Source organism: Cnephaeus nilssonii (assembly GCF_951640355.1).
Source record: "Cnephaeus nilssonii genome assembly, chromosome: 20".
NCBI classification, from domain to species: domain Eukaryota; kingdom Metazoa; phylum Chordata; class Mammalia; order Chiroptera; family Vespertilionidae; genus Cnephaeus; species Cnephaeus nilssonii.
In genome coordinates this window covers 51,553,980-51,679,687 of record NC_137091.1, presented here as the reverse complement: position 1 = coordinate 51,679,687, position 125,708 = coordinate 51,553,980, and the positions used below count along the sequence as shown (strand labels likewise).

Below are 125,708 nucleotides of genomic sequence, written 5' to 3'. Positions count from 1 at the left end.
GCACCGCTCGCTGTCGGGGTTGCCGGGCGGCCGGGGTCCTGGGCCCCGGAGCGGGGGGTGCGGGCGGCGGGGACGGGCCTCCCTCCCGCAGCAGCTGGTGCGCGGCGCTCCCCGCAGGGCACGTGCTGGGCTCCGCCTCCAGGGCCGGAGGGGACCGGCCGGGCGCCCCCTCGCAACTGCCCAGGCCCCTGGGGTGCGGGCGGCGGCGGCCCCGCACATCCCGCCCTCGCCGCGCTGCTCCACGCGGTCCCGGTGGACGTGCGGGGTGAAGGGCACGGGGGCGCCCGGGGCGGGTCCTCCCGCAGGTCCCGCAGGCCGTCCGCTCCCGGCGCCCGTCCAGGAGCCGGAGGAGCCGGGAGAGGGCGCAGGGCGAGCGGCCCCTCCGATCCCGGTGCGGGGCCCGCCGAGGCTCGTGCGGCCGGAGGAGCAAAGGCGGCCTCAGCCCCGGGGGAGACAGCGCCGAAGGGAACACCCTGGGGGCCCGGCGGCGGGTGGGGCTTCGTGCGCTCGGCCCGGCTGAGCTTCGGGGCGGCTCCGACGACCAAGAAGGAGGCTGCAGCCGCCGGGTGCCCGGGGCGGGGAGACCAGGGCTGGGGTGCAGGCCCCCGCGGCCCCCGCCGCTGCCTCCAGGCGGGACGGGGCGGGAAGCTGTGGGCCCTGGAGCCGCCCCACGCCCCGCGGCCAGGCCAGCCCTTCCCCCTGTCGCAGGTCCATCCCTCCTGCGGGGCAGGGGCCTCCGGAGGAGCTGACTCAAGGTGGGGGGCGCAGAGAGGCCCTCCGGCTGCACCCCGGGCCCTTTGGTAACGACTTGAGGGACCTACAGGCTGTGGCTGGACGAGAAGGCCTTGTCTGCACTTGGACGCCATGTCCCGTACGTATTCAGGATTAGAGTTGCTCTAAAATGTAGTCAATTCGTAGCAGCAACATTCACCACAGCGAAGATCCGGAAACAGCCTCGGTGCCCGTCAGCAGATGACTGGATCAGAAAACGGTGGTCCATCTACACCATGGAAATCTCTGCTGCGGTAACAAAGAAGGAGCTCTCACCATGTGCAGCAGCATGGTGGACCTGGAGGGCATTATGCTAAGCAAAATAAGCCAGTCAATGAAAGAAAAATACCACATGATCTCAGTCATAACCTGATGAATAAAAAGATAGATACAGAGGCAGTAAAGCATCGAACAGACAGTTGAATTACAGCGGGAAGGCTGGGGAGTGCTGGGGAGAGGGGGGAAGATATCAACCAAAGGACTTGTCTGCATGCATATAAGCACAACCAATGGACACAAGACACTGGGGGTGGGGTGGGAGGAGGGCATGCGACAGAGGGTAGGGGAGGCTGGGGAAAGTCAATGGGAAAAAAGGAGATATATGTACTACTACATGTAATACTTTAAACAATAAAAAAAAAAATGTAGCCAAACCAGTTTGGCTCAGTGGATAGAGCGTCGGCCTGCTGACTGAAAGGTCCCAGGTTCGATTCCAGTCAAGGGCATGTACCTTGGTTGCAGGCACATCCCAGTGGGGGGGGGGGGGGCATGCAGGAGGCAGCTGATCGGTGTTTCTCTGTCATAATGTTTTCGGCTCTCTATCCCTCCCCCTTCCTCTCTGTAAAAAAACAATAAAATATTTTTTTTTTTAAAGAAAATTTCTCAAAGGCCATCAGAGAACAGGCCACGAGGGCACGCTCTGCAGATCACAGGGGCATTTTGAACCCTCGTGTTGTGACCCAGGCCGTTCCCACATCGGCTTGCTCACCCTGCCCGCCTTTCCTCCTCTTCTCTTCACGGCTGTCCAGTCCTGGTCTATGCCTGGATATGAACGTACCTTCCTATTTATCTCAGACATCATCTGTGCTTTTTTCATTGAATTTTTATTGGTCTGTGCACATGACCATGTGCCCTGACCGGGAATCGAACCATGGCCTCCTGGTTCATAGGCCACCCCCAACCACTGAGCCACCATGGCCCGGCGAGATTACCTTTTGCTATGGGGTCAACATGTAATTCACCAGGGTTTCCTTTTGTTCAGGTTGCTGCTGTGGAACACAAGGTCTGGAGGCGGCCACTGAACAGAACGTTTCTGTAAGAGTGTCCCAGGCAAAGAGGATCAAAGTACCTTTGTCTTCTCAGAAGAGCCACCCTTGCGAGAGTTGTGGTGCAGTATTGAGGGACATTTTCCAGTTGGTTGAGCAGCAGGGAACACAGCACAGTCCGAAACTCTTGAGGTGTGGGGCATGTGCAAAGCCATTTTACTTCAGTGCAAAGTGTCACCAGGGGCAGCACATGAGAGCAGAGTGTTTGGTACGAGGCGTGGACAGGGCCTCCCTTGTGAAGAGCAGCACATTCAGTGTGTCCCAGAAGCTTTTCACCGGTCAGAAGGTCAGAGACATCCTTACTGCCTCAGGACAACTTCACCACCAGGCTCCTCATCCCAGGGATAAACCAAGTGAAATCTCCATGTCTGGGGTGACATTTCAATGTAGAAGAAATTACCATACCAAAACAGAATGTAAAAAAAAGTGATGCCCTAGCCGGTGTGGCTCAGTGGATAGAGCGCTGGCCTGCGGACCCTTCAGTCCGCAGGCCGACGCTCTATCCACTGAGCCACACCGGTCAGGGCAGCTGTGTATGTCTGTTACACTCTCTCACCTGCCCAGGGCTTCCTGCAAATTTGTGTCACCGAAAATTTCTGTGACAGAATCTGTTTCACCTGAACCGACACTGAGCAGGTCCCCCCAGTTTTCTTCAGTCACTTCGGGAGCCCCTTTCACGGCCCGCGTGGTTCAGGGTTCAGGTTCAGGGTTCGGGGCTCTGGAGGAGGCCGCACACAAATGAAAGAGACTAGAAAAGTATTAATTTGGTGATATTGGGGGCCAGGCGGGAGCCCACCTCTAGGGGGAGGACTACACCCCGCTCTGGCCTAGTGATCCCTTTTATTAAGGTTTGGGATCCACCCATAGAGGCAGACAATTCCAGTAATAGCCAATCAGCAAGGATTTACATAAGATTGACAGGTGGAAGTTGCTTCAGCTACAATTGTCTCAATTAGTGAGTGATTGGCTCTGGCCTTTCAGAGCTTCCAAGGTTAACCAGCCTTCGGGGTTCCTTGTCCACACCTCTCTGCCAGTGAGGGCAGTGGGCGGTTTCCCACAAGTCCCCACCCTAACGTCCTCAGGATAGCTAACTTTGTTCTCTTACTAGTTGCAGGAAATTAGGAGTAACATGAGCCCTTAGGACAGTGGTTCTCAACCTTCCTAATGCCGCGACCCTTTAATACAGTCCCTCGTGTTGTCGTGACCCCCAACCATAACATTATTTTCGTTGCTACTTCATAACTGTCATTTTGCTACTGTTAATGAATCGTAATGTAAATATCTGTGTTTTCCGATGGTCTTAGGCGACTCTGCTAGCGGTTCTCAACCTGTGGTAGGCGATCTGCATTTCATTTGCTCTGATTCTTTAGGGCAAGGACCTGAGCCCTTGTCCCCAGAGAACACGATCCAAGTCCAGCTGGCAGCTGCCAGAAACACTTTTCTCAGGGACATGAATTCCCAAATGCCTTTGGTGAAATATTTCCAGTGTGGAAGTTGCCATGAGAAGACTGGTTGGGTCCATGTCCTTTGGTTTTGAAAATAATAAAGGCCTTTAAAAAACTAATAACAAAGGCCTTTTCGTTTAAGTCCTCTTTAATTTCGGATGTTTCCTTTGTGGTATAGGTGATAAGAAATTAGGGCTCTACAAGCATAAATAAGTGGACACTTTTTTTACCAGGGTCTGCCGGGGTTCTTGTCCCAGCCTGACAAAGGGTTCAGCAATCTGGAGAAACGGGCTGATGCGCAGATTCAAGAAGGAGTCCAAAGAGGAAAGACAACTTTGAAAGGCATTGGGAATCAGAGGATCTTCAGCTGAAGGAACTGAAGACTCTTGACTTGTCTAGGACCCCATGCTTTTATTAACACAATTTGTCCTAGGCCGGGTGGAGATAATACACTTCAAAGGGTAAGGTTGCAAAGGGTAGGGTACTGAACCATTGTCAGTTTGGGGAATAGCCTACAGCTGTCCAGGTGTTTGGCCGACAGGAGGCAATAAGATGCCCTGAGCTGTCTGGCAGTTAACAATCCTATTCAGGTTTGGGGGAAGTGCCGCTTAGCCATTCCCAGATGATTCAGCCCTGCTGACATGCTGGATTGGCTTCCTCCGGCAAGGGTCTCAACGTTTTTCTGCCTCTGATGGTTGAGTCTGATGGAGACATTAGCTCACCCCTCTCCACCAAATTTGCATTGCTACCCACAGCCTTCTAGGAAATACTGCAGGGTTTCTGGAGCTCCTGTGAAGCCTCAGTGCTATGAGTTTTATTTATTTTATTTTAATTTCTTTATTGATTAAGGTATTACATATGTATCCTTATTCCCTCATTCCCCCACCCCCACCCCCCGTTGTCTGTGCCCATTGGTTAGGCTTAATGCTGTGAGTTTTAGAAGACTCAGACATCACGTTCACACCGGGTGAGCCGGCGGCTTAGTCGCTCATCTTCACCCGAGGATATTCTCCCCATTAACCTGTACAGAGCGAGGAATTGAGGGAAGCAGAGAGAGGTGTCCATTGTTTCCCATCAGGGCCAGGGATTGAACCTGCAACCCAGGGATGTTCCCTTGACGGGGAGTCTCCCCTGAGAGACGACGAAGCACAGGCCCAAGCTCTAATCACAGATCCACACCAGCCAGGGCTACGCCAGCCCATTGGAAGCAAATTGCTCGTTAAGGTCTTTTTAAAAAAATATATTTTATTGATTTTTTACGGAGAGGAAGGGAGAGGGATAGAGAGTTAGAAACATTGATCAGCTGCCTCTGCACACCCCATGCTGGGGATGTGCCTGTAACCAAGGTACACGCCCTTGACCAGAATCAAACTGGGACCCTTCAGTCCGCAGGCCGACGCTCTATCCACTGAGCCACACCGGTCAGGGCTACAGCATGTTTTTGACACCTTCAGTGAATTCATTCAGATGTTTTACGCAAAGAAGGACTAATCCAGCCTGACTGCCTCTGTGCTCTCAATCCCTTTACAGCTCACGAGGCACAGGTCGGCCTCCTGCCGCGCCCCGTGTCCATGGCCGAGGGCGGGGTCGCCAGGTCACAGCCCTGTGTCCTCAGTCCCTTCGCTTCCTCGGTCAGAGTGCTGTTCTCCACCACCATCCGCGCAGGGCAGCGGCGTTCTGTCATTTACACACATTGTTCTCATGAAAAAGCAAATTACGCCCTGACCGGTGCGGCTCAGTGGACAGAGCGTCAGCCTGCAGACTGAAGGGTCCCGGGTTCTATTCCGGTCCAGGGCATGTACCTTGGTTGTGGGCACATCCCCAGTGGAGGGTGTGCAGGAGGCAGCTGACTGATGTTTCTCTCTCATCGATGTGTCTTAACTCTCTATCCTTCTCCGTAAACAAATCAATAAAATATATTTTTTAAAAAAGAAAAAGCGAATTATACTCGGAAAAACAAAAAGAGGAATGCCATTCGGTGCCTGTGGTTTTCTGTTTAAACGGTAGCCTGTTGTGCCCAGCTGGTGTGACTCGGCGGTTGACCTTGGACCCTTGAGGTAGGAGCTCAAGGATCAGTTCCTGGTCAGGGCACATGGTTGGGTTGTGGGTTCCATGCCCAGGAGGGGCCTTGCAGCGGGCAGCCGGTCCATGATCCTCTGTCATCACTCCTGCTTCCCCCTCTCCCTTCCTCTTTCTGAACAAAAACATGCATGTTTTTAAATGAGCCCGTTGTGCCCTGACCGTGCAGCCCCTTGGCTGAGTGAGGTCCCCTGCATCAAGAGACCCCCAGTTCCATTCTGGTCAGGGTGCCTGCCCCGGGCTCACCTGGATCCCCAGTAAGTGGCAGAGTGTTTCTGTCTCAGCGATGTTTCTATCTCCCACCCCCTCCCTTCCTCTCTCTCTAAAATCAATTAAATCATTGATGCCTCTCTTCCTCCCCCCCTCTAAAATCAATAAAAATATTTTAAAATTAAGAAAAAAAAATTCAGTGGAGTCAATTTGAATATCTAATTGTCTTTGATTCAGAAATGGAAAGCAACCCACCTAGGACAACTGAAGGGTTATATTCAGAATTGTTGTTCTGAAGCTCGGATAACAACTGACATCTTAGGGGAGGAGCATGCACAGTCTTGTGGTGCTGAACCGGTAACCAATCTCCAGGTAGACCCTTCAGAATGGAGTTTTTTCCTGTAGTTAACCAAGAGCAAGCGCTTTCCTCCAGGGAACAGCATCACTTTACAGAATCCATCCAGGGGCAAATATCCCAGGAACTCACAGTGGAGAACTCTGTGGCCTCTGGAGCGCTGGGAACTACATTACCCAGAAGACGGTGCGTGGAGTTGAGCCAATGACAGATCAAGATGAAAGCATTTCCCTGACATTTCCCCGAGTTAGGGCGGGATTTCTGGCTTTGTCCTACTTGGGCCCAGACTTCCGAAGGCTGCCTTTGGGTTGCTGTGCGGGTGTTTGTTTTTTAATTTATATTTTTATGGATTTCAGAGAGGAAGGGAGAGGGAGAGATAGAAACATCATGATGAGATAATCATTGATCAGCTGCCTCCTGCACGCCCCCACTGGGGATCAAGCCCACAACTCGGGCACGTGCCCTTGACAGAATCTAGCCTGGGACCCTTCAGTCCATGCGCCAACGCTCTATCCACTGAGCCACACTGGCGTGGCTCACTGGGTGGGTTTTGAGGTGACACAACAGAGAAGGCACCAAGGAGTCGTGGTCCCAGCCACACAGACATGGGCGAGGCCCGCTTCACAGCTTATTGCTCGTTGGGCAAAGTAATTCACAGGACAATGTGGTTCGCTCTGGAGAGGGACCAGGATTAAGAGGGTGGCAGGAGGGGGACTCTACTAATTATATCTGCTTCAGATCCTCACTCCATCTTGTTACACATCAGTGGCTATGGAGGGGTGTTCTCAGGCAGGCTTGTTCAAAGCCTTTGTGGAAGGAGTAGCCAGTAAATTAAAAGGGAATATCCTAAGTTAAAGGATACAGGTCTGAAAATATAAAAACAGCAGCATCCAGGAAGAACAAGTATGGAATCCTAAGGGATTGAAGAGTTCACATTTAAGCAAAAGGAGAGATTTTATTACACCTGGAAGATGTTCCCCAGACAAGAAAAACTGAAAACTGTTCTTGTCCCAGTAGCTTCCGTGGAGTGTCAGACCAGGCCTATAATCACAGTGCCGGAAGCAGTGTGCTGGAGACTGTTTTTATATTTTAAATTTATTTGTTATTGTTGACAGCGTAACAGAGGTCTCCCATACACCCCTGTAGACCCTCCACCCTGCCCCACCTCTACCCCCACCCTTATTCTAAGATCTGTCAAACTGCCCCATGCATCAGAACGTATTTCCTGTTTATTTTGCTCATCAGATCCCACATATAAGCGAGATCATGTGACATTTGTCTTTATCTAACTGCTTATTTCACTTAGCATCGTAACCTCCAGGTCCATGCTGGTAAGAGACCTTTCTTTTTCACAGCCCCTTAGTATTCCATTGTGTAAATACATCACAGCTTGTTGACCCACTCCTCTGCTGGTGGACACTTGGGCTGTTCCCGGATCTTAACTACTGTAAATAATGCTATGAACAGAGGTACATGTATTTTTTTGTGTGTGTTTCAGGATTCCTAGGAAGCATTCCCAGAAATGGGACTGCTGGGTCAAACAGCAGTTTCATTTTTAGTTTTTTTCTCTAGGAAACTCCATCCTATTTCCAAGTGACTGCACCGTGTGCAATCCCACCAGCACTTACTCTGGTTTATTCAAAGCAGCCAGTCTAGTAGGTGTGAGGTGATACTTCATTATAGTGACCTGGACCCCTTTTTCACACACACACACACACACACACACACACACACACACACACACACACGGTGCACCTTGAAAGGAACTGTGGGCTGAGGCTGCAGTGGGCACAGGGCCAGGTCTCAGCCCATCATCCGTGCCCCTGCCCAGCCCCTCCTGCCGCCACCTCTCACACTCACTGATGGCACCCGCCCCGCCTGCACCTGTAAGTAGCAGCTGCCAGGCCAGATGGCCCTTCAGGAGCAGGGGAAGATGGAGAAGCCCTCAGGGGTGATCAGGGCCAGGAGGCGCTGCTTGCACCCGGATGGCGCGGAGTGATTGGGGCCTGCACTGGGGGCCAGCAGCGGGTGCAAGGGGACCGTGGTGCACAGGAGCAAAGACTTTTCAATAACCACGAGGCTCTTCCTGATGACCGTGACCAGTGCCCCATCTTGGTTTGGTGCAAGCGCTCACCTGCTCCACCATCCTGCTGCAGCTGACACCTGCCATGTTCGGCATGCACCCTCTGGTAGTCAGTGCACGTCAAAGCGACCAGTTATTCCACCATTCAGTCTATTTGCATATTAGCCTTTTATTATATAGGATATTGGTCATCTTGGGAGACATGTCTATTTAGGTCCTTAGTCCATTTTTTTGAATTGGATTGTCTTCCTTTTGTTGAATTGTATGAGTTCTATCATTACCGGGAGCAAGTGACCAGGGCTGTGAATTGACCCACAATGGAGTTAAGATTTTTATAATTCTGGGAAATGTTTTGCCTTTTTTCTACCGTCATACATTGCTTTAGTATTTCTCATAACTTAAAAAAAGAATCCTCACCAGAGGATATTTTTTCCATTGGTTTTTAGAGTGGAGGGTCGGAAAAAAAGAGGACCATCAGTATGAGACACAGGGATTGCTTTCCCCAGGGGCTTCAATGGGGACTGGTGATGGAACCTGTAACCCAGGTACCTGCCCTTGACCTGGAATCAAACCTACTACCTTTCTGGTGCATAGGCCAATGCTCAAACCACTGTACCACACTGGCTTGGGCAACAGAAATGTTTTTTTTAAATTACGTACATTATTGTTTGAAAACATAATGATATAGCACATTTCACAGACTACAGGATAGAGTGTAAACGTAATTTTTATGTGCACAGTGAACCATTAAACGTGTGTGACTGGCTTTATTACAGCTGTCCTGGAACCAAATACTTACCGTCTTCCCGGAATAGGTGTATGGCACACCTCTGATGTCTTTAACTTGTTCTCCTTTGTTTGCAACGAATATATAATTGGAGCCAAAGGCATTAGATCCAGTCCTTCTTGATTCTAGCCACACCGCTGCACAGACAGAGCTGAGACTTCTGATTGCTTCAGACACAGATGCTATGAAGGATCAGTGTCATTTTTGTGTTGTGAACTTTGCATAGTGAGTTCAACTGTTAAAAGGTTTTTCATCCAATATCATTTTTACCCACTGGAATTTTGTCTACTCTGCCAGCTGTCATTGAATATATTTGGTTGAAGTAATTGGTTGATAATTATGGGCAGAATCAATTATTTTATGAGCTGTTGAGACATGTCTGCACTCTACAAAACTTTATCAGGACGTCAGCACTTACTAAATAGAAATAATCTCTAAGTTTTCCTAACTTTATGTTTACCCAAAGTGCATTTTATACATTAAAAAAGAGGAGAGCATAACACCCTGGTTTTGGTTTGCCATATTCAAGATGTCTTTTGACCCTGATGGGTCTGACTCAATGGTTAGAGCATTGCCTCACATTCTGAATTACCTCAGGTTGATCCTTATCAAAGTTATGTACCGGGGTTGCAGGTTTGGTCCCTGGCCACTAATTGTAATATGTGTGGGAGTCAACCCATCCAATCTGTCTCTCTCTCACTGATGTTTCTGTCTATTTTGCCTCTTCCCTTCCACTTTTTCTAAAATCCAACGGAAAAAATACCCTCAGGTGAGAATTAACAACAAAGAAAAAATAAGGCCTTAACTGTTTTACAAGGCAAAGCAATGAGTAACAGGCAGTTCCAAGTTCATGATCTACAACAGTGATGGGCAACCTTTTGAGCTTGGTGTGTCAAACTTCGCCAAAAAACTGAGCATAACTCGGGTAGTGTGTCACTTTGAGGAAAAAACATTATTTCGCGATATTTATAGTTTAAATAACATAAATGTATAATTGTTATATATAATTGTATTTAATAAACCAGCGGCCACGTGTCATCAGAAATGGCGACGCGTGTCAGTGCTGACACACGTGTCATAGGTTCACCATCACTGATCTACAAGCTGGTAAATTTCATCACAAGTATCATGTGAAACCAACACACCCCTGGAACTGGTAGTCATTTCTCTGTAAGCTTGAAGCAGAAGTCGGGATATTCACTGAAATCCATGTCTAAATTAGTCAGAAAGGGAAAGCTGACTACTGAGGGTTTGGTTATTTCTAGATTGCTATAATATATGAAACCAGAGGTCAGCTTCCCAGAACACATTAGGCCATGACTGTTGCAAAAATTCTAAGTACATGCCAGTGGGAAAGGTTCAAGAACTTTAGCACCATAAATCTAGGAAGAGCCCCGGCCAATCAGAAAGTATAACATATTTACACACGCTTCTCATAAATGAAACTTACGGGGAATCTATCCACTGTACATACTCAGATGTATGAGTCTCAATTCAGACAAATGAGTTCTGAAGGAATTTCCTCTGGGGCTTTTACACTGAACTGAAAATGCACATCTCTAGCACTTCTAAGGCCTTTCCCTCTCGTGAACTCTCTGATGTTGCGAGAGCGTAGATTTTCGTATAAAAAGTTTCCCACATTCATTGCATTCATAAGGCCTTTCTCCAGTGTGACCTCTCCGGTGTTGACTGAATTGGGAACTATCCCTAAACAATTTTCCACATTCACTGCATTCGTAAGGCCTTTCACCAGTGTGAACTCGATGATGATAACGAAGTTTGGAGCTACAGATAAAAGATTTCCCGCATTCACTGCACTCATAAGGCCTTTCTCCTGTGTGAACTCTCTGATGATAACGAAGGGTGGAACCAGAGGCAAAAGATTTTCCACACTGACTGCATTTGTAAGGCTTTTTTCCTGTGTGAACTCTCTGATGATAAGATAGTGTGTCACTACTGGCAAAAGTTTTCCCACATTCACTACACTCATAAGGCCTCTCACCTGTGTGAACTCTCTGGTGTCGAACAAGTATCGAGCTACTGGTAAAAGATTTCCCACATTCAATGCACTGGTATGGCCTTTCTCCCCTGTGAAGTCTCCGATGATAACCAAGACCAGAGGTAGAGGTAAAAGATTTACCACACTCACTACACTTGTAAGACCTTTCTCTATTATGAATTTTCTGGTGTATTGAGAGGGAAGATTTGTGGCTAAAAGATTTCCCACATTCATTACACTCATAAGGTCTCTCTCCAGTGTGACCTCTCTGGTGTTTAGTGAATTGTGATCTATCCTTAAAAGTTTTCCCACACTCAGTGCACTCATATGGCCTTTCTCCAGTATGTACTCTGTGATGATAACGGAGGCTCGAGCTAAACGTAAAAGATTTTCCACATTGACTGCATTTATAAGGTCTTTCTCCTGTGTGAACTCTCTGATGGTAATTGAGGGTAGAACTAGATGTAAAAGACTTCCCACATTCACTGCATTCATAAGGCCTTTTTCCCGCATGAGTTCTCAGATGATAGGAGAGGGTGGAGCTAGAAGTAAAGGATTTTCCACATTCAGTGCACACATAAGGTTTTTCTCCTGTGTGAACTCTCCGGTGTTGAATAAGTGTCGACTTAGTGTTAAAAGATTTCCCACATTCACTACACTCATAAGGTCTTTCTCCTGTGTGTACTCTCTGGTGTAAAGTGAGGTTATTTCTTCGAATAAAGGATTTTCCACATTCATTACACTCATAAGGCCTTTCTCCTGAGTGAGTTTTCTGATGATACTGCAAGTCAGATCTGGAGATAAAAGATTTCCCACATTCATTGCACTCATAAGGCCTTTCTCCTGTGTGAACTCTCTGATGATAACGGAGGGCAGAGCTAGTAGTAAAAGACCTCCTACATTCACTGCACTCATAAGGCCTTTTCCCAAGGTGGCCTCGCTCATGATACTGAAGTGTGGAACTACAAGTAAAAGATTTGCCACACTTGCTGCATACGTAAGGCTTTTCTCCTGTGTGAATCCTCAGGTGTCTAACAAGTGTCCACCTATTGTTAAAGGATTTCCCACACTCACTGCAGTCATAAGGCCTTTCTCCAGTGTGAACTCTATGATGATAACGGAGGCTAGAACTAAAGGTAAAAGATTTCCCACATTCACCACACTCATAAGGCCTGTACCCTGAATGAACTCTAAGGTGTATAAGGAGGTTATTTCTTCGGGTAAAGGACTTACCACATTCACTACATTCATAAGGCCTTTCTCCAGTGTGAACTCTCTGATGATAACGAAGAGCTGTACGAGTGATAAAAGATTTCCCACATTCACTGCACTCATGAGGCCTTTCTCCAGTGTGAACTCTCTGATGATAACGGAGGTCAGACCTAGAGATAAAAGATTTCCCACAATCACTGCACCCATAAGGTCTTTCTCCTGTGTGAGAGCTCTGATGATAACTGAGGGCAGCGAGAGAGGTAAATGATTTTTCACAGTCCTTACACTTATAAGGTTTTTCTCGCATTTGAACTTTTGGGTATTCAATGGACACTGAACGAGGACTAAACGGTTCTGTACATTTGCTGCACACATAACTGTTTTCGCCATTGTGTTGTTCCTGGGTGTTAACGAGGACAGTTTTGTGGCTTAAGGGTTTTCCACATTTGCTGCACTTGTACTGCCTTGGACCTGCATGAAATTTTCGATGCTGACTGAGGGTTGAACTTCCATTAAAGGTTTTTCCACTTTTGCCACACACATAAATACTTTTTCCAGCGTGGAGTCTGCAATGAGTAACAAATAGGGATTTGTACCTGAATATTTTTCCACACTCACTGCACACAAAACATTTTCTTGCAGTATTGACATCCTGGTCCTGAACAAGTAGGTGCTGAGGGTTACAGGCTCTTTTGCATTTCCCAGGAGGGCCAGGACTTGTTCTGCTTTGTGAAGGTGCTGCCCACTGGGTGCCCTCCTTCGGCTCCTCTGCTTTCTGAGTCAGCTGCTGCTGCTGATGTCCCACGCTGGGCAGGACGTCCCTCCCACCCTGCTCAGGGGTAAAGGTCTTCCCTGACCTGTGGGTGCTGCAGCTCTTCCCGAATGAGGCCGTGTCCGCACCACTTCCGAAGGGTTCCTCTCCCACGGGCTGCGCCTTAGGCTGGTGACAGTTTACACGGAAATAGAACCGTTTTGCGCACGCCCCGCAACTCAGCAGCTTCTGGTTGTGTTGTGTTACCTGCTGCTCAACCAACTGGAAAATGTCCCTCAAGACCGGCCTGCAACGCTCACAGGGGTGTCTCTTCTGGGAAGACGAGGCTGCCCTGGGATTCTTCCCCTGCGAGGCGCCCACAGAAACCCTCTGTTCGCCGGGTGCTTCCGCATCGTCGGCTCCACAGCAGCAACCTGAACGCAGAGAAATGCTTGTGAATTACATGCTGACTACAGGGAGGGGAGAAACACATCTATATGGGAAACGCTTTGCAAAGGAGGAAAATCCCGTGGAAGGTCGGGCTGACTACTCTGTGCTACGAGGCTTCTAAGGTCAGAAAATGGTGACACACAACCTGGGGAAGGATGTGGGTCTGACCCAACAAAGAGAGGCACAGCATACAGTGCATTTTCTATGCCACCGGATTCCTGCACATCCTTTGCTGCTGATGATGCAAAGCTGGGTAGAAGCATGCATGTAAGCTCATTACCATCCAAATGTAATGTATTAGCTGTTGTCCAAGGTCAATACAGAAATTTTCAACATCTCACAGCACAACCTGTGAGGGCACTGTTGAAGAGCACTGAGGAAAGAGGGGTAAGAGGGCAGGTGAGACGGGAGCCACGGGAGGGGGAAAGATCCGTGGGCTAGAAACCACAGTAGACGCGGTAAGTGCCAAAGCTGGAAGAAGAGGAGGAGAAATGGGTTTGGCTACTGGCAACGACACAAACCCTCTGGTTGAGCAAAGACAGGTTTGTGGTATGATCTGAACAAAGTCCTGACAACACAATTTTTACAACTGCCAGTCACTAGGAACACACCCCTGTGAACCCACTTGGCCATGGCTAGACAGAGACTCATCCTGTGATACATGCAGAAAGGACTCATCCCGAAAAGTCCTAGCAGGGCAACTACATACAACATGGACGACAGAAGGGAAAAACAGAACACGTGAATGGAGAGTTCTGTTGCAGACTAACTCAGCACACAACGTACCCAGAAGGCACATCTAGGTGAGTAATGTCAGCAATGTGGTAGAAGAAAACAGCTTTTATCTCCACCAACAAAAAATTAAGGCAGCTCTTTACAAGCAAAATTTGCCCTTAGAGTTCTCAAGAACACAATTAAGATACAACACCAACCATGGAGCATAAAGAGGAGAATAAACACACAAGGAATAAACACCAGCATAGTGAAGACACCTGGAGAAGAAAAAGAAGTAAGAAAGGCGGGAGCCAGTGTATCAGCCAAAGGGCAATGCCATCCATTGCCAACGTCCTGCTGTGCGGAGGAGGAGAAACCTTTTCCAGAAAGACCCTCGACCGCTCGCACTACGTCCGAGGACCCCCACAGTTTGCACAGCAGAGTGGGCCGAGTGACCACTGGCATGGATCCCAGCTGACTGCTCCACAGAGGCCAAACCCTATACCCCCCGACCCCAGAGCCACACCTGTTCCTGAAATGCCAATATTAGATAACCTGACCCCCTGCTGTCACACAAATGCCCGGTTCTCAGGCACCAAGGCCATGGGCAATATGGATAGCTGACTCCTCAGACACCAGCTCCTTGTGTGTGTACCTGTGCTCTGCTCACAGGCTTGATCACTGATCAGGGTGTGACTGCACCTCACACGGCAAGGTCAATGCCACTGGGGGTTATTAAAATCAGACACGAATTCCACCATCACCATCAGGACGCCCTGCACTCGGCCCCCAAAGGGAACAACTGAGCCAAAACCATTTCCCTTGCGAGAACACAATCAGCATGTCCAAAGCAATCCTCTTCACCGATGTGAGCACAGAAACCTTGGCTGTGGAGGACGCTGCGATTTCACTCACACTGACTTCAGGTGACACAGCTACACACACTAAGGGTTCGGGTTCGGCCTTCGTGTACTCAGAACTGCACCACCAACCCAGTCCGCTCAGTGACTCCCCCCACACAGGCGAAGCTCTTCCCACCAAAACCTTTCCAGAGAGTCAAAGTAATCCACCCTATGTAATGTACAGACATCAACACAAGGCTCCAGAAACCCCAAACAATCAAACATGGAAACAAAACATTTTTTAAAAAATCAAGGAAACATGACACCCCATCCACCAAAGGAACACACACATTTAACAATCACTCCAAAGAAATGCACATCTGTGTATGGTCAGAAAAGGATTTCAAAATAAATAATTGAAGCAAGCCCAGCAAGCTACAAAAAAAAGAGAGAAAGAATAAAGAAAGAAAGAGAGGAAGAAAAGAGAGGAAGGGAAGGAAGGGAAGGAAGGGAAGGAAGGGAAGAAGGGAAGGAAAGAAAGGGAGGAAGAAAGGGAGGAAGAAAGGAAGGAAGGAAGGAAGGAAGGAAGGAAGGAAGGAAGGAAGGAAGGAAGGAAGGAAGGAAGGGAAGGACACACAATTGTCCTGGCTGAGATAGTTCAGTTGGTTGGAGTGCAGTCCCAATCATAGGAAGGTAACAGGTTTGATTCTCAGTCAGAGCCCATACCTATGTTGTGGGTTAGCTCCCCGGTCAGAGTCCATACAAGAGGCAATGAATCAATGTCTCTCTCACATCAATGTTTCTCTCTCTGTCTCTCACCTCTCCCCTTCTCCCTCTCTAAAATCAATTTAAAAAATTAAAATTAAAAAGGACAAGAAAACAATATTCAAACAAAATGAGATTTTTCCAGCAGAGAAATAGAAAATATACAAGAAGAAAAAATGAAAATTATTGTGCTGAAAAATAAATGAAATGAAAAAATGCTATAGAGCATATAGTTCACTTGATCAATCAAAAAATTAATTCTGAAAGTGACTGTTCATCTTCTGATATTATGCAGTGAAAACAAATTTACAAAAAGAGAATATAGAAATCCTACAGGAAAAAAAAAAAAAAGAAGAAATCCTACATGAATTATGTGTTGTCATGAAATAACGATATTCACATTATGGAAGTCCTAGAAGGGGAAGTCAGACAAAAGGGATAGCAAGCTTATTTAAATAATGGCCCTATCTGATTTGGCTTAGTGGATAACGGGTCGTCTTGCAGAATGAAGGGACCCAGGTCAAGGGCATGTACCCGGTTGGGGCATGTGCATAAGACCACCAATTGATGTGTCTCTCTCAAATTGACATTTCTGTCTCTCCCCCATCTTTCCATTCTCTCTAAAAATCAGTGGAAAAATATCCTTAGGCCCTGACCGGTTTTGCTCAGTGGATAGAGCGTCAGCCTGTGGACTCAAGGGTCCCAGGTTCAATTCCAGTCAGGGGCATGTACCTTGGTTGCGGGCACATCCCCAGTGGGGAGTGTGCAGAGGCACTGATTGATGTTTCTCTCTCATCGATGTTTCTAACTCTCTCTCCCTCTCCCTTCCTCTCTGTAAAAAAAATCAATAAAATATATTTAAAAATATATATCCTCTGGTGAGGATAAACCAAAAGAAACAAAACATTTTCAATAATGGAAACAACCTCAGAAAATCTGGAGATAGAAGTGGTTACCTAAGTGCATGAGGCTCATAAATCCCCAAACACATTCAATACAAAAAGGCTGCACCAAAAAACATTAGAATAAAACTCAAAAAGAAATGACAATGAGAATTTTGAAAGCTGCAAGAAAAAACAACAACTCATCTCCTTAATACAGGGGGTAAAAGGGAGGCGTGGTTTTCGTAGCTGAAACACTGCACACCTAGAGGGAGTGGGATGGCATATCCTAAACGCTGAAAGAACAAAACTGCAGGCCAAGATACCTGGCCAGCAAAGGTGTGCTTGAGAAATGAAGGTGAGACCCTTTGCCAGACAAACAGAAGCTGAGGGAATTCATCAACACTTCCCCTATCCTACGAGGAATTTTACAGCGAGTTGTTCAAGCTAAAATGAAAGTATACTAACTAGTAACGTAAAATATCAAATACACTGATACGGTATAAAGTTAAATTCAAAATACTCTCATTTGCTAATGGTTACAAAATATAAAAGATGTGAATTGGACATCAAAAATAAAATGTGTGTATGGGAAGGGGGGATGTTAAAGAGGAGAGTTTTGGCCCTAGCCAGTTTGGGTCAGTGGATAAAGCAGCAGCCTGCAGACTGAAGGGGTGCGGGTTGGATTCCTGGTCAAGGGCATGTACCTCAGTTGCAGGCTCTGTCCCTGGTGCCAGGTTGGGCAGCATGCAGTAGGCAACCGATCGATGTGTCTCTCTCAAATCCATGTTTCTCTCCCTCTCTCTCCCCCTCCTTTCCTCCTTGTTTTGCAATTGAAGTTGGTAGCTTAGAATGTTTTAATTATAAGATGTTATATAAGCCTCTAGTAATCACAAAGCAAAATGCAATAGTAGATACACAAAAGGCAAAGAATAAAAACATAGCACTGCCCTCGCTGGTTGGGTCTGTAGATAAGAGCACTGGCCTGCGGACTGACGGGTCCCAGGTTCGATTCAGGTCAAGGGCATGTGCCTGGGTTGCGGGCTTGATCCCCAGTAGGGTATGTAGGAGGCAGCTCACTATTCTCTCTCATCATTGATGCCTCTATCCTTTTCCCTCTCCCGTTCGCTCTCAGAAATCAATAAAAATATTTATAAAAAATATATTATCTATCTATATATCTATACATACACACACACACACACACACACATATAGATATATATATAGATATAGAAAGAGAGAGACGGAATTTTTAAAATTTCCATTTGTTTTAGGAGACCAGCAATAACCTGACACCAAAGCCAGATAATGACACAAGAAAAGACTATAACAGACTAACATCCCTAATGAATATAGATATAAAAGAACAACAAACTCTCAACAAATTAATAGCAAACAAATTCAACAGCACATAAAAAAAAATCATAAACTGTAATTACATGGGATTTATCCCTCCAGTGCAAGAATGGTTCATCATGAACAAAACCAATTAATGTGCTTTACCACATTAACAGAACGAAGGGGGGGGGGGGGGGGAGAATCTTATGATCATCACAATAGATGCAGAAAAGCATTTAACAAAATTCAGAATTCTTTCATGATTAAAACCTCACAGAATATTAAATGTAGAAGCCTGGGCTGGGTAGCTCAATTGGTTAGAGTGTCAGCCTAATAAGCCCAGATTGCAGGTTTGATCTCCAGTCAGGGCACATTTAAGAAGGAATGAAAGAACGCATAAATAAGTGGAACAATAAATTGAAGTTTCCCGTCTCTCTTTCTCTCTCTCCATTCCTCTTTCCTTATGAAAATAAAGAAAAACCACCCTGGCCCATGCTGAGTGACTAGAGCCTCGTCTTTTGGAAGAAGGGGCCACAGGCTCATTTCCTGGTCAAGGTTACAACCCTCGTTTGTGGGTTCATGTCCCACCAGTGCAGGAGGTGACCAGGTCAACGCGTCTCTCTCACATCCATGTTTCTCTGTCCCCCACCTCCTCCTCCTCCTTCACTCTCTTTAAAAATCAAGGGAGAAAATATCCTTAAATGAAGATTTAAAAACATTTAAAATTGCCTGGCCGGTGTCACTCATGGCTGGGCGACAACCTCGGAACCAGGAGGTCACGGTTTGAATCCCATTCAGGGCACATGCACAGGTAACAGGCTTAGTCCCTCTCAGGGGGGCCTGCAGGAGGCACCCGAACAATGATTCTCTCTCATCACTGATATTTCTCTCTCTCTCCTCTCCCTTGCTCTCTGAAATAAAATACCCACACACATTTAAAGGGAGTAAAACTGCCTGTTTGCAGATGATATTATCTATATCTATAGAAAGCGGTAATACGCAAGTTACCGTTCTGTGTCCCATTCACAATGGCGGTGGGCGGGGCTGTGCGCCACTGGTCACCAGGGGGGTCCTCCCTCGGGTGCCTGCTGCCTGCCCCTGCCTCCCGGGGAGCCTCCCGGGGAAGCGGCGCAGCTCCCTCGCCTTCTGCGGGATCAGCGTGGGTCCCTCCCGGCTCCCGCGGAAGTGGCGGGCGGCTTCCTGGACGCCACGGGCCACTGGTCTCACATGAAGAACATCCTAAAAACTCCACCAACACCTCCGGCAGGAATAAACGGCCCAATAACTCTGCAGAATTCCAAATCCACATACAACTCAGTGTATCAATACACTGACAATAAAATACCTGGATAAGGAATTTAGAAATCCATCTCATTTATAATACCATTAAAAACAATAAAATACTTCGCAATAAATTTAATAAAGAAGGTGAAAGATCTGGACTCTGAAAACCATAAGACAACTGATGAAAAGAACTGAAGACTCAAATAAATGAAAAGACATCCTGTGTTCTTGGATTGGAAAAATTATTATTGTTAAAACATCTCTACTAACAAATGCAACACGATTCCATGCACGCACTACCAAAATCCAGTGGAATTTTTACCAGAAATAGAAAGCGAATCCTAAAATTCAAACCACAAGTGATTTCTAACCGACCAAGCAATTTTGATAAAATTATCAGTAGAGTTACAGGCATGAAACTTCATGATTTAAACCGTATTACAAAACAAATTAATCCAAGCTAACACACACAGACACAGAGGTGTAAGAACAGAATACAGACAGCCCAGAAAGAAACCCACGTATGTGGTCAAGTACTCTTTGACAAGGACACCAAAAACACAAAATGCGGGGAAAATAGTGTCTTCAATAAATAGTGTTGAACCCTGGCCAGGTGGCTCAGTTGGTTAGAGCATTGTCCCGATAAGCCACGGTTGTGGGCTCAATCCCCGGTCAGGGTCCATATAAGAACCAACCAATGAAAGTGTAAATAAGTGGAAGAACAAATCAATTTTTCTCTTCCTCATTCACTTCCTCTCTCTCAGTTGCTCTCTGTCTTTAAAAACAAACAAACGAAAAACAATGTTGAGAAAATTGAATATGCACTTGCAAGAAAGAAACTGGGACCCTACCTTACACCGCTCACAAAAATTAATTCGAAATGCATTAAAAACTTCCATGTGACATATGAAAATTTACAACTCCTTGGCATTGGTTTTGGCAATGGTTTTTGCATGTCACCACCAGCAGAGAACAAAGACAGAAATGAAGGAGCTGAGCTACATCAAAGGAAAAGGCATCTGCAAAGCAAAGAAAGCAGTCATGAGAAATGAAAAGTGAGAAGGATGTGTAAAGGCTGTCTCATAAGGGAGAGCGAAAATATACAAGGTGTTCATACAACTGAACAGCAACAAACAATCCCATTAAAATATGGGCAGCCCTGGCCGGTGTGGCTCAGTGTTTAGAGCGTCGGCCCGAGCACAGAAGGGTCCTGGGGAGCATATTCAGGAAACCAGCCTATGTGAGATGTCACATGGATGTTTCTCTCTCTCCCTCACCTCCTCCCACCCTTCTACTCTCTGAAGAGCAATGGAAAAAATATCCTCAGGTGAGGATTAACAAAACAAAAAAGGGTACGGACGTTCCTTTACAGCAGCGATTCTCAACCTGTGGGTCGATTCTCAACCTGTGGGTCGCGACCCCTTTGGGGGTCAAACGACCCTTTCACAGGGGTCGCCTACGACCATCGGAAAACACAGATATTTACATTACGATTCATTAACAGTAGCAAAATTACAGTTATGAAGCAGCAACAAAAATTATTTTCTGGTTGGGGGTCACCACAACATGAGGGACTGTATTAGAGGGCCGCGGCATTAGGAAGGTTGAGAACCATGGCTTTACAAGATGAGCGAGTACTTAAGAGCACGGTGACTACAGTGAGTAATGTTATATAATTGAAATGTATTGTGAGTAGATCTTAAGCATTCACAGCATAAAAATATAAGGCAACTTCATATGGAGATACATGCTTAATTAACTGCACTGTGGCCACCATTTTGCTACGTATATAAAAGCAGTCCACTGTACACTTTAATACGTACAAGTCTGTATTGCAACCAGGCTGGGAAACAGAAAAGGAAAACAGATCTGAACCCGACACGCTGTGCAGGAGCGCCGGAAAGAGGAGCCCCGGCTTCAGATAAGTACGACCCAGACCACACCTGCAGGTCCGGGCACAGGCAGGAAGGAGGAATGACCGGGACAGGAAGGGACCAAACCCCGGGAGACGGAAGGGGAACGGATCTGGACATCAGCCCAGACACTGAGGGCAACACGGCGAATCCATGAAGCTCGATGCAATGCTACCGACTGACCTTGATTCCTTCCCAAAAGGGCTCAGTATTGGGACCGCAGGGGAGAGAAGAGGGCAGTGCAAACCCACCGGACCTGCCCATACAGCAGCCACCCGACACCTGGGGAGGCAGCCTTGCTGAGGTCCAGGCCGCGGACTGAGAGAGGGGAGAGGGGGAGGGAGGAGAGTCCAGTCCGAGTCCCTGGTGAGGCTGAGTCTTACCCAGAGAGGACACAAGGGCAAAGTTCTCCAGCATCACACGCAGGTACAGGCGTCTCTGAGCCTCGTCCACCAGCCTCCACTCTTCCTGCGAGAAATGCACGGCCACGTCCTCCAAGGTCACCCTGGCCTGTAGGAATGGGGACAGAGGAAACCCTGAACATTCTGTGCCTGAGAACCCACAGCCCCTCTCCCCACGCACCTACCCCTCACTCCCCCTCCTCCAAAGCTCCCCCCTCAGAGGAACTGCACAGGTGGGCACAGGTGCCGGGGTGCCCGCCCTGTCCTCAGGGTCCCTTCATGCCCGAGGGTCTGCCCTCAGCAACAGCAGGCAGGAGGGCACAGAGACGGATCCAGCTCTGGTCCCGGCGTGCAGGCCCCATCATGGCATGCACTCCCCTTGGGTCTCCAGAGTGTGACAGGGCCCCGCCAAGCCGGGGCTCAGGCTCCACCTGTCAGTCCCCAATGCTCGCCCCCCCCCCCAACTCCCACTTCCCCCCACTACGCACGGCCTTCTGTAGACTGCACCCCTCCCCCCTCCCGTCCCCACGGCACCCCCACAGCCACGCACTCGGGGAGACGCCGCTGGGAAGGCCCCCTCTGCACCTCTGGCCCCGCTTCCCCACCCGCGCCCCGGAGCTCCCCTGCAGCTCGGAGGCCCGCGGCCCCTCCCCCTGCCGTGCGGTCCCCCCAGCAGCCACCCCGTCCTCCCTCCACGCACCCTTCCCGCCACCCCAGGCCCGAGGGCTCCACGCCGGGCACAGGCGCCGGCCTGTCGTCACGTGACCGCCCGCCTCCCCTCCCCTCCCCTCGGGGCGCGGGGCCTGCCTCCGCCCCAACCAGCTGCGCCGCCGCCGTGACCGGCTTCCCGCCTGAAGGTGGCCCCGGGGCCCGGGCTGCGGGGCTGGCGGGAGGCGGGAGGCGGGGACGCGCTCACCTCAGCCGGGCGCCTCGGCGCGGCCGCCGCCATCGGACCTGCGGGCGGGGCGGGCGGGGCGGCGGGCGAGGAGGGACCCGGTTCCGCCCTGAGGTGGGTCCCTCGCGGGGTCGCCGAGCCTCGCCCACGCGTGTGGCGGCGGCGGGGACCGCGACTCCTTGGCGCCTTCTGCCTCCCGCCCCCGGGAAACCCACACACAGAGACTCAAAGGCGGCAGAGACCCCGACCAGCAGCGAATATGGCCGCGAGGACGATACCGGAAGTCCCGCCCCATTTCGCGGAAATGCTTTCACCCTGATCTGTCACTGGCTCAACTCAGCGCACGTCCTTCTGGGTAATGTAGTTTCCAGCCCTCCAAAGGCCACAGAGTTCTCTCCCTGGAGAGCAGCTTGGACTTTTGCCCCTGGAGGCACCCTGTAAAGGGATGCTGCTCCTGGGAGGGCCAGCTGGCTCCTGGTTCACTGCAGCAAACTCTCCTCTCTGACCCCAACGACCTGCAGATTGGTTCCGGGCCCAGCCCCACAGTCTGTGCTCGCCCCTCCCCTCAGATGTCAATTGCAAGTTTACATGGTATCCGTGCTTCGGTACAACAGGCTATAGATGTATTTCTCTTTCAACATGTATTTTTAAAATATATTTTATTGATTTTTTTACAGAGAGGAAGGGAGAGGGATAGAGGAACATCCATGAGAAGAGAGAATCATGGATCGGCTGCCTCCTGCACGCCCCACTCTGTGGATGGAGCCCGCAACCCGGGCATGTGCCCTTGACCAGAATCAAACCCGGGACCCTTCAGTCCCCAGGCTGATGCTCTGTCCACTGAGCCAAACCGGCTAGGGCACAAGAGGCTATATATTTAATATGTTTTTATTTATTTTAAATGTTTTTAAAATTGATATTAGAGAGACAGGGAGTGGGAGAGAAACATCCACGAGAGAGAAACACTCCTGCACGCCACCTACTGGGGACCCAGCCGGGCGTGTGCCAGCACCAGAATGGAACTGGGGACGTCTTGCTGCCTGGGAGCGCACTCGGACCCTGAGCCACACCAGCCGGGCACAACAGGAAGCCAGAGGGCCCAAGTGGCATCACTTATGCTGAAAGCCCAGGTCCCCACCCAGTCTGACACCTGATGGAGTACAGCCCCCCTCCCAGAAACAGTCTCAGTCATCCCGCTTAAAACGTTCTGCTGAAGCACCAGGAGGGAGATGTGTCTCACAAACCCTGTCCGTCCCCCATAGATAAAAGAGGCAGCCTCATGACAGAAATTCTCCCAGGTCATGTTCCCTATAGAAAAGGTGACCTTTCCCAAAAACACTCTGATTTTTATTTTTTAAATATATTTTTATTGATTTCAGAGAGGAAGGGAGAGGGGGAGAGAGACAGAAACATTATAAACATCAATGATGAAAGAGAATCATCGATCAGCCGCCCCATGACTGTGCCCCCCTGGGGATCGAGCCCACAACCCTGGCATGTGTCCCTGAATGGAATTGAAACCGGGACCCCCCCCCCCCCCCTCAGGCCAATGCTCTGTCCACTATGCCAAACCAGGTAGGGCAATATACTCTGATTTTTAGTTTAGCTAATTGCTTCGCTCCTGTGAAACGTTTTACATAAGACCCCTGTCTTGCCCTTGGTGAAGGTGATGGACTGAAATCAGGCACTGTTTTAACTTCTTAGTCCCCACCTTTCCCGTTTCTACCAATAAAAATGTTCCAGTTTTTTACAACTCTGAATATACCCTTCAATTTGCTAGTTGGGTGCTGCCCATTTATGAATCACTTAAAGCCAATCAGATCTTTTAATTTACTCCATTGAGCCCTGACCTGTTTGGCTCAGTGGATAGAGTGTCGGCCTGCGGTCAAGGACACGTACCTTGGTTGTGGGCACATCCCCAGTAGAGGGTGTGCAGGAGGCAGCTGGTCGATGTTTCTCTCTCATTGATGTTTCTAACTCTCTCTCCCTCTCCCTTACTCTCTGTAAAAAATCAATAAAATATCTTAGTAAAATAAATAAATAAATAAATAAATTTACTCCATTGAAATTTACTTTCAACACCATAAACCAATTATGGCCAGGTAAACTCATTATTTGAGTGTCATTGTGATAGGCCAAAGTTATGGGTCATTCAAGCATTGATCACTGACTGCATAAATACATTGAACAAATTGATGTTCCTCTTTCTCTCTCACTGACACGCTATCTAAAGTCAAAAAGTAAAAATTTCACTTTAGCGGGGCACCTCAGTTGGTTAGAGTGTCATCCCCATATGCCCAGGCGGTGGGTTGGATCTCTGGCCAGGCCACATACAAGAATCTACCAATGAACGGATGAGTAAGTGGGACAGCCCTCGCTGAGGGGCTCACTTGCTTGGAGCAGCCTCCTGTACACCAGATGTTTGCTGTTCGATTCCCAGTCAGGGCACATACCTGGGATGCAAGTCTGATCCCGTGTTGGGGCACACAGGGGAGTCAATGGATCAATGTTTCTTCCTTCCTCTCTCTAAAAATTAATAAACATATCCTTGGGTAAAGAGTCAAAAAAATTGGAACAGCAACAACTAAAAACGAACGTTTCTTTCTCTCCCATCCTCTCTTTCTCTCTCTCTCTCTCTCCAATCAATTAAAATTTAGAAATAACAAATAAGAATTTAAAAGGCAATATAAATCAGCGATTCCTATGGCGCCCTCTTCAGGTTAAATTAACTTGCTAGAGCTGTTGATGGCAGACCCATACCAGTTGTTCCTAGTGATGTGACCTCGGTAAAGCAACCTTGGTTTTTGTGTTGGACTAAGAAAAAATCTTCAGCCCTGGCTGGTTTTGCTCAGTGGATAGAGCAGGAGTCCTCAAACTACGGCCTGCGGGCCACATGCGGGTGTTTTTGCCGTTTTTTTTTTTACTTCAAAATAAGATGTGTGCAGTGTGCATAAGAATTTGTTCATAGTTTTTTTTAAACTATAGTCCGGCCCTCCAACGGTCTGAGGGACAGTGAACGGGCCCCCTGTTTAAAAAGTTTGAGGACCCCTGGGATAGAGCATCAGCCTGCGGACTGAAGGGTCCCAGGTTCGATTCCTGCCAAGGGCACATGCCAAGGTTGCGGGCTTGATCCCCAGTGGGGGCGTGCAGGAGGCAGCCGATCGGTGATTCTCTCTCATCATTGATGTTTCTCTCTCTTTCCCTCTCCCTTCCTCTCTGGAATCAATGAAGATATATATATATATTTAAAAATCAGTGCAAAGGAACTCAAATCAGAGGGAGTTATTTAGAAAGTTGCAGAGATAGACTGTGAGGCCGATGGGCTGTGGAGGCTGAGGAGATACAGAGGCCAGAAAAGGGCTCTTGGAGATTAAGAGGAAGAGAGGAAAGGTTCTGCCTGGTGACGACCTATGAACCAGGAAGTCCCAGTTTGGTTCCCAGTCAGGGCACATGCCAAGGTTGTAGGCTTGATGTACAGTAGGGGGTGTGCAGGAGGCAGCCCATCAATCATTCTCTCTCATCATTGATGTTTCTCTCTCTCTCTCTCTCTCTCTGTTCCTCTCTGAAGTCCATACAAGTATATTTTAAAAAATAGAGAATCAAGGTTCCCACCTGGAAGCAGCAGAAGTAGGTTAGTCTTAGGTCAGAGAAAGCCAGAGCGGCCTGAATCTTTTGTCCTTTTTTCATTCCTGGTCTCCCAACTGGGTGGCACCAGGGCAGAGGGTCAGGAGTCATCCAAGGTACATGCCCTTGACCGGAATCGAACCTGGGACCACTCAGTCTTCAGGCCGACGCTCTATCCACTTAGCCACACCGATCAGGGTACATCTGATAATGTTTCAATCTCACATCAATATTTCTCTTCCTCTCCCCCCCCCCCAAAAAAAAAATCAATAAAAACTCTTTTAAAAATAATTAAGGACAAGAAAAATATCAAGAGCACGTGCCCGAGTGGTGGGCTGGATACCCAGTTAGGGGTATGGGGGAGACAAGTCATCCAATGATTATCATTCTTTTTTTTTTTTTTTTTTAACTTTTTCTTTTTTTTTTTTTTTAATTTCTTTATTGATTAAGGTGTCACATATTTGTCCTCATCCCCCCATTCCCATCCCACACCCCTCCCCTTGGATGCCCCAACCCTCTGTTGAACTTAAGCATTGGTTAGGCTCATATGCATGCACACAAGACCTTTGGTTGATCTCTCCCCCCTCCCCCTACCCTCCCCTATCCTCCCTCTGAGGCCCGATAGTCCGATCGATGCCTCCTTGTTTCTGGTTCTGTTCTTGTTCATCAGTCTATGTTGTTCATCATTTCCCCTAGATGAGCGAAATCATGTGTCACTATAGATATACTTATAAGAATTGAATGTGCGACGAGCAATAATAGTTATGCTGACAGGCAAATGAATCAGTCTGTAGTGAGTTTCTTTCTGGACCAACAGTTCTTTTGAGACCCAATATCAATGTCCACCGGTTCCCTATGAGTACATGTCGGCACTGACCCCTCAGCTCTGGATGGTGGACAAATGGTGGTAATGCAGGTCCGACTCCCTCTGGTTTGGTCTCGGCTGGACCCAGGGGCACTGCTTCACCCGGATCCAGGGGCCCACGGCCTCGCCCGGACCCGGGGCCAGGCTCACCCGGATCCAGGGGCCCGCGGCCTCGCCCGGACCCGGGGCCCAGGGCTCACCCGGCTCCAGGGGCCCGCGGCCTCGCCCGGACCCGGGGCCCAGGGCTCACCCGGCTCCAGGGGCCCGCGGCCTCGCCCGGACCCGGGGCCCAGGGCTCACCCGGCTCCAGGGGCCCGCGGCCTCGCCCGGACCCGGGGCCCAGGGCTCACCCGGCTCCAGGGGCCCGCGGCCTCGCCCGGACCCGGGGCCCAGGGCTCACCCGGCTCCAGGGGCCCGCGGCCTCGCCCCGACCCGGGGCCCAGGGCTCACCCGGCTCCAGGGGCCCGCGGCCTCGCCCCGACCCGGGGCCCAGGGCTCACCCGGCTCCAGGGGCCCGCGGCCTCGCCCCGACCCGGGGCCCAGGGCTCACCCGGCTCCAGGGGCCCGCGGCCTCGCCCGGACCCGGGGCCCAGGGCTCACCCGGCTCCAGGGGCCCGCGGCCTCGCCCCGACCCGGGGCCCAGGTCTCACCCGGCTCCAGGGGCCCGCGGCCTCGCCCCGACCCGGGGCCCAGGTCTCACCCGGCTCCAGGGGCCCGCGGCCTCGCCCCGACCCGGGGCCCAGGGCTCACCCGGCTCCAGGGGCCCGCGGCCTCGCCCGGACCCGGGGCCCAGGGCTCACCCGGCTCCAGGGGCCCGCGGCCTCGCCCCGACCCGGGGCCCAGGGCTCACCCGGCTCCAGGGGCCCGCGGCCTCGCCCCGACCCGGGGCCCAGGGCTCACAATGATTATCATTCTTGATGTTTCCATCTGTCTCCTCTCTGAAATCAATTAAAAGAATAAATAATATAAAATTAAAAGAATACAAAAAGAAAATATTAAATGAAAAGGCACATGACCTTAAAAGAGCAGTTTCCTTCAAATGCATTGGCATTGCCCTGGTTGGTGTGGCTCTGAGTGTGTCAGCTCTTGCTTCAACCTGTTTTGGGTGAGATTCCCTGTCAATTGTACATACTTGGGTTGCAGGCCGAAACCGGTTTGGCTCAGTGGATAGAGCATCAGCCTGTGGACTGAAGGGTCCCGGGTTCGATTCCGGTAAAAGGCATGTACCTTGGTTGCGGGCACATCCCCAGTAGGGGGTGTGCAAGAGGCAGCTGATCGATGTTTCTCTCTCATTGATGTTTCTAACTCTCTATCCCTCTCCCTTCCTCTCTGTAAAAAATCAATAAAATATATTTTAAAAAAAAAATTAGAGCCTTGCATACTTGGGTTGCAGGTTCAATTCCAGGACCATGTTGGGGCACATGGAGGAGGCTACAAATGGATATGTCTCTATCTCACCTGGATGTCCCTCTGTCTTTCTCTCTCCTTCCTTCACTTCCGTTGTCTCTAAAAATCAATAGAAAAAAATATCCTCAGGTGAATATTAAGAAAAACAACAAAGGTACTGGCATACTGTGTGTGCAGAAAAAGTTCCTGCTGGTCCTAGAAGCAGGTGAAGTTGTCACCCCAGCTATTTTGAAAGTGATGTCGAGTCTTCTAGAACTCATAGCATTCAGGTTTCCCACAAGTACCAGGAAACCCTGTGGTCCTATCTAGAAGGATGTGGGTAGCAATGCAAATTTTGTGGAAAGTGGTGAGCTAATTTCCCCAAAGTACTGTACCTCGGAGGCAGAGAAAGGTTGAACCCTGGTAAAAACTGTTCACTTCTTCATGCTTGTAGAGCCCAAATAGGCTTATAACCTACACCACAAAGAAAGCATCCAAAATGAAAGGCCTTTATTATTTTAAAAACCAAACGGATATGGAACCAACCAGTCTTCTGATGGTGACTTCGGCAGTGGAAATATTCACCAGAGGTAGCTAGGGAAAAGATGTCCCTGAAAAACGTTTTTTTTTTTTTTTTTCTAGAAGGTAAAGCTGAACTCAGAGGATGTTCTCTGGGGTCAACAATGGGTCAGGTACATGCCCAAATAGAGCAAATGAAATGCAGATCTCCTAAGGGCCCATGTTACTCCTAATTTCCTCCGACTAATAAGAGAACAAAGTCAGATTGCCTGAGGACATTAGGATGGTGACTGATGACAACTATGGAGACTTGCTTAGTGTTGGTTCAGGGGAGATGGATTCTGTCACAGAACTTTGCAGTGACACCAATCTGCACTCCAAGCCCTGGGCAGGTTAGAAAGTGTAACGGAAGTACACATGCTTCCCACATAACTAACATGGAAAATCTCCCTACGACTGAGGATGGGATTTATGAGCTGCAAGTCAGATAACTGAAGCCTGAGTTTCCTTCAGTGTTGTTAACACTGAACAAAAAAACTACAGTTCCTACACATCTAAAAACTTCCTCTAACATGTATGCTCATTTGTCCTGAGGCTAGAATTTTTGTTAAATTTACCCACATTCACAGCACTCAAAAAGCCTTTCTTTTGTGTGAACTCTGATGGGTACGAACATGACAATTCCTGATGAAAGATTTCCCACAATCAGTGCACTCATAAGGTCTTTTTCCACTGTGAACTCTCTGATGGTAATGGAGTCCAGAGCTGTGGGTAAAAGATTTCCCACAATCATTGCACTTGTACGGTTTTTCTCCAGTATGAACTCTCTGATGTTTATAAAGGTCACTGTTCCTGATAAAAGATTTCCCACAATCATTGCACTCAAAAGGTCGTTCTCCAGTATGAAGTTTCTCATGGTTATGAAGGTCACAGTTCCTGATGAAAGATTTCCCACAATCAGTGCACTTATAAGGTCTTTCTCCATTGTGAACTCTCTGATGATAATGGAGTCCAGAGCTATGGATAAAAGATTTCCCACATTCACGGCACTCATACAAACTTTCTCCAGTGTGTAATCTCTGATGATAACAAAAGAGAGATTTCCTCTTAAAAGATTTTCCACATTCATTACACGCATAAGGCCTTTCAGCAGAGTGAAGTCTCCGATGACGACGAAGGCAGGCTATTCTGGTAAAACATTTTCCACATTCACTACAGTCAAAAGGTTTTTCTCCAGTGTGAACCCTTTGGTGTTCAATGAGGCTGGAACACTGGGTAAAGGTTTTCCCACATTCACCACACTCATAAGGCTTTTCTCCAGTGTGAGCCCTTTGGTGGTGAATGAGGCTAGAATTTTGGCTGAAGGATTTGCCACATTCACCACACTCATATGGCTTTTCTCCAGTGTGAACTCTCTGGTGTCTACTGAGGCCAGCACTTTGGCTAAAGGACTTTCCACATTCACCACACTCATAAGGCTTTTCTCCGGAATGAACTCGACAGTGTTGAATAAGGATCCAATGTTCTTTAAAACATTTTCCACACTCACTGCACTCATATGGCTTTCCCAATGAGTGAACTTTCTGATGATAATTAAGTTCAGAGATTTCTTTAAAATATTTTTTATTTTCAGTGCCCACAACACACTGCCTTCCAGTATTGACAGCTTGATCTGGACCAAGTGTGTCATTGCATCTAATGACTTTTTTACAGTCTTTCTTGCAATGGTAATTTTCTCTGTTTTGAGATGTCACCCCAGTCAAGGAGATTTCACTTGGTTTATCCCTGGGATGAGGAGCCTGGTGCTGAAGTTGTCCTGAGGCAGTAAGGATGCTGTCTCTGACCTTCTGACCGGTGAAAAGCTTCTGGGACACACTGAATGTGCTGCTCTTCACAAATGAGGCCCTGTCCACGCCTCGTATCAAACACTCTGCTCTCATGTGCTGCCCCTGGTGCTCGGGCAACTTTGCACTGAAATAAAATGGTTTTGCACATGCCCCACACTTCAGCAGTTTCATACTATATTGTGTTCCCTGCTGCTCAATCATCTGGAAAATGTCCCTCAAGACAGCAGCACAACCCTCACAGGGATGGCTATTCTGGGAAGATGAAGCTACTTTGGTCTTCTTTGCCTGGGAAACTCTTACAGAAACGTTCTGTTCAATGGACGCCTCCAGATCCTGACTCCCACAGCAGCAACCTGGACAAAAGGAAACCCTGGTGAATTACATGTTGGTCCTATAGCAAAAGGTAACCTTGCCGGGCCGCAGTGGTTCGACCTATGGACCAGGAGGTCAGGATTTGACTCCCAGTCAAGGCACATGCCTGGATTGCGGGCTTAATCCCCTATAAGGCGCTTGTAGGAGGCAGCCAAACAATGATTCTCTCTCATCCTTGATGTTTCTCTCTTTCCCTCTCTCCCTCTTCATTCCACTCTGAAATAAATTAAAATATATTTTAAAAAGAAAAAAAAAATGGAAATCTCATCATAAATGTCCATCTATCACACCAAGGCATGATTCTATGGAATGATGTTCAAGAAACGTGTCTTAGAATCTGAGAAAATGGCTTTTATACATTAAATTGTCTCTAAATAGGGGGAGGGGAGGAATCCACAAGGAGAGTGACAGGTCTAGAATGATACAAAATGAGGAAGGATCTACTAGCTGTTCCTCTGCAAACGGCTTCCTACAGGACGTTTCTTGCTAGTTCCATGGGACTTTGTACAAGAATGTGAATGTGGCCCAGCCAGCAGGCCTTGGTCGTTGTATGTTGAGCTATGAACCAGGAAGTAATGGGTTGATTCCTGGTTTGGGGACATGCTGGGGTTGAGCTAGCGATCCTCAATGTGGGGCCTGTAGGAGGCAGCCAATCAATGATTCTCGCTCATCATTCATGCTTCTAGCTCTCTCTCCCTTCTTTTCCTCTCTGAAATCAATAAAAAAATTTTAAAAATATATTTTATTGATTTTTTACAGAGAGGAAGGGAAAGGGATAGAGAGTTAGAAACATGGATAGGACAGAAACATCGATCATTTGCCTCCTGCACACACCCACTGGGGATGTGCCTGCAGCCAAGGTACATGCCCTTGACTGGAATCGAACCCGGGACCCTTCAGTCTGGAGGTTCGACGATCTATCCACTGAGCCAAACCGGTCAGGGCAATAAAAAAATATTTTTAACAAAAGAATGGCACAAACCCATAAAAATTAACTGAAAAAGAGCAGATGATGTTCCAGGTCAATACAAAGATATGGGTATATCCAATGTTGGTCAGGCAAGGACCAAGATTGGACAGCAGTAAAGAGAGTAAGAGGACAGGCTGAGTAGGTGAGCAAACCTACTTGGAAATGGCGTGGGTCAAAACAAAAGGGATGAAGGTGCCCCCATTGTGTCCAGAGCTGCACTAGTGTGACCCTAGTGGCCTGTTCTGTGAGGGACCTTGGGACCTTTGCTCTTAGGATCTACAGCAGCCCCTGCAACACTGCACTTTACAAATCAGAGAACCCTATAAAGTATATTGGCAGAAATCCCGATTAAAATCCCCTTGGCCACAACTTACCCCATGAATATAACAAAAATCAAGATGACAGTAAGTAATATGCACCCAAGGACAGAAAAATTAAGTACATAAAGCAAATAATTTCAGATCTGAAAGCAGAAAAAATATATTAGTAAAGAACTTCAATATTCCTCTTTCTCATAGTCTAGATCAGACCTCGCGGACCACCGGTTGGTAACCGCTGGTCTAGATCATCCCATCTGATATGAATATAGAATTACTGAAGTTTACACTTTGGAGCAACTTTAATCCTGAACATAAATAGAAAATTCCATCCAAATGCAGGAGAAAAGGCATTCTTTTTTTTTTTTTAATATATATGTTTTTTTATTGATTTCAGAGAGGAAGGGAGAGGGAGAGAGAGATAGAAACATAAATAACGAGAGAGAGAATAATTGATCGGCTGCTTCCTGCATGCCCCCTACTGGGGATCACGCCTGCAACCCCGGAATCAAACCTGGGAACCTTCAGACTGCAGGCCAAAGCTCTACGCACACTGAGCCGTTTAACCGGCTAGGGGGAGAAGAGGCATTCTTGTCAGCCACACATGAAACGATCTCTAGGTACATCAAATTGTTACCGAAAGGGGACGAGGGTGCAAATCTGCCTCAGGCCAGACTATACTGGGTGGGGTTTTTAATTTGCGTGGGCGAGATATGTCAGCAGGAGTCCGGGTGATTTTGAGAGTGCGTTTATTAAAGCTGGGGACAAAGAAACAAAGAGAGAACTTAGGGTAGAAGAAGCAACAGGAGAGAACAGGAGAGCGCTCTGGCCCCTTGGAAAGGTTATAGGAAAGCAGTGTGCCAAGCTGGGCCTGCAGTTAGCTCATTGGGATGTCGGAGACAAGGGGGAAATGGAGACAGGAGCTCAGCCAGTGTGGCTCAGTAGTTGACCGTCAACCTACAAACCAGGAGGTTGTGGTTTGATTCCTTATCAGGGCAAACATCTGGGTTGCCTGATTGATCCCTAGCGTGGGGTATGCAGGAGGCAGCTGATCAATGATTCTCTCTCTTCATTGATGTTTTTATCTCTCTCCCTTCCACTTTGAAATCAATAAAAAGTATATTTTACAAAATTAAGAAAAAATATTAGAACTGACATATATATAAAATAGAAACAAGAAAGGCAAAAAAAAAATGAGTATCATAACTAAAAACTGATGTTTTTGGTTTTTTTGTTTCTTTGTTTGTTATTCCTTTCCTGAGGATATTTTTTCCATTGCTTCAGAGAAGTGCAAGGGAGGGAAGGAGGAGGAGAGAGGAAACAGAAACACAGATGTGAGACCCGTTGACTAGTGGACTCATGCAAGGATGGGAAGTGAGCCCACAACCCAGGTACATGCCCCTGACCAAGAATTGAAGCCGAGACCATTGGATCCCTGGGCCGATGCTCTAACCATTGAGAAACACCAGGTAGGGAGAGCTGTTTTTTGATAAGACGCACAAATATGGCAAAACATTAGTTAGACTAAAACAAGAGAAACAAGATTCAAGTAAACAAAAGCAGAAATCAAAGACATAACACCTGACACTGAACCACAAAGCATCATGAGTTGTTGGGAAATGACATGGCACTGCATACAGAAAATTGTCAAGATTCCACTATAAACTTCTCAAGTTAATAAACAAATTCAGAACAGATACGGGACACAAAAATAAGCACACAAATATCACTTCCATTTTTATACACTAACAACAAAATTTTTTAAAATATATTTTTATTGATTTCATAGAGGAAGGAAGAGGGAGAGATAGAAACACCCATGATGAGAGAGAATCATGGATCAGCTGCCTCCTGCAAGTCCCCCACTGGAGATTGAGCCCACAACATGTGCCCTTGACTGGAATCGAACCTGGGATCTTTCAGTTCGCAGGCCGACGCTCTATCCACTGAGCCAAACCGGCTAGGGCATAACAAAATTTTTGATAATGAAATGAAGAAGGCAGACAAATTTACAATAGAATCAAAAACAATAGAACACTCAGAAATAAATTCAAACAAAAAGTTGAAAGGTCTGTACACTGAACACTATAAGACAGTGATGAAAGAAATGGAAGAAAACACAAATAAATGGAAACAAATCCTGTATTCTTGGCTTTGAAGATTTAATATTGAAATGTCTAGCCTGCCCTGGCTGGTCTGGCTCAGTGGATAGAGGATCAGCCTGCGGACTGAAGGGTCCCGGGTTCGATTCCGGTCAAGGGCATGTACCTTGGTTGCGGGCACATCCCCAGTAGGGGGTGTGCAGGAGGCAGCTGATCGATGTTTCTCTCTCATCGATGTTTCTAACTCTCTATCCCTCTCCCTTCATCTCTGTAAAAAAATCAATAAAATATATTTTTAAAAAAAATCTGCAAAGCACCATGAAGTGAAGTGCAGAGAAGTGTACCTCTAGCTGATAAGGAATTCATGTACAACATGTTCATGGTATTAGGAGGCCAAAATAGTTTAAAAAGGGGCAACTGGTCGCTTTGGCTCAGCGGATAGAGGATGGGCCGGCGAACTGAAGGGTCCCGGGTTCGATTCTGGTCAAGGGCACGGGCCGGGTGGTGGGCTCGATCCCCAGTGGGGGACTTATAGGAGGCAGCCGATCCGTGATCCTCTCTCATCATGGATGTTTCTATCTCTCTCTCCCTCCCTCTTCCTTCCTCTCTGAAATCAATAAAAACATATTAAAAAAAACAACAACACAAAGGTATTATTCCAATCCATGTAGTAAAAAGTAGTACAATGTTTAAAAATAAATAAATAAAAAGGAGCTAAACCTGGCTGGATGGCTCAGTTAGTTGGAGCATCATCCTGTACATCCACAGGGTGCTGGTTGGATGCCTGGTCAGGGCACATACCTAGGTTGTGGAATTAATACCTGTACGGGGTACATAAGAGAGGCAACCGATAACTTCTCCTCTCTTTCTCTCAAAACAATAAACATATACTGGGGGAGGATTTTTTTTTTATAAAAGGTTAAGGATGTAAAATTAGTTTTCTAAAAAATATGTACAAAATGATCAACAGGAATATAAAACATGCTTTTCCTCCCGGCCACTTATGGCTCAGTAGCAGAGCAAGGACCTATGAAGGAGCAGGTAAGGGTCTGACTGGAGGTCCAGCCACATATCCAGGTTGTGGGCTCAATCCCCGTGTGGGGCGTGCGGGAGGAAGCTGGCTAATGATTCTCTCCCATCATTGACATTTCTATCTCTCTCCCCCTCTCCCTTCCTCACTGAAATCAATAATGACATTTTTTAAAAAATGCTTTTCTTCCCTGGACGGTTTGGCTCGGAGGATAGAGCGTCGGCCTGCAGACTGAAGGGTCCCAGGTTCGATTCCGGTCAAGGGCACATGCCTGGGTTGCAGGCTCGATCCCCAGTGGGGGGCGTGCAGGAGGCAGCCAATCAATGATTCTCTCTCATCATGGATGTTTCACTCTCTCTCTCCCTCTTCCTTCCTCTCTGAAATCAATGAAAATATATTTTAAAAAAATGCTTTCGCCGAAACCGGTTTGGCTCAGTGGATGGAGCGTCGGCCTGCGGACTGAAGGGTCCCAGGTTCAATTCCGGTCAAGGGCATGTACCTTGGTTGCGGGCACATCTGTGCAGGAGGCAGCTGATTGATGTTTCTCTCCCATCGATGTTTCTGATTCTCTATCCCTCTCCCTTCCTCTCTGTAAAAAATCAATAAAATATATATTTTTAAAAAAATGCTTTCCCTCACTAATCAAGGTGAAATCCATTAGGATCCTTGCAAGTCTACTAACCTCCCAAATCCTTCCCTTTGAGGGTTGAGTACAGTAGGGATTAGAAAAAAAGTTAGAAAAAAGGGGGGTGACAATAACCAAATCCAACCAAACACAGCAACTGCCCAGAAAACTGGGGAAGCGAGTGGTGCCCACAGTACACGTGAGAACGAAGCACCCTTTCATGAAAGGGGGGGTATGAGGAAATGTAAAGCCGAGTCCAGGTCCCTAGAGGGAGGGAGGGTCTTTTTTTGTTGCTGAAGTGAAAGTTTATTAAACTTTAGGACAACGAGGAAAAAAGAAGGAACCTTAAAAACAGAACAGGAGACCTGGCTGGTTTGGCTCAGTGGAGAGAAGGTTGGCCTGAGGACTGAGGGGTGCTGTTTTCGATTCTGGCCGGGGGCAACATGCCCGGGTTGCAGGCTCGGTCCCTGGTGGTGGGTGTGCAGGAGGCAGCCGGTCGATAATTCTCTCTCATCATTGATGTTTCTCTCTCTCTCTCCCTCTCCCTTCCTCTCAGAAATCAATAAAAGAAATACATTTAGCCCTAACCAGTTTGGCTCAATGGAAAGAGCGTCAGTCTTGCAGACTCAAGGGTCCCAGATTCAATTCCGGTCAAGGACATGTACCTTGGTTGTGGGCACATCCCCAGTAGGGGGTGTGCAGGAGACAGCTGATGGATGATTCTCTCTCATCGATGTTTCTAACTCTGTCTCCCTTCCTCTGCAAAAAATCAATAAATTTATACACACACACACACACACACATACATATATATATTTAAAAAACAAAACATACAGAACAGGGGTGAGCCAAGGGTAGTTGCCGCTTCCCATAGCTGCCTGGGGGCAAGTCTCCTCAGGACCGTCAGAGCTTCAAACAAAAGAAACAAAGAACAATCCTGAGGGAAGGGGGTGCAGGCGAGATCAAAGAAGAACCCACCAGGACAGGGATGGTCTTACCCTGTGAGGACACGAGGGCAAAATTCTCCAGCATCACATCGAGGTACAGGCGTCTCTGAGCCTCGTCCAGGAGGCGCCATTCCGTCCTGGAGAAGTACACGGCGACATCCTCAAAGGACACACCAACCTGTCGGAATGAATACAACCGAGTCAGCAACAGTCTGTCGGAGAACCCACAATCCTGCTCTTCCCCACAACCCACCACCTCCAGGGGCCCCCAGTTCGGAGAAGACACCCAGCCTTGGTGCCGGTGCTGCGTGCTCTGTCATCACAGTCCCGTTAATCACTCTGATCACCCTCCCAACCACAGGCGGGACAGGGGGAAGGGGAGGGGAGGCAGGTAAATGCCATCTGAGCTCTGGGCCATGCCGGAAGGGCTCCATCATGACTGCCATGCAAACCCACGGGGATGTCCCAGATCATTCCTGCAGGACACAGCAACACATGGGCTATGGCCCTGGCCGGTGTGGCTCAGTGGATAGAGCGTCGGCCTGTGGACTGAAGGGTCCCAGGTTCGATTCCGGTCAAGGGCATGGACCTTGGTTGCGGGCACATCTCCAGTAGGGGGCGTGCAGGAGTCAGCTGATCGATGTTTCTAGCTCTCTGTCTCCCTTGCTCTCTGTAAAAAAAATCTATAAAATATACTTAAAAAGCCCTGACTGGTGTGGCTCAGTGGATAGACGTCAGCCTGCGTACTGAGGGGGTCCCGGGTTCGATTCCGGTCAAGGGCATGTACCTTGGTTGTAGGCACATCCCCAGTGGGGGGGGGGTGGGGTGTGCAGGAGGCAGCTGATCGATGTTTCTCTCTCATCGATGTTTCTAACTCTCTATCCCTCTCCTTTCCTCTCTGTAAAAAATCAGTAAAATATATATTTTTTAAAAAAGAGCTACCACATGTGCAAGCCTCCATCCCGGCCGCTCCCGGGTTTAGCCGCACGCGTCCAGCTGCTCACGGGATGTTTCCCCTCACTGTCCCCGGGGGCCCCTCAGCCCCTCCCCGCCACACCGGGTGTACCCCACGAGCGCCCCACGGTCCCCACGCGGGGCCTGGGCTGCAGGAGGGAGAAGGGCGCCCCGCCCCGCCCGCCGGGTGCGGGGTTGGGTGAGGGAGGCGGGGAGGCCGGGGGGGACGCGCTCACCTCAGCCGGGCGCCTCGGCGCGGCCTCTGCCATCGGACTCTGCGGGCGGAGCAGGCGGGCGAGCACGCGGCACCCTCCCGCCCTGAAGCGGGTCCCTCGCGGGGTCGCCGAGCCTCAGGCCTCCGGCTGTGCGGCGGGGACCGCGCCTCCTCGGCGCCTTCTCCGTCCTGTCACCTCAAAACCCCTCGGAGCCACCCAAAGGCGGAACAGACAGCGCCCCGACGAGGCCGGAAGTCCCGGTGGAAATATCCCGGAAATGCTTTCCAGCTGATCTCTCCCCGGCTGGACGCAGCGCACGGCCTTCTGGGTGATGTAGTTCCAAGCGCTCCAGAGGCCACAGGCTGGCTCTAGTGAGCAAATAGGACATTTGCCCCTGGAGGGAGTGTAAAGGGATGCTGCTCCCTGGAGGGAAGGGCTGGCTCCCGGTTCACTGCAGCCAACTCTCCTTTCTGACCCCAACGACCTGCAGATTGGTTCCCACAAGTCTGGGCACCCCCTCCCCTCAGATGCCAGTTGCAAGCCCAGATGTTATCTGTGTTTCAGCGTGAAAGATCGGACAGAGGCCAAAAACCAGGACGCCAGGCTTTACTAGAGGAGAAGGACCTGCCGGGCTGTCTCCAAGGGGAGAACAGCAGCCCATGCAGAGGGGAACCCGCTTTTGAGGGGAGGAATGGAAAGGGATGGGGCTTAGTGTACTCGGCACGCGCTGATGGGTGGCTTAATGTATAGTCCATATAAGGTACATAGTCACTCAGGTACGTAGGGACAAGGGCTCAGGGTATGTGGCAGGTGCTGATTGGTGGGTCCATGTATAGTCCATATAAGGTACATAGTCACTCAGGTACATAGGACAAGGGCTCAGGGTATTTGGCAGGTGCTGATTGGTGGGTCCATGTATAGTCCATATAAGGGGCCTGGTTAGGTCCTCAGGTATGTCCAGGCTGCAGGTGCAGGTTACGTCACACTCTGCCCACCCGTTGGGGGAAGGGAGGATCTATGAAGTATAACAGGCTATTTTTAAAAATATATAGGTTGAATTTTTAATATGTTTTTTTAAATTGATTTTAGAGACAGAGGAAGGGGCCGAGATAGAACGGTGGAGAGGGAAATACACCTGCACGCCCCCTACTGGGGATGCAGCTGACCCCGGGGCAGGTATGGTGACCTAAATGGAACTGGGGATCTCTCTTTTTAAAAAAATATATTTTATTGATTTTTTACAGAGAGGAAGGGAGAGGGATAGAGAATCAGAAACATCGATCAGCTGCCTCCTGCACACCCCCCACTGGGGATGTGCCCGCAACCAAGGCACATGCCCCTGACCGGAATCGAACCCGGGACCCTTGAGTCCACAGGCCGACGCTCTATCCACTGAGCCAAACCGGTTTCGGCTGTAGATGCTTTTAAAAATAGATTCATTGATTGATTGATTTCAGAGAGGAAGGGTGAGGGAAGAGAGAGTTAGAAACATCAATGATGAGAGATAATTGACCGGCTGCCTCGGCGCCCCGAGGAACCTCAGAGGGAAGGCCCAACGCCTCCGCCTCCCACACAGTTGACCCCAGGATCCCGCGTCCTCCTGGGTCAGGCCCCTGCGCTGCTCCCCGTGCGGCCCCTCACCCTCTCCCGCCCCCGTCACACCGGGGTCACCCCCTGCGCCTCGCGGGCCTGACGCGGGGCCTGGGCTGCAGACCGGCTGCAGGGTCAGGAGGGGAAGGGGGAGGCCCGGGGACACGCTCACCTCATCCGGGCACCTCGGCGCGGCCGCCGCCATGGGACTCTGCGGGCTGAGCGGCCGGAACGTGGACCCTGTCCCGCCCGGAAGCGGGTCCCTCGCGGGGTCCCCGAGCCTCACCCCCGTCGGTGGCGGGACCAGCGGACACTCGGGCCTTCCCCTCCTCCGGGTGCCTGAACCCAAGCCCCTTCGCACTTGGCTCTGACTCAGTCAGCGACCCCAGCTGAGAAGAAATGCCCCGGAAGTCCCACCCTCGCATTGGGGGTCTACCGGAAACGCCTGTTCTGCGCCCTCAATGGCTCAAGGCTCTGTATTTCACGCAGGGCCTTCTGGGTAATAAGGGACCTGCGATCCAGTCAGTGAAGGTGACCAGAACTTTCCCACCAGCCTCCGGCAGGAAATAGGGGACCCACCGCTATGGACGCTGGGACATGACAGTCACTGTGCAAGGGATTCCTGGGAAATGGCCACAGAAGGCAGTCAGCAAGCCCTGGGCGGGGCGCCCGGGCGATTAGAACACATTCCCGATGTGCCTAACGCAGCTTGGATCCCGGTCAGGGCACGTGAACGAATCAGCCAATGAAGGCGAAAATAATTAGGATAACAAGTCAGTGCTCTTCTTCTTTTTTAAAAAAAAATATTTTATTGATTTACAGAGAGGAATAGATAGTTAGAAACATCCATGAGAAACATCGATCAGCTGCCTCCTGCATACCCCCTTCTGGGGTTGTGTCCACAACCAAGATACGTGCCCTTGACCAGAATCAACCTGGGACCCTCCAGTCCGCAGGCCGACGCTCTATCCACTGAGCCAAACCGGTTAGAGTAAATCAGTGCTTCTTTCTCCTTCCTCAACAACTCTAAAAAACCACAAGGTAAACAATTTTTAAATATATATTTTGTTATTGATTTAGGAGTGGAAGGGAGAGGGAGAGAGAAACATCAATGATGAGACTTATTGATCAGCTGCCTCCTACTCGCCCCACACTGCAGATGGAGCTTGCAACCTGGGTAAGTGCCCTGACTGGGAATCGGTATGGGACCTCCTGTTTCATGGGTCAATGCTCAACCACTGAGCCAGGTTTGCCGGGCTCAACCTCAGTTCTTGAGTTCAGCTAAGAAGAAATTCAGAGCCATAGATCTCTAGTGCAAGGGAAAATTTACTCAGCAGGGCCATGAGAGGAAGGAAGAAGAGTGTTAGGCTGTTAGTCTGCCCTGAAGCAGGTGGATAAGCTACAACTCTGCCTCTGGTTCCAACGGAAAACTCTCTTGTCTATGTCAGTGAATGTGTACTATCCACTGATGAACGCTGTTTTATTCGTATGGTCATTTTTAGTGCATATCCTAAGACTTATGTAGTTCCTTTTAGCAATCTTATTTTTTATATATATATATTTTTTAATTGATTTTTTTACAGAGAGGAAGGGAGAGGGAAAGAGAGTTAGAAACATCAATGAGAAACATGGATCAGCTGCCTCTTGCACACCCCCTAATGGGGATGTGCCCGCAACCAGGGTACATGCCCTTGACCGGAATCGAACCTGGGACCCTTCAGTCCGCAGGCTGACGCTCTATCCACTGAGCCAAACCGGTTTGGCACAATCTTATTTTTTTAAATATATTTTCATTAATTTCAGACAGGAAGCAAGAGAGGAAGAGAGATAGAAACATCAATGATGAGAGAGAATCATGAATAGGCTGCCGCCTGCATGCTCCCTACTGGGAATCAAGCCCGTAACCTGGGCATGTGCCCTGACCAGGAATCTAACTGTCACCCCCATGGTTCATAGTTCGATGCTCAACCACTGAGCCACGCTGACTGAGCCAATATATAAATTTCAAAGTAAACCAGAAAAAAAATTAATAAAAAAATTAATGATTCCCATTGTATAAGTTATAGAAAACACAAAGGTATCTTTACTAAGGAAAAGAAGTTCCTGGGAAAGTTGGGAAGGGAAGGGAGATTATAAAAGGACAAGGCAATGCCCTGACTGGTTTGGCTTGGTAGATGGATTGAACCCGGGACCCTTGATTCCGCAGGCCGACGCTCTATCCACTGAGCCAAACCGGTTAGGGCGCCCCCCCCCCCCTTTTTTTTAAATGCCCCTGACCAGAATCAAAACTGGGACATTTCAGTCCACAGTCCGAAGCTCTATCCACTGAGCCAAACCAGCTAGGGCGATCTCAGGGTGATTTCTGAATCTCCTGAAACTCATAGCATCCAGGCTTCAAATGAGGGCCAGAAAGCCCTGCCATCTACCCTAGAAGGTTGCTGGCAGGAATGGAAACTTGGCAAAACCAGTGAGCTCTATGTTGCCATTATACTGTCCCCAAGAAGAACACCAAGTTGGATATCCCCATATAAAAGTTCACCCTTCGCCCTAGCTGGTTTGGCTAAGTTGCTAGAGCGTTGGCTTGCAGACAAGTTTCCAGCTTGGATTCTGGTCAAGGGCACATGCCTGGGTTGTGGGCTCGATCCCCAGTAGGGGGCGTGCTGGAGGCAACTGTTCAATGATTCTCTCATTATTGTTGTTTCTATCTTTCTCTCTTTCTCCCTTCCACTCTGAAATCAATACAAATACTTTTTTAAAAAAGTTCACCCTTGCCCTAACTGGTTTGGCTCAGTGGATAAGAGCACCGGTCTGCGGACTGAAGGGTCCCAGGTTCAATTCCGATCAAGGGCATGTGCGTTGGTTGCGGGCACATCCCCAGTGGGAGGTGTGCAGGAGGTGGCTGATCAATGTTTCTCTCTCATTGATATTTCTGACTCTCTGTCCCTCTCTCTTCCTCTCTGTAAAAATCAATAAAATACATAAAAAAAAAAAAGTTCACCCTTCACACTTGTGGATTCAAATTATGTTTATAAAACATACCACATAGTAAATAGAACAACCAAAATAAAATAGAACTTTCAGAGTAGGGATTTATACAGAAGATAATCCACATACACTGCACTCATAGGGCCTTTCTCCTGTGTAGAAACCAAAGCAATGTGCAGGAAACCGTTCAGGCTGGTGACATGGAAGTTGAAAAAATTCATGGGAGAACATGGCCCTCTAGCCAGACTCATGTCATATTCTCTGAGCCCAGTGTGAACTGTTGAGGTTACTCCTAATTTCCTCCAATAAATGGGAGAAGAGAAGTCAGCTTCCTTGAGCAAATGAGGACACTAACTGACACAAACGGTGGAAACCAGTTATGTGAGAGAGTGATATGGCTTTGAAAACAGAAAATGGCAGGTTAGAAACTGCAACATACATATACACACGTCTCACATAACTACAACTTACTGGTCAAGGTTGTCTCCCAACTTTGATAACTAGACATAGGAGACTGAATACGGACAGATGGCTTCTCATGGATTCTTCCAGTCATTAAGGTAGAAAATTTCGCATTCCCTTGCAGGTCTGAAATATGTCTCTAGTGCAAACTCTACACTGTACGATAAGGAAAATTCTTTCGGAAAAGGATTTCCCACATTCCATGCGGTCCTAAGACAATTCTACTGAGTGAACTGACAGGTACTGAAACACTGGCAAACTATGGGTAAAAGACTTTTCACATTTGCTACAACATATAGCCTTCATCCTACGTGAACTCTAAGAAAAAAGCAAACACCATAGATACACCTTAAAACATTTCATACATTCACTACACTCATGAGACCTTTTACCAATATTAAGTCTCAGGTGCTAAGAAAGGGAAGATTTATGGCTAAAGGATTTAGCTTATTTTTTGCAATCAAACACCTTTCTCCCGTGTGAACTATAGACTGTTAATTGGAGTAGAAAGTATCCTTAAAAGATTTCGGGGGGGGGGGGGTGGGGAGAGGGAAGGGGAGAAGATCTTCCATATTCACTACAATCCTGAGGCCTTTGTGTGAATACGCTGGTGTTCAACAAGGTGATGTCTCCGGATAAAGGATTTCCCACATTCAATGCACACATAAGGCCTTTCTCCTGTGTGAGTTCTTTGATGTCGAATGAGTGCTGAGCTACAGGGAAAAGATTTCCCGCATTCACTACACTCATAAGGCTTTAATCCGGTGTGGACACTCTGATGATAACGTAGGCCTGTTCCAGTTGAAAAAGATTTCTCACATTCTCTACACTGATAAGGCTTTTCTCCAGTGTGAACCCTCCAATGTTCAATGAGGTAAGAATTTGTTCTAAAGGATTTCCCACATTCAGTACACTCATAAGGCCTTTTGTTTGTATGAACTCTCTGATGTTTACGGAGGGCGTAATTAGTGGTAAAAGATAATCCACATACACTGCACTCATAGGGCCTTTCTCCTGTGTGAATTCTCAGATGTGTAAGAAAGTAACATTTTTGGGTGAAGGATTTGCCACATTCACTGCACTCATAAGGCCTGTCTCCTGTATGAATTCTCTGATGATTTCTGAGGTTGAAACCAGAAGCAAAAAACTCCCCACATTCATTGCACTGATGTGGCCTTGCTCCTGTGTGAACTCTCTGGTGTGTAATAAGGTGATGCCTTTGGATAAAAGATTTCCCACAGTCACTGCACTTATAGGGTCTTTCTCCACTGTGCACTCTCTTGTGATTAATAAGCTTGGAACCAGCTGAAAAAGATTTCCCACATTCAGTACACTGATGAGGCCTTACTCCAGTGTGAACTATTTGGTGTATATGAAGGTGTAGTCTTAGCATAAACGATTTCCCACATTCACTGCACTGATGAGGTCTTTCCTTTCTGTGTACTCTCTGATGCTGATTGAGGATGAAAACGGATGTAAAAGAGTTCCCACATTCACTACACTCATAAGACTGTCTTCCGCTATGAACTATCTGGTGTTGAGTGAGGTAAGATTGTTGGCTGAAGGATTTCCAACATTCACTGCACTCATAAGGCCTTTTTCCTGTGTGAACTCTCTGGTGTAGAATGAGTATAGAACTACCGGTAAAGGTTCTCCTACATTTTCTGCACTGAAAAGGCCTTTCTCCTGTGTGCATTCTCCGGTGTAGAATAAGGACTGATCTCCTGGTGAAAGATTTCCCACACTCAAGGCACTCATGAGGCCTTTCTCCAGTGTGAACTCTCCAATGCAGAATGAGGTAAAACTTCCTTCTAAAGGACTTCCCACATTGCGTGCACTCATAACGCCTTTCTCCGGAGTGAACTGTCCGTTGTCGAATGAGGATGGCTCTCCGGCTAAAAGATGGCACACATTCACGGCACAAGTCACATTTTTTCCCAGTGTGACTTCTCCAGGGATAAATAAGGACAGATTTGGGATAAAAAGACTTCTCACAGTTGCCGCACTTATACTGCCCTGGCCCACAATGAAATCTTCGATGCTGACTGAGGGCTGAGGTTCGCCTAAAAGACTGGCCACATTGGCCACACACGTGAAGGCTTTTACCTGTATGCACTCTCTGGTGAATGGCGAATGAAGACTGATCCCTGAATGTTTTCCCACATTCAGGGCGCACAACACACTGTCTTCCAGGGTGGATCTCTGGGACCGGAGCGTGTGTCTTTCTGGGGCGGAAGGTTTTCTTACAGTCTCCCCGGGTAAAGCGACTTTTTCTGATTTGTACAGTTGCCCAGCACTGGGTGGTTTTGTTGGGCTCCTCTCTGGTGTGAGTCGTCGGCTGCTGGAGATGTTCTGAGTTGGCCAGGAAATCCTTCCCAACTTCATCACAGGGAAAGGGCTTCTCTGAAACATGGAATTCATAGCTCTTCACCAGCAGGGCCCTGTCTGCACTGCTTCTGAAGGGCTTCTTTGCCAGGTGCTGCTTCTGGTGATTTTGGAAGTTTGCACCCAAATAAAATTCTTTCATACACACCCCACACCTGACCACGTTCTGGCTGTGAGGGGTTCCTTGGTGCTCAGCCAACTGGAATATGTCTCTCAAGACTGGACCACAGCTCTCACAGAAGTGGGTCTTCTGGGAAGACAGAGCTGCCTTGGAGGGGCTGGACTGTGAAACTCCTGCAGAAACACGCTGTTCACAGGGAGCTGCTGCATCCTCTGCTCCACAGCAGGGACCTGGATGTAAATAAATGCTAATGAAGTACAGGTTGACTATAAGAAAAGGGCAATGCAGGGGTGTGGAATTGGCCTGGGAGAGATCAAGGTGGGGTTGGGGGGAGGAGATATACGTAATACTTCTAACAATAAATAATTGAAATTAAAAAAAAAAAATAATAAGCCCTGACCAGTTTGGCTCAGTGGATGGAGCGTCGGCCTGCGAACTGAAGGGTCCCAGGTTCGATTCAGTCAAGGGCATGTACCCCGGTTGCGGGCACATCCCCAGTAGGGGGTGTGCAGGAGACAGCTGATTGATGTTTCTCTCTCATCGATGTTGATGTTTCTAACTCTCAATCCCTCTCACTTCCTCTCTGTAAATAATCAATAAAATATATCTTTAAAAAATAAAAAAGAATTGAAATTAAAAAAAAGATGATGCTATCATAAATGTGTATCTGTCATATTTAGGAATAAGTCTATGGGATGCTTTTCAAAGAAGGGAATCAATATATGTTTGGGAATGTGGCCACGGTATGACTACAGCTTTCAGGTAAAGAATGGTGGCGCCCTCACCAGAGGCAGATAATCATAGTTGTAACACCCAGGAGGGAGGCTTATTGTAAAACCTGTTCCTCTGCTGAAACATTTTTTTTTAAATTTTATTATTATTATTAATTTTTTTTTCTGAAACATTCTTGTAAAACCTCTACCTCTGGTGACATGAGGCTGTGTAAAAGCACACTGTTTTTTTCCTATACCCAGGAAAAACCAATTGCCACCGAGTAAGGGTGTTTCAAGGCCAACAAGGTAAGGATGCGTGCTTGTCTTGTGGCACGTGTGGAGCAATACTGCAGAGCAATAGAGGAAGAAATGAGAGAAATGTGTGAGATAGGAAGTCCAGAGAGGTGGAGATTCTCCATGGACAGGGGTCTGAGTAAAAATATAGTGGTATTAACTTAGGAAGGAAAAGTAGAAATGGGGTTTGGTACCAGCAACGACAACAAAATACAGGATAAATATAAAATGCTGCCCTAGTCCAGGGGTCGGCAAACTCATTAGTCCACAGAGCCAAATATCAACAGGACAATGATTGAAATTTCTTTTGAGAGCCAAATTTTTTAAACTTAAACTTCTTCTAACGCCACTTCTTCAAAATAGACTCGCCCAGGCCGTGGTATTTTGTGGAAGAGCCACACTCAAGGGGCCAAAGAGCCGCATGTGGCTCGTGAGCCGCAGTTTGCCAACCACAGCTCTAGCTGGTTTGGCTCAGTGGATAGAGTATCGGCCTGTGGACTGAAGGGTCCCAGGTTCGATGCCGGTCAAGGGCATGTACCTCGGTTGCGGGCACATCCCCATTGGGGGGTGTGCAGGAGGCAGCTGATTGATGATTCTCTCTCATCGATGTTTCTAACTATCCCTCTCCCTTCCTCTCTGTAAAAAAATCAATAAAATATATATTTTTTAAAAAATCAATAAAATATATTTTTTTAAAAAGAGAGTAGCTTATACTATTGTCAGTAGCTATACTTATAGACAAAATAGACTTTAAATCAAAACCTGTTACAAGAGACTAAGAACGTCATTATACAATGATAAAGATATCAATTCATTAAGATATATAACCAGCGCCCTGGCTGGGTAGCTCATTTGGTTAGAGCAGTGGTCGGCAAACTGCGGCTTGCGAGCCACATGCGGCTCTTTGGCCACTTGAGTGTGGCTCTTCCACAAAATACCATGGCCTGGGCGAGACCATTTTGAAGAAGTGGCCTTAGAAGAATTTTAAGTTTAAAAAATTTGGCTCTCAAAAGAAATTTCAATCGTTGTACTGTTGATATTCGGCTCTGTGGGCTAATGAGTTTGCTGAACACTGGGTTAGAGCATATTCCTGATACACCAAGGTCATGGGTTTGGTCCCTTGGTCAGCAGATGTACAAGAATCAACCAATAAATGCATAAGTAAGTGTAACAACAAATGTCTCCTTTCCTCTCTCTCTAAAATTAATAAACATTTTATTTCAAAAAAGGGGATATAAGCATTATAAATTTATATGCGCCCAAAATCAATGCAACTACATATATTAAGCAAATATTAACAGACTGGACTATAGCAAGGGCAGCCAACAGAATCATGACAGCACACTTCAATACTCATCTCTCTGGTATGTATAGTTCATCCAGACAGAAAATCTATAAGGAAATATTTGACTTGAACAACACTTTATACCAACTAAATTAAACAAATATATAAAAGACACTTTGTCTAACTATAGCAGTATATACATCTCAAGTAGACACAGAACATTCTCTCAAAGAGATCATATGCTCGGTTATAAGTCTTAACAAATTTAGGAAAACTGAAAGCATATTGAGAATTTTATCTGGCCCTAACCGGTTTAGCTCAGTGGATAGAGCGTCGGCCTGTGGACTGAAGGGTCCCAGGTTCGATTCCGGTCAAGGGCATGTACCTTGGTTTCAAGCACTTCCCCAGTAGGGGGTGTGCAGGAGGCAGCTGATCCATGTTTCTAACTCTCTATCCCTCTCCCTTCCTCTCTGTAAAAAATCAAGAAAATATATATATATATATTTTAAAAAAGAGAACTAAGAAAACTATAACCCCTGCGAACGGGTCTTGAAAAACAGCCCCTGGTGTACTTAAGTAGTGAGCAGGACAACGCCTACAATTCAGCTAAAGGAAGGGTTCAAAAGAAGGACTGTGGCCCGGCCAATGTTGCTCAGTGGTTGAGCATCAACCTATGAGCCAGGAGGTCACGGTTCCATTCCCGGTCAGGGCACAGGCCAGGGTTATGGGCTCCATCCCCAGTGTGGGGCTTGCAGGAGGTAGCTGATCAATAATTCTCATCATTGCCCTAACCGGTGTGGCTCAGTGGATAGAGCGACAGCCTGTGGACTGAAAGGTCCCAGGTTCGATTCCAGTCAAGGGCATGTACCTTAGTTTCGGGCACATCCCCAGTTGGGGGCGTGCAGGAGGCAGCTGATCGATGTTTCTCTCTCATCAATGTTTCTAACTCTCTATCCCTCTCCCTTCTTCTCTGTAAAAAAAAATAAAAAATATATATATATTAAGAAATATTAAAACAACAACAACAAAAGACCTTGGATCTGGACACACGACCGGGCCAGGGAGGGTGCAAGCACAGTGGAATGCATTAGGCTCACGGCATCCCATCCCTATAAGAGTTCAGTGTAGCAGGTATTGGGCTGCAGCAGAGACAAGAGGGCAGGGCCTGGGGTCCACAGGGGAACATGTGGGGTCCACAGAGCAGCCTCTGGGGAAAGGAAGGGGAGGCAGGGCAGAGCCTAGTCCAAGTTGCCGGTGAGACAGTGAGAGTCTTACCCAGAGAGGAGGCAAGGGTCAAGTTCTCCAGCATCACATCACGGTACAGGCGTCTCTGAGCCTCATCCAGGAGCCCCCACTCCTTCCGGGAGAAGTACACGGCCACGTCATCAAAGGTCACACGGTCCTGGCGAGATGGGGACAGAGGAAACCATACACTTTTGTGCCGTGCTCAGTAAGGCCAGGGGTGAACCTGAGGGGGGCGGTGGGTGGTGAAGGATTAAAGAAGACAGACAAGAGAATAAAGCTGGGGCTAGGTGGGAGGCTGCCCTCTGATGGAGAGACAATGCCACAGCCTGCAAGTCCTTATTTTATAGCCAGATTCCAGGAGGCAAAGGAAGGGCCTGGTCAGGATGTTTACAAAGTTCTCCCGGGTTTCGAATCTACTCAGTTTCATGCACCTAAACTCCATCAAGCTTTGTTGTGGCAGCACTTGCTGCACCTCCTACCTCACTCAGCCACCTGGGACCACAGGTTCGGACCATAAGGTCAAGCTTACAACCACAGCCTTTGGCTATACCTGTGCTGGGAGTGGCTTTGCCCTCCAAGCTGGGACTTGCACGTGGTTTGCCACGAGCCCTCTCATTAGTCTGAGGCTTGAACCTGTCCACACGCTGTAGCCGCTCTGCACACACGTTGTCTTTCTGAGACCCTCCCGGCCCATCCCCTCACACACCTGCCCACCGCTCCTCCTCCTCCTCCAGGGCGACCTCCCTCCGAGGAGACACCAGGCCCTGGGGACCCTGATGTCTGCTCACTTATTAGGGTTCCATAGTGACTGTGTTTAGCCCTCAGCAAGGGCAGTGGGGACATGGGTGTCTTCACTTCACCCTCAGGCGCCAGAAGGGCGCTGGGATTTCGGGCGCGAAAACCCCCTTTTCCACCGGGCACGGTCCTGCTGGCGCCTCAGGAGCCGCAACCCTCTTCTCCGCCCTCGACCTGCCTCACGGACGCGGGGCCTGGGCTGCCGGAGGGACGGGCGCCCGCCCCCGGGGCTGCGGGGTCTGGTCGGGGAGGCGGGGAGGCCCCGCGGACACGCTCACCTCAGCCGGGCGCCTGGGCGCGGCCGCCGCCATCGGGCTCTGCGGGCGGGGCGGCGGGCGAAGAGGGGGACCCCGTGGGGTCGCCGAGCCTCACACCCGCGTCTGTGCGGCGGGGACCACACCCCTTTCTTGCCTCTTCAAATCCCCGTCACCCTGAACCCAGCGGATCCTGCCCGACCTGAAAAAATGCCCGCCTAGAAGGGGGGCAGTAATCGCCCCGCCCCCTATGGCGACGTCACACGGAAAGGATCACATTCTGATTTGTCATTGGCTCAACCTGGCGCATGGCCTTCTGGGTAATGTAGTTCCCAGCGCTCTGGGGCTTGCGTGGACGTTCTTCAGGCTGGCCTGCTAGGTTTGCTACTGGACAAGCCTGTAAAAGTAGTGTTCCTATTATTATTTTTTTAAAAAATATATTTTATTGATTTTTTACAGAGAGGAAGGGAGAGGGAGAGAGAGTTAGAAACATGGATGAGAGAGAAACATCGATCAGCTGTCTCCTGCACACCCCATAATGGGGATGTGCCAGCAACCAAGGTACATGCCCTTGCCCTAACTGATTTGGCTCAGTGGATGGAGTGTCGACCTGAGGACTCAAGGGTCCTGGGTTCGATTTCAGACAAGGTTCCTTGGTTGTGGGCACATCCCCATTGTGGGGTGTGCAGGAGGCAGCTGATTGATGTTTCTCTCTCATCGATGTTTCTGACTCTCTCTCCCTCTCCCTTCCTCTCTGTAAAAAATCAATAAAATATATTAAAAAAAAAAATAGGTACGTGCCCTTGACCGGAATCGAACCTGGGACCCTTCAGTCCGCAGGCCGACGCTCTATCCACTGAGCCAAACCAGTTAGGGCTCTATTATTATTTTTTAAATATATTTTTATTTATATCAGAGAGGAAGGGAGGAGAGAGAATCATTGATTGGCTGCCTCCTGCATGCCCGCCGCTGGGGATCGAGCCAGCAACCTAGGCATGGGCCCATGACCAGAATCCAACTGGGGACCCTTCAGTCTGCAGGCCGAAGCTCTATCCACTGAACCAAAGCAGCTAGGGCTGTTTCTATTATTATGTTATTGTTTAAATTTTTAAAAACTTTTTCTTAATCCTCACCTGAGGATATGTTTTGATTGATTTTATATATTTTTTAAATTTTATTTTATTGAGATAATAAGGGAGAAAGATCATTTCAGAGCCTCCCTGCCTCTCCTCTCCAACCCCGCAGCCCCAGGGGTGGGCGCCAGTCCCTCCTGCAGCCCAGGCCCCGCATCCGTGAGGAAGGTCGAGGGCAGAGAGGAGGGTTGGGGCTATTTACAAAAGCCAAATAGCAGGGTTAAAATTTCAAACAGCAGTTTTTATATAAGATTAGATGCCCAGTGCACGAATTTGTGCACGGGTGGGATCCCTCGCCTGGCTGGCAATAGAGGTCTATGGGGGGCCAGCCAGCCAGGGGAGGAGCCACGGGAGGTTGATAATCTTCGGGGGGGAGGGGTCATGGGAGGTTGGCCAGCTAGCACCCCCCCCCCCATTGGGGCTGATCAGGGGTTAGCCGGGGGGATGGGCCAAGGGAGGTTGGCTGTGGGAGTGCACTGACCACCAGGGGGAAGTTCCTGCATCGAGCGTCTGCCCCCTGGTGGTCAGTGTGTGTCATAGCGACTGGTTGACCGGTCATTTCAGTTGTTCTGTTTATTCAGTCGTAATGGTCGCTTAGGCTTGCATATATATATATATATATATATATTTCACCAGGGCCTCTGCCCTTGACTGGAATCAAACCTGGGACCCTTCTGTCCGCAGGCTGACGCTCCATCCACTTAGCAAAGGCTGGGCTTATCATTGATCTATCTCTCCCTGTCTCCCTCTCTCTTCCTCTCTGAAATCAACACCAAAAGATATATTTTTTAAAAATATATAAGGTAGGCCCTGACGGTTTTGCTCAGTGGATAGAACATTGGCCTGTGAACTGAAAGTTCTCAGGTTTGATTCCAGTCAAGAGCATGTACCTTGGTTGCGGGCACATCCCCCGTGGGAGGTGTGCAGGGGGCAGCTGATCGATGTTTCTCTCTCATCGATGTTTCTAACTCTCTATCCCTCTCCCTTCCTCTCTCTGTAAAAAATCAATAAAATGTATTTGAAAAAAAAAAATAAGGTAGTACACCTGTCAGAATGGCTATCATGAACAAATCAACAAACGACAAGTGCTGGCAAGGATTCAGAGAAAAAGGAACCCTCGTGCACTGCTGGTGGGAATGCAGACTGGTGCAGCCACTGTGGAGAACAGTATGGAGTTTCCTCAAAAAACTGAAAATGGAACTCCCATTTGACCCAGTGATCACACTTCTAGGAATATATTCTAAGACACTGGAAACACCAATCAGAAAGGACATATGCACCTCTATGTTCATAGCAGCACAATTCGCCATAGCTAAGATTTGGAAACAGCCTAGGTGCCCGTTAGCAGATGACTGGATCAGAAAACTATGGTACATCTACACAATGGAATATTATGCGGCCATAAAAAAGAAGGAATTCTCACCATTTGCAGCAACCTGGATGGAATTGGAGAACATTATGCTAAGTGAAATAAGCCAGTCAATGAAAGAAAAATACCACATGATCTCACTCATTTGTGGATAATAAAGAACATTATAAACTGATGAACAAAAAGATAGATACAGAGGCAGTAAAGCACCGAACAGACTGTCAAATTACAGCGGGAAGGTTAGGGAGAGGTGGGGAAGATAAGAGATCAACCGAAGGACTTGTATGCATGCACATAAGCATAAGCAATGGACACAAAACTCTGGGGGGTGAGCACATGTAGGGGAGTGCGGTGGGGGGGCAATGGCAAAATATGTACACATATAATACCTTAATTAAAAAAATGGAAAAAATAAACAAAAATAAACATATGTGTACATAAAAAAAAAAATAAGGTAGTATTGGATGTTCCTGACATTGCCATGACCACGCACAAAGCCCCTCTCAGGAGGTGGGAATTCCTCCTCCTAGGCCCCTATGGGTAATCTCTCCACGCCGCCTCCAGAGACTGGGAACTACATTACCCAGAAGGCGCCGCGCCCACAGCAGCCAATGAGAGAGCCGCAGGCCGTGGATGGCTGGGGGCTGGCTGTGCTGGGTCCTCGCTCAGGCGCCTTTTTCCAGCTTCACTGGGGAGGGAGGTGACCGGAGCGGGAAGGCGCGGAGGAGGCGGTGTCCCCGCAGCACAGACGCGGGTGGGAAGCTCACGATTGTGACGCTCGGCGACCCCGCGAGGGACCCGCTTCCGGGCGGGACGGGGTCCCCTCCTCGCCCGCCGGCCCCGACCGCTGCGACCAGAGAGTCCGATGGCGGCGGCCGCGCCGAGGCGCCCGGCTGAGGTGAGCGTGTCCCCGGGGCGGGCGCCCCTCCTCCTGCAGCCCGGGCCCCGCGTCCGTGAGGGAGGCCGAGGGCCTGGAGGCGGGTCCGCGCCCGGCGGAGAGGGGGTGTGGGCGTCTGAAATGCCCGCGCCCCTCCGGTGCCTGATGGGGAAGGAAACGGGGGGCGCAGGGAGGACTTCCGGGGCTCCCTCGGGAAGCTCCGGGCTGTGGGCCCCTCCGGCGGGGGTCGTGGCTGACGGTGTGGAACGTGTGAGTCACTGGGCGCCGTGAGCGGGGGAGGGGTGTGTGTGACGGACCCGGGTGAGTGGGGAGGGGTGTCTGTGACGGACCCGGGTGAGTGGGGAGGGGTGTCTGTGACGGACCCGGGTGAGTGGGGAGGGGTGTGTGTGACGGACCCGGGTGAGTGGGGAGGGGTGTCTGTGACGCGGGGCAGGGAGGCAGCGGGGCTGGGAGTGGGACAGGGACTGGGGTGATAGGGAGGCAGCGGGTGCAGAACGGGCTGCCCGCGAGGAGGTGGTGTGAGCTGATGGCGCCCAGGCCCTGGTGTGGGGACCAGGTGAAGGGGGCCCCCTCTGGCTGTGTGGGGCAGGGAGTTGCTTTGCAGGCGGGAGGCGCCCCTAGGCCTGACCCTCAGCAAAGGCAGTGGGAACACACACTCGGGTGGCATCTGTGTGTCCCCACTGCCCTTGCTGAGGGCTAAACACAGTCACTATGGCCTGGCCGGCGTGGCTCAGAGGTTGGGTTTGACCTATGAACCAGGAGGTGAAGGTTCCATTCCTGGTCAGGGCACATGCCAGGGTTGCAGGCTGCAACCCCAGTAGGTTAGGGCAGGAGGTGCCAAGCAGTGGTTCTCTCTCATCATGGATGTTTCTATCTGACTCCCTCTCCCTTCTTCTCTGAAGTCAATAAAATAATATTTTAGAAATAAAAATTAAAAATAAACTCAGTTACTCTGGAATCCTAATAGGTGAGCAGACATCAGGGTCCCCAGGGCCTGGTGTCTCCTGGGAGGGAGGCGGCCCTGGAGGAGGAGCGTGGACAGGTGTGTGAGGGGATGGGCTGGGAGGGTCTCAGAAAGACAATGTGTATGGTGTCCTCCGTTCCCATCTCGCCAGGCCCGTGTGACCTTTGACGATGTGGCCGTGTACTTCTCCCGGGAGGAGTGGGCCCTCCTCGATGAGGCTCAGAGACACCTGTACCGCGATGTGATGCTGGAGAACTTGGCCCTTGCATCCTCTCTGGGTAAGACTCTCACCTTCTCACGGGGGACTTGGACTAGGCTCTGCCCTGCCTTCCCCTTCCCCTCCTTTCCCCAGAGGCTGCTCTGTGGACCCCACATATTCCCCTGTGGACCCCAGACCCTTCCCTCCTCTCTGCTGCAGCCCCAATACCTGCTCTGAACTCTTCTCATAGGGATGGGATGCTGTGAGCTTAATGCAATCCACCATGCTTGCCCCCTCCCTGGCCCGGTCAATGTGCCCAGATTCACGCTACTTTTTTTTCTTTCTATTTTTTAAAAAAATATTTGTTGTTGAAAGTATTACATATCTCCCTTTGTTCTCCCACTGACCTCTTCCAGCCTCCCCATGCCCCTCATTCCTTTGCCTTCACCATGGGTGATACATATATGCATACAAGTTCATTGGTTGATATCATCCCACCATTTGCAACAGCACGGATGGACCTGGAGAGCATTATGCTAATCCATGGTTGGCAAACTGCGGCTCGCGAGCCACATGTGGCTCTTTGGCCCCTTGAGTGTGGCTCTTCCACAAAATACCACGGCCTGGGTGAGTCTATTTTGAAGACGTGGCGTTAGAAGAAGTTTAAGTTTAAAAAATTTGGCTCTCAAAAGAAATTTCAATCGTTGTACTGTTGATATTTGGCTCTGTTGGCTAATGAGTTTGCCGACCACTGTGCTAAGTGAAATAAGCCAACCAAAGAAATATAAGTATCACATGATCTCACTTATATGTGGAATCTCAAAAACAAAATAAACCGATGAACAAAAATAGATGCAGAGATACGGAAGCATCGAACAGACTGTTGAACCTCAGAGGGAAGGCAGCCGAGGGTGCACGGTACTTGTTTTGATTCTTTCCTTTAGGTGGCATTTTCTAGGGCCTCTCAAGAATTGCAGTCATTGTCATGGTCAAGGCCACTTAGGAAGAGGTATGGGGCACACGTGAGGCCAGATGCTGCTTGTGTGAGAAATTGTAGAGGAGAATCTGAAGCATGAGCCGAGACAGCTTCTCTGTGTGGAAAAGCCACTGGAAACAGCTTGGGTGGCCCTGAAAGTTGAGTGGGTGCTACTTCAGGGAGCCAAAAGGGTGAAGCAAACAGTGTGAGGTAGATGGATGGAGTCTCCGATAGGGAGCCCATCTGCTGGCTCTGTGGGGAAGGGCTCAGAAAAAAAAACAGTGGCCTCTACCAGCACTTCTATCAGGGAGAAAGCTGCCCCCAGCTCTCATTCTGATACCGGACTCCCCATGTCTGTGGTCTTTTCCAGCTACTGCCTCAGCTATGGAGCTTAGAGGGAGTAAGTCCAAGTAGGTCCCCGTGTGGGCCTTTTTTAAAAGAAATTATTAATGGATTGATTTTAGAGAGGGAGAGAAATAGTGAGGGAGAGAGTAGCTTGGATTTGTTGTTCCACTTATTTACACATTAATGGATTGTTTCCTGTCTGTGCCTTGACCGGGGTTAAACCTGCAAAGTTGATATATCAGGAGGATGCTCCAACCAACTGAGCTTGTAGCCAGGGCCCTTTGTGCGCTTTTCTTTTTAAAAATATATCTTATTGATTTTTAACAGAGAGGAAGGGAGAGGGAGAGAGAATTAGAAACATCGATGAGAGAGAAACATCAATCAGCTGCCTCCTGCACACACCTACTGGGGATGTGCCCGCAACCAAGGTACATGCCCTTGACCGGAATCGAACCTGGGACCCTTCAGTCCACAGGCTGATGCTCTAACCACTGAGCCAAACCAGTTAGGGCCCTGTGTGCGCTTTTTAAGAGGAACTTGCTGGGACTCCAGCAGCTCTTAGCTTCAATTGCCGCTAGTTTTTACAGCTAGAGTTTGGTTGGGGGCCTTGTATGGAGCCGAGCCCACTTGCTCCTCAGGGTGTTTTTACAGTCTAGATATCCCTACCAGTTTCTATCTGCCACACATGAAAAAAAAAAAAAAAAGCTTCTGGCCATTGGGGCAAAAATATAAAAATTTAAATATTTGTTCATTTAAATAATTTTTCCGGTGTGGTTCAGTTGGTTGACCAATGTCCCATGCACTGAAAGGCTGCCTGTTCAATTCTGGGTCAGGACTCATGCTGGATGCCTGCTTGGGGAGCTTGAGGGAGGCAGCCGATCAATGTTTCTCTCTGACATTGATGTTGCTCTCTCTCTCTTTCTCCCATCTTCTCTCTCTAGAATCAATAAAGCATATCCTATATAATAAAAGCCTAATATGCTAAGTGTCCGATTGTCTGGTCATCCATTCAACCAATCAAAGAGGAATATGCTAAGGATATGCTAAGGCTGCTCAACCGCTCGCTATGACATGCACTGACCACCAGGGGGCACATGCTCCAACTGGTAGGTTAGCTTGCTGCTGGGGTCCCGCTGATTGGTACTGAGTGAGATGGGTCAGACACGCCCTGGAGCCCTCCCATGGCCCCTCCCCGGCTGGCCAACTTCCTGCGTACCTTCCTGGTCTCTATCGTGCACTGGTGGGGTCCCTCGGCCTGGCCTGCACCCTCTTGCAATCCGGGACCCCTTGGGGGATGTTGGAGAGCTGGTTTTGGCCTGATCCTGCAGGCCAGGCTGAGGGAAATCACTGGTGCATCAATTCATGCACCAGGCCTCTAGTTTAAAAAATAAATGAGTAAAATAAAATATTTCTGTCTCTAAACTTGATGTGTTCATGTAGTTTTCCTGATTTCCCCGAGTTGTATCTCTGCTCTCTTGGAGCTTGGTGAGCATCAGTGAAGCAATTATGTAGAATTCTTTGCCCAGCACTTTGTTGGTTTCACTTTCTGGAAACTTAATGTGCTTCTTTGGTGATGACATGTTTCCTTGATATTTTGGGGCTCCTTACAACATTTTCTTCATGTCTCCACATTTGATGGATCAGTTACCTTTTCCTGCTTTTTTTTTTATAATATATATATATATATATCTTATTGATTTTTTTACAGAGAGGAAGGGAGAGGGATAGAGAGTTAGAAACATCAATGAGAGAGAAACATCAATCAGCTGCCTCTTGCACATATCCTACTGGGGATGTGCCCACAACCAAGGTACATGCCCTTGACCGGAATTGAACCTGGGATTCTTCAGTTCGCAGGCTGAAGCTCTTATTCACTGAGCCAAACCGGTTAGGGCACCTTTTCCTGGTTTTATACACTCCTTTTATGTGCAAAAGTTTTCATCTTGAGTTGGTTGTCAGGTCATTAACCTCCCAGGGTGTGGCAGTTTTGGCTCTGGGGAGGAAGCAGACTGTAAGGGAAGGGATGGCTAATGTTGTAGGGACTCTCAATAGCCAAGGCTGCCAGGTAAACTCACAGCTATCCGGTCATGTTGAGGCTGGGTAGGGTGAGCGATCAGCCTGTGTTCCTATTATTCCAGGAACGTTTCCCATGTAACCAGTGTTTTATTGTCATGGCCAGTGCCAACCTTACTTGTACTTTCCCTTCCTCACTGCTGCTACTTGCCTGAATAGTCCATTCTACTATTTTGTCGTTACTCGGACTTTTAGTCCATGGAGAATCTCTGGTCTTCGTAGCTCACGTATTTCTCTCACCTCTTCCTCTATTGTTTTGCAGCATTGGTCTACATGTGCCGTGAGATCAACATCCGTTTTGAAATTAGCCTTCATGGCAGCTACTCTCTTGCAATTGGTTTTTCTCCCATTTGCGCCTGTGTTTCTAACACTGCCTTATGTCACTGGAAGAAAATATCCTGTAGAAACTCTTTGCATCTGAAGTAGTTTTTTTATTATTTGAAGGTTATCTTACTTAAAAAAAAATTCTTTATTGTTGAAAGTATTACATATGTCCTCTTATTTCTGCCTTTGACCCCCTCCAGCTTGCTCCTGTCCCCCAGGCCTTCACCATCTCATTGTCTGTGTCCTTGGGACATGCATAGAAGGTCCTTGGTTGATTACCTCCCACCCACCCACCTAACAGAAGTTGTTTTAGGACATACCTTTTTTTTTGTTAATATAGAAAATAGTTTTAATTCAATCAAACACAGAAAACAGTGCAAAATAATATCCAACAACATCAAAAAAATGAAACAGAAATCATTAAAAGTCCAAATCCAGGGGGATTTAAAAATTGTTTTTTTTCTGGAGAATACTGATTAATCTAAAAGGAATTTTTTTTTAAATTTGCACCTGAAGGTATTTTTTCATTGATTTTTAGATAGAGTGGAAGAGAGAGAAAGACACAGAGAGAAACATCATGTGAGAGAAACACATCGATTGGTTGCTTCCTGCATGCGACAACCAGGGCCCAGGCTGGGAGGAGCCTGCAACCAAGCTACATGCCCTTGACAGGAATCCAACCTGGGACCTTTTGGTCCACAGGCCGATGCTCTATCCACTGATCCACACCGGCTGGGTCGAGATTTTCTTTAAAGAAAAATAAATAAATAAATAAATAAATAAATATATATATATATATATATGTGTGTGTGTGTGTGTATGTATGTATGTATACTTCAAAGAGGAGGGGAGAGGGAGAGAGAAGTATCAATGATGTGAGAGAGAAAAAAACATGAGCAAATCATTGATTGGCTGCCTCCTGCACACCTCCCACTGGGAATCAAGCTCATGCTCGACTCAAACCATGACCTCCTGGTTAATAGATAGACACTCAACCATTGAGGCAAATCTGGAGATCTCTGAACTTTACAAGAGACTTTCCTCCCTATACACATCCTTTCTCACCATCGCTGAGGAATGGGTGTCTGGCCTATTCTTCACAGTTTCAGTGTTTGACCTCCTTCCACTGCCTTTCATTAATCCAGCCATTTTCTTTTTATTTTTAAATATATTTTTATTGATTTCAGAGAGGAAAGGGGAGGGAGAGAGAGGTAGAAGTGTCAATGATAAGAGAGAATTATTGATCTGCTGCCTCCTACACCCCCCTTACTGGGAATTGAGCCCACAATCCTTGACCACAATCAAACCCAGGACTCTTTAGTCTACAGGACAATGCTTTATCCACTGAACCAAACCAGCGAGGGCAATCCAGGGATTTTCAACCTTTTCCATCTCATGGCACACATAAACTAACTACAGAAATTTTGAGGCACAGCAAAAAATTTATGTTTTGTCCATCTGACCAAAAAATAGCTATAATAGATGTGAATGAATCTAAATTAGAACATTCCTCTTTTTTCGGTTACACCCTATTCTTGTATCCTTTCTCTGGTGAGTCCTCTCCCATTATTTTGCCTTAGAAGATGCCCAGTAGCAACTTCCCCCACCGGGTTTTAAGCACTTTCGTTAAAAAGCAAACCATAGACTAATTTCTCGATGTGACGAATGCACATTTGTGATGGTGTTGCTCCATCCTCACAGTCAGCCTGTACTTCACCAGCATTTATTTGTATTCAGGTCACTGCTGTGGAGCAGATGATGCAGAAGCTCCCTGTGAACAGCGTGTTTCTGCAGGAGTGTCACAGTCCAGCCCCTCCAAGGCAGCTTTGTCTTCCCAGAAGACCCACTTCTGTGAGAGCTGTGGTCTAGCCTTGAGAGACATACTCCATTTGGCTGAGCACCAAGGAACACCACACAGCCAGAACGTGGTTAGGTGTGGGGTGTGTATGAAAGAATTTTACTTGGGTGCAAACCTCCAAATACACGGGAAAGAGAGAAAAGCTTGTTTTACCTGCGGAGAATGTAAGAAAGCCTTCAGTCTGAGACACACACATGCTCAGGACCAAGATTTTTACACTGAAAGAGATTGTTTTATGTGCAGTGAATGTGGGAAAACATTCAGGGATCAGTCTTCATTCGCCGTTCACCAGAGAGTGCATACAGGTAAAAGCCTTCACGTGTGTGGCCAATGTGGCCAGTCTTTTAGGCGAACCTCAGCCCTCAGTCAGCATCGAAGATTTCATTGCGGGCCAAGGCAGTACAGGTGCGGCAACTGTGGGAAGTCCTTTCACCCAAAATCTGTCCTCATTTATCCCTGGAGAAGTCACACTGGGAACAAATGTGACTTGTGCCGTGAATGTGCGCCATCTTTTAGCCGGAGCTCCATCCTCATTCGACAACGGACAGTTCACTCTGGAGAAAGGCATTATGAGTGCACGCAATGTGGGAAGTCCTTTAGAAGGAAGTTTTACCTCATTCTGCATTGGAGAGTTCACACTGGAGATAGGCCTCATGAGTGCCGTGAGTGTGGGAAATCTTTCACCAGGAGATCAGTCCTTATTCTACACCGGAGAATGCACACAGGAGAAAGGCCTTTTCAGTGCAGTAAATGTAGGAGGTCCTTTACCGGTAGTTCCATACTCATTCTCCACCAGAGAGTTCACACAGGAAAAAGGCCTTATGAGTGCAGTGAATGTTGGAAATCCTTCAGCCAACAATCTTACCTCACTCAACACCAGATAGTTCATAGTGGAAGACATTCTTATGAGTGTAGTGAATGTGGGAAAGCTTTTATCTCTCGCACTGGCCTTAGTTACCATCTGAGAGTTCACTCTGGAAAAAGGCCTTATCAGTGCAGTAAATGTGACAAATCTTTCACCTCTCGCCCGGGCCTGCGTTACCATCTGAGAGTTCACACTGGAAAAAGACCTTATCAGTGTAGTGAATGTGGGAAATCTTTCTTATGTGGTTCCTACCTCAGTATTCATCAGAGAGTACACACAGGAGAAAGACCTTATGAGTGCAGTGAATGTGGTAAATCCTTTCTCCGAAGACATCACTTTCTTACACACCAGAGAATTCACACAGGAGAAAGGCCTTATCAGTGCAGTGAATGTGGGAAATGTTTTTCATCTGGTTACAATCTCAGTAATCATCAGAGAGTTCACACAAAAGAAAGACCCCATCAGTGCAGTGAATGTGGGAAATCTTTTATCCTAAGACAGCACCTTCTTGTACACCAGAGAGTTCATGCAGGTCAAACGCCTTACCAGTGCAGTGAATGTGGTAAATCTTATTGTTCAAAGTTCAACCTCATTCAACATCAGAGAGTCCACACAGGAGAAAGGCCTTATCAGTGTAGTGAATGTGGGAAATGTTTTACCTCAAGCTCTGTCTTTAATTATCATAAGAAAGTTCACACTGGAGAAAGGCCTTATCAGTGCAGCGATTGTGGGAAATCTTTTTTATCAAGTTCCAACCTCAGTACTCATCAGAGAGCACACACAGGAGAAAGACCCTATGAGTGTAGTGACTGTGGGAAATCCTTTTTCCGAAGGTATCACCTTCGTACACACCAGAGAGTTCACACAGGAGAAAGGCATCAGTGCAATGAATGTGGGAAATCTTTTGCATCTGGTTTTAATCTCAGAAATCATCAAAGAGTTCATACAGGAGAAAAGCCTTATGAGTGCACTGTGTGTGGGATCTCTTTTACCACTCAGAGAAAGCTTCGTTATCATCGAGTAGTTCACACTGGAGAAGGGCCCTATGAGTGTCGTGAATGTGGGAAATCTTTTACCTCTCATTATGCCCTCCGTGATCATAAGAAACTTCATATAAACAAAAAACCTTATGAATGCACCAAATGTGGGAAATTGTTCAGAGCAAATTCTCACCTCATTGAACACTGGAGAGTTCACACTGGAGAAAAACCTCATCAATGTGGAGAATGTGGGAAATCTTTTTCATCGGGCTCTGGCCTCCGTTATCATCAGAGTATTCACACCGGGTTAAGACCTCATGAGTGTGGTGAATGTGGGAAATCTTTCCTCAGGAAATCAACACTCATTCGCCATCAAAGAACTCACACAGGAGAAAGGCCTTATGTGTGCAGTGGATGTGGGAAGTCTTTTATGCAGAGACACCATCTTCTTGTTCACCAAAGGGTTCACACAAAATAAGGGCTGTATGATTGCAGTGAATGTTGCAAAAACTTTAAGGATAGTTCCTAGTCCAATTAACTCTGGAGCATTCACACTGGAGGTAGGCATTTCAGTCCAAAAATGGGGGAAAGATTTAGCCATAATTTTTACCTTTTTTTTTTAAATCCTCACCGGAGGATATTTTTCCATTGGTTTTTAGAGAGAGGGAAAGACAGAGAAATATCAATGTGAGAGAAACACATCAGTTGGTTGCCTTCTGCATGATCCCTGACCAGGCCAGGCCGGGGAGGAGCCTGCAACTGAGGTACATGCCCTTGACCGGAATCAAACCCAGGACCCTTCAGTTCCCAGGCCAATGCTCTATCTGGTTAGGGCAGTGGTCGGCAAACTGCGGCTCGCAAGCCACATGCGGCTCTTTGGCCCCTTGAGTGGCTCTTCCACAAAATATCACGACCTGGGCAAGTCTATTTTGAAGAAGTGGCATTAGAAGAAGTTTAAGTTTGACAATTTGGCTCTCAAATTTCAATTGTTGTACTGTTGCTATTTGGCTCTGTTGACTAATGAGTTTGCCGACCACTGGGTTAGGGCAGTTCTTACCTTTCTTAATACCTGAGTCTTAATATAGGAAAAAGGTCCTATGAGGTTGGTAAATGTATGAAATGTATTTATGGAGTGTGTTATTGTCTAAGAGAACATGTAGGATGTGAGCTCTATGGTGTAGACTGGGGTCCTCACACTTTTTAAATGGGGGGCCAGTTCACTGTCCCTCAGACCGTTGGAGGGCTGGACTATAGTTTAAAAAAAAACTATGAACAAATTCCTATGCACACTGCACATATCTTATTTGGAAGTAAAAAAACAAAACGGCAAAAACACCCGCATGTGGCCCGCGGGCCGTAGTTTGAGGACTCCTGGAATATGAAAAATATTTTACCCATAGCTTGACACTCACCTCCAGAGAGTTCACCCAGGAAATGGCGTTATGAGTTCAGCGAATGTGGGAAATTTCCCCCCAAGTATTTACCTTATTATAAAATGTGAAATTCATGCTGGGTAAATACCTCCGATGTGTAAGGGAATGTGCAATTTTCTTGTTCATTAATGACCCTGGAAGAAGCCATCTGTCTGAATTCAACCTCATGTTTCCAGTTGTCACAGGAAATTCACCTTAAGTTTCAGTCATGTAGGAAACATGTGTATCTGTGTGTGCTTTGTCACCTGCCTAGGACTGCTTGCCATTTTCTTTTGTTAAAGCCATTTTTTTACTCTACCGCATGGTAGGTTCCCACCTGTCCATTACCATCCTCATGTGCTCAGGGCAGCTGGCCTCTGTTCTCTTACATATTGGTGAAAATTAGGAGTCACCTGAGCTCTGTGGAGTTCACTTGGGCAGGAACCCGACCCATTGTTGGATCGGAGAAGATCACCTGAGTCTGGCTGGCGGGCTGTGTGCTCCCATGAATTTTTTTTCAGCTTACAAGTCACCAACCTGAACTGTTGACTACACATTGCTTTGGTTTGTACAATATTGTTTATGTCTGTATGGTATATCAGTTCTCTTTCATTTTGGGTGACTTATATGCTGTGTGGGGTGTTTTATAAACAGATTTCACCTTCCGCAAGTGTAAATGGTGAACTTTTTTTTTTTAATCCTCACCCATGGATATTTTTCCATTGACTTTTAGAGAGAATGGAAGAGAGAGGAAAAGACAGAAATACCGATGTGAGAGAGACACATTGGTTGGTTGCCTCCTGCATGTGCCCCCGACTAGGGCCTGGGCTGGGGAGGAATCTGCAGAGATACCTGAACCCTTTGGTCCACAGGTCAACACTTTACCCACCGAGCCAAACTGGCTAGGGTGAAAATAAGAGTTTTGTGTATGCCTGTAGCAATGATCGCCTCAAGGCCATTGTAAAAAGAAAGTGGTCCAGGGATATGGCTCTTGTAATCCAGCCAGCACTCCTATTGAGTGAAGTAGAAATGTCCTTTATAACTAGCCAATATATTTTGCCGCTGAGGCCACACTGACTCTCAGATGGCAACAGGAGAAATATGGTGGGGTCCATATAAGATTGCCAAACCTATTTCTTTAAAAAAAAAAATATATATATATATATATATATGTGTGTGTGTGTGTGTGTGTGTGTGTGTGTGTGTGTGTATAATTTATTGATTTCAGAGTGGAAGGGAGAGGAAGATAGAAACATCAATGATGAGAATTATCAATTAGCTGCCTCCTACATGCCCCACACTGGGGATGAGCCCACAACTCGGTCATGTGTCCCTACCAGGAATCAAACCATTATCTCCTGATTCATAGGTCTATACTCAACCACTGAGCCATACCAGCAGGGCATTAAATCTATTAATACAAAAAATTTTAAATACTTCAATAAGGTATAATTTACATGTAAAAAACTACATATATAAATTTGATAAATCTTGACATTCATGTGAAACTGAAAAAATCACTGCTATTATGGTAATGATTTAATTTGTCAGTGTATTTTTGGCTTATGTGCTTTTGTTTTTTATTTTTATTTAAAAATATTTTTTTTTATTGATTTCAGAGAGGAAGGGAGAGGGAAAGAGAGACAGAAACATCAGTGATGAGAGAGAATCATTGACCGGCTGCCTCCCGCACGCCCCCCACTGGGGATCCAGCTCGCAACCCAGGCACATGCCCTTGACCAGAATTGAACCTGGGACCCTTCAGTCCACAGGCCGACGCTCTATCCACTGAGCCAAACCAGCTAGGGCACTTATGTCCTTTTATAATATCTCCCTGCTCTTCACAGCCCTCCAAATAATTTGGTTTACTTTCCTTTAGTATAGATACCTTTGTATTTTCTATAATTTATATGATGGCAATCATTGAATGTTTACTTATGTTTTTCTCGTTTCCTTTATGTTGTATTACTTAGAGATTCATCTATGATATAATTACCTCAACTTCCCCCCCTACACACACACACACACACACACACACACACACTTATGGATGTACCACAATGGATTTATCCATTCATCTCTTTATGGACATTTGAATCATTTCCATTTAAAAAAATAAATATGTTATTGATTTTAGAGAGGGGGGAAAAATATCACTGTGAGAGGGATACATCAGTTGGCTGCCTCCTCTAAGTCCCCTACTTGGAATCTAATGCGCAATATTTTGTTTCACAGGAGGTCGCCAAACCAACTGAGCCATGCCGTCCATGGCATCTTCCATGTCTTTATGCATTCATCGGTTTATCCTTGTATGTGCCCTTACTGGGGATTGAACCCTCAACATTGGTGTGTTGGGGTGACGCTCCAACCGAGCTCCCCAGCCTGGCCTCTTAATTATTTTCAAAAATTGCGTGCTGTGCACAATGTAATGGAAACATACACAATACACTTTGTTTTTTTGTTAATCTTCACCTGAGGATATTTTTTCCATTGGTTTTTAGAGAGTCGGGAAGGAATTGGGAGTGGGGGCAAGGGGGTGTGAGAAAGAAACATCAGTGTGATAGAGACACATCAATTGGTTGCCTCCCGAAAGTACCCCAAGCCGGGGCTGGGGATCGAACCTGCAACCTAGGTACATGCCCTTGACCAGGAATTGAACCCTTGATATTTCTGTAGGAGAGCAGGGGATGAGAGATTTTCTGGGAGCCATGCACACTGCTCAGCAATGGTGCCCTCAGCACAAATGTGAGAAAGTGCACTTTACTCCAGCTGTGGATTGACAGAAATGACTTTGGGGAGGGAGGGAGGACAGAGACAAGCTCAGGATACGAGGGGGGAGGTGAGGGTCTTACGCATGGATGCAGTAAATGCAAAGTTCTCCCACATCCCATCACAGTCCATGAACCTCAGCCTCACCCAGGAGGCCCCACTCCAGGGAGAAGTTAATGGCCATGGCCTCCAATGTCATACTCCCATCCTTATAGAGATGGTTTATTCTACTATAGTAACTTCTCTCCTAAAACCACAATGATGTCCCTTCCTCCCCCAAACATACCCACATCCATTCTCTGGTAAACCTACTCCCAATCACCCCACTGGAAACACCGCAGGCCCTAACCGGTTTGACTCAGTGGATAGAGCGTCGACCTGCAGACTGAAGAGTCCTGGGTTCGATTCCGGTCAAGGGCATGTACCTTGGTTTCGGGCACATCCCAGTGGGAGGTGTGCAGGAGGCGGCTGATCCATGTTTCTAACTCTCTCCCTTCCTCTCTGTAAAAAATCAATAAAAATATATTTTAAAAAGATCGCAGGTCCTGGTGCTCGCGCCCAACCCACAGGCACAGTGATCACTGACTGCACAAAGTAGACCTCTGGACCTGATGCGAGGCCCAGTATTCTTTAAAAAATTTTTTTAAATTAATTTTAGAGAGGAAGGGAGAGAAAGACAGAAACATCCATGATGAGAGAATCATTGGCTGCTTCCTGCTTGCATGCCCCTTACTGGGGATGGAGCCCACAACCCGGGCATGTGACCTTGGCCGGAATCGAATCTGGGACCCTTCAGTCCGCAGGCCGACGCTCTGTCCACTGAACCAAACCGACTGGGGTGGGGCTTGATAATCTGTTACTAGGAAGACCAATATATATAAACAACAGGCTTCACTGTCACTTTGCTTTAATAACACCTGTGCCTCCATGACCATCTCACGTCCCCGCCTTCCTCAGAAGCCGTGGCCGCCTGCCAGGTTATCCTCGATGCCCAGCCCCACCCAGGTACCCAAAGCTAGATCTGCACTTGGGCACCCAGCCTCCGCTTCCTGATTCACCGTTAGCATCACCATCACATTTAGGATTCATCTTACTGTTCCTAAGAGTTTCCCCGCTGCACACACTGCCCACCACCTTTTGTAAACTGTCTGTCTGACAGAGTTCCAGATCTGTGTGTCCAGCTGCCCAGTGAGGAATGGCACTCCTTTGTTCTCTGGAATATGTCACACACTGATTGTGTCTAGAAGAAACACTGCTGCCCTAACAGGCTTGGCTCAGTGGATAGAGCATCAGCCTGCGGACTGAAGGGTCCCGGGTTCGATTCCGGTCAAGGGCATGTACCTTGGTTTCGGGCACATCCCCAGTGGGGGTTGTGCAGGAGGCAGCTGATTGATGTTTCTCATCGATGTTTCTAACTCTATCCCTCTCCCTTCCTCTGTAAAAAATCAATAAAATAAATTTAAAACAAACAAAAAACCTGATCACCACAGTGAAAAGGACTCCCACTCTCGACCACACGTCTCAGTAGCAGAGCTTCCCTCCTTCCAGTTGCAAACCCCAGAAATTTGGAGTCACCCCGGCTTGCTATCTTCCTCTCTCTCATCATCACAGTCAGAAAATCATAGCTGCTGTATTTTTTCAAGGTTTCTCCAATTAAAAATATGATTTACCTCACGCAGAAAGATAGAGATAACAATCAAATTTACTGTTCCACCTATCCATTCATTGGTTGCCTTTTGCATGTACCCAGACTGGAGCTTGAACCCACAAACCTGGCATATAGGGTTGACCCTCCAATAAACTGAGTTACCCCATCAGAGCTAAGCTGCCCTATTTTAAAAACTATTTGTGTGAGTGTGTGTGTGTTAAAAAGAACCTTTATTATACGTTTATAGTCGCCCCTCGCGTTCTCATGCTTTCTTGCCAGATGCCTTGGGAGCAGCAGGAGCTTTCTGGGCTGCGGCTTTCGGACCCTTTTGAGCTTTTGGGGGCGCCGCCTTGTGGCCTGCAGGTTTCTGGGCGGGAACCTTCCGGGCTGGAGCCTTTTTGCCTGCAGTGGCACCTTTAGCAGCAGGTGCTTTTTTGGGAGAAGCTTTCAGGAGAGCTGCCTTTTGAAGCTTCTTAACTTCAAGCTTGATTATTCGGTTCCTCATTTTCTTTGCCTTCATTACTTTGTAATGATCAAAATCTGTCATCTTGGCTTTGTTTTCTCGGGCTTCAATCTTCTTGGCCCATCTTGTGGCTGCCCATTTTGTATTGATATCTGCCTTCTCCCAGGCTTGTCGAACATACTTCTGGCGGGCACTGTGTGGGAACTTAAGGAGGAAGTCAGTGAGCTGCATGCATTTGAAAGGCATAGCCTGTCTCCTTACTTGAGTGCAAGGTCCATCAACCAAAGCCCTGTTCTGATCGATAACATCTACGATCAAGACCAGCTTCCCGGCATGAGGCCAAAAGGAGACGTAGGCCACCCAGCCAACCTCCACGAAGCGCCTGAACACCATGTTGGTGGCGCTCGGCGAGAAGGAAAGAGCTATTTTAAAAACTATTATAAAATACATTTACTGTACGGTGTGGGGAGTGCAGAAGGCAACCAATCACTGATTCTCATCATTGATGTTTCTATTCCTCTTCCTCTCTGAAATCAATAAAACATAACATTGAGCTAATCTTCCATTTCACTAGCAACAAAAGAAAATACACACACACACACACACACACACACACACACACACACACACACTCATCCACAGCACAATTTCCTTTAGGTGTTAATGCGAGGTTTAGCTGTAAACTGACTGACATTCTCTCCTTTGTTAGGGGCCTGAGAGACACTTTGTCATGCTGATGTATCAGCATGAAAGGGTTGTCTAAGTCAAGAACTGAAGTTTTGTACAAAAACAGACTATTTTTTGCAAGAACAACTTGGTCGAGAAATGAATTGTTTGAGATGGGAAATGTTCTAGAACCAAAGTTTTTTTTTGTTTTCTAAGTATTTTTTTTTTTTTTATTGCTTTCAGAGAGGGAGGGAGAGAGAGAGAGAGAGAAATATCAATGATGAGAGAGAATCATGGATTGGCTGCCTCCTGCACACCCCACACTGGGGATCAAGCCTGCGACCAGGGCATGTGTCCTGACCAGGAATTGAACCATGACCTCCTGGTTCATAGGTCGATGCTCAACCACTGAGCCACACTGGCAGGGCTAGAACCAAGGTTTTGAAGCCTGACAATGAATGGGTCCAGGCTGCCTGTCACTACTTGAGCCAATTAAGCAGAGACAGGGTGGAGTCCTATATGAGGGTTTCTTCCAATACTGCCAGCAGTATGGGAGAGCAGCACCTCATCCACAAAAATCTGCTCTACCGCCCACAACAAGCCACCTGCTTATATTCGGTAGGTGGACAGATTACATGGGAAAGTAGGAATTACAGGCCTGGGGCAGTAGGCACCCTACAATGGATATAGGTTACAGGCAACCAGGGCTGGGTTGTCAAGGGCAGGCACCTCCGGGATCTAATTGTTTCTGCAATAAGATTGTTAAACTTGCCGTGATGATAGACCATTCTCAGAAAAGGAGAATGGACTGCATTTTGAGATTAACTCCCATATCCCCAGGCATACCACTCGGCCACATTAGAATGTGCTTTCTCTAATCAGAACAATAATGGTTCACAGACATGAAAAATATTTCTTATGACTATAGCTCGTCCACACTATTCCATTTCTGCCCCTACCAGTTCGACTGTATTCTGTAATAACGAATTTTTGCTTCTTAATCCCTTCACCTTTATGAACTATTTTCCCAACCATCCTGACCTTCTGGCAACCCTCAGAATGACCTCTGTATCTAAATTATGTTTCTGATGGGCACAGTCAAATATTTTGATTTTTATATTCAATTGTTGATAGACATGCAGGGCCTTCTTTTTTTGTTAATACGTTTTTATTGATTTCAAAGAGGAAGGAAGAGGGAGAGAGAGAAACATCAATAATGAGAGAGAATCGTTGATCAGCTGCCCTTTGCAAACTCCCAAGCCACATTGCCTGTATTCTTTCTCACATGTTTCTATCTCGCTCCCTCTCCCTATCTCTCTCTAAAATAAACAAAAACATATCCTCAGGTACGTATTAAAGTAATAAGAACTATCCTATCTAATAAAAGCTTAATATGCTAATTGGCCGACTGTTTTGACCATTCGACTAGTCGCTATGATGCACACTAACCACCAGGGGGCAGATGCTCTGATTGGTAGTTTATCTTGCTCATGGGGTCTGGCTGATTGGGACTGGGCTAGATGGAGATGGACCAGAAACGCCCTGGAGGCCTCCCGTGGCCCTCTCTGGCAGGCCAACCTCCCATTGTCCCTCCCCAGTCAGCAGGCCCCAATCAGCCCAAAGTTGAACTGGGCGAGAAGGGCAGGACATGCCCTGGAGCCAACCTCCCATGGTCCCTCCCTGGACTCTAAAAGATTTCTTCTATTTAATTTCCTCTCAATGTGCATGAATCCATGCACCGGGCCTCTGGTGAACAATAAAACGATAGGCCTACTACATTTCCAGGATTCCTCCAATAGCAAACCTTCTAGTAGGCTAGTAAGGAGAAATCCTTCAGTGCAGCCTCTGGAACCCTGCGAACTACATTACCCAGAAGGCTCTGGCCCGAGCAGAGCCAATAACAGATCAGGTGTAGGCAGATGTTTGAGATTTCATGCCGTGGGGCGGGACATCCGGTGTCCTCTTCTCGGGGCACTGCCACTTCCCCCCTCCCTCTGCCTTCCCGGTATCCTTTCGGCCAGAGGTGAGGGAAAGCGAGATTTCTCGGCAAATGGGGTCCGACCCCCACCCCGGCGCGAAGATGGGAATGCGGCTCAGCGCCGTCGCCCCGCTCCAGCCCGAAGGACCTGGGACGGAGGGAGCCGCCTCCTCGCCCGCCGCCCGCCGCCCGCGCCCGCCCCGCCCTCAGAGTCCGCGGGCGGCGGCCGCGCCGGGGCGCCCGGCTGAGGTGAGCGCGCCTCCCCGCGGCCTCCCCTCGTCGCGTCCCCCACCCAACCCCGCAGCCCGGCCCCGCGACCCCGAGGGAGGTGGAGGGCAGGGGGGAGGGCTGTGGCCTCCGAGGGGCCCGCAGGTCCGTGCCCGGTGGAAAGGGGTTATGGGTATCGTCGGGGGCAGAAGTCGGTGTTTTGGGTTCGAGCTGTTCGTTATGAGAAATAAACGTGAGAAATGTCTTTAAAAATATATATTTTGCCGAAACTGGTTTGGCTCAGTGGATAGAGCGTCGGCCTGCGGACTCAAGGGTCCCGGGTTCGATTCCGGTCAAGGGCATGTACCTTGGTTGCGGGCACATCCCCAGTAGGGGTTGTGCAAGAGGCAGCTGGTCGATGTTTCTCTCTCATCGATGTTTCTAACTCTCTATCCCTCTCTCTTCCTCTCTGTAAAAAATCAATAAAATATATTTTAAAAAAATAAAAAAATAAAAAAATATATATTTTATTGATTTTTTTTACAGAGAGGAAGGGAGAGGGACAGAGAGAAACATCAGATGAGAGAGAAACATCGATCAGCTGCCTCCTGCACACCCTGCACTGGGGATGTGCCCGCAACCAAGGTACATGCCCTTGACCGGAATCGAACCTGGGACCCTCCAGTCCGCAGGCCGGCGCTCTATCCACTGAGCCACACCGGTCAGGGCTAAATGTGAGAAATATTAATCTTGCTCTGCCCGCTGAGATGGGTTTGTTTTGATGTAAGAAAGCACCGTCTGCCCGGCCGGTGTTGCTAAGTGGATAGAGCGTCGGCCTGCGGACTGAAGGGTCCCAGGTTCGATTCCTGTCAAGGGCATGTACCTTGGTTGCCAGCACATCCCCAGTAGGGGGCGTGCAGGAGGCAGCTGATGGATGTTTCTCTCTCATCTGATGTTTCTAACTCTCCCGCTCCCTTCCTCTCTGTGGAAAATCAATAAAATATATTAAAAAAAGAAAGAAAGACAGCACTGTCTGTCCCTAGCTGGTTTGGCTCAGTGGATAGAGCATTGGCCTGCAGACTGAAGGGTTCCGGGTTTGATTCCCGGTCAGGGCACATGCCTAGGTTGCTGGCCTCATCCCTAGTACGGGGCGTGCAGGAGGCAGCTGATCCCTGAGCCAACTTTGTAGGAACCAGGAGGTCAGAGTTCGAGTTCTGGTTCCAGGCTTGATCCCTGGTGGGGGGCGAGCAGGGGGCAGCCCACCCATGATTCTCTCTCCTCATGGGTGTCTCTATCTCTCTCTCCCTCTCCCTTCCTCTCTGAAAAATACATTGAAAAAAGAAAGCACACGCCGAAACCGGTTTGGCTCAGTGGATGGAGCGTCGGTCTGCGGACTGAGGGTCCCAGGTTTGATTCCGGTCAAGGGCATGTACATTGGTTGCGGGCATGTCCCCGGTGGGGGATGTGCAGGAGGCAGCTGGTCGATGTTTCTCTCTCATCGATGTTTCTAGCTTTCTGTCCCTCTCCCTTCCTCTCTGTAAAATATCAATAAAATATATTTAAAAAAAGAAAAAAAAAAGAAAAAAGAAAAAAGAAAGCACAGCCCTGGCTGGTGAGGCTCAGTGGACAGAGCATTGGCCTGAGGACTGAAGGGTCCTGGGTTCTGGTCAGGGGCGCATGCCAGGGTTGCCAACTCGATCCCCAGTGGGGGGCGTGAGAGAAATAGAGAAACATCCATGATGAGAGAGAATCATGGATAGGATGCCTCCTGCACGCCCCCTCCTGGGGAATCGAGCCTGCAACCCGGGCATGTGCCCTTGGCTGGAATCGAACCCGGGACCCTTCAGTCTGCAGGCTGATGCTCTAGCCACTGAGCCAAACCAGCCAGGGCAGCTTTACCCATTCTTATCCCTTTTTGCCCACTTCCCTACGTGATCATTAACCTTGTACTGCATTCAAGCAGCTGGCTTACGGGGGCGGGGGGTGCAGAGTAGATTTTTGTGGGTGACCTGCTGCTGTCCTCTGCTGTGGGCACTGTTGGAATAACCGCTCAGAGAGGATTCAACCCTGTCTGTGCCGAATGGGCCCAAGTAGCGACAGGCAGCCGGGACCCATTACTTGTCCCCTTGCACTTCTGGGTGCCTGATGCGGAAGGAAAGGGGGCGCTGTAGGGAGGACTTCCGATGTGGCTGTGGGCCCATCAGGGACGGGGCTGTGGCTGATGGCGTTGAACATGTGATTCACTCTGGGCGCCGTGAGCATGGACATGGGTGAGTGGGGAGAGGTGTGTGTGACGGACACGGATGAGTGGGGAGAGGTGTGTGTGACAGACACGGGTGAGGGGGGAGGGGTGTGTGTGACGGACACGGGTGATGGGGGAGGGGTGTCTGTGACGCGGGGCAGGGAGGCAGCAGGGCTGGGAGTGGGACAGGGACTGCGGTGATAGGGAGGCAGCGGGTGCAGAACGGCTGCCCACGAGGAGGTGGTGTGAGCTGATGGTGCCCAGGCCCTGGTGTGGGGACCAGGTGAATGGGGCCCCCTCTGGCTGTGTGGGGCAGGGAGTTGCTTTGCAGGCAGGAGGAGCCCCTAGGCCTGGTCCTCAGCTCGAGTGGCATCTGCGTGTCCCCACTGCCCTTGCTGAGGGCTAAACACAGTCACTATGGAACCCTAATTAGTGAGCAGACATCAGGGTCCCCAGGGCCTGGTATCTGCTCGGAGGGAGGTTGCCCTGGAGAAGGAGGAGCGGTGGGCACATGTGTGAGGGGATGGGCTGTGAGGGTCTCAGAAAGACAGAGTGTGTGGAGAGCGGCTACTGCGTTTGGACAGGTTCAAGCCTCGGACTAATGAGAGGGCACGGTCCTCTTGTGGCAAAGCCACGTGCAAGTCCCAGCTTGGAGGGCAAAGCCACTCCCAGCACCATTATAGAGAACGATTATGGTTGTAAGCTTGACCTTATGGTCCGAACCTGTGGTCCTAGGTGGCTCTGAGTGATGTGGGCTGCGGGAGGTACAGCAAGTGCTGCCATAACAAAGCTTGATGGAGTTCAGGTGCATGGAATTGAGTAGATTCGAAACTCAAGAGAATGTTGTAAACATCTTGACCAGGCCCTTCCTTTGCCTCCTGGAATCTGGCTATAAAATAAGGACTTGCAGGCCATGGCACTGTCTCTCCATCAGAGGGCAGCGTCCCACCTAGCCCCAGCTTTATTCTCTTGTCTGTCTTCTTTAATCCTTCACGCCCCCCACCCCCACCCCCTTAAGGTTCACCCCTGGCTGTACTGAGCGCGGCACAAAAGTGTATGGTTTCCTCTGTCCCCATCTCGACAGGACCATGTGACCTTTGATGACGTGGCCGTGTACTTCTCTCAGGAGGAGTGGGGGCTCCTGGATGAGGCTCAGAGACGCCTGTACCACGATGTGATGCTGGAGAACTTGGCCCTTGCATCCTCTCTGGGTAAGACTCTCACCGTCTCACCAGGGACTTGGACTAGGCTCTGCCTGGCCTCCCCCTCCTTTCCCCAGAGGCTGCTCTGTGGACCCCACGTGCTCTGCTGTGGACCCCAGGCCCTGCCCTCTTCTCTCTGCTGCAGCCCCAATACCCTGATCGGAATGATGGTTCTGGAGTTTAGTTGTAATTTTGACTTGTGGGTGGAGGGTTGCACCACATTCACCTATGCAGCTCTCGGCCAGAATCTCCATTGGTTGGATTTTGTGTGTGCCCTGACCAAGGAAGGAACTCATAACCTGGGTGTATCAGGGTGATGCTCTCACTAACTGAGCCACCTGGCCAGGATCTGAGTCAATTTCTTTATCTATATATGTAAAAGCCCAACGTGCAAAGTGTCCCCTCGGCAGTTCGACTGCTCGCTGTGATGTGTGCTCACCACCAGGGGGTGGCACGGCAGGAAGGAAGGCCCCGGCCAGCAGCTGCTATGGAATTAACTGTGTGTGAATTTCATGCACTGGGCCTCTAGTCGTTATATAATGAGTTTTTGTGACGGGTTTTGAGTTAAAGTCTATTTTGTCTACTAGAAGTATAGCTACTTATAAGCATATGACTGATTGGCTACTCTCTTTTGACTTACATTTGTATAGATTATTTTTTCAATTTCTAAACTTTCAGCTTATATATTTTGTTAAAGCTTGAGTCTCTTACAGACAATATATGGTTTGAACTTTTTTAGTTTTGTTTAATCCTCATCTGAGGATAAGTTCTTTTATTGATTCTGGAGAGAGGAAGGCAGAAGGAGGGGGAAAGAGAGAAACATCGATTGGTTGCCTCATGATGGAATCGCCCAGTCCTGGGATCACTCTCAAAAACTGGGTATGGCCCTAGCCGGTTTGGCTCAGTGGATAGAGCGGCAGCCTGTGGACTGAAGGGTCCCGGGTTTGATTCTGGTCGGGGGCACATGCCCGGGTTGCAGGCTCGGTTCCCAGTGGGCGGTGTGCGGGAGGCAGCTGATCGGTGATTCTCTCTCATCATTGATGTTTCTGTCTCTCTCTCCCTCTCCCTTTCTCTCTAGAATCAATAACAATATATTTTAAAACAAAACAAAAAAACTCAGTATGTGCTCTGACCAGGAATAGAACCCTTGACCCTTTGGTGGGTGGGACTACACTCTTACTACTGAGCCACTCTGGTCAGGGCTTACCTCCTTTTTCTAATGCAGTGGTCAGCAAACCGCAGCTCGAGAGCCACATGCAGCGCTTTGGCCCCGTGAGTGTGGCTCTTCCACAAAATACCACGGCCTGGGGTAGTCTTCTTTGAAAAAGTGGCGTTAGAAGAAGTTTAAGTTTAAAAAATTTGGCTCTCAAAAGAAATCTCAATCGTTGTACTGTTGATATTTGGCTCTGTTGACTAATGAGTTTGCCGACCACTGTTCTAATCCATTCAGCCACTGTGTATGATTTGATTGAAGAATGTTTAAGTACTTGAGGATTGCTATCTTGTCAATTTTTGTCTGGTTGTTTTATAGTTCCTCTGTTCCTTTTTTTACTCTCTTGCTATCTTCCTTTATGAATTCATGATTTTACACAGATGTATGCTTTAATTCCTTTACCTATGTTTTTGGTTTATCTACTGTAGGCTTTTGCTTTGTGATGACTCTGAGGTTAACTAAAACATCTTAGAACAGTGTGTTTTAATCTGATAAGAATCAGTCATATGCAAAAACTACCATTTTGCCCTGGCTGGTGTGTCTCAGTTCACTGGGTGTCGTTCCTTGTTTGATTCCCTGTCAGGACACATGTCCTGGTTGCTGGCTAGATCCCTGGTAGGGGGCGTGTTGGAGGCAGCAGATCCATGTTTCGCCCTCACATCAGTGCTTCACTCTTTTCCTCTTCTTCTCCCTCTAAAAATAATTTTAAAATCTTTCTTTTTTTAAAGCTACCCTTTTATTATCCCATCCCTCTGTGTTATATGTTTCTGAATTTAAATTAAAAAAATTTTTTTTCTTTATTTACTAATTTGAGACAGAGAAAATAAGCAGGGGAGGGGATGGGTGGAGAGAGAGAAAAGAAAAGAAACATTAATTTGTTTGTTCAAATGTCCATGCATTCATTGGTTGACTCCATGGAATCAAATTCACAACCTTGGCATATGGGGACATTCCAACCAACTGAGCTATCTGGTCATGGCAATGTTGTGCTTTTGATGTGAACGTTTACATCTTTTTATTGTTTAGTTATTATTAAATTATTTTATCTAGGGTTTTTTTTAAAAAACATGTTTGTATTTTATTTATTTTTCTATTTTAAAATATATTTTTATTGATTTCAGAGAAGAAGAGAGAGGGAGAGAGTGATAGAAACATCAATGATGAGAGAGAATCATTGATTGGTTGCCTCCTGCATGCCACCCACTGGGGATTGAGCTGGCAACGCAGGCATGTGCCCTTGACCAGAATTGAACCAGGATCCCTTCAGTTCACAGACCAATACTCCATTCACCGAGCCCAATCAGCCAGGGCTGTATTTTATTTTTAATATATTTTTATGGATTTCAGAGAGGAAGGGGGAGGGGGAGAGAGATAAAAACATCAATGATGAGAAAGAATCATTGATTGGCTGCCTCCTACATGACCCCCTAGTGGATGGAGCCAACAACCCAGGCATGTGCCCTGACTGGAAATTGAACCGTGACCTCCTGGTTTATAGGTTGATGCTCAACCACTGAGCGACACTAGCTGGTCCTTTTTATTTTTCTTTAATATGTTGTGTGTTTTTTAAAAATTATGTTCAATTTCTCTTGAACTCTTAAGTATTTTTTAAAATATATTTTTTTGATTTTTTACAGAGAGGAAGGAGAGAGATAGAGAGTTAGAAACATCGATGAGAGAGAAACATCGATCAGCTGCCTCCTGCACACCCCCTACTGGGGATGTGCCTGCAACCAAGGTACATGCCCTTGACCGGAATCAAACCTGGGACCCTTCAGTCCTCAGGCCGATGCTCTATCCACTGAGCCAAACCAGTTAGGGCTCTTCTATTTTTTTATTAATATATTTTTATTGGTTTCAGAGAGGAAGGGAGAGAGAGATAGAAACATCAGTGATAAGAGAGAATCGTTGATCAGCTGCCTCCTGCATGCCCCACATTGGGGATTGAGCCCACACCTGGGCATGGGCCCTTGACTGGAATCAAACCCAGGACCCTTCAGTCCGCAGGCCTAGGCTATATCCATTGAGCCAGACCCCTACCGTGGGACCTGTGCTTCTATCACAGCCTTATGGCTCTAGCACGAAAGGTCCTACAGCAATCCTTTCACAAGAGAAGAAGATTTCCAACACACCTTTGTGGTACACCCTCTTCTTGTCTCCTTTCTTCAGTGAGTCCTCTACCATTCTTTGGCCTTAGAGGTGTACTGATGCCCAGTAACAACTTCCTAAACTGGGTTTTAACACCTTCCATAAAAAGCAAGCCATAGACTCATTTCTTTCTTTCTTTTTAAAAAAAAATATTTTATTGATTTTTTACAGAGAGGAAGGGAGAGGGATAGAGTTAGAAACATCGATGAGAGAGAAACATCGATCAGCTGCCTCCTGCATACTCCCTACCGGGGATGTGCCTGCAACCAAGGTACATGTCCTGGACTGGAATCGAACCTGGAACCTTCCAGTCTGCAGGCCGACGCTCTGTCCACTGAGCCAAACCGGTCAGGGCCATAGACTCATTTCTCAATGTGACGAACGCACATTTGTGATGGTGTCATTCTCAGAGTCAACCTGTACTTCACCTGATTTTATTTGCATTCAGGTTACTGCTGTGGAGCAGAGGATGCGCAAGCAAACTGTGAACAGAGTGTTTCTGTAGGAGTGTCGCGGGCCAGCCCCTCCAAGGCCGCTCTGTGTTTCCAGAAGACCCACTTCTGTGAGAGCTGTGGTCCAGTCTTGAGAGACATACTCCATTTGCCTGAGGACAGAGGAACTCCACACAGCCAGAACGTGGTCAGGTGTGGGGTGTGTAGGAAACAATTTCACTTTAGAGCAAACCTCCAAAAACACCTGAAAAAGAGAAAAAATTATTTCGCCTGGCAAGAATATAAGAACCCACTCAGGCCCAGATGGACACATGCTCAGGACCAAGATGTTCGCACTGCAAGACAGTGTGTTATGTGCAGTGAATGTGGGAAAACATTCAGGGATCAGTCTTCATTCGCCGCTCACCAGAGAGTGCATACAGGTAAAGGCCTTCACGTGTGTGGCCAATGTGGCCAGTCTTTTAGGCGAACCTCAGCCCTCAGTCAGCATCGAAGATTTCATTGCGGGCCAGGGCAGTCCAAGTGCGGCAACTGTGGGAAGCCCTTTCACCCAAAATCTGTTCTCATTTATCCCTGGAGAAGTCACACTGGGAACAAATGTGACTTGTGCCGTGAATGTGTGCCATCTTTTAGCCGGAGCTCCATCCTCATCCGACAACGGACAATTCACTCTGGAGAAAGGCGTTATGAGTGCACGCAATGTGGGAAGTCCTTTAGAAGGAAGTTTTACCTCATTCTGCATTGGAGAGTTCACACTGGAGAAAGGCCTCATGAGTGCCGTGAGTGTGGGAAATCTTTCACCAGGAGATCAGTCCTTACTCTGCACCGGAGAATGCACACAGGAGAAAGGCCTTTTCAGTGCAGAAAATGTAGGAGAACCTTTACCGGTAGTTCCATACTCATTCTACACCAGAGAGTTCACACAGGAAAAAGGCCTTATGAGTGCAGTGAATGTTGGAAATCCTTCAGTCGACAATCTTGCCTCACTCAACACCAAATAGTTCATAGCGGAAGACAGTCTTATGAGTGTAGTGAATGTGGGAAAGCTTTTTCATCCGCTTCCATCCTTAGTAATCATCAGCGAGTACACAGAAAGGAAAGACCTCATCAGTGCAGTGACTGTGGGAAATCTTTTATCCTAAGACAGCAACTTCGTATACACCAGAGGGTTCACACGGGAGAAAGGCCTTATCGGTGTAGTGAATGTGGGAAGTGTTTTATTGCCAACCATATCTTTAACTATCATAAGAAAATTCACACAGGAGAAAGGCCTTATCAGTGCAGTGAATGTGGGAAATCTTTTATTTCCAAGTCCAACCTCATGCAACATCAGAGGATACACACAGGAGAAAGACCTTTTGCGTGCAGTGACTGTGGGAAATGCTTTTTCCGAGGCCACCAACTTCGTACCCACAGGAGAGTTCACACAGGAGAGAGGCATCAGTGCAATGAATGTGGGAAATCTTTTTCGTCTGGTTTTAATCTCAGAAATCATCAGAGAGATCATACAGGAGAAAAGCCTTACGAGTGCACTGTGTGTGGGATCTCTTTTACCACTCAGAGGAAGCTTCGTTATCATCGGGTAGTGCACACTGGAGAAGGGCCCTATGAGTGCCGTGAATGTGGGAAATCTTTCACCTCTTGCTACTCCTTCCGGAATCATCAGAGAATTCATACAAGCAATAAGTCTTATGAATGTAGAGAATGTGGCAAATCTTTTTCTTCTGGCTCCGGCCTCCGTTACCATCAGAGTGTTCACACTGGGTTAAAGCCTCATGAATGCAGTGATTGTGAGAAATCTTATCTCAAGCGCTCCGAACTCATTCAACATCAAAGAAGTCACACAGGAGAAAGGCCTTATGAGTGCAGTGAGTGTGGGAAATCCTTTATGCGGAAACCTCACCTTCGTGTACACCAACGGGTTCACACAAGATGAAGGCCTGAAGATTGCAGTGAATGTGGGAAAAGCTCTAAGGATAGTTCCCAGTCCAGTTAACATTGGAGAGTTCACACTAGAGGTAGGCGTTTGAGTGCAAAAATGGGGGAAATGGAAATTTTTTTTAGCCGTAGTTCTTACCTTTCATAACACTTGAGTCTTCATATTAGAAAAAGGTCTTATGAGGGTAGTGAATTGTATTAATAGTTTCACCTGTATTTATGGAGTTTTTGATTATCTGAGAGTTCATACAGGATGTGGACTATATGGTATAGCAAATGTGAAAAATATTTTACCCATAGCTTGACACTCTTTCACCTCCAGAGAGTTCACCCAGGAGATGGCTTTGTGAGTACAGCGAAGGTGTGAAATTTCCCCCCCAAGCATTTACCTTATTACACAGTGTGAAATCCACGCTGGATAATACCCGCCCTGTGTAAGGGAATGTGCAATTTTCTTGTTCCATATAATGACCCTGGCAGAAGCTATCTGTCTGAATTCAGTCTCATACTTTCCGTTGTCACAGATGGGAGATTCCCCTTAAGTTTCAGTCATGTGGGAAGCATGTGTGTCCGTGTGTGTTTCCAGGGCTCTTTGCCATTTTCTTTTGTTACATGGAGAAACATCGATGTGAGACAGATCAGTTGGTTACCTCATACACCCCCCCCCCCCCACCCCTGCGATTGGAGCTGGGGCTGGAGCACATGAGTGAAGACTTCCCACATGGCAGGTTCCCACCATTTGTGTCCATTATCATCCTCATGTGCTCAGGGCAGCTGACCTCTATTCTCTCATGCATTGCAGAAAATACGGAGTAACCCGAGCTCTTTGGAGTTCACATTGGACAGGAACCCAACCCATTGTTGACGGAAAATTTCACGAGTCTGGCTGGAGGGCCGTGTAATCCCATGAGTGTTTTCCAGCTTCCAGGTCACCAGCCTGAACTTGCTGCACATGGCTTTGGTTTGTACAATACTGTACCAGTCCGTACTGTATAAGTTCGCTTACATTTCGGGCGTTCTATTTACTGTGTGGGGTATTTTTTTAAATGTATTTTTATTGATTTCAGAGAGGAAGACATGGGGGAGGGAGGGGGAGAGAGAGAAACAACTATGATGAGAGAGAATCATTGATCAGCTGCCTCCTGCACCCCCCACACTGGGGATCGAGCCCGCAACCCGGGTATGTGTTCTGACCGGGAATCGAGCCATGACCTCTTGATTCATAGGTCGACGCTTAACCACTGAGCCATGCCGGCCGAGCATGTGGGGTATTTTATAAACATTTTGGCTCCACCAGTGTGAAGGGTGAGCATTTTTATGGGCCTACCCAACTTTGTGTTCTGCATAGGGACACTATAATGGTAAAATATATCTCATTGGTTTTTGCCATATTTGCATTCCTGCCGCCAACCTTCTAGGAAAGATTGCAGGGCTTTCTGGTCCTCATTTGAAGCCTGGGTGCTGTGGGTTTTAGGAGATTCTGAAATCACCCTGTGCCCTGGCCTGCGTGGTTCATTTGTTTGAACATCATCCAGTGCACAGAAAGGTCATCAATTCCATTCCAAGTCAGGGCCCATTGGGTTGCTGGCTTGATCTCCAGTAGGGGGCGTGCAGGAGGCAGCAGGTCAGTGTTTCCCTCTCCCTCTCCTTTCTGTCTCCTCCTTTCCTCTCTCTCTAAAAATCAGTTAGTACATATTTATAAAAAGAAGAGAAAACCATGCTGAGGAAGGGTCACATGTGACATTCTCAAGTACTCCTTGGCAAAGCATGAATTTTTCCTTTGTTCGCAGAGGATAATTCCAGGTCCTGTTGAAGGTGATCTGTTTCCTAGGTCCTGCAAAGACCCTAGGCCTAAAACCTTTTCAGTGAAACGTTTTGAGGAAGCCCTATCCATGCATCTAGGTTAACACCTTTTTTTTTTTAAAATTGATTTTTGAGAGAGATGAAGGGAGGGAAAGAGAGAAAAACATTGTTGCGAAAGCCAAGCATTGATTGGTTGCCTGCCGCAAGGTCTCTACCAGGGGTGGAGCCCTGAACCCAGGCATGTGCATTGGGAATTGAATCGGCAACCTTTCGATGCACGGGATGCTGCCCACCCAACTGAGCCACACCGGCCAAGGCTGGTTTACCTGTTCTTTTAACAAACAGAACAGTGAAACATCAAAGATATATTGTAATGTGATCCATTTTCGCTTCTTAGATAATAGTTGTAACTCTTGGTTTATGAAATAATTAATTTTGCGTGTGTTTTTTTTTCATTGAACAAAATTTTACTTATTTATTCAGTGTGGCTCAGTTAGTTGAGCATCCCTGTACACACCCAGAGGTTGCTGGTTCAATTCCTGGTCAGGGCAAATGGCTGGGTTGCAGGCTCAATCCCAGAAGAGGGCATCCAAGAGGCAGTCAATAGATATTTCTCTCTCTCTCTCTGTTCCTCTTTCTTTCTTTCTAAAAATCAATAAAGAAATATTTTTCAAAAATTAAAAAATCAACAGTAATCAGGTAACAACCTTTCTCCTTTTTAAAAAGTAAAGCAAATATCATATTGAAACATAACCCAAAATTTCAAAAATGGTAAAGCTAAGACAACAGAAGAGTTGGGGGAAAAAAGTATAACAACAGAAATTATAAAAAGAACTTATAAAAATTACTTCTAGCCCTGACAGGTTTGGTTCAGTGGATAGAGCGTCCGCCTGTGGATTCAAGGGTCCCAGGTTCGATTCCGGTCAAGGGCATGTACCTTGGTTGTGGCCACATCCCCAGTAGGAAGTGTGCAGGAGGCAGCTGATGGATGTTTCTGTCTCATCGATGTTTCTAACTATCCTTCTTCCTTCCTCTCTGTAAAAAAAAAAATCAATAAAATATATATATTTTAAAAAATCACTTCTAAACCACAGTAGGAAATCTCTCAGCACGCTGGCCCTGGCACAATGGTCACAGAGGTGGTCGGACACTCCAGGGCCGCTCCTGGCACAGGAGCATTGTGCCGTGCGTTTTTGTCCTTTCATCCCCTTCACAGTGTATTCACATCGCCTCTCCTGCCGCATTTATGTGTTAAGCCTCACTCCAGGATATTTTTTCCATTGATTTTTTTTAGAGCGAATGGAAGAGAGAGTGAGACACATCAATTGGTTACCTCTTACACCCGCCTCCCACAACTGGAGCTGGGGATGGAATCTGCAACCCAGGTATGTACCCTTGACAAGGAATCAAACCTCTGACCCTTGGGTGCTTGGGTGACGTTCTGACCACTGAGCAACACTGGCCACGTCTCTCCCTACTTTAAATGTACCCTTTAAAATCCTCAATCTCCACATTTCTCATTGCTAGGAGCCATTATTTTTATATTTCCACAGAACTATCACCTTATTATCTTATGTAATAAAACCCTAATATGCAAATTGACTGAACTGCGGAACGACCGGTTGCTGTGATGTGCACTGACCACCAGGGGGCAGACGCTCAATGCAGGAGCTGCCCCCTGGATGTCAGTGCGCTCCCACGGGGGAGCACCACTCAGCCAGAAGCCAGGCTTATAGCTGGCGAGCGCAGCAGTGGTGATGGGAGCCTCTCCTGCCTCCACAGCAGTGCTAAGGACCCCTTGGGCGATGTCCACCTGCCGGCTTAGGCCCACTCCCGAAGGGTCCCAGACTTCAAGAGGGCTCAGGATGGGCTGAGGGACCCCTACCCGCCCCCCCAGTGCATGGAAGTCGTGCACTGGGCCTCTAGTGTATTATAACAAAGAATATATATATATATATATTTTAACTGATTGCTTACTCCTTCAATAAAAGATTTGAAGAAGCCTGGTTGCAAACACATTTCTTTATTGATATATAACGCAAACCTAGGTGAGCCTCTGAAGCTGATGAGATAATTAGTAAATGACTGGTGAAGCAATGAAACATGATGCCATGGCTTTCCTTCCTCTCTTACACATTTTTGTTTTGCTCACACCTTACTCTATTTTTCTCAGCTCACTATTTTCCCCCCAAGTTCACATGAATGAAGAGGATTTCCCACTTTGTTGAAAAAAGAATTTCACTGTTGCCCGGATTCCAGCATAGCTAAAGGCCCAATTTTCTCCATCTTAGAAGAAAGTGTCCTTTTTGTTGTTGTTAATGATTCTATCTCTTTCTCCCTCTCCCTTGCTCTCTGAAATCAATAAAAATATATTTAAAATAAACATTTTATATATATATATATATATATATATATATATATATATATATATATTTAAAAACCGCAAGTATCCTTGTATCTCAAAAACAAGGAAAATCCTTGTTGTTTTAGCAAAGTGGAAAAGAACCAAATTCTAATTCTGTATTAGCTTATTTTTTTATTTTTAAATTAATTAAATTTGTTACTCAGGAGAGTGCATGCTGAACCTTCATTTTGAGGGTTTTAAAGACTTGGTTTTATTATTTCTGGAGAAGTGTTATGGAGTGAGCAAACTACAGAATGGTATAACTGTTAAAAAAGATTGTTTCTGGGAAAATAGAAAAAAGACCAAAAGAAAAATAGTAGCCCTGGCTGGTGGGCTCAGTGGTTAGAGCGTTGTCCTGAGCACTACAGGATCTTGGGTTGGATTCCTGCTCAAGGGCACATCCCTTAGTTACAGATTCAATCTCCAGTCCAGGTGCAGGCAGGAGGCAACTGATTTGTCTCTCACTTTGATGTCTCTCTCTCTCTCTCTCTCTCTCTCTCTCTCTCTCTCTCTCTCTCTCTCTCTCTCCCTCTCTCTCTCTCTTACTCCCTCCTACTCTATAAAAACTCAATGGAAAAAATATTCTCCTGTGAAGATTAACAACAACAAAATAAGTTAAAAAGAATGCTTCTGGGAGAGGTTGGACTGCAGTATTATCAGGTATTTACGTTTGGTATCCTGGGCTTTCAGCATGAGTGATACCATGTAAGCCTGTGGTGTTTCTTCTTTAATTTTTTTATTGGTTATTTTTTATTAAAAATATTTTTATTTCAGAGAGGAAGAGAGATAGAGAAACACCAATGATGAGAGAGAATCATTGATCAGCTGCCTCCTGCATGCCCCCTACTGGGGATCGAGCCTGCAACCCCAGGCATGTGCCCTTGACCAGAATTGATCCCGGGACCCTTCATTCCGCAGGCCAACACTCAACATACCAGCTAGGGCTATGTTATTTTTTATTAATCCTCACCCGAGGATATTTTCCCTTTTATCTTTAGGAAGAGAGTGGAAGGGAGGGAAGAGGAGTGGAGAGAGAGAGAAACATGAATGTGAGAGAGACACATGGACTGATTGCCCTACTGCATGCACCCCAACTGGGGATGGGGATTGAACCTACAACCCAGGTACATGCATTTGACCGGGAATTAAACCTGGACTGACGTGCTAACCATTGAGCAAAGTCGGTCAGGGCAATTTTTTCTTAACTTTAGACAGAGATAAAACACACACACACACACACACACACACACACACACACCCATTTGTTGTTTCACTTATTATATATTCATTGGTTGATTCTTGTATGTGCCCTGACCTGGAGTCAAACCTGAAACCTTGATGAATCAACAGGACCCACTGAGCAACTGAGCTACAGAGTCAGGACCAGCCTGTCATTTTCTTTTCTTTTTTAAAAATATATATTGTTACTGATTTCAGAGAGGAAGGGAGAGGGAGAGAGAGAAAAAGAAACTTTAAAAAAAATATATATTTTATTGATTTTTTTACAGAGAGGAAGGGAGAGGGAGCGAGAGTTAGAAATATTGATGAGAGAGAAACATCTATCAGCTGCCTCCTGCACACCCCCTACTGGGGATGTGCCCACAACCAAGGTACTGGAATCGAACCTGGGACCTCTCAGTCCACTCTATCCACTGAGCCAAACCGGTTAGGGCGAGAAAAAGAAACTTTAATGATGAGAGAGAATCATAGATCGGTTGCCTCCTGCACTCCCCACAACGGGGGACCAAGCCCACATGTGCCCTGACCGGAACCGTGCCCTCACCGGGAATTGAACCCGGAGCTCCTGGTTCATAAGTGGACGCTCAACCACTGAGCCACACTGACCCACACCAGCCAGCCGCCTGTGGTTCTGCTTCAAATAGCCTGTTGTTGTGAAGCTCAGATAAACCACTGGATTTGCAATGGGTGCCTTAAGTGGGGGGAGCAGAGAGCCCTTAACCTATCCTAAGGTCCATATGGTCAGATTCCAGTTTTTGCTGCAATTTACAAGGAGCAGGCCCCTCACGCAGTCGAGCGAAACTACAGGATCCCTCCAGGGGCGTACGTTCCAGTGGCTCAGGAGGCTCAACTCCCTTGTGTCCTTTTAGCTCTGGAAACTACATTACCCAGAAGACGTTGCGCTGAGTTGAGGCAATGACACATCAGGATGAAAGAGTTGCCTAGAGAGCTCCTGGACTGGAGGCGGGACTTCCGGCCTCTTTCTGCAGCCGTCCATATTTGCAGGTTGGCCTCGGGATTCTGGCGCCAGAGCCCCTTTTCAGGTAACAAAGCGGGAAGGCGCCAGGGCCGTCGTCCTCCGCGCACGGGTCCGAGGCTGGGTCGCGCCCCAGTGACCAGCGCCGGAGGCCGGGAGAGGGACCGTCACGTCCACGCCGGCTCCCCGCAGGGTCTGATGGCGGCGGCCGCCAGGCGCCCAGCTGAGGTGAGTGTCTCCGGGGCCGCCCGGCCTCCCCCACCCCCCACCCGAACCCTGCAGCCCGGGGCGGGCCCGTCCCCTCCTGCAGCCCCGGCCCCGCTGGGTCACATTCGGGCGGGAAGGCAGGTCATCGTGGCGGTGCCACTAGTTGCTCAGAAAGACCCGAGTTCATTAGGAGCTTTTCCCTCTTGCTCTGCATCTGGGTCAGGGTGCGGGCGGGAGGTGGTCGGTGACTCCATGGGAGAGAGGACCCTCCGCAGGCGCCTGCGGCTCCGGGAGGAGGAGGCGTGGAGATGAGATGGCATTGCGGGCAAAGCTCCTGCCTTTTCCTTCCGGCTTGGAGCCCCCAGAATGTGCGGGTGCGCTGGGAGGGGGGTGGGAGTTTCCGGGTGGCGGGGGGTGAGACCTGGCGCTCCTACGGTCCCCGCGGAGTGTCCCTGTGCCCGGTGTGGAGCCCTCAGGCCTGGGGTGGCGGGAAGGGTGCGTGGAGGGAGGACGCGGTGGCTGCTGGGGGGGACCGCACGGCAGGGGGAGGGGCCGCGGGCCTCCGAGCTGCAGGGGAGCTCCGGGGGGCGGGTGGGGAAGCGGGGCCAGAGGTGCAGAGGGGGCCTTCCCAGCGGCGTCTCCCCGAGTGCGTGGCTGTGGGGGTGCCGTGGGGACGGGAGGGGAGAGGGGTGCAGTCTACAGAAGGCTGTGCGTAGTGGGGGGAAGTGGGAGTTAGGGGGGGGGCGAGCATTGGGGACTGACAGGTGGAGCCTGAGCCCCGGCTTGGCGGGGCCCTGTCACACTCTGGAGACCCAAGGGGAGTGCATGCCATGATGGGGGCCTGCCAGCCGGGACCAGAGCTGGATCCGTCTCTGTGCCCTCCTGCCTGCTGTTGCTGAGGGCAGACCCTCGGGCATGAAGGGACCCTGAGGACAGGGCGGGCACCCCGGCACCTGTGCCCACCTGTGCAGTTCCTCTGAGGGGGGAGCTTTGGAGGAGGGGGAGTGAGGGGTAGGTGCGTGGGGAGAGGGGCTGTGGGTTCTCAGGCACAGAATGTTCACGGTTTCCTCTGCCCCCGTTCCTACAGGCCAGGGTGACCTTGGAGGACGTGGCCGTGCATTTCTCGCAGGAAGAATGGAGGCTGGTGGACGAGGCTCAGAGACGCCTGTACCTGCGTGTGATGCTGGAGAACTTTGCCCTTGTGTCCTCTCTGGGTAAGACTCAGCCTCACCAGGGACTCGGACTGGACTCTCCTCCCTCCCCCTCTCCCCTCTCAGTCCGCGGCCTGGACCTCAGCACGGCTGCCTCCCCAGGTGTCGGGTGGCTGCTGTATGGGCAGGTCCGGTGGGTTTGCACTGCCCTCTTCTCTCCCCTGCGGTCCCAATACTGAGCCCTTTTGGGAAGGATTCAAGGTCAGTCAGTAGCATTCATCGAGCTTCATGAATTCGCCGTTTTGCCCTCAGTGTCTGGGCTGATGTCCAGATCCGAACCCCTTCCGTCTCCCGGGGTTTGGTCCCTTCCTGTCGCAGCCATTCCTCCTTCCTGCCTGTGCCCGGACCTGCAGGCGTGGTCTGGGTCGTACTTATCTGAAGCCGGGGCTCCTCTTTCCGCTCCTGCACAGCGTGTCGGGTTTAGATCTGTTTTCCTCCCCGCACCCTCCATAACCTTGTCGAGATATAAACTTGTATATATTAAAGTGTACAATGTGCTGTTTTTATATATTCAGAGTGCTCCCCAAATGTATACAAACTTTAACAACTGATAGCTAAATTTTGAAAATGCAATGTATTTTAAAAACACTGCCTTTGCCCTAGCTGGTTTGGCTTGGTGGATAGAGCTTCAGCCTGGGGACTGAAAAGTCTTTGGTTTGATTCTGGTCAGGGGCACATGCCCGGGGTTGCGGGCTCGATCCCCAGTAGGGAGCATGCAGGAGGTAGCCGATCAATGATTCTCTCTCATCATTGATGTTTCTATCTCTCTCTTTCCCTCTTCCTTCCTCCCTGAAATCAATAAAAATGTATATTTTTAAAAACCGAAAACACTGCCTTTATAATTATTCAAAGTATGTATACATTTTTGGTGGACACCCTATATCTATATATATATATAAATAAAAGAGTAATACAAATTGACCATCACTCCAACACACAAGATGGCTGCCCCCATGTGGTCAAAGATGGCTGCCCCCATGTGGACACAAGATGGCTGCCACAAGATAGCCAGCAGGGGAGGGCAGTTGGAAGGGACCAGGCCTGCAAGGGAGGGCAGTTGTGGGCGATCAGGCCAGCAGGGGAGGGCAGTTAGGGGTGACCAGGCCAGCAGAGGAGGGAAGTTGGGGGCGACCAGGCCTGCAGGGAAGGGCAGTTGGGGGGGGACCTGGGCCTGCAGGGGAGAGCAGTTGTGGGGACCAGGCCTTCAGGGAGGGCAGCCAAGGGTGACCAGGCCTGCAGGGGAGGGAAGTTAGGGGCAAACAGGCTGGCAGGAGAGGAGTTAGGCATCAATCAGGCTGGTAGGGGAGTGGTTAGGGGGTGATCAAGCTGGCAGGCAGAAGCAGTTAGGGGCAATCAGGAAGGCAGGCAGGCGAGCAGTTGGGAGCCAGCAGTCCTGGATTGTGAGAGGGATGTCCGACTGCCCATTTAGGCCCGATCCTACTTGTATCGGGCCTAAACGGGCAGTCTGACATCCCTCGAGGGGTCCCAGATTGGAGAGGGTGCAGGCTGGGCTGAGGGACACAACCCCCCCATGCATGAATTTCGTGCACTGGGCCTCTAGTATATATATAAAAGGCTAATATGCAAAGCGTCCCCTCGGGAATTTGATCACTTGCTATGACGTGCGCTGACCACCAGGGGGTGGCATGGAACGAAGGGAGGCCCTGGCCAGCAGTCAGAAGGCCCCAATCAGCCCTGATCCCAGGCCAGGCCAAGGGACCCTACCCATGCACGAATTTCGTGCACTGGGCCTCTAGTAGTAAAATAATTCCCATGCTGAAGTTAATTAAACATATAAAGCTAATTTATTATTTTTTATGCTAGGAATGCAAAAGATCTGTCGATAAACTTCAAGTAAAACGTTATTAACTATAGTCAGCATGATCCTAATTACATGCTCAGAACTCACCCAGCTTATAATGGAACGTTTGCTGCATGTTTTGACCACCCCATTTCCATTTTCCCCTACACCCCAAATCCTGGCATTCTACCCTTTTTCTATAATTTTGACTTTTTTTTTTTAACACTTCAACCATAGTGCACAATGCTTCCATTATATCTCTACCTGCACCAACACTTACCCTTGCCTTTTGGATGCTGGCCATCTTAGCTTATTTATTTGTTTTTGTGCCAAAACCGGTAGGAAGAACACCTTTTAATATCTTTGGACATTGTTAGATCTTCGATCAAATGTGTATTCAGGTTTTTTGTCCATTTTTTCATCAGATTGTTCCTTTGCTGATGAGTTGTTGAACACCTTCTATATTTAAATTCTTACCCATTATGTGACAGCCCTCACCAATACTTTCACACCTTCCATTGGGTTAGTTGCCTTTTTTGCTGTGCAGAAGCTCTGTGGTGTCCTGGTGCCTGCCTCATTTTTACCTTTGCCCTTGTTGTCTGCTCTTAGTGTCATCCAAAACATCTGCCAAAACCCATGTCAGAGACCTTTGTTGTTGTTGTTTTTTCCCCGAGGAGTTTTACGTTATTATTACATTGAAGTTTTAATACTTCCCAAGTAAATATTTGTGGGTGTTTTTTTTCCTCAACACTATTTACTTATGTATTTTTTAAAACGTGTTTTTATGGCTTTCAGAGAGAGGAAGGGAGAGGGAGAAAGAAACATCTATGAGAAACATGGATGGGCTGCCTCCTGCATGCCCCCTACTGGGGATTGAGTTGGCAAACCAGGCATGTGCCTTGACCAGGAATCGAACCGGCAGCTTCCTGGTGCGTGGGAGGACAGTGAACTAACTGAGCCACTCCAGCTGGGCTATCTATACTAATAAAAGGGTAATATGGTAATTAGACCGGGTTGACCGGCCATCTTCCGACTTCCTTCCACACAAAGCCAGGGTGGTGGGGGGAGAGGCAGAGGCAGTTAGGGGCAATCAGGCCGGCAGGGGAGAGCAGTTATGGGCGAGATCAGGCTGGCAGGGGGTTAGGGGCAATCAGGCCAGCAGGGGAGGGCAGTTGGGGGCGACCAGGTCGTCAGGGGAGGGCAGTTGGGGGCAAACTGGCCTACAGGGGAGAGCAGTTGGGGGTGACCAAGCCTGCAGGGATCGGGCCTAAACCAGCAGTCAGATATCCCTCTCGCAATCCAGGACCACTGGCTCCTAACCACTCACCTGCCTGTCTGCCTAATGCCCCCAACTGACCTCCCCTGTAGGCAGGCCAGTTCGCCCCCAACTGCCCTCCCCCACTGGCCTGGTAGCCCCCAACTGCCCTCCCCTGTTGGCCTGATCTCACCCCCAACTGCCCTCCCCCGCCGGCCTGGTCGCCCCCAACTGCCCTCCCCTGCTGGCCTGATCTCACCCCCAACTGCCCTCCCCTGCCGGCCAGTTCGCAGTTGGACATCCCCTGAGGGGTCCCGGGTTGGAGAGTGTGCAGGCCAGGCTGAGGCACATCCCCCGCCTTGTGCACGAATTTCGTGCACCAGGCCTCTAGTGTATTGATATTTAGAGATAGGAAGAAGGAAGAGAGAGAGAGAGAGAGAGAGAGAGAGAGAGATTGATTTGTTGTCCCAGTTATTTATAGATTCACCAGTGCACGAAATTTGTTCACTCGGGGGGGGGGGTCCCCTCAGCCCCGCCTGCGCCCTCTTGCCGTCCAGGAGCCCCCGGGGGATGTCCCACTGCCAAGGAGCAGCGCTGCTGCATTCGCCAGCCGTGAGCCTGGCTGTGAGCGGCGTGCCCCCTGGGGGAGTGCACTGACCACCCGGGAGCAGCTCCTGCATGGAGCGTCTGCCTCCTGCTGGTCAGTGCATGTCATAGCAATTGGTCGTTCAGCCGTTCAGTCGATTTGCATATTAGCTTTTTATTATATAGGATTGTTTGATTCTTATATGTGCCTTGACGGAGGATCGAACGTGCAAGGCTTTTCAGGAAGATGCTCTAAGCATTTGAGCTACCCAACCCAGCCAGGGTCCCACACCATTTATTGAAGAGACTTTTTTTGCCCGTTGTCCAAGAGTTGTTGACCACATATGTGGGTTTATTTCTGAGCCGTCTAATTCTGTTTCTTCAATCTGTATGTATGTGTGTCCATTGGTGTTTGTTTTGATGACTGTTTTTCAATATATGTTTATTGATTTCAGAGAGGAAGGGAGAGAGAGAGAGAATCATCACTGATGAGAAAGAATCATTGATCGGCTGCCTCCTGTACGCCCCCCAATAGGGATTGAGCCCACACCCCAGGCGTGTGCCCCAACCGGAATTGTACCATGACCTCCTGGTCCATAGGTCGATGCTCAACCACTGAGCCTCACTGGCCGGGTGACAACCTCATTCTTGTCATGCCCCATCTCAATTTTTGTCACTTTTTTTTTTTTTTTATCCATTTGAACACTCTGGGATAGTATATGTCTAATTTCTTAAATTAGGCCAAGACTTTCTGTTTCCCCAGCTCAGTCACGGCCTTTGAAACTTTCAGTCGAGAGTTGTACCAAGTCTTCCTACTGGGTAATTTGAATTGAAGGAGAAAGAATGAGTGTTTTAAACGCCCTGCGTTCTCCTCCTGGAGGCCTAGGGGCTGCTATGGCCCTAGGAACATCGGGGGAATAAACGCCTCCCCTGAACCCTGCAGTCTGTGGGAGTGACAGAAAAAACTGTCCCCCCTTCAACGGAAAGGGAAACAGAAAACAGGTCCCACGCCTGATCTCTCCCCACCCCCACCCCCACCCTTATCCCCACAAGGTCTTCTCAAGCCTCTTAAAAGGTGTCAAGGAGAAATGAAAAAATAAATGTTGCCTTCTCTACAACTGTTAATAACACTGTGTATGTAAAGAGTAAGAAATAAGAACTATCTCAGGTGTGTTTTTTTTCATCTATTGGAAAAATATTTGACACTAAAGCTAGTCTGAGTTCATTTAATGTCTTTTAAAGTTATTAACAACATATGTTTGCTTTACCTGGGTTTGTAGGAATAAGTTGTGTGTTTTTTTTAAAGTATTTTTTTATTGGTTTCAGAGAGGAAGGGAGAGAGATAGAAACATCCGTGATGAGAGAGAATCATTGATCGGCAGCCTCCTGCACGCCCCCCTACTGGGGATGGAGCCCGCAACCCAGGCTTGTGCTCCTGACTGGAATCAAACCCGGGACCCTTCAGTCTGCAGGCCGACATTATCCATTGAGCCATACCAACTAGGTAGGGCAGGAATAAGTTACTGTTTTTATCTCTGTTACAAAATTTGTAAAGAAAATGGCCTCAGTAATAGTTAACTTTAAAATCTCATGGTTTTTAAGAAACAAGTAGAGCCCAATTCAAGGTTTTCGATAAACCTACTACTCTCTTAGTCCCTTTTAGTTTTGCCTTTTGACTTGGGGTCTACTTATTTGTAAAATGATTGTGTTAATCATTTTATCAGAAACTTGATTAAATTTCAAGGAAAATCATCTTTCGCCCATCTGTATTAATGTTTTATACTTCTTATTGCCACCTTCGATAAATAATTATTTCATATTATTTCATAACAATATATAATCCTTACATCAAGCATGTTTGACAAGCTTCCCAAGATTTGAATTTTCAGAATTTTTCTTAACCTAGAAGTGGCTTAGAGTTATTCCAAAGAGCTCCTGGGTACCTCAAGGATTGATTCTTTCTCCTTACAAAAGAGAATTTTGGACTTATCAGGCCTATTCAATGTTTGAAAATACATTGTCAAATAAAGAAGTGATAACTATTCCCTGGCTGGTTTTGCTCAGTGGATAGAGCATGGGCCTGTGGACTGAAGGGTCCCTGGTTCGATTCCGGTCAAGGGCATATATGCCTGGGTTGCAGGCTCGGTCCCTGGTGGGGGGCGTGCAGAAGGCATCCAATCGGTGATTCTCTCTCATTAATGTTTCTCTCTCTCCCTCTCCCTTCCTCTCTGAAATCAATAAAAATATGTTTTTAAAAAAATGATAACTTTGTTTTATTTCTTTTTATCTTTTTGTTACTTCTCACCCGAAGATATTTTTCCATTGATATTTAGGGAGTGGGAGGGTGGGGGAGAGACAGAGAGAAACATCGATGGGAGAGAGATACATCAATTGGTTGCCTCCTAAATAGACTGGGGCTGACCAGGGATCAAGCCTGCAACCGAGGTATGTGCCCCTAGTGTGGGGTGTGCAGGAGGCAGCCAATGATTCTCTCTCATCATTGATGTTTCTACCTCTCTCCCTCCCCCTTTCTCTCTGAAATAAAAAACGTATTTAAAAAATAACCTCGCCCAGCTTGCGTGGCTCAATGGTTGAGCCTCCGTCAACCTGTGAACCAGGAGGTCACCTGTTTGATTCACAGTCAGGGCACATGCCCGGGTTGCAGGCTGGATCCCCAGCGTGGGATGTGCAGGAGGCAGCCAATCAATGATTCAATGATTCTCTCTCATCGTTGATGTTTCTTTTTCTTTTTAAAAAAGATATTTTTATTGATTTCAGAGAGAGGAAGGGAGAAGATATAGGTAGAAACATCAATGATAGAGAATCATTGATCGGCTGCCCTCTGCACGCTCCCTACTGGGGATAGAGCCCACACCTGAGCATGTGCCCTTAACTGGAATTGAACCTGAGACCCTTCAGTCTGCAGGCCGACGCTCTATCCATTGAGCCAAACCAGCTAGCGTTCATCGTTGACGTTTCTATCTCTCTCTCCCTCTCCCTTACTCTCTGAAATCAATAAAAATATATTTTAAAAAAATTTAGAACAAATAAACTAATTCTCCTCCCCCAGAAAAGGAGTTTTTCTGTCCTTGTTGTATTGAGTGAACCCTTGCCAGAGAAGGTCCGAGGGCCTCCACACAACACTTTTCAAATGTGTCGTCTTTAGGATGGACCAGTGGTCGGCAAACTCATTAGTCCACAGAGCCAAACATCAACAGGACAACGATTGACATTTCTTTTGAGAGCCAAATTTTTTAAACTTAAACTTCTTCTAACGCCACTTCTTAAAAATAGACTCGCCCAGGCCGTGGTATTTTGTGGAAGAGCCACCCTCAAGGGGCCAAAGAGCCGCATGTGGCTCGCGAGCCGCAGTTTGCCGACCACGGGGTTAATCCTTCGCTTTTTGCCTGTGTGTGTCTTTGAAGCTTCCGTTACCCTGTGGGAGGCAGCTGTTCAGGATCTTTCAGGCGAAGTTTCTCCGCAGAGCAGCGCGTGGGGGAGGCTATGGCGTGCTGCTCCCCGGTAACGAGTCTGAAGAAAGCCATTGGCAGAGGAAATAAATTGTGTGCTCAGCCTCTCTTCGTTGTCATACCCTGTTCGCATCCTTCCCCTGATGGGGTTTCCAACTATTTTGTGAACTTAGAACCGGAGCAATACACTACAGTTAGGCAATCCTACAACTGAATGCTTTTTTGTTTTGTTTTTAAATATATTTTATTGATTTTTACAGAGAGGAAGGGAGAGGGATAGAGAGTTAAAAACATTGAGAGAGAAACATCGATCAGCTGCCTCCGGCACACCCCCCCCGCCCCCCACTGGGGATGTGCCCGCAACCAAGGTACGTGCCCTTGACCGGAATCAAACCTGAGACCCTTCAGTCCACAGGCTGACGCTCTATCCACTGAGCCAAACCGGTTAGAGCTGTTTGTTTGTTTTGAAAAGCATGTCATACAGCCCTAGCTGGTCTGGCTCAGTGGATAGAGCGTCAGCCTGTGGACTGAAGGGACAAGGGCACAGGCCCGGGTTACAGGCTCGATCCCCAGTGGGGAGCGTGCAGGAGGCAGCCAATCCATGATTCTCTCTCATCATTGATATTTCTTTCTCTCTTTCCCTCTCCCTTCCTCTCTAAAATCAATTAATATATATATATTAAAAGTATATAAAGAAAAGCATGTCATACATTCATAACTACATGTATATATATATATAAGTATATATATGTATATATATATACTTATATATATACATATATATGTGTATATATGTATATATATATATAAGTATATATATGTATATATATGTATATATATATATATATAAGTATATGTATATACACGCACACACATACACACACACACACATACACTGAGTGGCCAGATTATTATGATCTCTGTACACACAGTAATCTGGAAGGCAGCTATGCTCACCACTATACCACTAATGCCTTTGCACATAATAATCTGGCCACTCAGTGTATGTATATATATATTAGAGGCCCGGTGCATGAATTTGTGCATGGGTGGAGTCTGGCCAGCCTGGCCAGGGGGAGGGGACGGGGGGTTGGCTGGCTTGCCTGCTGGTTGAACTCCTGAACGAGGGGACAATTTGCATATTAGCCTTTTATTATATAGGATATACACTGAGTGGCCAGATTATTATGCCTTCAGAGATCATCATCATCTGTCCACTACGTGTATATGTATATTTTTTATTTGTTTGTTTTGTTTTGATTTGAATCCTCACCTGAGGATTTTTTCCATTGATTTTTAGAGAGGGAAAGACAGTAATATTGATGCTAGAGAAACACATCAATTGGTTGCCTCCTGCATGCACCCCGACCAGGGCTCGGGCCTGGGAGGACCTTGCAACCGAGGAGTGTGCCCTTGACCGGAATCAAACCCAGGACCTTTCGGTCTGCAGGCGGATGATCTATCCACTGAGCCAAACCGGGGAGGGCTGCCACGTGAGTATGTGTGATGGGGTTCTCCCTTCCCTTTAGTCAGCGTGTGCTTCACCAGCATTTCTCTGCGTTCAGGTTGCTGCTGTGGAGCCGACGATGCGGAAGCACCCGGCGAACAGAGGGTTTCTGTGGGCGCCTCGCAGGGGAAGAATCCCAGGGCAGCCTCGTCTTCCCAGAAGAGACACCCCTGTGAGCGTTGCAGGCCGGTCTTGAGGGACATTTTCCACTTGGTCGAGCATCAGGGGACGCCACACAGCCAGAAGCTGCTGAGGTGCGGGGCGTGCGCAAAACGGTTCTATTTCCGTGTAAACTGTGACCAGCCTAAGGCGCAGCCCGTGGGAGAGGAACCCCTCGGAAGTGGTGCGGACACGGCCTCATTCGGGAAGAGCTGCAGCACCCACAGGTCAGGGAAGACCTTTACCCCTGAGCAGGGTGGGAGGGATGTCCTGCCCAGCGTGGGGCGTCAGCAGCAGCAGCTGACTCAGACCAGGGAGAAGCCAAACAAAGTCACCCCGTGTATAACTCCACAAAGCAGAGCAAGCCTTGACACTTCCGGAGAATGCAATAAAGCTTTTAACCCCCAACACGTGCTTGTTCAGGACCAGAATGTCCACACGGCAAGTCCGTGTTTTGTGTCCGCTGAATGCGAAAAGCCATTCCGGTACAAATCCTCATGTGTGAGGCGCCACAGAGTCCACGCGGGAAAAAGTTTTCACCTGTCTGGCGAATGCGGGAAATTCTCTCACGGAAGCTCAACCCTCCGTCAGCATCGAAAAATTCATGCAGGCCCGAGGCAGTACACGTGCAGCAAATGTGGAAAATCCCTAAGCCGCAAGCCTGCCTGCCTTTATCCCCGGGGACGGCACAATGGAGAAAACAAAAGTTACGTGTGCAGCGAATGTGCACAATCTTTCAGTCACGGCTCAGCGTTCCTTCGCTATCAGAGAGTTCACACCGGAGGAAAGCCTTATAAGTGTAACTCCTGTGCCAAGTCGTTTACCTCTGTTACTGGCCTCAGTTATCATCAGAGCGCTCACACGGGGAAAAGGCCTTACGTGTGCAGTGAATGTGGGAAGTCTTACATCACTCCCACGGCCCTTCGCTGTCATCATCGAGTCCACACTGGAGAAAGGTCTTACGACTGCAGCGAGTGTGGGAAATCCTTCAATAACCGGTGGAAACTCGTGCGACACCAGAGGATTCACACGGGAGAAAAGCCTTACGCGTGCGGCACGTGTGGCAAGTCTTTCACTAACAGCTTCACCCTTCGGTATCACGAGCAGGGCCACCTGGGAACGAGGCCTTACGAGTGCAGCGAGTGCCGGAAATCCTTCACCACGAGCTCCGGCCTCCGTTACCATCTCAGCATTCACACCGGAACCAGACCTTACACATGCAGCGAGTGTGGGAAGTCTTTTATCTGTCGATCAACCTACCAGTCCCACCAGAAAACTCACTCAGGAGAAAAGCCCTATGCGTGCAGTGACTGTGGGAAATCCTTTACCCGTAGGAGCAGCCTCCTCTATCATCAGAGGGTTCACACGGGAGAAAGGCCCTTTGAGTGCAGTGAATGTGGGAAATCTTTTACCAGGATCTACGCCCTTCATTGCCACAAGAGAGTTCACACGGGAGAAAGGCCTTACGAGTGCCGCGAGTGTGGGAAGTCATTTCCCACAAGCAGCAGCCTCGGAAAACATCGGAAAGTTCACCCGGGAGAAAGGCCTTGTGAGCGCGGCGAGGTTGGGAAATCTTTCGCCAGCGGTGACCTCTTCTGTTACCACCCGAGAGTTCACGCAAGAGAAAAGCCTTTCAATTGCAGCCAGTGCGGGAAGTCTTTCTCCTCTGGTTCCTCCCTCCGTTACCATCAGCGAGTTCACACGGGAGAAAGGCCTTGCGAGTGCAGTGAATGTGGGAAGACCTTTATCTATAGCGCCAAACTCCGTTACCATCAGCGAGTCCACACGGGCGAAAGGCCTTACAAGTGCAGCGAATGTGGGAAATCTTTTATCTACAGTTCCAAACTCCGTTACCATCAGCGAGTTCACACGAGCGAAAAACCTTACACGTGTGGTGAATGTGGGAAATCGTTTATCTATAGTTCTACGTTTCGTTACCACCAGAGAGTCCACACTGGTGAGAGGCCTTACAAGTGCAGTGAATGTGGGAAATCTTTTATCTATGGCTCCAAACTCCGTTACCATCAGCGAGTTCACACTGCGGAGAGGCCTTAAATGTGCTGGGAATGAGCGATTTCCTGCTCAGTGTCACAACACCGGAGGAAACATTTTGGGGAGTCCTTTGTCTGAATTGAAACTCCTTTATCTGAGTATGCACAGTGGGGAGATTCCCCGTAAGTTTTATCGATGTAGGAAGTGTGTGTGTGTAAGTATTTTACGCGTTCCGACTTTCCCAGGGCTGCTTCTCGGTGTGCGGAGCTCCTAGATTCTGAGGCTCATTCCTGCCCCCTTTCCCACCTGGCAGGTCCACAGACTTGCGATAGTCAACACCCCAATGTGCTTATGGAAGCTGACCTCCGGTCTCACGGATATTGTGGCAAAATATCCAGGGGTCAGCTTTCCTGTTATGACGAATTAGGACATGGACAAGCTGCAGTAATGAATTGGAGCTTGCAGAGCAATGACTGCGTGTTCCCAGGGCGTGTTCATCGAGGGTGATCATTTGTGATGAGATATCCCACCTTCCAGTTTATGATCTTGGAACTGTCTGCTGCTCATGACTTTGACTTATACAATAATTGAGAATTTACTCTTTTTAAAATATATATATATTTTATTGATTTTTTTTTTTTTTCAGAGAAGAAGGGAGGGGGCTAGAGAGTTAGAAATATCGATCAGCCCTAACAGGTTTGGCTCAGTGGATAGAGCATCGGCCTGCGGACTCAAGGGTCCCAGGTTCGATTCCGGTCAAGGGCATGTACCTTGGTTGCGGGCACATCTCCAGTAGGGGGTGTGCAGGAGGCAGCTGATTGATGTTTCTCTCTCATCGATGTTTCTAACTATCCCTCTCCATTCCTCTCTGTAAAAAATCAATAAAATATCTTTTCTTTTAAAAAATATATTTTATTGATTTTTTAGAGAGAGGGATAGAGAGTTAGAAACATCGATGAGAGAGAAACATCGATCAGTTGCCTCTTGCACACCCCCTACTGGAGATGTGCCCGCAACCAAGGTACATGCCCTTGACCGGAATCGAACCTGGGACCCTTGAGTCCGCAAGCCGACACTCTATCCACTGATCCAAACTGGTTTCGGCAATAAAATATCTAAAAAAAAAAAAGAAGAAACATCGATCAGCTGCCTCCTGCACACTCCCTTCTGGGGATGTGCCTGCAACCAAGGTGCATGCCCTTGACCGGAATCAAACCTGGGACCCTTCAGTCTGCAGGCCGACGCTCTATCCACTGAGCCAAACCGGCCAGAGTGAGAATTTACTCTTTTTAAAAATATATTTTTTTATTTATTTTAGAGAGAGGGAGAGGAGGAGAGAGAAACATTGATCGATTCCCTCATGTACTCGCTACAACTAGAGATGGAACCCGCAACCTGAACATGTGCCCTGACCAGGAATTGAACCAGCAACCTTTTGGTACATCAGACAATGCTCAACCAACTGGGCCACACAGGCCAAGACAAAACCTTACTCTATTTTTTAAATATATTTTTCAATTGATTTCAGAGAGGAAGGCAGAGGGAGAGAGAGAGAGAAACATCAATGATGAGAGAGAACCATTGATTGGCTGCCTCCTGCACGCCCCCTGCTGCGGAATGAGCCCATGACCTAGGCCAGTGGTCGGCAAACTGGCTCTCGAGCTACATGCGGCTCTTTGGCCCCTTGAGTTTTTAGCAAAAGCCAGTTTAGGAGTTAATAACAATGTACCTACTTATATAGTTTAAGGTTAAAAAAATTGGCTCTCAAAAGAAATTTCAATTGTTGTACTGTTGATATTTGGCTCTGTTGACTAATGAGTTTGCTGACCATTGGCCTAGGCATTTGTCCTAACTGGGAATAGAACCATGACCTCCTGGTTCATAGATCGATGCTCAACCATTAAGCCATACTGGCTGGGCGAGCTCTTACTCTTTCGTTTCTTTTGTTGTTGTTTTAATCCTCACTCAAGGATTTTTTTTCCCATTGATATTTAGAGAGAATGGGAAGGAGGAATAGATGGGGAGGGACAGAAAGAGAAAAACACTGATGTGAGTGAGACACCTCACTTGATCCCTCCTACACGCACCCCAGCTGGGGCCAGGGATAGCCCATGCAACCCAGGTAAGTGCCCTTGACCGGGAATCGAACCCATGACCCTTGGGTGCACAGGCCAGTTCTCTCATCACTGAGCCACACCTACTAGGGCTCTTAATTCTTTTTAACCTTGCTTATTTGTTTTAATGTATGGGGTTGTGTATGACCTGATTCAGGCGCTACAAGCATGAAGAGGTGAACAGCGTTTTAAGGGGCGGGGGGGGGGGGGGTGGGGGTCGGGGAGGTTCTCAAAATTTCTCTGCTTATGGACAGGCTGTACGATGGCAAAAAATAACTGGCTAGTTTTGACCAAATTTGATTGGCTGTGCACAGCCTCCCGGGAAGGACTGAAAGACTCTCTGGTCCTGATTTGTGTTGGAGGAGTCTTGGCCATGACCCTGAGGGAGCAGGTGAGATCCTCAGGTATACTCATGAGAGTAGCATGATGTTTCCTTCACCCAAAGCAGATCTCGCAGATTATACCAGCACTGTCATGGGGATCGATCTCTTGGGTCTCCAAGTGTCACGTGCCCTGATTTCCACCCGTCGCTGGGCTGTGCTCCGTGGTGGAAAGATGGTCCAGGGGAAATCACAGTTGGTACAGAAACACTGGCCCAATAGGGATTGGAGGAGATTCCAGCCAACCCGGCGGATTATTCCTCTTCAGAACATGCCTCTAGAAGCGTGCCTGTGACAGTGACTGCATGATGCGTGTACACACAGCTCAGGGCCCGCTGGCATGCTCATCTGGGGAAGCCGACATCATGGTCAGAAAAAATAAAAATGATCAAGTCGTTTTGTGGATTCCTGGAGTGTCTCATGTATGTCTGCCTCAAAGCAATTACTACACAAGAGAAGAATAGAGCCCTGACCGGTTTGGCTCAGTGGATAGAGCGTTGGCCTGCTGGGTCCCAGGTTCAATTCCGGTCAAGGGCATCTACCTTGGTTGCAGGCACATCCCCAGTGGGGTGTGTGCAAGAGGCAGCTGATAGATGTTTCTCTCTCATCAATGTTTCTAACTCTCTATCCTTCTCCCTTCCTCTCTGTAAAAAAATCAATAAAATATATTTTAAAAAAAAGAAGAAGAAAAGAGAGGCCTGTAGTCCATGATGTGGCTATTGAGCTAGGCCACATACCTGTTTACTTAGGTGGAAATGTTCGTTACTTAACATATTTTGTTATTTTGGGAATACTGATGCTTATAGACCATAAGAAGGAAGATCATGGAGTGAATCTAGCGTGGTCAAATTTATTTTCCAAAAAGATTGGGGCATAAAGTATGTTGTTGTTGTTTTATCTTGAGCCATTTTTTTTTCAATCCTCACACAAACAGCCTATATAATAAATAGGTAATATGCAAATTGACCCTCATGCCCTCACACAAGATGGCTACCCCCTTGTGGTCAAAGATGGCCGCCACAAGATGGCTGGCAGGGGAGGGTAGTTGTAGGCGACCAGACCAGCAGGGAACAGCAGTTAGGGGCGAGCAGACCTGCAGGGGAGGTATAGTGAGGGACGACCAGGCTGGCAGGGGAGGGAAGTTAGGGGCGGCCAGGCCTGCAGGGGAGGGCAGTTGGGGGCAATTGGGCCAGCAGGGGAGCAGTTAGGTGTCGATCAGGCTGGCAGGGGAGTAGGGGTGATCAGGCTGGCAGGCAGGCGAGCGGTTGGGAGCCAGCAGTCCTGTATTGTGAGAGGGATGTCCAACTGCTGGTTTAGGCCTGATCCCTGTGTGGACATCCCCCAGGGGTCCCAGATTGGAGAGGGAGCAGGCTGGGCTGAGGGACACACCACCTCCCAGTGCACGAATTTCGTGCACTGGGCCTCTAGTATGTTTAGAAAAAGAAAGGGAGAGAAAGAAATATCTATGTTTGTGAGAGAGAGAGACGTTGATCAATTGCTTCCCATGCGCACCCCAACTGGGGATAAAACCTGCAACCTAGGTATGTGACCTGGCCAGGAATGAAACCCCTATCTTTTTGTGTACAGGATGGAACACCAATCAACCGAGCCACACCTGCCAGGGAAATCTTTCGTCATTTTTTTTTTTACAGTTTGACATAGGCATGAACCTAAGAAACAGTTATCATAGTCCTGGTAATGACCACATCTGTCCTTCATTGCTGGCCACATTCCACTGAGGACAGACTGACCACAAGGAGGACAGAAGAGCTTTGGGGTCAATATGGAGCTGCCATACTGACTGAGTAGAAGGTCTAAGTTTTTATTTTTAACAATTTTTAAAGATAGTAAAGTATAGCCCTAACTGGTTTGGCTCGGTGGATAGAGCATCGATCTGCCTGCGGACTGAAGGGTCCCAGGTTTGATTCCGGACAAGGGAATGTACCTTGGTTGCGGGCACAGCCTCAGTAGGAGGTGTGCAGGAGGCAGCTGATCGATGTTGCTCTCTCATTGATATTTCTAGCTCTCTATCCCTCTCCCTTCTTCTCTGTAAGAAATCAATAAAATATATATTTTAAAAAGAAAGATAGTAAAGTATAAGTGATATGCAATAAAACATTAAAGTTTATAGTTTTTTTTTAACTTTAGAACCTTTTTACTTTTTAAAATATATTTTTATTTCAGAGAGGAAGGGAGAGGGAGAGAGAGAGCAATATCCATAATGAGAATCATTAATTGGCCGCCTTCTGCACGCCCCCTAGCGGGGATCAAACCTGTAACCCAGTCATGTGCCTTGACCAGGAACTGAGCCCTGACCTCTATTAGTCTAGTGGTCGGCAAACTCATTGGTCAACAGAGCCAAATATCAACAGTACAACAATTGAAATTTCTTTTGAGAGCCAAATGTTTTAAACTTAAACTTCTAACACCACCTCTTCAAAATACACTCACCCAGGCCGTGGTATTTTGTGGAAGAGCCACACTCAAGGGGCCAAAGAGCCGCATGTGGCTCGTGAGCTGCAGTTTGCTGACAACTGCCCTAGCCTGTTTGGCTCAGTGGATAGAGCTTTGGCCAGCAGACTGAAGGGTCCTGAGTTCAATTCCGGTCAAGGGCACATGCCCTTGTAGGGGGTGTGCAGGAGGCAGCCAATCAATGATTCTCATCATTGATGTTTTCCCCTCCCTCTCCCTTCCTCTCTGAAATCAATACAAATATATTTTTAAAAACCTTATGCTCCCTTCTCTCTAAAAAGTCGTGTAAAGACTCTGAGTCAATCAATATACACTGAATGGCCAGATTATTATGATCTCTGAACGCATAATAATCTGGCCACTCAGTGTATATCCTATATAATAAAAGGCTAATATGCAAATTGTCCCCTCGACCAGTTCGACCCACAGGCAGGCTGGCCACTCAGTGTATGTTTCTAGTGTGTCATCCAGAACTTGAGATGGCTTGTTCTAACCAACCCTGTTCTAATCCTTCTCAGTCTCTTACGAGTGTCTTCCTCCCCTTTTGTGGGCATTGAAAATATCTAGATAATGGCCATAATCCGTCTGGCTCAGTTGATAGAGCATCGGCATACGGAGTGCAGGGTCCCAGGTTCGATTCCGGTCAAGGGCATGTACCTTGGTTGTGGGCACATCCCCAGTAGGAGGTGTGCAGGAGGCAGCTGATCGATGTTTCTCATTGATGTTTCTAACTCTCTATCCCTCTCCCTTCCTCTCTGTAAAAAATCAATAAAATATATCTTTAAAAACAAAAAACAAAAAACACTAGTTATCAGTGTTTTATAAAAAAATAAAAGCAAATTGTGGTAGGTAGTTTCTCTCATCAATGTTTCCATCTCTCTATCCTCCCTCTAAAACCAATAAAAACATATCTAAAAAATAAAATAAGATGTACAACTGCCATTCTCTGGAGCATTTTCTTAATCAGTTGAGATTTGCTTCCCAGCAATTATCATTTTGGGTCAAGTAAACTCATAAAAATTCTCTACAGGTTTGAATATTTCTTACCTATCATAGCGCTAGCCAGTTTGGTTCGATTCAGGTCAGGAACAAATGCTGTGTTGTGGGCTGGATCCCCAGTAGGGAGCATGCTGGAGGCTGCCAATCAATGATTCTCTCTCATCGTTGATGTTCCTGTCTCTCTCCTTCCTTTCTCTCTGAAATCAATAATATATGTTTTAAAAAGTATGAAGAATCACAAAACCTTGGGTGACCATTCCAGTCTCGTGCTCACTTCAATTCTGCTTTCTCAGGCTTCACTGCTAAAACTTCTCTGAGGTCTTAACTGTTTTCAGCATCCACCAATGCTTCACCAGAACTATTGCCTAATCACTATATAGCCCATTGTTAATAGCTTTCTGTAATTTTGCATTTTGTTTTTATTGATTTTTAGAGAGGAAGGGAAAAAAAGAAACTTCAATGTGAAAGAGAAACATCAATAGGCTGGCATGGCTCAGTGGTTGAGCATTGACCGATGATGACCCAGGACCGTGGTCGGCAAACTGCGCCTCGAGAGCCACATGCGGCTCTTTGGCCCCTTGAGTGTGGCTCTTCCACAAAATACCACGGCCTGGGCGAGTCTATTTTGAAGAAGTGGCGTTAGAAGAAGGTTAAGTTAAAAAAATTTGGCTCTCAAAAGAAATTTCAATCTTTGTACTGTTGATATTTGGCTCTGTTGACTAATGAGTTTGCCGACCACTGAACCTGGAGGTCAGGGTTCGATTCCCTCTCAGGGCACATGCCCAGGTTGTGGGCACCATCCCCTGCCTGGGTAGTTCAGGAGGCAGCCAATCCATGATTCTCATCATTGATGTTTCTATCTCCCTTCTCAAATCAATTAAAAAATATATTTTTTAAAAAAGGCTGCCCTGAGGGGGAGTGGAATTCGCCACCCGTAGTTCCAACTAAATGAGCCGCACAGGTCAGGGCAATTTTGCATTTTAAACCTTTTTTTCTTTTCTGAGAAAAGTTCAATTGCCCAAGGAAGTGAGTCCCTGCAATCACAAGAAAAGTGATCAATTCCCAGTGAGGAGTTGAAATCAATGGAAGGCACTCCCAGCATGTAAAATGCAAATTGCAAAAATCTTATTAACAATGTCTTTTTCGTGATTCGAAGGCCGGAAAGGAAATAATTCTGGTGAAACAGCGGGTGGTGAAAACTCTGGAACCGTTTGCTCCATAGGCTCTGAAGCCTTGAGGGGCCGGGATGGCGCGGGGTGAGGGGGCGCATCTGAAATAGTACCTTTAGCTCCTGAGAACGAGCTAAACTTCACAGAAGTTGGAGCTACTGTCTCCAAACACAACTCTCCCCGGAAACCTGAGTCCTGGTGCTTTACGGAGGGACCGAGGTCGCTCAACGCCCTCGCACCCACAGACCCCGTTTCCCAGCGCCGGGCGGGTCCACATTTTCCTGCGGGAGGTCCCAGCGGCAGCAGCAGAGGCAGAGCCAGCAGCAGACCGCGGGAACTACATTACCCGGCGTTCTCTGCGCCGAGTGGCAGCCACGCTGAGCCAATGAAGGCCCGGGATGGAGGCGTCCCCTGGTGTGGCCCCGAGCGTGGGGCGGGGCTTCCGGCGCCCTCCTCCCGGCGGTCATTTTGGCTGGTTGGGTGTGTTCCTCCCGGCGGCGGGTCCGGAGCGCGGGGGTCGCGGCCGGTGGACGAGGCGGAGAAGGCGTCGGGAGGGCCGTGTCCACCGCAGGAAGGCGGGTCTGAGGCTCGGCTTGGCGCCGCCGGAGAGGGTCCGCACCGGGGCCGGGACGCGAACCGCCGCCCCGCTCCGCCCACTGACCCGGATGGCGGCGGCCCGCCGAGGCGCCCGGCTGAGGTGAGCGCGTCCCGCGGGGCCTCCCCGCCGCCCCCTCCCAACCCTGCAGCCCGGGGCGGGCGCCCGTCCCCTCCTGCCGCCCAGGCCCCGCGTCGGGACCGCGAGGCGCTCGGAGCTGGGGTCCCTCCCGTTTCTGGTCGCGGGCGTGGACGTGGGGCGCCCTGTTGGGGTGTGAGAGAGGTTTCAGCCGGTGGAACCGGTCAGTGCGGAACCGAGGACCGGAGAGCCGGGGGACCGGGAGAGCCGGGGGGACCGGGAGAGCCGGGGGACCGGAGAGCCGGGGGATTGGGAGAGCCGGGGGGGACCGGGAGAGCCGGGGGGGACCGGGAGAGCCGGGGGGACCGGGAGAGCCGGGGGGGGGGGGACCCGGAGAGCCGGGGGGACCGGTGGATCGGGAAAGCCGGGGGGACCGGGGGGGACCGGGAGAGCCGGGGGGGACCGGGAGAGCCGGGGGGGGGGGGACCCGGAGAGCCGGGGTGCGCGGTGCCTGCGGGGCACTGGGGTGGAGGCCCGGTCGCGCCTGGATTACTAGTCTGTGTGCCCTGCCTGCGTTCTCCTGGCGCCAGGGTGGACTTATTGAATTTAATTAATTTATTAATTTGACTGATTTTAAAAAAAATTTTTAAGCGAAAGCAGAGTTTGATGGAGAGAGAGAGAGACTCCCTCTAGCCGGGAGGGGACTCGGACCCAAGGAGGTTGCCCTGGTTGACTGACTCGAGAGCGGACGGGAGAAAGAGAGACATGGTTTTGCTATTCCACTCATTTATGAATTCATTGTTTTTTTCTCTTAAAAAGTATTTTATTTATTTATTATTTATTTTTAATATATTTTATTGACAGAGAGGAAGGAGAGGGATAGAGAGTTAGAAACATGGATCAGCTGCCTCCTGCACACCCCACTGGGGATGTGCCCGCAACCCAGGTACATGCCCTTGACCGGAATCGAACCTGGGACCCTTCAGTCTGCAGGCTGACGCTCTATCCACTGAGCCACACCGGTCAGTGCTCTGTTTATTTTTAAGAATTTTTTTTAAATTGATTTCAGAGAGGAAGGGAGAAAGAGAGAGAGATGGAAACATCAATGATGAGAGAGAAATCATGGATGGACTGCCTCCTGCACGCCCCACACTGGGGATCCAGCCCCCAACCCCGGGCATGTGCCCTGACCTCCTGGTTCGTAGGTCATTGCCCAACCGCTGACCCACACCTGCTCCGGCCGAGGCTGCTTCTCGTTTGTGCCCTGACTGGTATGTGTCAGGACGTGGCTTTCATCAACTGAGCTATTTTCCCCTGGCGCCATGGAGGGACATTAGGGTTTTGCAAGATTCCCAGAGTCCGTTTGAGGTGAGAACAGACTGAAGGAGAGTGATGGAGGCACTAGGCATTGAAATTTTTGTTCAAGCCCTAGCTGGTTTGGCTCAGTGGATGGAGCGTCAGCCTGCGGACCCAAGGGTCCCCGGTTCGATTCCAGTCAAGGGCACATGCCTGGGTTGCAGGCTCCGTCCAAGGTGCAGGAGGCTGCCAATCCACGCTGCTCAGCCAGAAGCCCTGAGCCGGGCTCTCAGCTGGTGAGCACAGCGGCAGTGGTGGGAGCCTTCCCGCCTCCGTGGCAGCGCTAAGGATGTCCGACTGACGTCAGTTAGACATCCCCGAGGGCTCCCTGACTTCGAGAGGGCGCAGGCAGGACTGAGAGACCCCCCCCCCCCATACTTCTTATACTGTTCTTTACATCCCCAGGACTTGTAATTGCCAATTTGTATTTCTTAATCCCTTCCCCCTTTTCACCTGGTCCCCCAACGCCCTTCCATCTAGCACCCATCAGAATGAGCTGTGTATCTATGAGGTTTTTTCTCTTTTGTGTGTTCATTTTGTTTTTGTAGAGTCCACATGTAAGTGTAACCATTAGTATTTGTCTTTGTGTCTAGTAAGATTTCATTTTACTTTTTTTAAAGGAAGGTGAGAAAAGCGAGGATAAGTTCAAGATCCAGGACTGAGGATTTTTAAAAAGATTTTTTTATTGATGTTCATTTTTTTTAACACACACACAAACACAAACACAAACGAGCATGCAGTGAGTATTACTGATTTTAGAGAAAGAGGAAGGGAGAGGGGGAGAGCGAGAGAGAGAAACATTGAACAGCTGTCTCCCACACACACACCCCAGCCAGGGATTCCGCCCACAGCCCGGGCCTGTGCCCTGACCAGGAATTGAGTTGTCAGCCTTTCAGGCACAGGACAATGCCCATCCAGCTGAGCCACACCGGTCAGGGCTGTTGATTTCTCGATGACAGCCATTCTCACAGATGTGGGGTGATCGCTCCTTGTAGTTTTAAATTGCATTTCTCTGTTGATTAGTGACAGCGATTGTCTTGTCATATGTCTATTGGTCATCTGTATGTCATCTTTAGAGAAATCTCTATTCAGGTCCTCTGCCCATTTTTTAATCGGATTGCTTGTTTTTTTGGCATTAAGTTTTATGAGTTCCTTACATATTTTGCCTTTTAAAATGTGATATTGAGGAATATTTTCTTAATAGGTTGGTTTTTGTTTTGTTAATCATTTCTTTGCTGTGCAAAAACTCTTTAAGAGTAATATCAGAGAGTTTACTGCCTATGTTTTCTCTAGGAGTTTTTTGTTTTGGGTCTTACATTTAGTTCTTTAACCAATTTTGAGTTTATTCTTCTATATGGTGTAAGATAGTAGTTTTTTAAAAAATATATTTTATTAACTTTTTACAGAGAGGAAGGAAGAGGGATAGAGAGTTAGGAACATCGATGAGAGAGAAACATCGACCAGCTGCCTCCTGTACACCCCCTAATGGGGATGTGCCCGCAACCAAGGTACATGCCCTTGACCGGAATCGAACCTGGGACCTTTCAGTCCACAGACCGATGCTTTATCCACTGAGCCACACCGGTCAGGGCAGTTTTGTGGGGTGTTTTTGGTTGCATGTTTCTGTCTTAATTTTTCCAACACCGGTTATTGAAGGGACTGTCTTTACCCCATTGTATATTCTTTATTTTCTTTGTCATAGGTTAATTGGTTCTATGTGTTTTTATGCCAGTACCATGCTTTTTAAATTATAGCCTTGTAGTATCATGGTTAAATCTACTCCTGGGTATTTTATTATGCAATGGTATATGGAATTTTCTTAATTTTTTAAAAAGTTATTTTCCTTTTTTTTTCTATTTTAAATTTCTTTATTTTAATATTCTTTTATTAGTTTCTCTTTCTGATAGTATGTTATTTATATAAAATGCACCTGATTTCTGAATATTCATTTTACATCCCACTACTTTTCTGAATTTGTCAGTTTTAATAGATTGTTTTTGGTGGATTCTTTAGGGTTGTCCATGTATAGTATTATGTCATTTGCAAATAATGTCTGTTTTACTTCTTTTTAATTTTGATGACTTCTCCATTGAGTATGATGTTAGCCTTTGGTTTGCCATTAGGCCTTCATTATGTTGCATTATGTTCCTTCTATTCCCACTCTACCGGATGCTGGGCTCTAGTTGGTGTTTCTACTAACTAAAAGGTCACTAATTCTATTCTGATCAGGCACATATCAAGGTTGTGGGTTTGATCCCCAGTCAGGGTACATATGGGAGGCAACTGAACAATGTTTCTCTCTCTCCCTCTCCTTCTTCTGTCTCCAAAATAAATAAATATATATATGTTGGTTTTTTTGTTTGTTTTTTTTTTAAATTTCAGGGAGGAAGGAAGAAGGAGAGAGAGATAGAAACATCAATGATGAGAGAGAACCACCAATCGGCCGTCTCCCGCATTCTCCCACTGGGAATCGAGCCCGAAACCCGGGCATGTGCCCTGACCAGGAAAGTAATCCAGAACCCTTCAGTCCATAGGCCGATGCTCTATCCACTGAGCCAAACTGGCCAGGGCTAGATGTTGGATCTTGTCAAGTGCTTTTTCTGCAACTATGGATATGATCATACAGTTTTGTTTATGTAGTATCATGTTAATTGATTTGCATATATTGAACCATCTTTGCATCCCAGGAATAAACCCCACTTCATCATAGTGTATGATCTCTCTGTTTTTTTATTGTTGTTAATCCTCAGCGGAGGATGCTTTCCCATTGAGTGGAAAGGAGTGGGAGAGACAGAGAGAAACATTGATTGGTTGCCTCCCACTTGCGCCCCCACAAGGGGATCAAGCTAGCAACTGGTACCTGCCCTTGACCGGAATTGAACCCGGGACTCTTCAGTCTCTGGGCCAGTGCTCAATGCACTGAGTCAAACTGGCTAGGGCTCTCTCTGTTTTGTATTTAATCCTCACCCAAATATACATTTTTATTGATTTGAGAGAGAGGAAGGGAGAGGTGGAGAGTGAGTGAGAAACATCAGTGTGAGAAAGAAACATTGATGGATTGCCTCAAGCACACACCCCGACCAGGGATTGAACCCACAATCCTGGGTATGTGCCCTAACGGGGAATCGAACCTGCAACCTTGTGGTGTATGGGACGACATCAGGGCTGATCTTTGTAATGTATTGCAGAGTTCAGTTTGCTCATTTTCTTTTCTTTTCTTTTTCTTTTTTTTTGAGGGTTATTGGCCTATAGCATTCTTTTTTTGTGATGCCTTTGCCCGGTTGTGGTTTCAGGTAATGATGGCCTTGTAAACATGTTTGGAAGGCTTCCCTCTTGTTGAATTTTTTGACAAAATTCACCTGAGGTACCATCTGGTCCAGGGCTTTTGTTTGTTGTTATTGGTCTGGTGGGTTCAGTGTTTCTGTTTTTAGAAAATTTTCTCTTTAGGCTAATTTGTTGACATTTACTCAGATTATCTATCTATCTTCTATAATAATAAAAGGTAATATGCTAATTAGACCGCTGACCTTCTGGACGAAGCCGGGGCTGTGAGGGAAGCCCGGGCCCCGGGTGCCAGAGGGAAGCCGGTGCCAGCAGTCAGGGGAAGGAAGACCTCTTGCACTAATTTCGTGCATCGGGCCTCTAGTTTTTTTTACAATGCTTTTGTATTTCTGTGGTGTCATTATCATTTCTCTTTTGATTCTGATTTTATTTGGGTCCTCTTTTTTTCCTTGATGAATCTGGTTAGTTTATCAATTTTGCTTATCTTGTTAAAGAGCCACCTCTTTTTTTAAAAAAATATTTCATTGATTTTTTTTTTACAGAGAGGAAGGGAGAGAGAGTTAGAAACATCCATGAGAGAGAAACATCAGTCAGCTGCCCCCTGCACACCCCCCTACTGGGGATGTGCCCGCAACCAGGGCACATGCCCTTGACCAGAATCGAACCTGGGACCTTTGAGTCCACAGGCCGACACTCTGTCCACTGAGCCAAACCGGTCAGGGCTAAAGAGCCACCTCTTGTTTTCATTAAACTTTTGTATTTTTTAGACTGTTTTGTTTACTTCTGGTCTGACCTTTATTCTTTTATTTATTGACTAGAGGCCCGTTGCACGAAGAGATTCGTGCAATAGGCCTTCCTTCCCTTGGCTCCCAGCACCGGTTTTCCTCTGGCACCCGGGACCTAGGCCTTTGCTGCAGACTCCGGCCAGAGTCTGCCGTCTTCGTCTTGGCTGCAGACTCCGGAGTCTGCAGTCTCCATTTTCTCTCTGGCCAGAGTGCTGCTCCTCCCGTGGATCCCTTCACCCCCCGCCCTCCCTCTCATAGCAGGCATCCTGCCCCGTCTGGCCACTCCTCATCTGGAGCAGCTGGGTGGCAGCCAGCTTTCTCCTTCTAATTTGCATATTCCCTCCTGATTGGCTAGTGAGAATAGTGGAGTGATGGTTAATTTGCATGTTTCTCTTTTATTAGTGTATATATTTTTCCTGTGTGTGTTGTTATTTGAGGTAAGCCTATATTGCTATATGATTTTTCTCTCAGAACTGTTTTGGCTGTGTCCCATAGATTGTGTGTCACTGTGTTTTTATTTTTGTCTCATATCTTCCTCCGCTCTCCCACTCCCCAATTTGCTCTTTATAACGTTGCTCAACTGTTGTTGTTTTTTTTTCATGAGCATATTATTTAATTCTCAGCGCTACTTCATTTTTTTAAAATTTCTTTATTGATTAAGGTATCACATATTTGTCCTCATCCCCCCATTCCCATCCCACACCCCTCCCCACGCATGCTGGTTTTTTTTTTTTGTTTTTTTTGTTTTTTAATATAGTTCATTGATTTCAGAGAGGAAGGGAGAGGGAGAGAGACAGTGACATGCAGTGATGAGAGAGACTTACACGGAATGGCCTGGGTTCCCCCAGCAGGAATTGCCTCCTGAGCAGGGTGTGGGCCGATGGTTTTGTCTCAGCACCTCAGCTCCTGTTCTTTCCTCTCCTGCGTCCTGAAGCTCTCGGTGTAGCTACTGACGCTTGATGAGAGACACGCACATTTCCCTGGAACATTCCCGACAGAACGGAGAGATTCAGGAGATATTGTCTGAATCTGATTTTCATGTAATGTGTTGGCCTCATGCGTGGACTAATGGCTCTGTGTCCTGCCTGACAGGTCTAAGCAGTGAACGCTGGATGCTCTCAGCACGGGACTGCGTTCGGACCTTCCTGGGAAGCCAGAGCCACAGGCGCATCCTGATCCTGGTGAGCACCTGTGGGGGAGAAAGAAACCCTCCCCGCCCTCCAGCGTCCTCTGGCTGGTCTGGCAACCAAATGGGAATAACACACGAGGTGACAAAGGCTCGGCTCCAGAGACACGGGAGCGCGAGAGCATCGTCGGTGTCAGAGCTGGGCTGTGTGACTGTGAAGGTGGCTGATACAGGAGTTGGGAGAAATGGGGTACTTCCTGGCGTCTGAAGTCATGTCTCTAAACACATAAGCGATCAGTTGCTGGCAACTCCCCAGGAGTCTGGGCACGGCCCCTTTAAGAAAAAGCTGCCCTTGCAGCCTGGACGCCCCTGGCACTGCTGCTTCCCTCTGTCTCTTCCAGGAGGTTCTGCCGTGGGCCGCCCAGCGCGGGGGCCTCTGGAGCTGTGGGAGCATCGTCGCCCAGAAAGCCCTGTGTGGAGCGGTGTCTGGTGGAGCCAATGACGGTCCCGGGCTGGCGGCATCCTCCTGGTGACGGCTCCTCGTGCGGAGACGCTGGGTGCGAAGACCGGACTGAGAAGGCGGGGCGGGCGCCGCTGTCCTCGTTGCTCAGAGTACAATGGCAGTGGCTTCACCGAGGGGTCTGGCTGAGGTGAGTGCACCCCCCCACACACACCCCCACGCCCCCAAGCAAACCCTAAAGCCCCAGGACCATGAGGCGCTCATGGTGACACCCACAGGGCCAGCCCTGCAGAGAGGGGAGCTGCCCTGAGCCAGGTGATGGGGGGGCTGAAGTGGTGCGGGGCGGGGGTCACCGGAGGAGAAACACGATGTGCGTGAGGGACGTAAAGGCTCGCCAAGGGGCCGTTCACCGGAGGACAGAGGGGGAGGCTGGGTGACGGGGTTGAGCTGAGGATCCGATCCTGAGTGCAGACAGTTGGCCCGGGTCTCCTGGCTCCAGCCCTGGGCCCAGGTGCGGGGGATCGGAGCCCAGGAGCTCCCCCTCGCTGTCTCCGTCCCCTCCCCTCTGCCCACTGGTTCCTGTCGCTGTCGGCACCCGTGAGGGCGGGTTGGGGGGGTGGTCCTGGTCCTGGTCCCGGTCCCCTGCATCTGCTGGGGAAGCATCAAAGCCAGGCTGGTCCTGTGGAGGCTGTTCCCGGCACAGGGGCCGGTCTGTGCGAATTGACAGGCACAGAGAAAACAGCAGGACGAACGGGGAGGAAGCTCCCACAGGCCGGGCGAGATGTACGTGATTGTAGCCGTGGGGGTGGGAGCAGGGAGCCCGGGAGGACAGTTCTTGTCTTAGCAGCTAGGGGTCTGGGAGCGCCCTAACGGCCGGAGCAGTCAGGACGGCGTGATTTCAGTCCAGAGTTTGACGTAATTCAGAAAACGGAGTGTGGGCAGTTGGCTATAAAAGTCTACAGGTGTGAGACAAGGGTCAGCATCAGACACCTGATAGGACGGTGGTGGGCACTGTGAATGGAGGGGAGTCGGGTGGTGTGTGAGTGATGGACCGGGAGGAAGAGGGCTGGGCGCCCGGCCGGAGGGACGGCTGTCACACACAGTGAGGGGGGGAAGGTCAGTTAGCAGGTGGCCGGGCTTCCATGGAGGAGTGGACAGGAGGTGGAGAAGGCTGGGGTGTCGGAGCGAGGAGACTGACCTGAAGGCAATTCTTGACTCGCCGGAGCTTTATGGGGTTTCATGGAGCCGGGGTGTGTTAGTCGGGCTGTTAGATGAGCTCGTCTCTCAGGTGAGGGGCTGCGTCATGTCCCCTTAAACTTATGTGTTAAAGTCCTTCATCCCCTCAGGCCGTGACTGGCGGTGGCGACAGGATCCTCACCGATGGGCTCTGATGCAGGTGCTGGGACTGTGCGCCCACGGAAAGCAGTAGCTCAGGAGGCATGCGGGCGGGCATGAGGAGAGGGCTGAGGCTCTCTTCGGCAGCACGTGTACTAGCATTGGAACAACAGGGTAGATTGGGGTGGCCCGTAAGTAAGAGAAGAAAAGGGGGCATCGGTTCAACACGGGATAGAGGACCTGGGTGTCTCGAGGCTGAGAAGCGAGGATCCTAGCCGACGGGGCCTTCACAGTGGCCATGAGGGTCCATGTGGTCTGTGACAGCACGAGGGCCTGTTGGTGCGAGTACTTTTTTTAAATAAAAATAGTATATATTTACTTTACAGATTTCAGAGAGGAAGGAAGAGGGAGGGAGAGAGAAAAACATCAATGATGAGAGAGAATCATTGATCTGCATGCCCCACACGGGATGGAGCCTGCCACCTGGGATTGTGCCCTGACTAGTAATTAAACGCTGACCTGGTTCATAGGTGGCCACGCAGCCCTGGAGCCACGCCGGCCAGGCTGGGCCACGTACTTTTGGTGCCATGTGATGGGTGACGTGTCAGAAGTGCATGTGGAGAGGGAGTTTGAGGCAGTGGCCCCGGTCCTAGGCACTGGGGGCGCCAGTGAGGGTTGTAGGCACATTGGGTGCAGCGTGGAGGCCCCCAGGGAGGGCATTAGGGGTGCCGCCTGGCTGGGGTGCTGGGGAGCCTATGTGGGCCACCTGGGGATGAGGCCTGGGATTCCCTGGGCTGGGTGTTGGGGCAGATGTGAGGGGAGGTGGGTTGTTTGTAGCTTCCTCTCTACCTTGTGGCAGGGCCGTGTGAGCTTCGAGGACGTGGTCGTGTACTTCTCCTGGGAGGAGTGGGGGCTCCTGGACGAGACGCAGCGATGCCTCTACCACGACGTGATGCTGGAGAACTTGGCCCTGGTGACCTCACTGGGTAAGTCCTCCCACCCACCCAGTGCCGGGTTAGACTCCTCTCTCTCTCTCTAAAAAAATACTGTTACTGGTCTCAGAGAAGGGGGAGAGGGTGAGAGAGAGAGTGAGAGAGGAGTGAGAGAAACCTCAATGATGAGAGAGAATCATGGATTGGCTGCCTCCTGCACGCCCCCGCACTGGGGATGGAGCCCACAACCCAGGCCTGTGCCCTGACCGGAATCGAGCCCTGACCTCATGGTTCATAGGTCGACACTCAACCACCACGTCGCTGTGCTCCACCCTACCAGTTGCAGTTGGCCTTCAATGTTGTTGCGTTAGTGTCAGGCAGTACTTCCCAGTACCAGCTGGAGACCCCACCTGTGCTTGTTCTCCCAGGGTGCTCTGTTCTTCTCGTGTTGAGACCTTTTTCCCAATTGCCTGCCCGGGTAGACTCACTGCGAACCTGCAGCCCAGAACGTGCTCCCTCAGCTGACCTTGCTCTCCGTCCCCGCCTTCCCTGGCTGATAACCTTCCAGGCCATTCTGCCCACCTTTAATTTCCCATCTGTGCCTGTACGTGTTGTCACTGGTATGTCCCAAAGGTTGTTCTCACAAACTTCCTCTGAACTTTGTAATATATAGTTGTTCCCTGTTTGTTACGTTCAGAATTGCTCTGGGCCAGTGCTGGTTCCTCACTGGTTGCCTTAGGTGCCCCCATGATGGACGTGATTGTGAATGGCAGCAGGGGAGGGCATAGCAGGAGGGTGTGCTCAGATCACACCAGGACCTGTCCCGTGCCCCACTGCTTGCCTGCCTGCCCGTCCCCCTTCTTGACATTTCTCTCTGTCTCATTCTACCCTGACTCTGATCCTCTGTTGCCCATTGTTAGAGTTGATGTAATGTTGGGAGGGTTGCACACATCTTTAAAACAATCTGGCCCGGCTGGCATGGCGCAGCAGTTGAACATCGACCTGTGAACCAGGAGGTCACAGTTTGATTCCTGGTCAGGGCGGATGCCCCGTTTGCAGACTCAATCTCCAGTGTGGAGCGTGCAGGAGGCAGCTGATCAGTGGTTCTCTCTCATCACTGATGTTTCTCTCTCTCCCTCTCACTTCCTTTCTGTAGGCCATAAGAGGGGAGTCATTCGGTGACCCCCTTAATTCTTGGGGCTTTTAGAGTTCCAGTACTTAGTATAAAGCAGCCCCATTCACCATCCTGAAAGTAGTCCACTGCATTCAGTTCTGGGGTGTCCCTCACACATGTCTGTGATGGGACTGCTCCCTCCCCTGCTCAGTGTGCACTCAGCAGCCTTTCTGTGCATCCAGGTTGCTGGCGTGAAATGGAGGAGGCAGAGGCTGAGGAGGAGGCGGAGGTGGAGGAGGCGGCGCTGTCTGTGCAGGGTGTTTCTGTCCCACAGACATCACTGGGCCAGACGCCAAGTCCAGCTCCAGCCACTCGGGCGGCTCACCCCTGTGAGAAGTGTGTCCTGGTCGGGGGAGACGTGCTGTGCCTGACGGAGTTCCCAGGGGCCTGTGGGGCATGCGGAAGGCAGCCCTGGCTCACTGCGGGCCTGCATGAGCAGCACAGGGACGAGGAGCCGCTCTGGAGTGACGTGGATGCCGTGGACACGGCCTCGTTCGTGACGAGCTGCGGGTGCCACACGTCAGGGAACCCCTTTGCCTTCGCTTGTGGGGCCATCGGGGAGGACTTCCTGGCCATGGTGCGTCTTCTGCAGCATCAGGCCTCTCTCAGAGGGTCACAGCCCCCCAGCAGCTTCCAGTGTGGGGATGGGGAGGCCTTGCACAATGGGGGGAGCCATTACACTGGGAGTGACTATGAGCCACAACTCAGCCACGAATACAAACCCCTTCAGCACCAGCAGCTTCCCCCTCAAAGTCATTATGACTGTGATGATGGTGAGAAACCCTTTCACCAAAGCTCCCCGGTCTGTGATGGCCAGGCGCCTGACCCAGGACCGAGGTCATACGAGTGCAACGAATGCGGGAGATCCTTCAGCCAAAGCTACTACCTCATCCAGCACCACCGGATTCACACCGGAGCCAGGCCTTACAAGTGCAACGAGTGTGGGAAAGCCTTCACGTACAAACTCCGGCTGGTTCAGCACCTGCAGATCCACAACAGAGTGAAGCCTTACGAGTGTGGGGAGTGCAGGAAATCCTTCAGCTACAGCTCCACGCTCATCAAACACCAGCGCGTGCACACGGGAGCCCGGCCTTACAAGTGCGGCGAGTGTGGAAACTCCTTCAGTCAGAGCTCCAACCTTGTCCAGCACCAGAAAATTCACAACGGGGCGAGGCCTTACAAATGCAGCGAGTGCGGGAAATCTTTCAGCTACAAGTGCAAACTCGTGCAGCACCTGCGGATTCACACTGGTGAAAGGCCTTACGAGTGTGGGGATTGTGGGCGATCTTTCAGCCACAGCTCCACTCTCAACCAACACCGGAGAATTCACACTGGAGCCAGGCCTTACAAGTGTGACGAGTGTGAGAAATCTTTCAGCCAAAAGTCCAACCTCATTCAGCATCAGAGAGTTCACACGGGGGAAAGGCCTTACGAGTGTGGGGAGTGTGGGAAATCCTTTAGCCAAAGCTCCCACATCATTCAACACAGAAAACTTCATACCAGATGACCTCAGGAATGTGCAGTGACTTTGGGCAACGTGTCAGCCACTGCTCTGTTGTCAGTTTAACGACAGCTTAACCCAGAGATTCTTTAAAGATATTAACCTGTTTGCCCCAGAAAGTCTGCACGGGAGAAGCCTGAGACACGCCTCAGGGAACATGCTGCTTCCTGTTGGGAAGCCCTCTGCTGATGGTGAACTTGATGCTTCAGTGTCCACAGCAGGGAGATCCTCACCATGGATTATTTCGGTGCTCGGGAAGCTTTTATTTCCACTCCGCCGCTTCCTTTGTCTGAATTCGCACCCCTCCCAAGCCATCGCACACCTCTGCCATCCACTCCGAGGTTCCTCCTTTTTTCTGAATAATAGGGCATAATCTGGACTCAGTTTTCTTGGCTAAGGTCAGGCTGGGTAATGGTGTCTGGAAAAGAAGGGGTACCCTTCTCCCAGGCCTCCTGAGAGAGACGGACAGCACTTTGTGGTCCTCACTTACACCCTGGAGGCCAGCCCGGAGGAGGAGGTTGGGCTGGGACAACCTCCGGTGCTTCCACAGGTGCAGTCGGTTGCCTTCCCCGGGGCGGTCACACCATCTGCCGAGCACCATGATGAGGAGGCTGCTTCCCAGGCGCTGCACAGAGGGATCCTGTGCCTTCACGTCTCCAGCTGGGTGACTGCTGTTCGTGGTTGTAGGACTGCAGGGGCTGGGCTGAAACCATCATTTGTTTCAAAACACTGGGTGAGACATTGGGCAACCAGGCAGGGTGTGCCCTCCATGCCTGTTTCCGTGGCGGAAGGCTGGGGACGAGTGTCCTGTAGGGAGGCCATTGTCAGCAAATGCAGCTTTGGTCGTTTGGTTATTGCAGTTGTGTCTGAGCATGCTTCTGTTCCATCTGAGCGTGCTGCTGCACCGGAAGGAAGCGCAGACAGGAATGAGACCAGGTGGCCTGCTTCTGTGACCAGCCGAGAAACTGAGTCCATGCCAGCCAGAAAGACCCACGTCCGAGTGTCCTGCCCTGAGGGGGGCTCTGCTGCTCAGAGCATCGGAGTGGAAAGCAGTGCCGGGAGCCACACTTCCATCTGAGCGGCTTCCATGCATTGACACGCGTCGGGGCTGCACCTGTGGCCGTTGCTTCGTGTTGGCCTGTGTCCCTCAAACAGCCAGAATCATAACCACCAGTTACTCTCACTGTGTGCCCTTTTTAAGTCTCTCCCTCTGCTCTCAGCAAGAGGGGTTGATGTTAGTTTCTTTCACAGATTTATGTATTTTATAGAATTTTATATGATTCGTGTCATGAATTGTTCTCAAAGGTTTTAAATTTTGATTTCCTTCATGCTCATAGTATTACTTTTGAGCTTCATGCACATCAGTCACACTTATGTGAAGTACTTTATTCCTTCTGTTTGAATACTATTCTGTCTATGAATGTTTACATTTAATGGAGGACATTGACTTGTTTCCAACTTTTTGGCTATTAGTGTAAATGCATGTCCTTCAATGAATTAGCTATTCTAGCCACTCACCCTATGAGAAACACTGTCACTCTAAAATTCTCACTTTTCTCTAAAACAACCCCTCCTGACTTTGTCCCCACCCCCCAGTCACACTTCTCCTTCCCAAACTACAGCTCTTGGCTGTTCCTGAATAAACACACTGCTGAGGAAAAGGACTTTTATTTTAATGTCAGCATTATATACATCTACACTAATAAAAGTGAAAGATGCAAATTGACCGTACCTTCGCGACACTCACCAGCCAATCAGGAGTGAGTATGCAAATCAACTCAAGAAACACGGTGGGTTAATTTGCATACACAGGCGCTGAGCGGCTGGGGGCGGGATGCACGCATTCCACACCACCCCAGCTGCTCGGGGCCTCTGGGCAGCATGGGAAGGCAGAAAGGTGGCTCCGGCCGGAGCAAAGGCGGTGCCTGTAGCCAGGGGAAGGAAGGCCCACTCTTGCACGAATCTTCGTGCATCGGGCCTCTAGTATTCACATAATAGAAGCCCATTTGAGCAGAGGGATAGTTGAAATTGTGAAGTGGCTCAGTTAATACCTCCCGATAGTTAATGTGATTAAAAAAAAAAAATTAAAAAGTATTTCAGAGAAGAAGGGAGAGAAACAGACAACAATGGTGAGAGAGAATCATTGATTGGCTGCCTCCTAGAGGCGGCCCCCTAATGGGGATCGAACCTGGCACCCTTCAGTACGCAGGCCAATACATTATCCACTGAGCCACACCAGGTGGATAATGGGCGCCCGGCCGGAGCTGTTAGATGAGCTCGTCATGTGTTAAAATCCTTCATCCCCTCGGGCCGTGGTAGTCATGGTGCGACCACAGGCTGACAGGGAATGCAACTTCCTCCCCAGGTCAGAGGAGGCAGTGGTGGAAATTATGCAGAACTTTTGTGAGCCTGTCATTGGAAGGAGCCCAGTTGGAAGGAGCCCTCTCCTCATGCCTGCCCGCATGCCTCCTGAGCTACTGCTTTCCGTGGGCGCACAGTCCCAGCACCTGCATCAGAGCCCATCGGTGAGGACCCTGTCGCCACCGCCAGTCACGGCCCGAGGGGATGAAGGACTTTAACACATGAGACCACACACTGTTCACCAGAAGTTACTGTGATTTTGCAGGTGACAAACATGGCATTTCCAAAGAGGGTGAACTAATGCTGCACCGAAGACCACACACTGTTCACCAGAAGTTACGTTCCAGCAGGTGACATGGAACTGGAGTTGCTACAGTTGGTGGCAACCAGACTTGCTGTCTGGTCCTTAAGGGACCTTTACAACTGGGCTCCTTCCAATGACAGGCTCACAAAAGTTCTGCATAATTTCCACCACTGCCTCCTCTGACCTGGGGAGGAAGTTGCATTCCCTGTCAGCCTGTGGTCGCACCATGACTACCACGGAAAGCTGCGGGAGCAGCCAGGAGGGGCGCCATCAGGTCTGGAACCGTCTCCGAAGCCCCAGAGTGGGGGAACGCTGACGTGATTGGTTTCTTCGTACTTATTCATGTTTTTTTTAAATTACTGATTTCAGAGAGGAAGGGAGAGAGAAACATTAATGATGAGAGATTCATTGATCAGCTGCCTCCTGCACTACCCATGCTGGGAATTGAGCCGTGACCTCCTGGTTCATCGGTTGGAGCTCAACCACTGAGCCATGCCGGCTGGGCTGGCATGGCTGTTTTTGATCTGGGAAGTAGGAGGATGGGTTCAGCTTCCATTGACATGTATTAGCACTAGAATTACGCCATCGAAGCCCAAGAGACGCATAACTGATTTAAAATGAGCATGTTCCAGCAGCCTCTACTCAGACACGTGCAGCCTCATCTGTGAGGTGTGAGCCAGCACAATGGAGACTGCACAGCATTGAGGGAAGCCCAGGCGAGGCAGCCTCCCGTCAGCAGCTCTGTGCTGGGCAGCGCCACCTGCTCCGGTGCGTTCTGCTAGTGACCTGGTCAGCAAACTGGCTCTCCAGCCACATGCGGCTCTTTGGCCCCTTGAGTTTTTAGCAGAGGCCAGCTTAGGAGTACCCTAATTAAGTTAATAGCAATGTACCTACCTATATAGTTTAAGTTTAAAAAATTTGGCTCAAAAGAAATTTCAATCGTTATGCTGTTGATATTTGGTTCTGTTGACTAATGAGTTTGCCAACCGCTGTGCTAAGTGAAATAAGCCAGTCAGAGAAAGGTAAGTATCACATGATCTCTCTCATGTGTCATATAATGATCAACATAAACTGATGAACAAAAATAGATTCAGAGACAAGGTAACACTGAACAGACCAGACCGTCCAACCTCAGAAGTCAGGGGCAGGGGGCGGGGGTTAGAGATCAACCAAAAGACTTGTATGCATGCATATTATCATAACTAATGAACACAGACATTCCCAAAGACAAGGTACATGAGGTGTGTACCCATCATGGATATTGGTTGATAATATATGATCCGTGTTGCTTAACCCTTCAAGCAACAATCTACCAGCTACCAGTGGGTGTCAACTTGGATTAGCCTCATTGACTCAGACACTTCCGTGACCAACAGCCCCCACAACTCCCCAGAAGTCGTCCTCTTGCCCTTTTGAGACAGAGCGAATCCCCTCCTTGGTGTGAGGTAGTGCCCAGCGGGGGGGGGACCCCCTCAACCTCCCTTTACCATGTCTCTGGGAGTCTGTCCTGGGGCTTCAGGCCCTGAGTAGCTGCGGGAACTACATTACCCAGAAAGCTGTGCGTAGGGCGGCAGCAGCGTCAACCTAATGGGAATCCAGAAAGGGCATTATCGCCTTGAGGCGGGACTTCCGGCTTCTGGTGCTCATTTGAGCGGTTCTCAGGTTAGAAGCTCGGGTTCGGGCTTCGGTGACCAACAGAGAGCGAGACGCGGCTGGGTGTCCACCGCACAGGGGTGGGCTAGGGGCGGGGACAGCGCTGCCCGCGACCCCGGCGTCGGGACCTCTGTGTCGGGGTCCCCGCCCTGGTCGCTCGGCTGTCACCTCTCCACTCGGCCACAGGGCCCGATGGCGGTGGCCGCGCGGAGGCGCCCCGCTGAGGTGAGCGTGTCCCGGGGGCCTCCCCGCCTCCCCACCCAACCCTGCAGCCCAGGCCCCGCGTTAGGACCGCTAGGCGGCTAGGGGGGTGACACCTGGTGTGATGGTGCGGGAGAAGGTGAGGGCTGAGGGGCCGCCCGTCCACACGCGCAGGGGCTGCTGGTCCACGAGGACCTGGAACCTGGGGTCCTTGTTGCTTTTGCAGAAAACAAAGTTCGGGTGATCTGAGGAAAGCAAATACCACATGATCTCACTCATCCGTGGATCTAATAACATGAGTTGACCAGTAGAATAAGACTGGAGGCAGGGAAACAGAAGGACATACCTCCATGTGCGGGTGGGGGATGAGAAGAGATAAACCATGTGCGGGTGGGGGTGAGAAAGAGATAAACTGGGCTTACTAGAGGCCCAGTGCACGAAATTCGTGCATGGGGGGTGGGCAGTTCCCTCAGCCCTGCCTACACCCTCCCCAATCCAGGACCCCTCAGGGGATGTCCGGCTGCTGGTTTAGGCCCCATCCTGCAGGGGATCCCTCTTGTAATCTGGGACTGCTGGCTCCTAACTGCTTGCCTACCTGCCTGATCACCCCTAACCATCTCTACCTTGGCCCCTGCACCCGGGACCCAGGCTTCCCTCCCTCTGGCTGGCCGAAGGCCCCTGGGACCCAGGCTGGCTTTACCTGGGACTGCAGGCAGCTTCGCCTGGGCTTGTCAGGAAGGAAGTCTGGCAGACTTCTGGTCTAATTAGCATATTACCATTTTATTAGTATAGATATGCACAGCCCATGGGCAGGGGCGATAGGGTGGTGAAGACCTGGAGGGTGGGCAGGTAGGGACTGGGAGGAGGGGCGTATAGGGGAGAGGGGCCCGGACTGGGAGACATCTGTAACACTATCAACAATAATATGTCAAACAAACAAAAAGATAACCATAAAGTTTGGTTAGAGTCCCACCTGCAATGGCAGCGTGAGGAGTTGCACCTTCCATCCTAGGGCCCTGGGAGCTGTGGAGAATGTTGACGAAAAGAGACAACATCCTATATAATATCCTATATAATAAAAGCATAGTATGCAAATTGTCTCCTCTGCCCAGAGTTCTTCGGGGAGTTCGATCAGGGGGCGAGGGAAGGGAGGGAGTACCCGACCAGCAGCTGCTATGGACACCACCAGTGCACGCATTTCATGCACCAGGCCTCTAGTCCTATCTAATGAGGTAATACGCAAATTGACCATCACTCCAACACACAAGATGGCTGCCCCATGTGGTCAAAGATGGCCACCCCCATGTGGACACAAGATGGCCGCCAGGGGAGGGCAGTTGTGGGCAATCAGGCCAACAGGGGAGGGCAGTTGGGGGCGACCAAGCCTGCAGGGAAGGACATTTAAGGGTGATCAGGCCTGCAAGGGAGGGCAGTTGGGGGCAGCCAGGTCGGTAAGGGAGGGCAGTTAGGGGTGACGGGGCCAGGAGAGCAGTGTGGGTGACCATGCCTGCAGGGGAGTGGTTAGAGGGTGATCAGGCTGGCAGGCAGAAGTGGTTAGGGGCAATCAGGCAGCCAGGCGAGTGGTTGGGAGACAGCAGTCCTGGATTGTGAGAGGGATGTCCAACTGCCCGTTTAGCCCTGATCCCAGGAGGGGTCCCAGATTGGAGAGGGTGCAGGCTGGGCTAAGGGACACACACACACACACCCTGCATGAATTTCATGCACTGGCCCTCTAGTCTAATATATTAGAGTTTGAAAAATCCCTCAAAGTACAGGAGCATACTAGGGGTGATGAGAACACTAAGGACATTGAGGCAGAAGGAGGTTTAGCCTTTTTCCAAGGATGCACAGCTGGCCAGAGGCAGTACAGAGATGAGACAGTTGCCCCAGGCTACCTGGCTCTGGTGCCATACAGGGGGACAGGGAAGGCCGGAGCCTCTGGGATCCTGCTGTGGTGACAGCCCTCTAAGATCTGACCCTTATTGTTTTTTAAATATATTTGTACTAGAGCCCTGGTGTATGGATTCATGCCCTGGTGGGGTCCCTCTGCCTGGCCTGCAGGGATTGGGCCAAAACTGGCTCTCTGATATCCCCCG

At 48.7% G+C, this 125,708-nt stretch overlaps 4 protein-coding genes and 2 long non-coding RNA genes across 14 annotated transcripts; 3 read left to right on the top strand and 3 right to left on the bottom strand.

Moving 5' to 3' along the window:
• Positions 1-7,382: 7,382 nt before the first annotated feature.
• On the bottom strand, positions 7,383-38,513 carry LOC307092730 (uncharacterized protein). 5 transcript variants are annotated; one of them, XM_079760145.1, is made up of 5 exons: positions 38,297-38,513; positions 37,158-37,284; positions 36,994-37,068; positions 29,518-31,096; positions 28,338-28,497 (listed from the first exon to the last, which is right to left on the bottom strand). In XM_079760145.1, the coding sequence occupies exons 1-4, from the start codon at positions 38,327-38,329 to the stop codon at positions 29,529-29,531; spliced, it is 1,803 nt and encodes a 600-aa protein (XP_079616271.1). In that variant the 5' UTR covers positions 38,330-38,513; the 3' UTR covers positions 28,338-28,497; positions 29,518-29,528. The 5 variants fall into 5 exon arrangements, with proteins under 5 accessions (XP_079616269.1, XP_079616268.1, XP_079616271.1 ...); XM_079760143.1 differs by lacking the exons at positions 28,338-28,497; positions 29,518-31,096; positions 36,994-37,068; positions 38,297-38,513 and adding exons at positions 7,383-13,451; positions 21,590-21,716; positions 38,049-38,135; XM_079760144.1 differs by lacking the exon at positions 28,338-28,497 and having other exon boundaries at positions 28,581-31,096.
• A 4,421-nt stretch (positions 38,514-42,934) lies between these two features.
• Positions 42,935-50,595, bottom strand: LOC307092810. The gene is made up of 3 exons (XR_013812889.1): positions 50,429-50,595; positions 49,386-49,512; positions 42,935-46,048 (listed from the first exon to the last, which is right to left on the bottom strand). It is a non-coding gene; the product is annotated as an uncharacterized lncRNA (long non-coding RNA).
• A 2,986-nt stretch (positions 50,596-53,581) lies between these two features.
• Positions 53,582-64,796, top strand: LOC307092812. The gene is made up of 3 exons (XR_013812891.1): positions 53,582-53,804; positions 54,920-55,046; positions 60,423-64,796. It is a non-coding gene; the product is annotated as an uncharacterized lncRNA (long non-coding RNA).
• A 3,634-nt stretch (positions 64,797-68,430) lies between these two features.
• LOC307092801 (large ribosomal subunit protein eL14-like) lies at positions 68,431-69,096 on the bottom strand. Its single transcript, XM_079760300.1, has one exon. The coding sequence runs from the start codon at positions 69,071-69,073 to the stop codon at positions 68,480-68,482; it is 594 nt and encodes a 197-aa protein (XP_079616426.1). The 5' UTR covers positions 69,074-69,096; the 3' UTR covers positions 68,431-68,479.
• Positions 69,097-71,339: 2,243 nt separating this feature from the next.
• LOC307092733 (uncharacterized protein) lies at positions 71,340-99,983 on the top strand. Of its 5 annotated transcripts, XR_013812878.1 has the most exons (7): positions 71,340-71,573; positions 74,858-74,984; positions 78,785-80,806; positions 81,529-81,687; positions 83,824-83,914; positions 87,042-87,376; positions 88,443-89,448. XR_013812878.1 is itself a non-coding variant. In XM_079760149.1 (5 exons), exons 3-5 carry the CDS (start codon positions 87,101-87,103, stop codon positions 99,396-99,398), a joined length of 2,559 nt encoding a protein of 852 aa, XP_079616275.1. In that variant the 5' UTR covers positions 80,820-81,687; positions 83,824-83,914; positions 87,042-87,100; the 3' UTR covers positions 99,399-99,983. The 5 variants fall into 5 exon arrangements, 3 of the variants coding, with proteins under 3 accessions (XP_079616275.1, XP_079616276.1, XP_079616277.1); XR_013812879.1 differs by lacking the exons at positions 87,042-87,376; positions 88,443-89,448 and having other exon boundaries at positions 81,529-82,272; positions 83,053-84,437; XM_079760149.1 differs by lacking the exons at positions 71,340-71,573; positions 74,858-74,984; positions 78,785-80,806 and adding an exon at positions 97,243-99,983 and having other exon boundaries at positions 80,820-81,687; positions 88,443-88,569.
• Positions 99,984-106,937: 6,954 nt separating this feature from the next.
• Positions 106,938-120,769, top strand: LOC307092770 (uncharacterized protein). Its single transcript, XM_079760251.1, has 5 exons — positions 106,938-107,166; positions 113,658-113,746; positions 114,093-114,341; positions 116,346-116,472; positions 117,775-120,769. Exons 3-5 carry the CDS (start codon positions 114,309-114,311, stop codon positions 119,097-119,099), a joined length of 1,485 nt encoding a protein of 494 aa, XP_079616377.1. The 5' UTR covers positions 106,938-107,166; positions 113,658-113,746; positions 114,093-114,308; the 3' UTR covers positions 119,100-120,769.
• Positions 120,770-125,708: the final 4,939 nt, after the last annotated feature.

What these genes read in the sequence shown, in the direction of transcription:
- LOC307092733 (XM_079760151.1), top strand. Translation starts at nt 87,101, where the DNA reads ATGAAAGAGTTGCCTAGAGAGCTCCTGGACTGGAGGCGGGACTTCCGG. An exon ending in CCGCCAGGCGCCCAGCTGAG is followed by an intron (nt 87,377 to 88,442) that starts GTGAGTGTCTCC and finishes CCGTTCCTACAG; the next exon opens with GCCAGGGTGACCTTGGAGGA. An exon ending in TGCCCTTGTGTCCTCTCTGG is followed by an intron (nt 88,570 to 97,242) that starts GTAAGACTCAGC and finishes CTCTGCGTTCAG; the next exon opens with GTTGCTGCTGTGGAGCCGAC.
- LOC307092730 (XM_079760142.1), bottom strand. Translation starts at nt 22,556, where the DNA reads ATGGCGGCGGCCGCGCCGAGGCGCCCGGCTGAG. An exon ending in CGCCGAGGCGCCCGGCTGAG is followed by an intron (nt 21,717 to 22,523) that starts GTGAGCGCGTCC and finishes CCATTCCTACAG; the next exon opens with GCCAGGGTGACCTTGGAGGA. An exon ending in TGCCCTTGTGTCCTCTCTGG is followed by an intron (nt 13,452 to 21,589) that starts GTAAGACTCAGC and finishes CTCTGCGTTCAG; the next exon opens with GTTGCTGCTGTGGAGCCGAC.
- LOC307092770 (XM_079760251.1), top strand. Translation starts at nt 114,309, where the DNA reads ATGGCAGTGGCTTCACCGAGGGGTCTGGCTGAG. An exon ending in CACCGAGGGGTCTGGCTGAG is followed by an intron (nt 114,342 to 116,345) that starts GTGAGTGCACCC and finishes ACCTTGTGGCAG; the next exon opens with GGCCGTGTGAGCTTCGAGGA. An exon ending in GGCCCTGGTGACCTCACTGG is followed by an intron (nt 116,473 to 117,774) that starts GTAAGTCCTCCC and finishes CTGTGCATCCAG; the next exon opens with GTTGCTGGCGTGAAATGGAG.
- LOC307092801 (XM_079760300.1), bottom strand. Translation starts at nt 69,073, where the DNA reads ATGGTGTTCAGGCGCTTCGTGGAGGTTGGCTGGGTGGCCTACGTCTCC.